The sequence below is a fragment of the Oncorhynchus kisutch genome, linkage group LG12, assembly GCF_002021735.2.
Source record: "Oncorhynchus kisutch isolate 150728-3 linkage group LG12, Okis_V2, whole genome shotgun sequence".
In the NCBI taxonomy this organism is placed as follows: Eukaryota; Metazoa; Chordata; class Actinopteri; order Salmoniformes; family Salmonidae; genus Oncorhynchus; species Oncorhynchus kisutch.
Genome location: NC_034185.2, coordinates 21,639,205 through 21,783,383, shown reverse-complemented (window position 1 = coordinate 21,783,383; position 144,179 = coordinate 21,639,205). Strand labels below are relative to the sequence as shown.

Genomic DNA, 144,179 nt, shown 5'->3' with positions numbered 1-144,179 from the left:
TATTCTGGATCTATTTCTATCTGTTACCCATCACTGTAAAGCCAAAAGCTCTAATCTATCTCTTCCTGCTTTAGTTCCATTAGTTCAGAATAGATCTGACATCTTTTCTTTTCTGAATGAGAGATTTATGAATTATTATAACAATGAACAAAAACAGGAAAGATCTGGTTATGAATACATAATGAATGGAATACAAACATGGAGGATATGAGACAAACATTAAAATATGCCCCAGAAAGCATAAATATTCACAAGGCACTACCTTACCTAACAACATGCAAACACAAGCAGTAGAATGAGGTGGAAATCACAGGCCTGCCAATGAAAACAGTAAAATATTAAAGATATTTTCTCCTAGTGGAGTGAGCCTGCATGCTGTCATTGTCTAGGAATACATGCCAGGATTTATCATGAACAGTTACAATCATGCAAGGTGTTTGGGGTGACACAGTCACAATCATAGCAACATACAGTGGGGCCAGAAATGATTGACACCCTTGATAAAGATAAGCAATAATTCACATACTGAGCGATATTGTATACTCTACAAAAATTGGGAAATTATATATTATATATTTGTTTACCAAGTAATACTTTCTTTCTCAAAAAGGTAGGGGTTCAAAATTATTATTGAAACCTCTAAAGATTGTTTTTAATAAAGTCATCAAAAATGTAGTATTTGCTCCCATATTCCTAGCATGCAATGACTGACTACATCAAGCTTGTGACTCTACAAACTTGTTGGATGCATTTGCAGTTTGTTTTGGTTGTGTTTCAGATTACTTCTCAATCATTATTCACGATTTATTCAGGACTATCAGAAATTTCAGAGTCATATACCTAGAGATATAATAGTGTTGAGGATGGAGGTGATTTTTCATTTTGGACATATGATTGACAGTTCACATGGCCCTGGCTCACAGGGTTAGATGCACATGGTCTCTTCTACATAGGGCTGTAAAGCAGCCAGCTAGTCCATCAGAAAAAACAATCTTAGAGAAAAGGTAGAGAGTAAAGAGCAAATGTCTGCTATATGATTCATATGACCCTAGTATCGACAGTGGAATTCAGCCACCAGATAACAATGAAATACTCAATTCTGACTTCACTCAAACATGGATTACAAATATATTGAAATAAATTGTTCTGGGACTGATATCATAACATGACACATTTAACTTGTGTGTGGCTGTTATGATTGACAGACAGTGGGGTCATTCTTGAATTGGAGCGTCAATTGGGCATGGCATAGAAAACTTTTAATGTATTTAGGTACATCTTCCCATTCTAAATCAACTATTATGACAGCTTAAAGTGGGACTGACAGCATTTTATCTAATTAAAATCTGTTCATATACACCCCTAGGAAGAATATGACATCTTTTAAAACATTTGACACTTAGATATGGTCATTTTCACATTTTCATACATTTTTAGAATGTTTGTTATGTACTGTATACTAAAGGCATTTGTGAAAATTATATAGCAATAGAGTGTGAAAGCGGCTGTGCTTTTGGATACAATGCAGTAAATAAAACCTACTGAAAACATCTGTCTCATCCAGGACCAGTTTACGCAGACCGGTGCACCATAGCCAGTCAGAGCTATATGCAAACAAGCCATTTGCACATGGGCCTGACATCATTCACTTTGAACCGGACTGTGCGTTTACAGGCAGTTGCAACGGTGCGACTTTAGATCATTAGAACGCATTCACCAAAAGCCACAAAATACACCTGAATGGATTTCTGTAAATATGTCAATACCACTTGGGAGTCCTCTTACATTTGGGAACTTTAAAGTCCAATTGATCAAACAACCATGAAAATGTAGGCTCTTTCCCTCAGTTATGCACATCAACAACAACAAGATCAACAACTAAGGCTAACCAGAGAGACATCTTATGGAGGAACATTAGATAAACCCTCTCAAACCTTTTCAGCTGGTTGGTCGCCAAAATTGCACCGATAAACGATGGGGAATTGTAGCCTACTTGTCCTTCTGCAGCTTGTCCCAACCAAGCACCCAAACCTAACTGGCTAAAGTTGTCAAGCTTGCTAGCTAGCTACTTCCAGACACAAATACAGAGCTGGTTAGGCTGTTTACATGTTATCTAGAGCATTCCTGACTAACTATTACTTTCTTGCCTACGTTTACTGACACCGGTCATATTCAGTGGATGTTGAGCGTTTGTAAATTCATCAGTTATTCTGTGCTTTGGCACACTCAGATGCGACTTCTCCAAAATTGGAATAGATAGCCAAAATGAATTCCTCCTTCGGCCGCCTTTCCATCCAGTTCTCTGCTGCCAATGACTGGAACAAACTGCAAAAATCACTGAAGCTGGAGACTCATATCTCCCTCACTAGCTTTAAGCACCAGCTGTCAGAGCAGCTCACAGATCACTGCACCTGTAAATAGCCCATCCAACCACCCCATCCTCATACTGTTATTTATTTTGCTCCATTCCACCCCAGTATGTCTACTTGCACTCATCTTCTGCACATCTATCACTCCAGTGTTTAAATGCTATATTTGTAATTATTTCGCCACTATGGCCTATTTATTGCCTTACCTCCCTTATCCTGCCTCATTTGCACACATTGTATATAGACATTTTCTACTGTATTATTGACTGTATGTTTGATTATTCCATGTGTAACTCTGTGTTTTTTGTGTTGCACTGCTTTGCTTTATCTTGGCCAGGTCGCAGTTGTAAATGAGAACTTGTCCTCAACTAGCTTACCTGGTTAAATAAAGGGGAAATAAAAAAAAGAAAAAAAAGTGAATTTTCGAATGCAAGAGATACTATATGCTACTATATACTATATGCTGCTATATGCTAATAGTCATTCAAGTTCTTACTAGCTAACCAAATGACACCTGCATCTCGAGCTGTGTATAACCAAGGAAAATTGATGAGGGGGGAAAGTCATTCACCCACTCCTTCAATGACATGGCATCCTCCTAGCAGCTAATGTCAGGCTGCATTTTCTTTAGTTTGCTACATAAATAGATACGCTAGCCTATTAGCCATGTTATGGCTGACTTGTGATCATTGCCCTTGCTAGTTTGATTGTATTGTCATTCCCAGCCTTAGTTAAATTTGTCCGTTTTGGTCCAAAATTGTCACGCCCTGATCTGTTACACCTGTCTTTGTGCTTGTCTCCACCCCCTCCAGGTGTCGCCCCATCTTCCCCTGTGTATTTATACCCGTGTTCTCTGTTTGTCTGTTGCCAGTTTGTTTTGTTCATCAAACCTACCAGTGGTTTCCCCCTTGCCCGTGTCTTGTCTATAGTTCCTGTTTCTAGTTTTCCCGGTTTTTACCTTTCTGCCTGCCCTGACCCTGTCTGCCACCCTGTACCTTTGCCCCACTACTCCGGATAACCGACCTCTGCCTGACTTGATCCTACCTGCCGTCCTGTTCCTTTGCCTGCCCGTGTTTGATTTAATAAACTTGTTACTTAGACACTGTCTGCACCTGGGTCTTACCTTCAAACGTGATACAAAATATTGAGCCATTCAAACTGAAACCATGCATCCTGAATGTAGGCAGCAAACAATGTACCAGGCCAGCTGTGATTTACAAGCTGATAGCAATATTTTTTGGGGGACTACTAAGAAATACATTGGTGAATTATATTAATTATGCATTGAACTGAATCAATCTATTCTGCCAACAATGCCTTAGTGTACATCATGGAATGTTGAGGCAAACAAGACCTATTTTTAAAATCTCGTATGAAGTTGGTTTTGTAGCATAAACTGGGAATTGTATATTTTTGACTGATATGATTATCTGTTTCATATCTGAAAAGTAGTTCAAATACTGTCAGTTCCACTTAATGACTTTTTTTTAACATTGTGTCACTAGTATCAGTAGTAACACGAGACATTTTAAGTTGAGGATTTTCTTAAATGGTGCTCACAGATGGTCAAATCTAAGGTGATTAACCCTTTAAAAATCCTTTGCACAAAATTATTAATCAGATCACTTAAATAATGTTATTTCCCTTCATTTAAATTAAAACCAAGTGACACTTTGGTTTTAGACACAATTATCAATGGAAACTATGCCATTAAAAGGGTGTGATCTTTAATATAGACCCCTCCCCTGATACAGTTTTCCACTGGAGAGAATTGTTATTTTCAAGATGGTAACACCAATTACATACAACTGAGGGACAGACATTATACTAGCCGAAAATAGGTATTTTAATAGCCTTTTGTTTTTATTGATCTATACAATATATGAAATACTTTCGTTCACTTTCTAGAATTATAAATAATAGATGTCTCTAAATCCCCAAAACATTTCACAACAACTCTACACAAGACACTTTGAATTAACATAGTTTTGCAGTATAAAGGACTTATGTTATAAACAGCGTAAAATATAAACAAAAACATGTATGATGTGTAATTGTCTTTACATTTTTATGATTACAAAGCCAAGGAATGAAAATACCTCCACAATTCAAGAACAACCCAATGGCTTCAATGCAGTGGTCATATCATACTGAGAGCTATTGAGTAGAGGGGAGTTTATGATGATAAAGACTGGTCTAAAGAGAAGGCTGCACTCTTAAAAAAAGGGTTCTTCGGCTGTCCCCATAGGATAACGGTTTTTGGTTCCAAGTAGAAGCTTTTTTGGTTCCAGGTAAAACCCTATGGGTACAGCCGAATAACCCATTTAGGTACTAGCTACCCCCTTTTTTTATTTAAGCGTGTAGTGGCTCTGGCAGGGAGTGTGTATCGATCGGAGCAGGTCAAAACCAGAGATTCAAAAAATTATAAGTATAGTTTCAGCCCACAGCCTGCCAATCCTTATCCGCTCACGCTGTGCACTCCTTTGTCTTTTTCTCCTGCTTTGGCAGATGGATCCAGAGCTGAGGCGAACGGGAGCTTTGAGGGCGAAGACCAAAAATAGAAGCATATGAGTAAAAAAATGAAAAACAGCTTGAGGCAGATGCTTTAAAAATACAAGAAGAAGTCACTGACCCATCTGTTGCGAGGAAATCCCAATATAAGGGTGCAGTGTGCATTACACAAGGCTCGCCATCACAGCACCTAAGAGTGAGAGCATTTTGCCTTTAACCTTCCCATCGCCCAAGATAGACACCATAGTTCCCAGGTCCTCCTTGAGAAAGTGGTTTCTAACCTCAAGGGTCTTGTCCTGGTTAAATAAAAACAAATAATCTAAAACCCACATCCCCGTGGCTTCAGATTCACTGAACCACATGGGAAACTAACTCTGTTAAATCAATCTTCATATCATGATTTTTGTATTGTTCATTGTGGCTAGACATGATACACAAACAGTTGACATCCAGCACACCTGGTATACAGAACAACATCTCGACTGTTGAGACCATGAGCAAGGAAGCAGACAATGTTGTAGCATCCCATGACACATCTGTGACAAAGCATATATTAAGGTTCTAGTGAAATTATGCAAAAGATCAACAAAAACATCAAACGAAAGCCTCAGTGAATAGCCTCTGTCTTTATTAAAGCCACTTGGAAGTGGTATTTAAAGCATAGTGCTAAAAGCAAGTACAAAAAAAACTGAAATTCACAATGTGCTTTCCCCCCCCCCCAACTAGTTTCTTTCTACTCATTTCAAAATTAAACATTCTTTCAAAATATATATAAATGAATCATGGAAAAGTGTGTACTTCCTGTTGTGTTCGTTCTGTGGTACAGTGCATTAGAAAAGTATTCAGACCCCTTCCCTTTTCCCGCATTTTGTTACAGCCTTATTCTAAAATAATTGAATCTAATATTTTCTCAATCTACACAGAATACCCCATAATGACAAAGCGAAAACAAGTTTAGAAATTCTGCAAATTTATTAAATATAAAACAAATACTTTATTTACAGTATGAAACTCAAAATTGAGCTCAGGTGCATCCTGTTTCCATTGATCCTCCTTGAGATGTTTGTACAACTTGATCCAAAATCAAATCTTATTTGTCACATGCTTACTTACAAGCCCTTAACCAACAATGCAGTTCAATAAAACATTTTTTTTATTTTTATCACCAAACTAAATTAAAATGAAATTGATTGGACATGATTTGGAAAGGTACACAACTGTCTATATAAGGTCCCACAGTTGACAGTGCATGTCAGAGCAAAAACCAAGCCCTGTCAAAGGAATTGTCCGTAGAGCTCCGAGACAGGATTGTGTCGAGGCATTGATCTGGGGAAGAGTACCAGAACATTTCTGCAGCATTGAAGGTCCCTAAGAACACAGTGGCCGATCACAGAACACAGTGGTCATCACAGAATGATGGACCATTCTTAAATGGAAGAGGTTTGGAACCACCAAAACTCTTCCTAGAGCTAGCCGCCCGACCAAACTGAGCAATCAAGGGAGAAGGGACTTGGTCAGAGAGGTGACCAAGAACCCGATGGTTTCTCTGACAGAGCTCCAGTGTTCCTTTGTGGAGATGGGATGGTCCTTCCAGGAGGACAACCATCTCTGTAGCACTCCACCAATCAGGTATTTCTAATAGTCGCCAGACGGAAGTCACTCAGTAAAAGGCACAACAGCCCGCTTGGAGTTTGCAGGACTCTCAGACCATGAGAAATAACATTCTCTGGTCTGCTGAAACCGAGATTGAACTCTGACCTGAATACCAAGCGTCACGTCTGGAGGAAGCATGGCACCATCCCTACGGCGAAGCGTGGTTGCGGCAGCATCATGCTGTGGGGATGTTTTTCAGTGGCAGGGACTGGTAGACTAGTCAGGATCAAGGGAAAGATGAACGGAGTAAAGTTGATGAAAACCTTGATGAAAACCTGCTCCAGAGCGCTCAGGACCTCAGACTGGGGCAAAGGTTCTATTTCCAACAGGACAACGACCCTAAGCACACAGCCAAGACAATGCAGGAGTGGCTTAGGGATAAGTCTCTGAATGTCCTTGAGTGGCCCAGCCAGAGCCCGGACTTGAACCCGAGCTAACATCTCTGGAGAGACCTGAAAATAGCTGTGCAGCGACACTCCCCATCCAAACTGACAGCGCTTGAGAGGATATGCAGAGAAGGGGAGAAACTCCCTAAATACAGGCATGCCAAGCTTGTAGTGTCATATCCAAGAAGACTCGATGCTGTTATCACTGCCAAAGGTGCTTCAACAAAGTACTGAGTAAAGGGTCTGAATACTAATGAAAATATGATATTTTATTTAATATAATTCTTTATAAAATTGCAAAAAGTTTTTAAAACCAGTTTTTGCTTTGTCACAATACCCCATGTGTGTAGATTGATGAAGGGAAAAAAACATTCAATCCATTTTAGAATAAGGCTGTAACGTAACAAAATATGGGAAAAAGTCAATGGGTCTGAATACTTTCCGAATGCACTGTATCTATCTACTGTGTGTAGTACACTAGCCTACTACAGTATCTGTAGTTACTTGGTGCGGTCTCCGCACTGCTGGTGGGAGCTGGGAGTGTTCAGTCAGTCAGGTGCCAGAGATCTCCTGGCGGATGCTAGCTTGGACAGCCGGCTGGGATAGATGCTCCTTTATGTCCTGTAGGTTCTGAGACAGAGAATGATTGTGTGTGCACCGGGCCTTCCTAACCAGGCCTGCTGCATGACCAGTCCCTCCTACAGGTGACAAACAAACACGAACCTAACATGATCCTCATTGCTGGTAGGTCAACCTATTTGTCATATTTTAACATGCATATTTTACCACAGGTAGCACATGGGACCCACTCTTCATTTACCTTTTCAAGTTTTAGCCACATACAGCACAGATGAGACAGGAATCATGTAAACATAGTTCACAGCATATTGTCCAGCTGCATAGATGAGCTCATTTTCCCTTTTCTCAGGTTTTTGAGTTGCAGTTCCTTTTGTAGTGCCGTTTTGTTTTAGCTTAGTAGAAAGACAGTGAATGTCTTTGTACTGACTGCACCATGGAGGGCCGAGGTACAGCCTAACCTAACCAAGATCAGTCTGTAGTGTGTGTCGTGACATGTCAGCTCCACTCTGAGCATTGGAACGACCCACACCTCACGTAGCATATTAATCAGAACAGAAATTTCCTTCAGAAGGCCAACTCTTTCTCCCAGGGCACAGATAAATCAAGAATGAACAAAGGTCCACACTAGACAGATGAACTGACAGACATGACAGGAGGGATTGTGTGGCGGGAGGCTGCCTTGATCATTGGTGACAATCAGGTACACAAAATCAAGTCCACAAAAAACTGCATATGGATTCCACACTCAATCCAGAGTTTTGCCACAAAACCTTTCTTCCTTCTCTAGTAAAACACCTCAACTGGGCTTGATCCAGTAACAGTACTGCCCATTGGCTCCTGGGCCGGTTGGCTGGCTGGCTGACTGCCTGCCTGACTGGTTAGTGTCCAGTGCTGCCTGGGGGAATTGGCTGTGGTCACTTGCTGCTGGCGCTGGTGTCGGTTGTTTTGACAGCGTTAGTGTTGAGGTTGTCTGAGGGCCGCGCCGGGTCAGATGACGCGGCCCCGTTGTGTTGAGTCTCGTCCATGAACTGCTGCACGGCCAGCAGCACGGCGTCTTCCACCAGCCTCTTACTCAGGCTCAAAAGCTCTTCATCGTCAGGCTCCGGACCCCTCTTGACACCTATAGAACCAACGACACCACAACAGCTAGCATCACTACCCTGTTACTACTCACACCATGCAGCCTAGCAGCTCTAGGCTATATTACACTTGCTCTATTCCAGCCCAGTGTCAACTTCTGTCAACACAACAAGAGCCCCCCTGGTTAAAAGCTCTTCAAGGCTCAAAGTTAATCAGTTAGTAGTGATGGTAACATCATACAGTATCAAAGCACATTCACAGAGACTGGGAAGTACATTTGAGAAATTAAGTGACCTGTTCTTAAGGGTCTGTGAATTCACTGTGGCTATAGTTGCATGAGATAGTCAGTGCCTGCAGTAATGTTCTCTTGTTAGCTATTGTATCAGTGACAGTCTACCAGTGTGTTAGAGTTGGGATTGTGCATTAGAATGACGGGGGATTGGGTATTTACAGTGAGAACACTGAGAAGCTAGCGGAGGCTAAAGCAGGACAAACACTGCTATCAATCTTTCATGCGCTTGCTCCAGTAGTGTTTGTGAGTCAGTCAGCTAGTTACACAATAACATGTCAAGGGAGGGAGTCAGGGAGAATACAGTGCATTAAATGAAATGGTGCTTTGGGCCTCAGAGAGCCCACTGAGAGACAGAGAGGCACGTACTTGTCCGAGCAGCCCGAGGCCCGCTCTGAAAAAGATCTGCAAGACAAACAATAGCCATTTAGCAACAGAATAGCACTTCTCAAATCAAATCAGACTCCATTTCTCACAGAGGAGTTTGTGTGGCAATTAGTCTATTCAGTTTTTAGATTGGCCATACATATTTTGATTGATTGACAGAGCATACCTTGATTTCAGTGCTGAATGATTTGAGCTTGATAAATGTCAACACTCATTTTGAAATAGTACTTCAAAAGTACTCATAATAATTCACACATTTGATTTATGTGGTGTTTTATGGTCTTGTACTCAGAGGACCACTGTGTTACAGAATCAAGTAGTCAGATTAAGAAAGATTAAGAGTATTATTTTTCTCTTAGGGATGAGTCTCCATCTCCAAAGACATTTAATTAAATACTTACAGCAAAGGTGGATAAATAATTAGCTTTCTTTAGACTGCAAAGTAATTACCTTTTTTGTTAACCTACAGTGTGAAGATTAGAATAAAGAGAGAGCCGTTATATTAGTGACACGTGGAGCGTTAGTTCCTCATCGTCAGGAGTGTGAAGAAAAACATAACTCAATCAAGGCAGGAGAGTGCACTTTGAACCATGGAAGTCCTCAGAACAGAGACACAGTGTACAATACATATAAGGTTGTGCATACATCCATTGAACTCTATGCTAGTCATTCTATTTCTAGGTATGCATACATCACACCTAGAGGAGACAGCTTTGCGTTGATTTGACAGCAAACCTGAACATCGTAGACTAGACTTTCTCTTCCACTCTAGCTATAATATCGAGCAGCCGGAGAGGCTAAACTCTATTCCATTAGCTGCTGCACAACCTTATGAGAGCAGTAAATGCTCCATCAGCACCCACAATAGTGTGAGCGATAAGGCTGACAGATTAAGAGCTGGCCAGCAGGGCGTATCAGAGAGAGAGGTGGTTCACCTTTTAATTTGGACTGAGACAATGGAAGCCCAAATCCAGTCTCGCCTAGGTTCGTAATCATGGCGATAGCATTAGAATGAGTTTGAGAGTATTGAACTATGCAGGTATCGAACACCACTCACTCAGTCTGTCTCTCTGTTGCCCTCTCTCCTCCACTCTTGTGGCCAGACATTTCATTAGAAATGCCAGAAATGTAAGTTGCTTTCCTCCATCCCCGGGAGGGGGAGCTGTGCAGTGGGGCCTGTCTGGAGGTATTTCCTGAGGAAACGGCAGCTCCATTAGAGAGATCCTGAGAGGAGAGTTCCTCCTAAACCACCAGGTCATCTAATGGAAATGAGGCGACAGGGGGCCTGGTGGCCTGACACGGTTGTCATTGGGTCTCAGCTCCAATCTTTCCTAACGAGGTTAGCAAAGGCTGTGTGTGTGATAGAGAGACATGCTTTGCTTTATCTTGGCCAGGTCGCAGTTGTAAATGAGAACTTGTTCTCAACTAGCTTACCTGGTTAAATAAAAGGTGATTTTTAAATGTTTTATAATAAAACATCCAGTATGAGACGGAGCAAAGAACAAATGGCAGGAGAGAAGAAGGAGTGCCCTCTTTCCCAGGGCACAGTGGCTACATAAAAGCAAGCAGACAGGCAGCAACAAGCAGGACAATAATGCATAGCAAGAAACCAATCAAGGTTTCTCTCACAATATGGATGCAGCATAGAACACACTAAAATGAGAATTGTATCACAGATCCAAATAAGGCAACTAGCACAGATTTTCTGTGTGTATGGATTTGTTCTGAGTCATTCCCCCATCTTTTCTCCTCCAGTGGCTACTAACTGCACTGTGAAGGACAGGCATACCGATCAGCTCTAGCTGGGTACAATCCCCCCCTCTTACCACCACCCCACCCCTCTCCGCCATGCTGCCTTTTAAAATCCCAAAGCCATTATGTAGCCCTGTCGGGGTTGTCAGAGGCTCTGGGCTCACAGTTTGTGCTGGTGGAACAAAAGACAGCCCCTTTTTCCATGGAAAATACAGTATTCACACGGCCAGCCAGCGGCGAAACGAGCACACGCTTCTCGCACCCAGCTGTGCTCACGAGGGATGGCGACGTCAGTCATCACCCAACAAGCATCTGACCTCTTACAACAAACCTATTCACCCCTCTCATTCCCTTTGCCATCCCTCTATTTTCCCTCTCTCACTCCCCCTCACCCCCTCGCAAGAAGTAGGGCAAACAGGCTCTCAGAACAAGGCAAGCTCTCTGACTGCAGTGTTTCAGAGAGAAAGGGCTGCATAGAGTTTGAGACAGAGAAAGAATGCAGACAGAAAATCCTGCCAAATCAAAAAATACATCCCAATTTAACCTAGCTTTGCCAGACTGGTCAGACCTTTGGACCAACTCATAAAACTGTCTTGAGAAATGAAACATTAATTGGTTGGCAGCATGGGAGCTGCCAGTGCTGAGAGTGCTGCAATGTCCATTGTTGGAGAGGCTGTTAGAGCACAGCAGCTCTAGAAAGAGAAACTGTCACTTCGACAGACAGCACCAAGTCCACATCTACACACTAGTTACAGAGACAGGAGCATGCACATTTATGGCATGTGCACGGTGTTGGACTGTAAACTCCTCCGCAACGCCAAGATGAGACCTAAAGTGCAAATACAAGTACACACGCACACAAAATCACATACTTACCCACACACACACACACTACGATTACCCACACACACACACCCTTTATTTCTCCTATAGATCTGATTTAGAGTCCCAGCCACATGCAAACCGTAAGACAGACACACACACACTTACTGATCTTCTCCTCCGCTCGGGAGAAGGGAAAGCAACACAACTGCCCCATGGCCGATCCTCTCCTCCCCTCTCTATCACTCCCTGCTCTATTCCGTTGCAAACGGATGAGTGGTAAAATCCAGCACAGCTTCCACACCGCCTGAGATGGAGTGAGTGAATGAGGGTGTAAACGAGGGGCTGAATGCTGCGTTCGCTCTGTGATAGAGAGAGGGGAGGGGTTTGAGAGACCGGACAACGTGACTGGGAAGATTTTAATTTACTGGCAATTTCAGAAATTTACCGGAACCATATGCATTGGATGAGTAACCCATTAGGGCATCCACCCACGGTGCTCAGAATAACAGAAATCATACTTAGATGATGGTAATGCTTCTTAACAGAACATGCAACTCCTGTAATGAAGCAGCCAATAAAACGTAATTTTCAAACATTTGCCAAAATGCAATTTTCTGTAAATCACTATTCTAAAACAGCACACCTGATAGCAGTTCCGTAAAAACAAGGACATTTCTAAACTTTGAACGGTAGTGTACATTTGGCAAATGTATTTCCATGTACTTCCCTATTGGACCCACCGCTATGCCATTTCGCTCCTGTTCTATTGGTTGTCGTATCAACTTTCTTTCGTTGTCCAGAGCCAAAGGCACAATTCCAGTCATATCAGCAACCCATCCTAGTTGTTGCATCTTTAGACTCCCCCTCTTTCAAGTTCATAAGAGATTTTAATCTGAGCCTGTAATTGAACCCACAAATGCTGATGCTCCAGATACTCAACTAGTCTAAAGAAGGTCAGTTTTATTGCTTCTTTAAATCAGACAACAGGTTTCAGCTGTGCTAACAAATGCAAAAGGGAAACATTTAATGCGCTATTTAAAAAATGGACAAAAAAATATTTTTTCAAAAACAGGGACATTTCTAAGTAAACCCAAACTTTTGAATGGTAGTGTATATAATGAATCCTGTCCATACAGAAATAAATAAAATACTTCAAAATACTTCATCAGAAAGCCTTCATCAGAAATACTTCATCAGAAATACTTCATCAGAAAGCCTTCATCAGAAAGCCACAGAGGAATTGAGGATCAATACCTTCATTTTATAAAATTGCTGTTGATTGTTTCAAATCGCAAGTTTGTAGGCCTATGTCTATTCAGGAAGCCTGCGTGGCAATAGGCCTAGCTGATTATTGAGTTGCGGCTGTCAGTGAAATGCATCTAAAATATGTCTGAAGATAACGGGTCTCGAGTATAATTTAAAATGTTGAGACAAGGGGAAGGGTGTTTGGCGAAGATATAGGCGAGTCTCTCTCCAGAATGGCTCAGCGGTCTTCTGCCAATTTTTGCACATTCACTGTGTGAATTGTTTGCCCTTTAATAGAAATGTTTTATCAATTCCCCATTACATACAGTGAGTGTACAAAACCTTAAGAACACCTGCTCTTTCCATGATATAGGCCAGGTGAATCCAGGTGAAAACTGGGAACCCTTATTGATGTCACTTGTTAAATCCACTTCAATCAGTGTAGATGAAGGGGATGAGACAGGCTTTTTTGACAATTGAGACATGGATTGTGTGTGTGTGCCTAATTTTTGTACACTCGGTGTATTTCAAAACTATATTATTGAAATTAAGGTCATCCACGAAAATTCGCATTTGAAAATCATAACTGGCACGCAGAATGGTACAGTAGGATACATCGTAAGCATCCGACATTCACGCACCAGCTATGAAGTCTTTATGAAATAATTGCCTCCCGTTTCAGTGGTAGGATGTAGCCTATAGGCTACTTTGAAGCGAGGTAAGACATGCCTCATAATATGAAATAAAACATTCAGAATTCAAACCATTAAGTATATTTTCAAAATGCATACTGCCTTCAGCTCACATTGTAAAGTGGTGAGTGACACACTGATAGCCTGTTGCCTGCAGTTGAATGGGAGGCGAGCTTAAATTACCAGTTGAGAAATAAAAATAGTACCTCTTTTTAAATCGTGCACCAAAACTGTTTTACACACATAACTGCATTTAGAATTGTTGCACAATGAATGGGATAAGAGGCACATGTTTTATTCCAGCAGCAACCAGCTGAGGAGCTGCAGGAGAAGTTCTCAAAATAGGCTCTGTGTGCTGGGTGTGTGATAGTTGTGTTGGATAAATATGACACATGACTAGCAACACACAAAAGGCCAATTTAAATTTCACAAAATTATGCAAATGAAACTATAGACAAATAAGCATGACGGTCAAACGTATTTACATCGACTGGTATTTCAATCAATGAACAAAAAGCATTTTGCAACAGGATTTCTTTTTTGGTCATTTTGGCCGACGACTGTTATTTATCGGCTTAAAAAACAAATTGAAGCACTACGACTAACTCACATTTAATGCGCTAACCTACAGACCCAAAAGATCAAATAAGAATCACACCAACAGATCAAAATGTCAAAGTGCAACAGAATGCTGTAAGTGAAAATCCAATTATCCTTTTCTACAATTAAAAAGTTGAACAATTGTAAATGCTTTTAGACAGTGGCTTTTCGAGCAAAAAATAAGAATAGAAAAATGACATGTCAGGCAGAGAGACAGGACATACAGATCTATCTATAGGTAATGAACACTTATCTCTGATGTCCACTTCATTATTAGCCATCTCTGCTCTGACCCCACGGGCCCAGGTACCCCTCTCAACACTGTCACCACCTCTTACCCACCATCCAAATACTACGCCAGGGTAACTACAGTCCTCTCCTCTACTTAACCCTCGACATACAAGGTTTAATTAGCAGCTAATTCAATCTAGTCTGTTGGTATTCAAAACATATGTGATTGTGGAGGAGTGCGAGATGGATGGGTGGGCACACAAAGGCCAGCTTGGATCTCACACACACACACGGCCATGACAGGGTGACGCCTTCTTAGAAAATAATGAAATAAAACTGCTCTCTGGAGGTCAGCACTGCTAGACGCCTGGAAGTCTCTACTAAGGGGGAAAAACGGTCTGTCTATCAGTCTGTGGACCTAGTCTAGATGACGGTGCTGATCTCAGACACAGCTCTTATTGTTGTTAAACACGGATAACATCAGAGCTATTTTAGCTTGGAACGCCAGTGTTTATTATTTCTGGAATGTCCCACTGATGGCGATTTACCAGGTCTAGTTGCATTTGAAAGATGAAAGCCTCGATTAAATCAGATCTATCGACATGTATTGAAAGTCAAATGCACCCGAGCATTAGTTTTAATTATTTATTTACCTTTATTTAACCAGGTAGGCAAGTTGAGAACAAGTTCTCATTTACAATTGCGACCTGGCCAAGATAAAGCAAAGCAGTTCGACAGATAAAACGACACAGAGTTACACATGGAGTAAAAACAAACATACAGTCAATAATGCAGTATAAACAAGTCTATATACAATGTGAGCAAATGAGGTGAGAAGGGAGGTAAAGGCAAAAAAGGCCATGATGGCAAAGTAAATACAATATAGCAAGTAAAATACTGGAATGGTAGTTTTGCAATGGAAGAATGTGCAAAGTAGAAATAAAAAATTATGGGGTGCAAAGGAGCAAAATAAATAAATAAATAAAAATGAAATACAGTTGGGAAAGAGGTAGTTGTTTGGGCTAAATTATAGGTGGGCTATGTACAGGTGCAGTAATCTGTGAGCTGCTCTGACAGTTGGTGCTTAAAGCTAGTGAGGGAGATAAGTGTTTCCAGTTTCAGAGATTTTTGTAGTTCGTTCCAGTCATTGGCAGCAGAGAACTGGAAGGAGAGGCGGCCAAAGAAAGAATTGGTTTTGGGGGTGACTAGAGAGATATACCTGCTGGAGCGTGTGCTACAGGTGGGAGATGCTATGGTGACCAGCGAGCTGAGATAAGGGGGGACTTTACCTAGCAGGGTCTTGTAGATGACATGGAGCCAGTGGGTTTGGCGACGAGTATGAAGCGAGGGCCAGCCAACGAGAGCGTACAGGTCGCAATGGTGGGTAGTATATGGGGCTTTGGTGATAAAACGGATTGCACTGTGATAGACTGCATCCAATTTGTTGAGTAGGGTATTGGAGGCTATTTTGTAAATGACATCGCCAAAGTCGAGGATTGGTAGGATGGTCAGTTTTACAAGGGTATGTTTGGCAGCATGAGTGAAGGATGCTTTGTTGCGAAATAGGAAGCCAATTCTAGATTTAACTTTGGATTGGAGATGTTTGATATGGGTCTGGAAGGAGAGTTTACAGTCTAACCAGACACCTAAGTATTTGTAGTTGTCCACGTATTCTAAGTCAGAGCCGTCCAGAGTAGTGATGTTGGACAGGCGGGTAGGTGCAGGTAGCGATCGGTTGAAGAGCATGCATTTAGTTTTACTTGTATTTAAGAGCAATTGGAGGCCACGGAAGGAGAGTTGTATGGCATTGAAGCTTGCCTGGAGGGTTGTTAACACAGTGTCCAAAGAAGGGCCGGAAGTATACAGAATGGTGTCGTCTGCGTAGAGGTGGATCAGGGACTCACCAGCAGCAAGAGCGACCTCATTGATGTATACAGAGAAGAGAGTCGGTCCAAGAATTGAACCCTGTGGCACCCCCATAGAGACTGCCAGAGGTCCGGACAGCAGACCCTCCGAATTGACACACTGAACTCTATCAGAGAAGTAGTTGGTGAACCAGGCGAGGCAATCATTTGAGAAACCAAGGCTGTCGAGTCTGCCGATGAGGATATGGTGATTGACAGAGTCGAAAGCCTTGGCCAGATCAATGAATACGGCTGCACAGTAATGGTTCTTATCGATGGCGGTTAAGATATCGTTTAGGACCTTGAGCGTGGCTGAGGTGCACCCATGACCAGCTCTGAAACCGGATTGCATAGCAGAGAAGGTATGGTGAGATTCGAAATGGTCGGTAATCTGTTTGTTGACTTGGCTTTCGAAGACCTTAGAAAGGCACGGTAGGATAGATATAGGTCTGTAGCAGTTTGGGTCAAGAGTGTCCCCCCCTTTGAAGAGGGGGATGACCGCAGCTGCTTTCCAATCTTTGGGAATCTCAGACGACACGAAAGAGAGGTTGAACAGGCTAGTAATAGGGGTGGCAACAATTTCGGCAGATAATTTTAGAAAGAAAGGGTCCAGATTGTCTAGCCCGGCTGATTTGTAGGGGTCCAGATTTTGCAGCTCTTTCAGAACATCAGCTGAATGGATTTGGGAGAAGGAGAAATGGGGAAGGCTTGGGCGAGTTGCTGTTGGGGGTGCAGTGCTGTTGTCCGGGGTAGGAGTAGCCAGGTGGAAAGCATGGCCAGCCGTAGAAAAATGCTTATTGATATTCTCAATTATGGTGGATTTATCAGTGGTGACAGTGTTTCCTATCTTCAGTGCAGTGGGCAGCTGGGAGGTGTTCTTATTCTCCATGGACTTTACAGTGTCCCAGAACTTTTTTGAGTTAGTGTTGCAGGAAGCAAATTTCTGCTTGAAAAAGCTAGCCTTGGCTTTTCTAACTGCCTGTGTATAATGATTTCTAGCTTCCCTGAATAGCTGCATATCACGGGGGCTGTTCGATGCTAATGCAGAACGCCATAGGATGTTTTTGTGTTGGTTAAGGGCAGTCAGGTCTGGGGAGAACCAAGGGCTATATCTGTTCCTGGTTCTAAATTTCTTAAATGGGGCATGTTTATTTAAGATGGTTAGGAAGGCATTTTTACAAAATATCCAGGCATCCTCTACTGACGGGATGAGATCAATACCCTTCCAGGATACCCCGGCCAGGTCGATTAGAAAGGCCTGCTCGCAGAAGTGTTTCAGGGAGCGTTTTACAGTGATGAGTGGAGGTCGTTTGACCGCTGACCCATTACGGATGCAGGCAATGAGGCAGTGATCGCTGAGATCTTGGTTGAAGACAGCAGAGGTGTATTTAGAGGGGAAGTTGGTTAGGATGATATCTATGAGGGTGCCCGTGTTTAAGGTTTTGGGGAGGTACCTGGTAGGTTCATTGATTATTTGTGTGAGATTGAGGGCATCAAGTTTAGATTGTAGGATGGCTGGGGTGTTAAGCATGTTCCAGTTTAGGTCGCCTAGCAGCACGAACTCTGAAGATAGATGGGGGGCAATCAGTTCACATATGGTGTCCAGAGCACAGCTGGGGGCAGAGGGTGGTCTATAGCAGGCGGCAACGGTGAGAGACTTGTTTTTAGAGAGGTGGATTTTTAAAAGTAGAAGTTCAAATTGTTTGGGTACAGACCTGGATAGTAGGACAGAACTCTGCAGGCTATCTTTGCAGTAGATTGCAACACCGCCCCCTTTGGCAGTTCTATCTTGTCTGAAAATGTTGTAATTTGGAATTAAAATGTCTGAGTTTTTGGTGGTCTTCCTAAGCCAGGATTCAGACACAGCTAGAACATCCGGGTTGGCAGAGTGTGCTAAAGCAGTGAATAGAACAAACTTAGGGAGGAGGCTTCTAATGTTAACATGCATGAAACCAAGGCTATTACGGTTACAGAAGTCGTCAAAAGAGAGCGCCTGGGGAATAGGAGTGGAGCTAGGCACTGCAGGGCCTGGATTCACCTCTACATCGCCAGAGGAACATAGGAGGAGTAGAATAAGGGTACGGCTAAAAGCTATGAGAATTGGTCGTCTAGAACGTCTGGAACATAGAGTAAAAGGAGGTTTCTGGGGGCGATAAAATAGCATCAAGGTATAATGTACAGACAAATGTATGGTAGGATGTGAATACAGTGGAGGTAAACCTAGGTATTGAGTGATGAACAGAGAGATATTGTCTCTAGAAACATCGTTGAAACCAGGAGATGTCATTGCATGTGTGGGTGGTGGAACTAATAGGTTGGATAAGGTATAGTGAGCAGGACTAGAGGCTCTACAGTGAAATAAGCCAATAAACACTAACCAGAACAGAAATGGACAAGACATATTGACATTAAGGAGAGGCATGCTTAGTCGAGTGATCAAAAGGGTCCGGTGAGTGGAGAGGTTGGTTGGTGATTTAGACAGCTAGCCAGGGCATCGGTAGCAAGCTAGCATAGGATGGAGGTCTGTTGTTAGCCACCTCCTGCGCTCCGTCAGTAGATTAGTGGGGTTCCGTGTGGTAGAGGGGATCAATCCAAATCACACAACAACAAAAATAAAAACAATAGATATAGTTATAGAGGCCCAAGAAGAAAACATAATAATAATAATAAAAAATAAAAAAATAAAAATGTTGGACAGCGTGAATCTGACAGATACGAAATGAATCAGGGACTTGTTTTTGTACGAGAAATTAATAGATTTATTCAGACAGTGCAGAGACCACTGAGTCTTACAGTGTAGATCATAGAGATGTGTCCACATAATTAATAATCGCACAACAAACAGCATCAGATGCATACAACAGCATGTTTCGTATGCAGAGTCTGAGCGAGCAGGTAGGGGAGGCCCTTGTTGTGCGGTGAAAGGTAGTCTAGCAGTTAAAAGCATTGGGCCAGTAACCAAAAGGTTGCTGGTTCGAATCCCTGAGCCAACTAGGTGAAAAATATGTCGACGTGCTCTGAGCAAGGCACTTAACCCTAATTGCTCCTGTAAATCGGTCTGGATAAGAGCATCTGCTAATTGACTAAAATGGAAGCAGGGGGGAAGTTACCGCAACCAGCATGGGTCCAACTCACCTTGCATTTTTCCTCCACTAGTTAATGCTTATCTATACAGGGGGATTTTCTTATCGTTCACAGAGCTACTGGTATTGACGAGGTTTGACGAGGCAGCTGAACATCTTATCAAAGCTTTGTTGCTCGGCATATGGGAGCCTAAGTCGCTCCAAACTGTGCTTGTCATTGATGGGACTATGCTGTACTCTTAAACTGTGATTGGAAGAGATTTAGTTGGAGTCAATCTATTAGGAGCACCAGCAGCTGTCTGAGTGATGAGTTGTGGCCAATCCTAGATGCTGGATTAAACCTGAGTCAGGCCGTTAAGGATGTGTGATGGCATTGTAAACAGGCCATTGATGGACCACATACACGGCAGCATTTGTCCTCAGCTGGCTGAGAGGGCCAGCAGTCTCCAGCTCCCAACAACAGTAACCACACAGCTGCTTCTACTCTAAAAAAAAACACACTAAATGCACAGATTCACTCACACGTGTAGGCAAAATTAGGCACACACGCTCGTGGACACAGACCAAAATGGGCACACATACACTGTTAAACCCTCCCCATCCCATTGTGGTGCTACAATGTGCCAATCGCTGTGCTACAATGGAACAGGAGAAAAATTACAGGGTACAAAAACACATGACTGGATGTTCATGATGAGCTAGGGCAGTTTCCCAACGCCAGTCCTCCAGTAACCCCAAAAGTACACGTTTTGTTGTAGCCATGGACAAGCACACCTGATTCAACTTGTTAACTAATCATCAAGAGAAAGAAAAGGTTTCTGGCCAAGGAAAAAGCTTTTAACAGATTAAATGATCACTCTAAACCAACAAATGGACAATTCTTCTAAAGATTGAATTACAACATTACCATTACCAAACAGAGAGAGCTAGAGAGGTTTGGAGCCACATGGATAGAACATGTGAAAAATGCTCCCAACATTTCATGCATTTACAGCAGAGAAATGTTGCCAGGAGAAATATATCAAAACGAATTTGAGAGAGAATGGCATTGTCATCTCCCAATGATATATATAATATTTCAAATAGCTGTTCACCTTAGAGGAAGACAGCCCTAAAATCTGATCATTCTCAGAGATTTTATATAGAATCACCCCCACCTGAAACTTACTGACGAGCAGCAAGATTTGATCGAGGAGGAACTACTTTATGCCATTGAATCATTCAAAAATAGGCACGTCACCAGGTTGATGGAATTCCAATTGAGGTATATAAAATGTTCTTTACAGAAACCCCTACTATCCGGCACCCACCATGAGGGATTCATTTCATTATTAAAGCAACATGCAGGAGTTCAATATCACGTTACTTGGTTGTGATGACTGTATAATGTCAAAAATGTATTTCTTTAAAAGTTAGAAAAGTGATACAAAATATAATCCACCATGATCAAAACGGTTTCTTGGCAGGGAGATTCATAGAAGACAGTATCAGAATGAGTCTTAAAATTATGTATTGTTATGATAAAGCAAATGAACTGGTCCTTATATTGATTGCAGATTTTGAAAAGGCATTTGATAAGATCAGATGGGACTTCTTAAATTAATGTTTGAAAGACTTTGACGAGTCCCTCATAAATAGGGTAAAGATATCTTACCAGGACTCAAACTCATAAATAATAGGTACATCTCAGATAGTTTAAAACTGTCAAGAGCAGTGAGACAGGGTTAGCCTCTCTTGCCTTACCTATTTTTAATTGGAATTTAAATATTAGCTATAAAAAGGTGACAAATAGAGATCGAAGGATTAGACATGTATGGTTTTATGACTAAGATTTCTACCTATGCAGAGGATATCACCTTCCATCTCCGTCCTCAAGCTGCCTCCATAAGCGCACTCAAAAATTTAGACTGGGGTCTTTAAAAAAAACTCCAACTTGGTAATAATACGTAGTGTGTCAACTACATGGACAGACGGGCCAGTAAATAAATGTTCTTGGAATACATTATGCCTGAATGCATGAACGACCTACATTTTGAAGCGAAATTTAAAAAGATTGACAGAATATTAACCATGGAAAGGCAATCATCTTTCCATACACTGAAAAGCCATATTAATTGATTATTTAGCCGTCTCAATTCAATAATCGCATGTCTCTCCGGTCGCAAGATCATTTTTTCAAACAATATGAACAGAAAATATGTACATTTATATAGAACAATAATCCAGAGAAAATTAAGAAAATATATGTATCAATAATTAAGAGGGTGGACTAAGACTGACTAATTTCAAGGTTCAAGGTTGCAATCTGAAGGCGTCCTGGATACAGAAACTATAATCCAATCCAAACTGGATTTCAGTAAGTTAACGTCCCCATTCTTCAACTTAAAAATGTCTCTACCAAAATAAAATAAGTATTTTTAGCAATGTATCTCCATTCCTCCAGGAGGCAATAAAATCATGGTTATACTTCCAATTCTATCCACCAGAAAACCCTGGGGAAATTCTTCAGCAACTTACTTGGTACAACACAAATATTGAAATTGATGGACAAAATAACATTGTGCACAAGGATGGAAAGTTTGATTTTGGAACATTGTGTAGAACCTATTTATTTGTACAATTCATACATATTCTCAAATGGTGTCTGCTATAGCAGTCACATGGAAAGTTAAGATGAAGAAAGGAAAGCACAACGTAACAGAATGCCGTACTACTATAAAAAACTATAAATGATTTTGGTCATTGTGTATCCAATTCTGTATTTGTATAGAATTGCAGAGTAAATTGATACACTGCTCAAAAACATAAAGGGAACACTAAAATAACACATCCTAGATCTGAATGAATGAAATATTCTCATTAAATACTTTTTTCTTTACATAGTTGAATGTGCTGACAACAAAATCACACAAAAATGTGATTTCCATTGATAATTTATCAACCCATGGAGGTCTGGATTTGGAGTCACACTCAAAATTAAAGTGGAAAACCACACTACAGGCTCATCCAACTTTGATGTAATGTCTTTAAAACAAGTCAAAATGAGGCTCAGTAGTGTGTATGACCTCCCTACAACGCCTGGGCATGCTCCTGATGAAGTGGCGGATGGTCTCCTGAGGGATCTCCTCCCAGACCTGGACTAAAGCATCCGCCAACTCCTGGACAGTCTGTGGTGCAACGTGGCGTTGGTGGATGGAGCGAGACATGATGTCCCAGATGTGCTCAATTGGATTCAGGTCTGGGGAACGGGCGGGCAAGTCCATAGCATCAATGCCTTCCTCTTGCAGGAACTGCTGACACACTCCAGCCACATGAGGTCTAGCATTGTCTTGCATTAGGAGGAACCCAGGGCCAACCCCACCAGCATATGGTCTCACAAGGGGTCTGAGGATCTCATCTCTGTACCTAATGGCAGTCAGGCTACCTCTGGCGAGCACATGGAGGGCTGTGCGGCCCCCCAAAGAAATGCCACCCCACACCATGACTGACCCACCGCCAAACCGGTCATGCTGGAGGATGTTGCAGGCAGCAGAACATTCTCCACAGAGTCTCCAGACTCTGTCACGTCTGTCTTCCTAGGTTTTGGCCTTTCTAGGGAGTTTTTCCTAGCCACCGTGCTTCTACACCTGCATTGCTTGCTGTTTGGGGTTTTAGGCTGGGTTTCTGTACAGCACTTTGAGATATCAGCTGATGTACAAAGGGCTATATAAATAAATTTGTCACATGTGCTCAGTGAACCTGCTTTCATCTGTGAAGAGCACAGGGCGCCAGTGGCAAATTTGCCAATCTTGGTGTTCTCTGGCAAATGCCAAACATCCTGCACGGTGTTGGGCTGTAAGCACAACCCCCACCTGTGGATGTCGGGCCCTCATACCACCCTCATGGAGTCTGTTTCTGACCGTTTGAGCAGACACATGCACATTTGTGGCAATTTTGGTAATTTTGCAGGGCTCTGGCAGTGCTCCTCCTTGCACAAAGGCGGAGGTAGCGGTCCTGCTGCTGGGTTGTTAACCTCCTACGGCCTCCTCCACGTCTCCTGATGTACTGGCCTGTCTCCTGGTAGCGCCTCCATGTTCTGGACACTACACTGACAGACACAGCAAACCTTCTTGCCACAGCTCACATTGATGTTCCATCCTGGATGAGCTGCACTACCTGAGCCACTTGTGTGGGTTGTAGACTCCGTCTCATGCTACCACTAGAGTGAAAGCACCGCCAGCATTCAAAAGTGACCAAAACATCAGCCAGGAAGCATAGGAACTGAGAAGTGGTCTGTGGTCCCCACATGCAGAACCACTCCTTTATTGGGGGTGTCTTGCTAAATGCCTATAATTGCCACCTGTTGTCTATTCCATTTGCACAACAGCATGTGACATTTATTGTCAATCAGTGTTGCTTCCTAAGTGGACAGTTTGATTTCACAGAAGTGTGAATGACTTGGAGTTACATTGTGTTGTTTAAGTGTTCCCTTTATTTTTTTGATCAGTGTATATTTCAAACGTATTGGGAAGATATGACAAGCCAAAATCATGGAAGCAGGTCTTAAAATTGTACATACAAAACATCAATAGATACATACTCAAAAGCCTTTCAGTGAAAGATATTCTATAAAATTCTGTCAACAAAGCAAATGCTTTGCATTTGGGGTGTTGAGCAAGACACGAAATGCAGATTCTGTCCTGATGCCAGATGGTGAAATGTGCTCCAGAGTCCAATGGTGGCGAGCTTTACACCACTCCATCTGACGCTTGGCATTGGGAATGGTGAACGGTGCTATGCCATGGAAACCCATTTCATGAAGCTCCTGACGAACAGTTCTTGTGCGGACTTTGCTTCAGCATTTGGCGGTCCCGTTCTGTGAGCTTGTGTGGCCTATCACTTCGCGGCTGAACCATTGTTGCTCCTAGACATTTCCACTTCACAATAACAGCACTTACAGTTGATCGGGGCAGCTCTAACAGGGCAGAAATTTGACTAACTGATTTGTTGGAAAAGTGGCATCTTATGACGGTGCCATGTTGAAAGTACCTGAGCTCTTCAGTACGGGCCATTCTACTGCCAAAAAAACAGAATGGAGCTAAGCATAAGCAAATTCCGAGATGAAAACCTGGTTCAGTCTGCTTTCCACTAGGAGATTAATTCACCTTTCAGCAGGACAACAACCTAAAACACAAGGCCAAATCTACACTGGTTGCTTACCAAGACGACAGTGAATGTCCTCTTTCCATGATTAAATGCGGTGGTTCGCGCTTTCAGTTTTGTGCGAATGCCGCCATCCATCCCCAGTTTCTGGTTAGGGGATGTGACAAATATAATGTGATGATACTGAGTGGCCAAGTTAGTTTTGACTTAAATATGCTTGAAAATCTAAATCGCAAGACCTGAAAATGGTGGTCTAGCAATCAACAACCAATGTGACAGAGTTTGAATAATTTTGAAAAGAATGGGAAAATATTGCACAATCCAGGTGTGGAAATCTCTTAGAGACTTACCCAGAAAAACACGCTGTAAATCACTGCCAAAGGTGATTTTACAAAGTAATGACTCAGGTGTGAATACTTATGTAAATGAGATATTTCTGTATTTCTTTTTCAATCAATTTGCAAAAACTGCAAAAACATGGTTTTCACCTTGTCAAATGTCAATCTTGAATTTGGGCTAGAACACAACAGAATGTGGAATACGTCAAGGGTTTTAAATACTTTCTGAAGGCACACATAAGCAGATGCACACTAAAGATAACAGGGCCCTTCCTATCACCTTTCTGAATATGACTAGTGTTATTCATCGCTGTGCCATCATGGCTTACTCACTACACAAGATAGATTTGTTTCTAGTAGCTACCCAAGACAAACATCCAAGGTACATTATCAGCTGGCCAAGCCTAAATACCACACACACTTTCACCCACTCAAAGTCGAGGCCATTATCATTAAAACACACTTGAGCCTATATAAATATCAACTTACAGTGTATAGTAAAATCTGTCTGAAATGCCAGGCAAAGGATTTAGACAGCACAATTAATAAATATTACCACAATATATCAATACATACACAGTGCTCATTTTAAATGTAATGATGCCTCTAACTTGAGCAAGAGGACTGTCCAATAGGCCTATTGCACGCGATGAAACCATCCTGTATTTCCTAGACATAGTTCAGCAGGACAGCTCAAATGCTATTCGCTCTCTTTTACCAATGAGGCCTGGAGGAATTGAGCATGTGCACCCCTAACTGGAGCTCCTCCTACATCCCCCTAACTGGAGCTCCTCCTACATCCCCCTAACTGGAGCATTTACAAAAACAACACTGTTATGCTACACCACCCCCGTGCTACAGCAATGTCCAGCTCACAAAATCCTAGTTGATGTGTTCTGCAGCAGAGGGGGAAACAGCCTATCTTTAGGACTGTTAAAAATGGCCAGCTTCAGTCAGCTGATTTTAGCCATGCCTTCTGGTTAGTTCTAATCAGGCAGCTTAGTCTCTCATTCAGAGGAGCACTTTTGTTAGTGTCTTATTTGTCAATGTCACACAAAATAATCACCACCACATCTCGTTCAGCCTGTCAGCAGCCTTGATTCCCGGGATTTCAGTTTGTTAGTCTATGGCCCCAGCACGCTTTGTAGTCAGAAACATGAATTTTACATAATTATGACATAACATTTTAGGTTGTGCAATGTAACAGCAATATTTAGACTTTGATAAAATATGGAACGGTTCCGTATTTCACTGAATGAATAAAACGTTTTGTTTCTGAAATGATAGTTTCTGGATTTGACCATATTAATGACCAAAGGCTCATATTTCTGTGTTTATTATATTATAATTAAGCCTATGATTTGATAAAGGAGTCGGACTGAGCGGTGGTAGGCAGCAGCAGGCTCATAAGCATTAATTCAAACTTTACTGCGTTTGCCAGCAGCTCTTAGCGCTGTGCTTCAAGCATGGCTGTTTATGACTTCAAGCCTATCAACTCCCGAGATTAGGCTGGCAATACTAAAGTGCCTATTAGAACATCCAATAGTCAAAGGTATATAAAATATAAATGGTATAGAGAGAAAGTCAACGCGTCATAATTCATATAATAACTACAACCTATAACTTCTTAACTGGGAATATTGAACCACCAGCTTTCATATGTATTGAGCAAGGAACTTAAACGGTCACTTTTTTTTTTACATGGCACATATTGCACTTTTACTTTCTTCAACACTGTTTTTGCATTATTTAAACCAAATTGAGCATTGTTTCATTATTTATTTGAGACTAAATATATTTTATTCATGTATTATATTAAGTTAAAATAAAAGTGTTCACTGTTAATTCAGTATTGTTGTAATTGTCATTATTACAAAATATTAAAAAAGCAGATTAATCATCATCGGCTAATTTTGGTCCTCCAATAAATGGTATCGACGTTGAAAAATCATAATCGATCGACTTCAAGTTCTCACTGGACATGAGTCTCAGTTAACTGAACCATGAGTGGTCAGATGTGTGTGAATGTGGACATCTTCCATTAAACTCCTTATCCTTGTTCGCCTCATCCTTGTTCTGACCAGACATTCTGTAGTGGTTGCTACTGGCCTTAAGCCAGCACCTAAGATTTCTTATTACATTCATGGTCTTTTGATTCTCTACAACCCTACCCCTATTTTTCAAGAACCCACCAGTAGCACACCTCTCGCCAAATTCACCTACACTACCTTCTGCTAGTCTGCTGACGAAATGTAAAATCAAATGCATTCGTCACATAGTTTACAGCAGGTGTAAAAGATAAGCATTTTACCCTGTGTGCTAGCTCCCTCAGTAATGCAGTACATTTAAGCAATAAGGCATCTCAGGGGTTTGTGGTAAATGGCCATTATACTATGGCTAAGGGCTGGTCCTGGATACAGCCCTTAGCTGTGCTATATACCACAAACCCCTGAGATGCCTTATTGCTATTATAAAATGGTTACCAACGTAGTAACAAGAGTAAAAACAAATGTTTTGTCATACCAGTGGTATAGCCTATCAGCATTCAGGGCTCGAACCAACCAGATTATAATAATGAATATTAAAATAAAAAAGTGAAGTTACCAGTAGCACGCTCCTCTCGCCACATTCACCCACACTACCTACCGCTAGTCCGCTGACAAAATCAAATGTATTCGTCACAGTTTACAGCAGGTGTAAAAGGTGCAGCAAAATGCTTATGCGCAAGCTCCCTCAACAATACAGTACGTTAAATTAATAAGTAAAAAAAATTAAAGAGGTAGAAGAGGAAGCATCCAGCAGACAATAATAGACTATTTACATATATAAAGTGGGTAGTGGAATCAATAGTATATAATATACTGAAAATAATTAAATGCAACAATTTCAAAGATAGTATTAAGTTTGAGTTCATAAAAGGAAAGCAGTCAATTGAAATAAATTGAGGCCCTAATCTATGGATTTCACATGACTGGGAATACAGATATGCATTTGTTGATCAGATATCTTAAAAAAAAAAAACACAGTATCTGGTGGGCCACCATTTGCCTCATGCGACACAACACATCTCCTTCGCATAGAGTTGCTCAAGCTATTGATTGTGGCCTGTGGAATGTTGTCCCACTCCTCTTCAATGGCTGTGCAAAGTTGCTGTATATTGGCAGGAACTGGAACACGCTGTCGTACATGTCGATCCAGAGAATCCCAAACGTGCTTAATGGGTAACATGTCTGGTGAGTAGGCAGGCCATGAGAGAACTGGGATATTTTCAGCTTACAGGAATTGCATACATAGCCTTGTGACATGTGATGGAGGCGGATAAATGGAACGACAATGGACCTTGGGATCTCGTCACGGTATCGCTGCGCATTCAAATAGCCATCAATAAAATGCAATGGTGTTCATTGTCCGTAGCTTATGCCTGCCCATACCATAACCACACCGCCACCATGGGGCACTCTGTTAACAACATTGACATCAGCAAACTGCTCGCCCAAATCTGCCCGTTCCAGTTGAAACCGGGAGTCATCCGCGAAGAATACAGTTCTCCAGCGTGCCAGTGGTCATCGAAGGTGAGCATTTGACAACTGAAGTCGGTTACGACGCCAAACTGCAGTCAGGTCAAGACCCTGGTGAGGACGACGAGTAAAACAGATGAGCTTCCCTGAGACAGTTTGACAGTTTTTGCAGAAATTCTTTGGTTGTGCAAACCCACAGGTTCATCAGCTGTCCGCAGGTGAAGAAGCCGGATGTGGAGGTCCTGGGCTGGTTACATGTGATCTGCGGTTGAGGCCGGTTGGTCATACTGCCAAATTACCTAAAACGACGTTGAAGGTGGCATATGGCAGAGAAATGAAGATTTAATTATCTGGGAACAGCTCTGGTGGACATCCATGGCATTGTGTTGACAAAACTGCACATTTTACAGTGGCCTTTTGTCTCCAGCAAAAGGTGCACCTGTGTAATGAGCATGCTGTTTAGTCAGCTTTCCACACCTGTCAGGTGGATGGTATGGCACCGATAGTGATGGTTGCTTCGAGTTCTTAGCAAACTACGCAGTAATATTATTATTATTATTATTATTTTTATGTAGAACTACTGGATATGAGAGCAACTTCAACTTACCGACATTATGACCAGGGATACGACTTTCCCGAAGCGGAGACCTCTGTGTGGACCACCACCCAGGACCACGTAGGTAATTCCAGTAGGCGATCCAAAACAACGAAGCCGCAGAAGGGGCAGACGAAGCGGCCACCTGGCCACGCCCCGTAGACAGGAGCGGTGTGCACGAGTATACTACTAGCCAATGTCCTGTCTCTTGACAACAAGGTAGATGACATTTGAGCAAGGGTTGCCTTCCAGAGAGTCAGATTGTAACATACTGTTTCACGGAAACATGGCTCTCTCGGGATATGTTGTCGGAATTGGTTCAGACACCTCCATGCATCGTACCGACAGAGATAAACACCTCTCTGGGAAAAGGCCTGGCGGTTGTGTATGCTTTATGATTAACGACTCATTGTGTAATCATAACATAAAGGAACTCAAGGCCTTCTGCTCACCCAATCTAGAATTACAATCAAGTGCCGGCAATTCTACCTACCAAGAGAATTCTCGTCAATTATAGTCGCAGCTGTGTACATTCCCCAGATACCAAGAAGGCCATCAAGGAACGTCACTGGACTACATGCAAACTGGAAACTATGCATCCTGAGGCTGCATTTATTGTTGCTGGGGATTTTAACAAAGCAAATATGAGAACAAGTCTACCGAAATTCAAGCATATTGATTGCGCTACACGCATGCGCAACACCCTCGACCACTTCTACTCTAACATCCGTGATGCATACAAAGCCCTCCAACACTCTGTTCGTCAAATCCAACCACGACGCCATCTTTCTCCTTCTGTCTTTTAGGCAAAAACTCAAACAGGATGTACCAGTGACGAGAACCTTTCAGCACTGGTCCGCAAGATTGTTTAGATCATGCGGACTGGAATATGTTCCTGCCAGCCTCTGAGAACAACATCGACCTATACGCTGACTCAGTGAGTGCGTTTATAAAGAAGTACATTGGAGATATTGTACCCACTGACTATTAAAACCTACCCTAACCAGAAACTGTTGATGGATGGCGGCATTCGCGCAAAACTGAAAGCGTGATCCACCACATTTAACCATGGAAAGAGGTCTGGGAATATGTCTGAATATAAACAGTGTAGTTATTCCCTCCGCAAGGAAATCAAACAAGCAAAATGCCAGTACAGGGACATGGTGGAGTCGCAATTCAACGGCTCAGATACGAGACGTATGCAGCAGGGTCTACAGGAAATCACGGACTACAAAAAGGAATCCAGCTACGCCAGGGACACCGACGTCATGCTACCAGACAAACTAAACACCTTCTTTGCCTGCTTTGAGGATAATACATTGCCACCGTCGCAGCCCGCTATCAAGGACTGCGACCACCCCCCCCCTTTCTACGTGGCCAATGTGAGAAAAACATTTAAACGTGTTAACCCTCGCAAGGCTCAGACGCATCCGGAGCCACGTCCTCAAAGCATGCACAGACCAGCTGGCTGGTGCGTTTACGGACATATTCAATCTCTCCCTATCCCAGTCTGCTGTCCCCACATGCTTCAAGATGGCTACCATTGTTCCTGTACCCAAGAATGCAAAGATAACTGAACTAAATGACTACAGTTTGCATACCGCTCCAACATGTTCAGACTACGCAATCGCCAACACACTGCCCTATCCCATCTGGACAAAAGGAATACCCATGTAAGAAAGCTGTTTATTGACTACAGCTTAGCATTCAACACCATAGTACCCTCCAAGCTCATCAAGCTGGAGGCCCTGGGTCTCAACCCCACCCTGTGCAACTGGGTCCTGAACTTTGACGGGCTGCCCCCAGGTGGTGCAGGTAGAAAACAACATCTCCACGTCGCTGATCCTCAACACTGTGGCCCCACAAGGGTGTATGCTCAGCCCTCTCCTGTACTCCCTGCTCACCCACGACTGCGTGGCCATGCACACATCCAACTCAATTATAAAATTTGCAGACGACATTGCGGCGGATAATTTTAGAAAGAGGGTCCAGATTGTCTAGCCCGGCTGATTTGTAGGGATCCATATTTTTTAGCTCTTTCAGATACATCAGCTGTCTGGATTTGGGTGAAGGAGAAGCGGGCTGCTTTGCTTTATCTTGGCCAGGTCGCAGTTGTAAATGAAAACTTGTTCAACTGGCCTACCTGGTTAAATAAAAGGTGAAATAAACATTTTAAAAATCCCAGTAACAAGCCACCTATGGGGAGGGGGGCACCCTTGTGGACACTGACCCAAATTGTCACGCTAACCCTCGGGAGACGAATATACCCCTTGAACCCTGTGAACAACATGGAACGCGGAGTAACTGAGGCAGCATTAAACATGGACGCCCAAGCGTCCAACATACGTTGTGATTTCGTGAGACTGTATAGCCTGCATGATGGGCAACTTGAAGGCACAGGGGGCTCTGGAAATGGCTGATGTAGTACCCCATTTGCCAAACGTAGGAGCAGTATTTTTGTGGCGGCCCCTCGCTCCGGGAATTACCCCAGCCAAGTGATCGGGGGCTGCATGCAAACCCTGTTGTTTTCTTCATTCCCTCCAACTCCAGGAACTAAAAATATGAATTGTGTTGCCATAACACCAGGGGAAAGCTAGTAAGTGATTCGTCAGAAGTTAAGCTTGCTAGCCAACGTTACCCAGAACGCTTTTTAGCATAAGTTAGGCTAGCTAGCCTCTGACCGCAGAAAGGTCCGTTTAGAATAACTAAGCGAGTTACCGCTACGTATACCAAACAAAAGAGCTACCCCAGAAACTTCATCATAGGGAGGCAGGAACCTGGCTAGCACGCTATGCAGTGCTTGTTTAGCTAGCCTGGTCTCAAAACTCCACTTTGGACCAGATCGCTTTATCAACAAGTCTAGGAAGAGGCAAGCGGTGCTAGACCGAGGCAGACAGGTGGCGGGGGGTACCCACCAGCCTCCCGTAACTTGTGACCGAGCGCACAGGAGCCGGTTGGGTGCAGGCAGCCACCACATACTCTAGGCAGACAAGACATTTGCTCCCATCACTCAAACCCAGCTCCGCTTCCTGCATCTCAGTCTCAGTACCAGCATCAAGGACCTTGGCTGGGACCGAGATGCAGGAAGCGTTGGTAACTACACATTCTGTAAATCGCAAGTAAGTATCTTCCAGAGAAATGCTATAACTGCACGACTGGGAGAATGATCTCGACCCAGAGCCAGCTTAACCATCATCGTCTCTGTCGTTTTCGTAGCCATCTTACTCATTGCACCAGCAAATTGAATAACTAATTGTGATTAGAAAACTTATTAGAACAAGGATAACCTTCAGTGTACAACCGTCAGCACACAACATCCAGGGGGTGAATAGCCTCTACCACTATGGGACAGTTTAGTTGGTGCAACCTAAGACCGTCTTGTTTTGCAATTGTTTTAGTGGCGTGAATCGTTCCTGAGTTGAAGGAATGAACCCGAGCCTCACGCTTATCACCTGTGTGGAAGGTGGGGCTTCCAGGAGAGGCCGATTTCATTGGCCTTGTCAGGCGTGATTGTAGATCCTTCAACCGAAATTGAGAGTGCGACCCCTCCATATTCAACTAAAAACAACATGACATTCAGCCACCCTAAAATCAATTTCCTAATCAATACATAGCAGTTTCTCAGACAGCAGAGTGAATAATGAATAGCGTATAATCCATAATATGAGAGGAACCAGCCTGCAGCATCCTTGGCGGTTCGCACAAAACAGAGTCATATTCACAACATAGTAACACTATCAAATCTAAGTCTCACACATACATGGGTTAACCTCTTGCCCCAACCTTAGAGGGTGAGTACGGAAACAGTGTTTCAGAACTGTGATGTCAGCTCCTTGACATGGGTTTCACAGCTGGCTGCTTGTGTGAGGTGAGAGAGAGGGAACCCTCAGTGTGCTGCGTCCTGTCTGTAACACCAGTCTGACTCAGTCAGGGGAGTGGGGCCATCCCATCACAAGGCCAGCTCAGTGGCCCACAGTCCCCACAGAACCTAGGCCAGTGCTGGGAGCAGCTAGTAGAGATCAGAGAGCTGGGGAGAGATCCCCGACCTGCCAACTACACACATCTAGTGGGAAAGTCCTGGAGAGCTTGCCTAGCTGACACTGCTACCCAACATAGCCTTCATGAGTCCAAGTGACAGCTGACGGAGACAAGAGAATAATATACTATATATGGACTAATCAACTCACACCAGTGTGTATGTGCACACCAATCCCAATTCTATCTTCATCGTAATATCAGTCATATTTTAATTGTGTGTGTTTACAGGTTGTTTTCAAATGAGAAATTGGCCATGGAGCTGAGCTCTATTTCTGTCATGTATAACAAACACATCCTCCTAAATCAACACCCTTCCAATTTATAGCCTGTCCACCGCTGACAGTTTCCTGATCCAGTTGGAGTCCTTCCAGACCAACCCGGAGTACCAGGCAAATTAATATGGCATTTCTATTGGAGCCATGTTGCTCTCAACTGGATGCTTTTAGACATTTCCATGTTAGTCATGTAGACCAACCAAAAGCTCTGTGGACTAATTACAGATGAACAAGGTCTAGGCTATAGCCAAACCATAATAGCCAAACCGTATTTTAATGTTTTGTTGTCGACCCTACATACATCACACTGAGCACACACACTGGTTGAATCCACGTCTTTCCAATAAAATGACGTTGAACCAACATGGAATAGACATTGAATTGACGTCTGTGCCCAGTGGGATGGTACATATTTGATATGCAGAACAAGTCTATTCCAAGTACCACCAATTTCACAGGCTGTTAGACAGCAATCTGAAGCTAAATTAACTTGTTCCTGATCGTCTTAAAAAGCAGACATAACACACACAGCCAGAGGAGCGCACAGTGGAGACAGTCAGTGCACATGAATTAGGCTGCCCTTCTTCCCTCGTCAGCTCTGTGTACTGGCTAATGAATTCCAAGCCTTTAGCTGATCTCACACAGACTATTTCTCTCACCGCGGGTGCATTCAACTTTTGCCAAGCTTGTTTTTAAGTGGCTTTAAGAGCAAAAACTAAAATCTCCAGAAGTTGGAGGCCAAACATAAACATTCCTGGGTTTTTAAACAATTAGGCTAATTCGAAAAAAGGTCTGTTCTGTGGTTTACTCAGTCAAAATAGAACACGAAGTGAACGGCTGACAAGGACACTTGTTCCCAGAGAAGAACATCATCCTCAAATAATTTATAAATCCAAAGAAAGCAAGCAGGGAATTCAAACAAAAAACAAGTACTAAAAGCCACAAAACACAATCCCCACCAATTCTGTCTTGATTATGAGCATCTATTGATTGTCAGAACAAACCTCTGAGGAATATCAAGGCAGGTCTGAACAACAAGCATCTTAAACCTCCTAATGTTAGTCCCTGGGTAAAGAGTTGACCAGATGATGTAGAGGAAAAGCACCACCCTCACAGACAATCACCTAAAAAAAGATAAACTCCCTCTGCTGGTCAAAATAAAAACAAAGCAACCCGCAAGAATTCCGTTCAGTAACATCAAGGGGCAGTTTGAAAATCAAATCTAGGCTAAAAAAACAATAACATCCCTTGCTACATCACATTATATGAACTGGTTCTGGAAATGTTTCTAGGATAAATATTAAATCCCAGTAAGAAAATCCCCACTGTACTCACTATTAGTCTGTATTATGATATTTAGACTTTCCTCAGGTTTAGTTTACCTCCCAAGTTTTGGAGTAAATAAAGTTGTGTGCATAATTCATGTGATATTGAAGTGGTACAGTAGGTATGAAGCAAAAAACGTTGTGTTCATCTCTTTGAATTCTAAATGATGTCAATGCGGACAGCAGATGAGATTTTCAGTTACAATTTTTTAAAGTCTGCCTCATGGTTCTACTTACCGAAACTGACCTCGGTGGTAGAATCCATCTGGGGTCTTTTTCTTCACCATTGAGCAGAGGGCCAGTCTGAACACCCTCTCGTTTCCAAAGTGGTGACGAGCGTAGTCAGAGTACAGCTTCTTTAAACCCTGGGAGACAACACAGACAGACATGGGGATGTGCACAATGTCACATCTGACCAGATATGGATGTTTCAGAACACACCCATCCACCCTGACCCCACAGTAACAAAGTATTCTCTAGGCTGCCTGTTGTCTGGTGGGAACGATAACACCAGCAGGAAATAGGTCATCCACTGCCAACAAACCGATAAAGCAGGGAGCGTCCATCTTCCCCTCCTACTACCCCCCCCCCCCCCCTCCAGGTCAAATGCTCCTCATCCCTCCTCCCCTTGCCAGACCACTGTACATAGACTGCCATAACCATCATTCACTCAGCCAGGACGGTAAACATGTCACACAGTGGACCGCTGCTACAGATTCACTCAACCTGAGTGAATATCATGGTTCACAATTTGATCAAAGGGCCTTCTTCTTGCCATGGGACAGTGACTTAGTATAAAGATACTGTTAAGTTTATAAATGGCTTACACTATCAAAGCATATCCAGACTATCACATCCAACCGTGATTGGAGTACCATAGGGCGGCGCACAATTGGCCCAGCGTCGTGCCAGTTTGGCCATCATTGTAAATATGAATTTGTTCTTAACTGACTTGCCTAGCTAAATAAAGGTTACATTTATAAAAAACTGTCAGGTATATTGTATTATTACAACTACTGATTTTCATTCCTAAATCACTGAATGTGCAGACTTATTTCATGATAATCTACACATTATTATAATCAATGAGATTATCATAAGGACTTTGGTCTTGCAGGGTAAATTGCGTAAATTGATATGAAAGACAGAATAAATACACACACTTGGCTTTGAATTCTCTAACAATCGTACCTACACAACCAAATAAGGTATCCCTCAAAGGCAGAAAAGGTTGCCAGTAAGAAGGGATAATGAAGCTGCGCTAGATCTCCACACACCTGTGTTTTTTTCTCTATGCATATCGTTCCAGCAGGAGTGAGGAGGCTCACCTGACTGTGTAGAGGAGGAGTTTTGGACAGCTTCATGAAGGTAAGGTGAGGCTTGAAGGCTTTGCGGTCACTAGACGAGATGCATTTCTCCTCAAACGTTTTCCTCACAAGACCTGGCGCAAATGACCAGAGACAGAGCGAGGGTGATGGGAAAAACAACAGCAGATCTATTTGTAGTTCAGGACCACGAGGGAGAGAGCAACTTTAAGTCAGAGTGGTGTAAGACAAGGAGATAATCAATAGGAGGAGAGGGTGGGGGGTATAGGGGTTAGTGGAAGAACACAAATGGGCAGTAAAAGACAGCAGCTGATAATCTGTTAGTGTCTCTATTTAAGGGAAGCTTTCTACATCTAAAAAAGCACAGCCTCATTGAAAAAAGATTGTAATATCTAAAAAGTACAAAATAATAAAGATATCAGATTTTGATTATGCGAGAGAAAAAAAGCAAAACATTTAAGATGCACTCTAATGCAGAAATAGCTCCACCATTTTGTGGTTGCTAAAATTGGAAGTATGCCGAATTTCAGTTTGTGACAAAACAAACAAGTATAGTGTAGACAAACATTGTGTGAAATATATTTTCCATAACTACAAATAATTGTATTTTCAGCCGGTGCACAAAACTGAAAGATGCAACAACTAAAACATAGAAGCAGAAAAAGTGCCCATTGAACAGATCTACCGCTTCTTAGACTTGCTTTCAATGACAATAACTGATCTATGACTAGGGCTGTTGTGGTGACCGTATTACTCCCAGTCACGAAGGTAAGTGAAGACAAGTGACCGCCAGTTAAGTCACGGTAAGTAGGCTTCTCCAAGCTCTGATGGTCATGAGCAGCCAACCAAACGTGCTAACTGCCTGGTACGCAGCCCTCTAATCACTGTGACATCAATGCAAATGTAATCAAAAATTTCATGAGAGCCCATGAGCTCCTGTTGCGCAACATATCTATAGGCTATGCAATTACGTGATGGCTTCTATAAAAAATAAAGTATCCCATCAGCTTTCTATATCTCAACTTCCCTAATATTAAGCACACTGCTTTTCTTTACAACAGGAGTATAGCCTACCTGGCTGGCACAAATTAACCACAGGAAAGCTTCCTCCATTCGCTATTTAAATGCATAGGTGACACTTACCTTTTCTCGCTACCCCGGTTTTGATACAGGTGCATGATAATGGTCCATTCTAAATCAAAACAAATTTCACATATATTATTTAGTATATGTAAAAACAAGATTAAATCAAGAATAATCTGAAGGGGGACAATATTAACCTATCACTCGTGTGACACTTGTGAATTATATATTGTCGCCTGTGAATGACGCCCAGCATAAAAAACAATGCCTTATATATTTTTTAAATTACTTTTTCGAATCATACGCGTACACCTCATGTAGCCTAGCCCATAGTCTTGATATGGTTTGGATCACAACTAGAGAACATAACTTCTTAAAATTAAGCACCTTAATCCGCTTTACAAGGGGTGTTGAGCCTGTGACAACACTCCCACTCTGTCTGCTCGTACAGGATGTCGGTGGGGGCGGAGCCGGGAGGGTCGTCAGCAACATGGGACACCCCTGGGCTCAGGTGTGTTCCGGGTATAAATAAATACGCCTTTCCCCCATACATTGAAGAGACTCTCTCCACGCAGACACACTTGTTTTTAGTTGTGGCAATTTGGGGCTTCTTTGAGTTAATTTGTTATGGCACCTCTCAACACCATCTATATACACACACAGTTAATCATATAGTTAAGTTTAATAAATATATTTTGTTATGCCGTTATCTCAACGTTTTCTCTCTTTTTATTACGGGCTACGAGACAGTTGGTGACAAGCCTAACTGGCATACATAAGCAGCGAGCACGTTTTAAAGTTTGGGGAAGATCATTGTCACCATAAAAATGCACCTTTATAATAAAAGTATTACATGCATAATTACATTTGCGGTCACTTCTGCTAATGGAACATTTGCGCTTATAGCCTACTACAATGAGCGCATAGCTGGCTTGTGAAGAAATGCACTATTAGGCTATCAACATTTTAAGCTAAATGTTGTGACCTTATGCATACATTGCGTAAAAAAGGTTGATGATAGTGGTATTAAATTTGGGATCTGGCGCATCCCACAACTGACCCAGACTATGTTCGGAATATTTATTTCTCACACAGAATGTCAACTTTTGTACTATGAGAGATAGTAGACTGACATAGGCTAGTGTTTTTGCTGTTCGTTAGGTCTACTCATCTTGTTGGCTGATGAAAAATAAAATGGACAGTTAGTCCAATATCTTCAATATGCACCTCGGAATTCATATCTCCCTCACTAGCTTTAAGCACCAGCTGTCAGAGCATCTCACAGATCACTGCACATAGCCCATCTATCTACCTACCTCATCCCCATACAGTACTTATTTATTTATCTTGCTCCTTTGCACCCCAATATCTCTACTTGCACATTCATCTTCTGCACATCTACCATTCCAGTGTTTAATTGCTATATTGCTCTGACATGCACAAGTGGCACACCATGGATTAAATCAAGAATAGTCTGAAGGGTGACAATATTAACCTATCACTCGTGTGCCACTTGTGAATTATATATTGTTGCCTGTGAATGATGCCCAGCATAAAAAAACAATGCCAAAAACCAAGATAGGAGGTCGAAGGAAGTCTGTAGAGCGCCGAGACAGGATTGTGTCGAGGCACAGATCTGGGAAAGGGTACCAAGAAAAGTCTGCAGCATTGAAGGTCCAAGAACACAGAGGCCTCCATCATTCTTAAATGGAAGAAGTTTGGAACCACCAAGACTCTTCCTCGAGCTGGCCGCCCAGCCAAATTGAGCAATCGGGGGAGAAGGGCCTTGGTCAGGGAGGTGACCAAGAACCCAATGGTCACTGACAGAGCTCCAGTGTTCCTATGTGGAGATGGGAGAACCTTCCACAATCTCTGCAGCACTCCACCAATCAGGCCTTTACGGTAGAGTGGCAGCCCGCTTGGAGCTTGCCAAAACACACCTAAAGGACTCAGACCATGACAAACAAGATTCTCTGGTCTGATGAAACCAAGATTAAACACTTTAGCCTGAATGCCAAGCGTCACATCTGGAGGAAACCTGGCACCAGTCCTACGGTGAAGCATGGTGGTGGCAGCATCATGCTGTGAGGATGTTTTCAGCGGCAGAGACTGGGAGACTAGTCAGCATCAGGGGAAAAATGAACGGAGTAAAGTACAGAGAGATCCTTGATGAAGTCCTGGGCACTCTGGGGCAGGTTCTCAGACTGGGGCGAAGGATCACCTTCCAACAGGACAATGATCCTAAGCACACAGCTTTGGGACAAGTCTCTGAATGTCCTTGAGTGGCCCAGCCAGAGCCCGGACTTGAACCAGATCAAACATCTCTGGAGAGACCTGAAAATAGCTGTGCAGCGACGCTCCCCATCCAACCTGACAGAGCTTGAGAGGATCTGCAGAGAAGCATGTGAGAAACTTCCCATATAGAGGTGTGCCAAGCTTGTAGCTTCTTACCCAAGAAGACTCAAGGCTGTAATCGCTGCCAAAGGTGTTCCAACAAATTACTGAGTAAAGCGGGACGGAAACACACCTTTTTAGCATCGCTTTTCCTTAGGCTGCTATTTAGTCATTCAGTTTTTAATTGTTATTTTTTAGTTTATCCTTTTATGTAGTAAATATTTAAGTTATTTTCATTGTTAATTCGATTATTCTCCCCCCCGTGACGCACATTGCGTTGCATTCCATGTCTGAAATGTGCTGTATAAATAATTGATATTGCAGCTTAAATATTCATTTATGAAAGCATACCATTTAAAATGGCTAAAAACAATGCTCATATACAGATTTATTCTAAAATTTGCAGCCCAACTCACATCAATATACAGCTAGAAAGGTACGGTGAGTGACTGCAAAGACTCCGCACACGGGATGAAAGCAGGTGGAGGAGAATGGGAAGCGAGAGAGTAAGGAGAGGGGGGTTGGGTGGGGGAGCAGCAGCCGACTAGCAGTAGCACCCACCTGCGATCTGGACCAGTTTGACAAGGTTCTCTCCCTGGGCCAACTCTACAAAACACCACCTTCCTGAAGTGTCCGATGCTGTGGAAGGGCAGGATGAGCTCTCGCCCCCACAGCAGGTCCTGCAGTGATGCCTTCATCTGGGCCACTGCACACACTGCCCTGCGGTCAGCAGAGCACAGCATTAATCCCCTCCATCCCTCGCTCTCTCTCTACTTCATCCTCTTTCCACCACGGTCACACACCGGCCAGTCAGGCTAATACATACATTTACCCCTGCAGTATTTAGTGATGCAAATATACATTTCCTGGAATGTGTACACAGTCAGACATGTAGCCATGTGTTAGTCATAGGGAGATACAGTTCTAGGACTATATATTTAGTGGCTATGGAGGTTCAAGAAAGTGGAAGTGGTTACCTACATTGTGTTTTACTGTATGTTTTCAGAAAATACCACACTGCACTGAATATTTTCACCTATGGACAAATTATATTTTAAATCAGTATTCTCTCTGCAAATGTGTAGGATAAAGAAACAGACAGAATATAGCTTCTGCCATCTATAAACAGAGGGTGGCTGTTTGGTTGAAATAAGTGAGATCAGCTGCAGATACTCACAAGTTTACTTCCTCTTGACTGGCCAAGTGGGTCACCAGCAGCGTGATGTGGAGACTGGCTACAGGCACCAGAGCCCGAGTGAGTCTGGAGTCCCTCTGCATCACCAGGGCCTGCACTGATCTGCACAAGTAGAGCATGCCATTCACTCTCTGGCCATCCAGTTCCAGCAGTTGCCTTGTGATCACATTTAAAGTGAAACAAGCAGTAATTTATTCCAATTATCAGTGAGCTCATGTGGAGAAACTTTTAAGAAATACCACAAAATAAAAATATAACATTTACTTTTCAACAAACAAAAAAACAAATTCATAAAATTGTACTTTACAATTTGTGATGGGTATTGAAACAAAGTAGTTTGGGCCTTGTGTTTTCTGTCTCTCTGCATCCTCCTCACTCTCTAACCAAACACCCACCTACCTCTCTTTCACTTCTTCTTCAAATTGGCCTCTGGCTTGGTAACTAGGGGAAATGTAGCACAATTAGTGTTTTACAGGAGACAAATGTGTGATTCTGCTATTCTGTAGTTGGATTTGACTGCCCTCCTGTAAAATCAACCGCCAGCCAAGTCAACAATGCATTATTTATCGCCACTAGGCTGCTGGAGGAAATTTGAATTCAAGGGCAGCTGCGGTACAAGGAAGGTCCTTGCATCAATTGGCAAATGCTACAAATAACCAGTCATTATAGACTTACAGAGTTGGTGCCACCAGCATAGAGCCCTGTCATGGTCACTACTGAACTCATCCTCTCTATAAAAAGGTATGTTACAACCATGTTATATTAGTCTTGAGATGTTAATTTAAGTTAACCTAGATATAAATGCATAAATAAAATGGCATAAACTGTTTACAGCCAAGGTTGTTCCATATTGCTGTAGCTGCGAATGGAAGTTCGGACATGAGATTGTCAGAGCATTCGGATGACTTGGACTTTGTTTCCTTCCACGTGGCTTTTGGGGTCTCTTCTTGATCCTCTTCACTATTTCATTTTCTGAGGAACAAGGGGGAGATGATGACAGCATGCAAATGGCTAAGATGGATCCTCCTAATATCGCAGACATAATTTCCAACAAAAGTGCGTCAAGACTCTGGGTGAATGTAATGAATATTTGAAGCTAGTGAACACAAGCTATTCCTTGAAAGTAGTTGAGCAACAACAAAAAAACTGCTCATAGTAAAATGTATGGTCTGTGTGACTCACAGGAGGATGCGGAGGGGAGAACGGCTCATAATAATGTCCAGTACGGAGTAAATGGATTCAAACATCTGGAAACCATGTGTTTGATACCATTCCACTCCAGTCATTAACACAAGCCCATTCTTCCCAATTAAGGTGCCACCAACCTGCTGTGGTGACTCCACCCCATCCATTGTGGTGCTTTGACAACAACAAGAATGCAAACAGTTTCTTGTGATGCAGTGTGAGAGCGATGATCCTAGAACTTCTGATATTAAGCCATGGAACTGGCCACCATCAAGACAGTACATAACAATATAATGTACTTCGATTAAAAAATATATATATAAAAAAATAAGGGGGCTCTATCTGTTTGTGCAGCATGTCATCCAATGACTATGGAATGCACTTAACCTTTGATGTTACAGTGAGAAGAGAATGTTCTCACAATTCTCTAATAATAGTTATCTTTTTCAAATCTCATTTTAAATTTGTCACATGGGCCGAATACAACAGGTGTTTCACCTTACCATGAAATGCTTACTTACAAGCCCTTAACCAACAACGCAGTTAAGAAAATATTTACAACAAAAAAGTAACAATAATGAGGCTCTATAAAGGGGGTACCAGTACCGAATCAATACGCAGGGTGCAGGTTAAGTCGAGGCAATTTGTACATTAGGTAGGGGTAAAGTGACTATGCATAGATAATAAACAGCAAGTAGCTAGTGAAGTTAATTATTTCAATTGAGGTTGGACTACTTAAATTTCCCTCCTTGACAAGAGTCAATAGAGTCTCAAAGCCACAAGAGGGTAGAAGACATTGTAAACATTGCTTGTTAGGGGGATGTAGTTGCAGAAACAATGGAATGGTTTTGTTGACTTCCTCAATCGCTGTTCCAAATTACAATGTGGAAGACGAAGGTGCTGTTTTACACAGTCAATGAAAAGCTGTCACGCCCCACCCTCAAACTTTGGAATCAAAGAAGCCAGGTTCCACTCATTTAGCGCATTTCTGTGATGATAATAGGTTATATATATGTCTTACCAGGGGCGATGAGCTCCTTCACATTGCAATGCAATTGACTTTCCTCAGCAGCAACTATATCAGTCGATGGATCATGTGCAGGTGACAGCAAGAGGTCGTTGTCATGTTCCTTGCTACTCGTCTCGAGCATAATCAGTCCCAGTGACCGACTGCAATTCCAAATAAGTTACCTGACCTTGAGGTAGATACAGAAAAGTAGAAACCGTTTTGATAAGCTTCATTTGTCAAATTTAGCGTGGGGCTTCGTGCAGTTTGCATATTGATGTTCTCGGACTGCAAGCTTTCTGTGAAGCAGGCAAATCCCTCTAATAGATTTAAGAAGTGAGGTCTGAGCAGGACAACCTAAATGAGACTCACCAGCTAACGTTAGCTAGCTACATAGCATTTGGAGTAAGGATAGTTAACTCACGAGTGACCCGGCCATAGCATTCAGTCTTATTACCAGCTAGCTAGCTACCTTTAGCTAACTAGCTCCTGTCATCTGTTAAAACACGTCTAATTCAAGTTAGCTAGTAACGTCGCTAGCAAACTGAAAGGCTAGCTTGGTAGACAATTAAAAACAAAATGTCCAGCATTTGTTTTCAGCATAAAGTTAAATGGTACTTTCTGCAGCAAAATGTGTGCTTACTCCTAGCTAACATAACTCACTACACATGTAAACACAAGACTACGGATACTCAAAATGATCAAATTACATACGCTTATGACAAAAACAAACGTTAGAACCAGTTTTTGACAATCAAGGCAACGTGTTACCTTTTATATTTGTTTGTCTGTAAACGGAATTAAATTAGCTAGCTTTTTTATTTGACCTTTATTTAACTAGGCAAGTCACTTAAGAACAAATTCTTATTTACAATGATGGTCTGGCAAAAAGCCTTTGACAGGGGCTGGATAAAAATATATATAAATAATAACAAATATAGGACAAAACACACATGACAAGAGAGACAACTCTACATAAAGAGCGACCTAAGACAACAACATAGCATAGTAGAAACACAACATGACAACAACATGGTAGCAACACAACATGGCAGCAGCACAACATGGCAGCAGCACAAAACAGGGAACAAACATTATTGGGCACAGACAAAAGCACAAAGGGCAAGAAGCTAGAGACAACAATATATCACTCAAAGCAGCCACAACTCTCAGTAAGAGTGTCCATAGTTCACTCTTCAGAATATATAACATTTTCAAATACAGATGTAGTGATGTTGATTAGTAACCTTCACTTAGCCCAATACTTGTATGGAGCCTAACCTTACTGTTACTGTTTATTAAAGTACCTTAGCTACCGTATGTTATCTTCATACGTAGACTGGCTCTGGCAGCCAAATACTCAAACTAAATGTGAATCGATTCTCAATTGCAATACGGTTCTAGAAATATAAAGCCCATAACTTTCATATCACGCCAAAATAATTTCACAAATGCAAAATGCACAATTACTGTACAGTTTTAAACAAAGATTTATAGAAACCCTGGATTACTAATGCTATGTATTGGCTTTGAAGCCAACGGTAGGCCACATTGGCAATCCTCAGAAAACCAGTCCTCCATAGGAATGAATGGAATTCTACAGTATTTCATTTAAATGTTTCAAGGACAAAATTACATGTTTTCAAGTATTTTTGTTGTTGTAGTGAGGACAGTAACATTAGTACTTTCAAAAAAGTCTACCTTAATGAAAATGTTTTTCTCTATATTTTTTAAATTAGTATATTTAGCTCACATTATATAATTTAAAAGTAAGCATTAAGGTGTCTGTAATAGAATGAACATGGCAAAAACAAATGTAGACATTAGTAAATGCAACTTTTTTTTATAACGGCGAGGGAGTGCCAAGGTGGAAACGCAGTTGCTTCAAAACAGCACTCCTGTTGCCAGCTAGTGTGTGTGTGTATATAAACTGTGTGTGTGTGTATATATATATATATATATACTGCTCAAAAAAATTAAACACTAAAATACTGCTCAAAAAAATTAAACACTAAAATAACACATCCTAGATCTGAATGAATGAAATATTCTTATATTTTTTTCTTTACATAGTTGAATGTGCTGACAACATAATCACACAAATTATCAATGGAAATCAAATTGATCAACCCATGGAGGTCTGGATTTTGAGTCACACTCAGAATTAAAGTGGCAAACCACAATACAGGCTGATCCAACTTTGATGTAATGTCCTTAAAACAAGTCAAAATGAGGCTCAGTAGTGTGTGTGGCCTCCACGTGCCTGTATGACCTCCCTACAATGCCTGGGCATGCTCCTGATGGGGTGGCGGATGGTCTCCTGAGGGATCTCCTCCCAGACCTGGACTAAAGCATCCGCCAACTCCTGGACAGTCTGTGGTGCAACATGGCGTTGGTGTATGGAGCGAGACATGATGTCCCAGATGTGCTCAATTGGATTCAGGTCTGGGGAACGGGCGGGCCAGTCCATAGCATCAATGCCTTCCTCTTGCAGGAACTGCTGACACACTCCAGCCACATGAGGTCTAGCATTGTCTTGCATTAGGAGGAACCCAGGGCCAACCGCACCAGCATATGGTCTCACAAGGGGTCTGAGGATCTCATCTCTGTACCTAATGGCAGTCAGGCTACCTCTGGCGAGCACATGGAGAGCTGTGCGGCCCCCTAAAGAAATGCCACCCCACACCATGACTGACCCACCGCCAAACCGGTCATGCTGGAGAATGTTGCAGGCAGCAGAACGTTCTCCACGTCGTCTCCAGACTCTGTCACATGTGCTCAGTGTGAACTTGCTTTATCTGTGAAGAGCACAGGGCGCCAGTGGCGAATTTGCCAATCTTAGTGTTCTCTGGCAAATGCCAAACGTCCTGCACGGTGTTGGGCTGTAAGCACAACCCCCGCCTGTGGACGTCGGGCACTCATACCACCCTAATGGAGTCTGTTTCTGACCGTTTGAGCAGACACATGCATATTTGTGGCCTGCTGGAGGTCATTTTGCAGGGCTCTGGCAGTGCTCCTCCTGCTCCTCCTTGCATAAAGGCGGAGGTAGTGGTCCTGCTGCTGGGTTGTTGCCCTCCTACGGGCTCCTCCACATCTCCTGATGTACTGGCCTGTCTCCTGGTAGCGCCTCCATGCTCTGGACACTACGCTGACAGACATAGCAAACCTTCTTGCCACAGCTCGCATTGATGTTCCATCCTGGATGAGCTGCACTACCTGAGCCACTTGTGTGGGTTGTATACTCCGTCTCATGCTACCACTAGAGTGAAATCACCGCCAGCATTCAAAAGTGACCAAAACATCAGCCAGGAAGCATAGGAACTGAGAAGTGGTCTGTGGTCCCCACCTGCAGAACCACTCCTATATTGGGGGTGTCTTGCTAATTGCCTATAATTTCCACCTGTTGTCTATTCCATTTGCACAACAGCATGTGAAATTTATTGTCAATCAGTGTTGCTTCCGAAGTGGACAGTTTGATTTCACAGAAGTGTGATTGACTTTGAGTTACATTGTGTTGTTTAAGTGTTCCCTTTATTTTTTTTAGCAATATAGTATATATATATATATATATATATTAAATAACAGTAGTTTTAACAGGTTTTTATCAATTTTGAACCAGAGAGTTTTTTTTCATTGACATGTTTTTTGGCAGCCTTCGTCCATTACATACATTACATGTTTTCAGGGGGCATGGAATAACAGGTGGTCCTTCTGTCTTCTGTAAACACATACTGTAACATGGCGATATGGCCTCGTGGGAACATTAACCCTATAAAGGTGTGTGTCAATTTAACATTTAGTTTTTTGGAAATTATTTCTCTCTGATATGAAAGATTAGGACCTTAAGCGTCCAAATCCGTACTGCAAGAGATGCGTGTTAATGTTCAGACCGAGCAGCAGGGATCTGAACAAAAACCTTGTACAAATGATGCCTTCATCCATTGACTCTGATGTGTAATTGAATGGAACTGATTCATGATCAAGCGTTAACCTTCACTGTGCTTTGCCACTGTTACTGAAACACAGTGTTTCTGTTAACTGATACAATAGCTAAATGACAATGGTGTGAGGTGATTACAATATTGTATAGACAAGGTATTTACAATATAATAATTTTCCTTCAGCTAAATTCAGAGCACTAATTTCTCACTAAATTTTGAAAGTTGTCAATCACTTTTCTGTGCCTGAGCACTGTTACTTCCTGAAAACAAATAGCCAGCAGCAGGTGGTGATAGAGTATCAGTATATGCCCTGTTAACCTCAATTAGACTAGGCCACACCCATTCTTGTAACAGAATACCTCAGGACATGGTAACCACACATGCTGTGTAGATGGCCTAGTGTACAACCCCAACCCAGTCCTAGAACAAACGAGACACAAACTAGATAGAATAGAGTTTTTATAACTGTATGTCGCCTTTCTTCGTGTATTTAAATAACTGGCAGGAAAAGACTGATTAAATCAATACATAATATACACCCTCCTGTAATAAAGACAGAAGTCACACACGTTGAAGTGAAGGGCAGATCTCTAAACAAGCCAGCAGTTTGTCATTATGCAACATTGAGCTTATACAGTATTGAAATATTACATTAAAGTGTAATTAATGTTACCTTTCCATACAATCTTTTAAAAGTACACCACGATACTTCTTCCTTGTTCACCATCCTCTCCCCAGGTAACACCTGTATTGTTTGCGGAACAAACAATGCCTTGAAAAAAAGACTCATATATGTTCTTCTCTCTACCGTTAACGCCTTTGTTTGTGTTTTGTGACTACACCACTGGATTTGGTTTCAGATTGTGGGGGAGATACCTGCTATCACAAAAAGGGAACAGGTGTAATAGCAGGACCAGTTTGGCGACTCGTTCTTTAACCGAACATAAGCAGACAGGTGAAAGACTCTCCAGGCGATCTTCCCATCTTATCTCTTGGTGCCTATGTGAATTTAAGTACACAATCTCTGAGGTGAGTGAGAATCTGAAACGCCTATATTTCTCACAGTTCCTTCATCCAGGATATGTGTACCACAGGAACATAGGCTCTGGTTACAGAGCATGTTTTGTTGATTAATAATAATGAAAATTGGGGTGCAATGTTACACAACAGCTATCATTCATAGAACCACCATTTTAAGATGTTTTACATGTAAATTGTAGCTGTGTGTGTGTTTCACAAAAATCAAAAAACCTCTTCTTACACCGAAATATTCTTGAAATGTACATAATCATCTCAAAGGTGTTTAATTGATTGTGGTATGTACTGAATGTCAGTCATTAAAGGCATGTACGCGTGCAGTCATAAAACAGATTATAAAGTGGAGGATTACAATTCATGGCATTTGAGACATTCAATTGGCTCCACTGTCAGGCACCTGTACACCGCAAAATCATCCTGCATCATGGAATCCATTTATGACATTACAGAGAGGCTATTGCATGAAAACGTTATGAAGAGAGCAGTTGCTGTCAACTCAATCATCAGTCAAACACACTTCCTTATAAAGTCATCTTTTTAACCAGGCTGGCTGTGTTCAAGTCTCTGCCCCAAGATAGCATCAACAGGATTTACGTGCACACAGAGAGAGTCACTGCTCCAAGTACTTTGTCTCTCTCCCTCCTAATCCACTGTTTCCTTTAACACTAGCCATCCTCATTGGTCAGCAGTAAGGAGACCTAGATGTACTGGAATTTGCCGCATCGAAGGCGAACCTGACCTAGCTCTTCTACCGTTGGTGACGTTATTAACCTAGAGCAACCTCTTTGCCGTCAAAGAGTAAGCAGCTAGGGTATCTTTTAATACACTTTTTTTTTTTATGCATTTGATATCTACGGGCCAGTTGGTGGATTGTGATAATTCTTCTAACTAATCCCTTGGGGTAAATCTGTCACCATGTTTTGGGATTTGATTAGAAACAACAATCCTGGGGGGGTAACAGAGGACAGTTTGACTCCCTGGTAGTATCACAGCACATATCATGCTAATCAACTGGAACTAGGATATATGTCTGTAATCTGTAATTGATTATTTGTGGTTTAAACAGGAAAAACACTATTGAGGTACATCATTTCTCTCTTACTTCTCATTTTAAAGTCTACAGTATATGGGTGTGATCTTATGTTGCACAACCTCTGAAAGCATATGAAACTATGACATTAATTATAGGCCTAATTCTCCCTTTGCTTTTATTTTGCACATGGATCACTTGGAATGAATCGGTGCATGTGCCTCTCAACTGTTGATCATCTTTTACTGGTGAGTTGGATGTTACTTTTATGTGTGAAGAAAGATTTGTTTTACATTTGTGCTTTAATCCTATTTGATATTTACCTTCCAAAACCTTCTGACAAAATGCATATTTAAAATGTGATTCCTCAGTCTATTTTATGTATTATTTGGTTGGCTGAAATTAAGATGTTGGTTTTGGTTTCATCATGGTTTGATGTTTAAGATGCAGGCCTTTTGACATATGACCCTATCACATGACAGTGTTGTGAGTGTCTCTTTAGACCTCAAGCACAGTCCTGTTATTTGGTACAACACAGTAGCAATGTACTAGTAAGTAACTTAATGTACCTTGTGCAGTAAGTACTAGCATGTCAAGGTTATAAACAAAGACAAGGCCATTGATCCATTTCGCTACAAACATACAATAAGAGGCAATCAATGCATTAATAATGAACCCTCAACCTCCTAGACTTTAATGGTATCTATTGATCCTCAGTGCCCACAACTGAATATCTGCTCTGTAATGGATATTTGATGGCAAGCGAAAGTGCTAATGATTGTTTTGTGTGTGCTGCTGCACTACCCTGCAGCAAGGTGGTCCATTCTTTATTTGTTTTGCCAAGTAAAGCTGTTGATATACAATACCAGTCAAAAGTTTGGACACACCTACTCATTCAAGGGTTTTTCTTTATTTGTACTGTTTTCTACATTGTAGAATAGTAGAAGACATCAAAACTATGAAATAACACATACAGAATCATGTAGTAACCAAAAAAGTGTTCAACAAATCAAAATATATTTTATATTTGAGATTGTTCAAATAGCCACGCTTTGCCTTAATGACAGCTTTGCACTCTTGGCATTCTGTCAACCAGCTTCACGAGGAATGCTTTCCCAACGGTCTTGAAGGGGTTCCCACATATGCTGAGCACTTGTTTGCTGCTTTTCCTTCACTCTGCAGTCCAACTCATCCCAAACCATCTCAATTGCATTGAGGTTGGGTGATTGTGGAGGCCAGGTCATCTGAAGCAGCACTCCATCACTCTCCTTGGTCAAATAGCCCTTACACAGCCTGGAAGTGTGTTTTGGATCATTGTCCTGTTGAAAAACAAATGATAGTCCCACTAATCGCAAACCAGATGGGATGGCGTATTGCTGAAGAATGCTGTGGTAGCCATGCTGGTTAAGTGTGCCTTGAATTCTAAATAAATCACAGACAGTGTCACCAGCAAAGCACCATCGCACCTCCTCTTCCATGCTTCACGGTGGGAACCAAACATGTGGAGATCATACATGTCCCTACTCTGCCTCTCACAAAGACACATCAGACCAAAGGACAGATTTCCACCTGTCTAATGTCCATTGCTCGTGTTTTTTGGCCCAAGCAAGTCTCTTCTTATTATTGGTGTCCTTTAATAGAGGTTTCTTTGCAGCATTTGACCATGAGGGCCTGATTCACGCAATCTCCTCTAAACAGTTGATGTTGAGATGTGTCTGTTACTTGAACTCTGTGAAGCACTTATTTGGGCTGCAATCTGAGGTGCAGTTAATTGCTGATTTCTGAGACTGGTAACTAATGAACTTATCCTCTGCTTCAGAGGTAACTCTGGGCATTCCTTTCCTGTGGCGGTCCTCATGAGAGCCAGTTTTATCATAGCGCTTTATGGTTTTTGCGACTGCAATTGAAGAAACTTTAAAAGTTCTCGAAATATTCCGGATTGACTGACCTTCATGTCTTAATGTAATGGTATTTTACTAAATAGGGCTATCTTTTGTATACCAACCCTACCTTGTCACAACACAACTGATTGGCTAAAACGCATTCACTATTAACAAGGCACACCTGTTAATTGAAATGCATTCCAGGTGACTACCTCATGAAGCTGGTTAAGAGAACCAAGAGTGCCTTGATGACAGCTTTGCACAAAGGGTGGCTACTTTGAAGAATCTCAAATATAAAATAGATTTAGATTTGTTTAAACACTTTTTTGGTTACTACATGATTCCATATGTGTTTTTTCATAGTTTGGATGTCCAAACTATTATTCCACAATGTAGAAAATAGCAAAAATAAAGAAAAACCCTTGAATCAGTGGGTGTGTCCAGACTTTTGTCTAGAACTGTAAGTCATCTGATGCTGCTGTTGTTGAACTTGGAACATATTACTCTGATACTAAATTGGGCCTATTTAAAAAATATATGTTTAGTCTGTTCAGATCAAAATGATCCTGTGTTGTTTATGCTCCAAATTGATTTCCAAAAGAAACTTAAAGACAATATTTCAACCAATTATCATTGGATACTACTGTCAATGGAAAATTAATTTCAATTACAATATATTTTCAGTAGTGGGAGCCACTTCACCACCCCAACACAACATGCAAATCATTTTAGGCCACCAATAGAAAACGCCGACATTTACAGACTGGTGGAGGAACCAATCAAAATGCAGTCTCTGATACTTGTGAAATGCCCAAGCCAATTAAATTGGAGAGGCACATGTATTTCTTTTTTACTGGGGGGAGTTAGTGTATTATCGACAGTTGGATTTTCTCAGACAGATTTTGGTCTGGGAATTTTAATTTTAGGTTTATCAGAGCACATTTTCACGAGACCACGTTGTAAAAGCTTTTCTTATTTCATCTGAACTGCATCAGGTAAGTTGATGTAACATTATGGTGCTACCTAATTTGCACACAATTGGTAGAACGATAAAAGTGAGTTAAACAAATCAGTTATTTTAAAACGCTACTTACATGATTGTAGCCTGCTAGATAGCATTGCTAACTATGTGGTAACGTTATCAAACATTTCAAAATTGTTTTCGCTTGTAACTAGTTAACTGGTAAACTAGCAAGCCATGCAGTTAATAAACAAACGATTTTTTTTTTTTAAGTATTGGAGCATCCCCAACTGTTCCTTGCAGAATAGGCCTTTTTTTTATTGGTTGCTTGATAATGTTTAACGTTATAGACACCTTTTTTGGATGTTAATTACCGGCCGTAACGAGTGTAAATGATGATACCAGTGGTTGCTCAGCGAAACTCCATATTGGCTGATCAACAAAGGTATTTTGACACTATAACGCGTGCCGAACTGGTGAATGGGAGTTTGAATCAGAGCTTTCTTTCTGGCCGTTAGAGTTCTCAGGCAGAGATGGCTAAGTTAGCTGGCTAATTTTAAAATCAATGACTGTCAATTAGCTACTTGGTTCTCAAGTGCTACCAAACAATTGACAAAATACCGCTTGCTCGCTAAATTTGACTAGTGTATCATTCGTGCCGTAACTATGTAAACAAGGGGTCGCTAATCCACAATAATTTTGTAAAACCATCTGTGCATTGGTTGCTCCCGCCCCCATTACCTTGTGTTGGAAACTCCTGCACGTTTCTCTAGCTGACGTTAATAATTGTCGTTTTAACTATGTGTTTCAGGATATGCCCAGCTATATTTTGGTTTGCTAGGTTAAGTTTCAGTGGAGTAAATTATACCAACTATATAGCTCGCAGAGAATACTTAAAGCAAGAGTGCCAATGTTAGCAGCACAACTCACGAGCGGATACTGCACTTGTTACATCAAGAATTTATGAGATTGCATATAATTGTTGCTAGTTAGCCAACGTTAACTACAATCGGCTTAAAAATTGGAGTTGTTAGACATAGCGCATTGAATAAACAGGTTATCAATTCGTGACTTGGATTTATTTAGTGACTCCCTCAAATCCTCAGACTATTTCGAAAGTAGTCATGATTGCACAAACGGCATGTACGGTCAGCGACCCACTGCCACAGTGTTTGTTTGATTTTATTAGCTGATTACAAACGCTATGCTTTCTAAAATGACCATGTGTTACATTGTATAGCAATTGTTACATTGCTATCTCACGCGCACACATTAAACTTTGCGTGTTTGCAGGAGGAGAGTGTTTGATGTTAAATTGTGCTCTATAATGCCTGCAAGCATTGGGCCTAAACATCAGTTACAGTATACTCTTGAGATATTTATGATGAGATGCAATGTTAAGTCATGCTTCATGACTTGCAAGTAATTTGCAGGGGAAAGTATTGACAAGGTCATTTGTTTGAAAGGATGAAAGTGAACACAGTGCCTCATTGTGGCTTGTTGTGTCAGATGGCCTAATGAGACATGGTTAATTGTTTGGGGTTGCTTATCTCATAATTAGAAGGTGGGTAGCATGGCAGTACACTGGACAGTGAGTTATTGTGTGAAGCTGCTGATGCCTTGTCAGAGAGGGCCATAGGTTTGGTAGTTGGCATATTGAGTGTAGGTGGGTTCCCTGGTTAAATTGTTCAATAGTAAACTATTTGAGTTTATTGAGCTTTATTAGTAAATAAGTCTAGAATTCTCTTTTAATTAACCAGCAGGGATAGACTAGTCCACTTACTAGAAGAATGCCATGTTCCCGTGGCACAGAGTTGAAAACGGTCTTCATGGCACACTTAATTGTTAAACCTTTCAATGGGTACTTATGGTACAACAAATTCTGGTTTTTGTTTGAGGCTTTTGGGCCACACCGGACACAATCTAGGAGAAATACAGACTTGCTTGAGATAACTTGGGCTCCAGTTTGAATCCCAGAGCCGACAAGGGAATCATATTATGTGCCCTTGAGCAAGGCACTTAACCCTAATTGCTTCAGGATCACAGTTGATGATGGTTGACCCTGGCTGTGACTCTGCGGGTGACTCAGGAAGAGTTAGGATATGCAAAAAGCACATTTCCAATTCACACATGAATACACACTTGTACATGTGTGAAATAGGACAACTATAAGCACCCACCAAATGATGTATTTGTCGTAGGGAATTGATGCTGATAACTGCTGTACTATTATCTATCCCCTGGCCAATGCTCCTGCAGCTTCAAGATTTCTTTCTTTGACATACTGTACCAGTCAAAAGTTTGGACACACCTACTCATTCAAGGGTTTATTTTTAAAAATGATTTTCTACATTGTAGAATAATAGTGAAGACCTCAACTATGAAATAACACAAGGAATCATATAGTAACCAAAAGTGTTAAACAAATCAAAATATTTCAAAGTAACCACCCTTTGCCTTGACAGCTTTGCATTTTCTCAACCAGCTACATGAGGAATGCTTTTCCAACAGTCTTGAAGATGTTCACACACATGTAGAGCACTTGTTGGCTGCTTGTCCTTTACTCTGCGGTCCAAACCATCTCAATTGAGTTGAGCTTGGGTGATTGTGGAGGTCAGGTCATTTGATGCAGCACTCGTCACTCTCCTTGGTCAAATAGCCCTTACACAGCCTGGAGGTGTGTTTTGGATTATTGTCCTGTTGAAAAACAAATGATAGTCCCACTAAGCGCAAACCAGATGGGATGGCGTATTGCTGTGGTAGCCATGCTGGTTAAGTGTGCCCGGAATTCTAAATAAATCACAGACCGTGTCACCAGCAAAGCCTCATCACACCACCACCTCAATGTTTCACAGAGGAACCACACATGCAGAGATCATCCGTTCACCTACTCTGCGTCTCACAAAGACTCATCGGTTGGAACCAAAAATTGCAAATTTGGACTCATCAGATCAAAGGACAGATTTCCACTGGTCTAATGTCCATTGCTCGTTTTTCTTGGCCCAAGCAAGTTTCTTCTTCTTAATGGTGTCTTTTAGAAGTGGTTTCTTTGCAGCAATTCGACCATGAAGGCCTGACTCACGCAATCTCCTCTGAGCAGTTGATATGTGTGTTACTTGAACTCTGTAGCAGTTGTTTGGGCTGAAATTTCTGAGGCTGGTAACACTAACTTATCAATCAATCACATTTATTTATAAAGCTCTATTTACATCAGCCGATGTCACAAAGTGCTATATGGAAACCTAGCCTAAAACCCCAAATGGCAAACAATGCAGATGTAGAAGCCCAAAACCTCCTAGAAAGGCAGGAACCTAGGAAGAAACCTGAAGGAACCAGGCTCTGAGGGGTGGCCAGTCCTCTTCTGGCTGTGCCAGGTTGAGATGTTCAAATGTTCATAGATGACCAGCAGGGTTCGACAATAATAATCAGTGGTTGTAGAGGGTGCAACAGGTCAGCACCTCCAGAGTAAATGTCAGTTGGCTGTTCATAGCCGAGCGTTCAGAGTTAGAGACTGCAGGTGCGGTAGAGCGTTGAAAACAGCAGATCTGGGACAAGGTAGCACGTCCAGTGAACAGGTCAGGGTTTTATAGCCGCAGACAGAACAGTTGCAACTGGAGCAGCAGCACGCCCAGGTGGACTGGGGAAAGCAAGGTGTCATCAGGCCATGTAGTCCTGAGGCATGGTCCTAGGGCTGAGAGAGACTATACCACACTCCGGACAGGGCCAACCAGGCAGGATATAAACCCACCCATTTTGCCAAAGAACAGCCCCCACACCACTAGAGGAATATCTTACTACCCTGAGACATGGCCGAGTATAGCCCACGACGATCTCCCCCACGGCACAAACCCGAGGGGGGGCACCAAGCTTGACAGGAAGATCACGGCAGAGACTCAACCCACTCAAGTAATGCACCCCTCCTAGGGGGACGGCATGGAAGAGCGCCAGTGACTCAGCCCCGTATTAGGGTTAGAGGCAGAGAATCCCAGTGAAGAGAGGGAAACCAGCCAGGCAAAGACGGCAAGGGTGGTTCTAACCTCCAGTGCCTTTCTGTTCACCATCACACCCCTGGGCTAGACTATACTCAATCATAGGACCTACTGAACAGAGGAGTCTTAAAGGTTGAGACCGAGTCTGCGTCTCTCACACGGATAGGCAGACCATTCCATAAAAATGGAGCTCAATTGGAGAAATTCTAGGGACAATAAGGAGGCCTGCATCTTGTGATCGTAGCGTACGTGTAGGTATGTACGGCAGGACCAAATCGGAAAGATGGGTAGGAGCAAGCCAATGTAATGCTTTGTAGGTTCAGTAAAACCTTGAAATCAGCCCTAGCCTTAACTTCCTGCGGATCATTGGGACGCTAGTGTCCCATTTCAACAACTTCCAACTTTCATGAAATCACAAGTGCAATACATCAAAATAAAGCTTAACTTGTTGTTAATCCAGCCGCCGTGTCAGATTTCAAAAAGGCTTTACTGCAAACAATGCGATGATCTGAGGACAGCGCCCAGCACACACATACATAACAAATCATTTTCAACCAGGGAGTTGCGACACGAAAGTCAGAAATAGCGATGTATTATATGCCTTACCATTGAAGATCTTCTTCTGTTGGCACTCCAAAAGGTCCCTGTTACATCACAAATGGTCCTTTTGTACGATAAACTAATTTATATCCATTAACTCAGTTTAGCTGGCACGCTTCAGTCAATAATCCACTCGGTTTCCATCCTCTAAAATGTATACAAAATAAACCCCAAACTTCACCAATAAACTTATCCAAACAAGTAAATCAATGTTTATAATCAAACCTTAGGTACCCGAATACGCAAATAAACATTTAAGACGTAGAATCTTTGTCTTTACTGGAGAAAAATACCAAAGAATGCGCTCTCATTCATGCACTTGGAAACACTGCAGCCAAAATGGGAGCCACCTAGAAAAACTACAATTTCTGTCTCATTTTTCAAAAAACCAGCCTGAAACTCTTTCTAAAGACTTGACATCTAGTGGAACGCCTAGGAACTGCAATCAGGCATGATTTTGCCCTATTATAAAAGTGCCAGCCATTGAAATCAGTGGTAGGATGACTTTTTTTTTGGGGGGGGGGGGTGATTTGTCCTCTGTGTTTTGCCTGCCATTTCAGTTCTGTTATACTCAGACATTATTTTAACATTTTTAGAAAATCCAAATCTACCAATTATATGCATATCCTAGCGTCTGCGCCTGAGTAGTAGGTAGTCTACTTTGGGCACGCTTTTCATCCGGACGACAAAATACCACCCCCTGTCCCAAAGAAGTTAACAGGAAGCCAGTGTAGAGAGGCTACCACTGGAGTAATGTGATCACATGTTTTTTTTTGTTCTAGTCAGGATTTTAGCAGCCATGTTGAGCATTGACTGATGTTTATTTGTGCTTTAACTGGGTAGCCAGAGAGTAGAGCATTGCAGTAGTCTAATCTAGAAGTGACAAAATGCCACCATCCTCTTCCTTATGTCTGAAACACAGGTTTCGAGGGAAAGGCAATTTTGATGCTTCACCACGTTTCATCGAAATGTTCAGCTGTGTGTTGTCCCCATAGCAGTGAAAGTTAATATTATTTCCGAATGATGTCACCAAGAGGAGATGTATAGTGTAAACAATAGAAGTCCTAAAATGGAACCTTGAGGAACACTGAAATTTACAGTTGATTTGTCAGAGGACAAACCATTCAGAAACAAACTCATATCTTTCTGACAGATAAGATCTAAACCAGGTCAGAACCTTTCTGTGTAGACCAATTTGGGTTTGTCAATGGTATCAAAAGCAGCACTAAGGTCTAGGAGCACGAGGACAGATGCAGAGCCTTCGTCTGACGCCGTTAAAAGGTAACTGCACTCACGAAGGTCGTACGTCTCAGTGCTATGATGGAGTCTAAAACCAGACTGAAGCGTTTTGTATACATTATTTGTGTTCAGGAAGGCATATTGAGAGGAATGGGAGATTCGATATAGGCCAGCATTTAAAAAATAAAAAATAAATCTTGGTCAAGATTTGGATTTTTCAAGAGGCTGTATTACTGCTACTTTTAGTGAGTTTGGAACACAGCTGGTGGATAGGTAGCCATTTATTATGTTCAACATAGGAGGGCCAAGCACAGGAAGCAGCTCTTTCAGTAGTTTAGTTGGAATAGGGTCCAGTATGCAGCTTGAAGGATTAGAGGCCATTACTATTTTCATGAATATGTCAAGAGCTATAGGATTAAACAACTTGCGTGTCTCCCTTTATCCTAGGACCTGGCAGTGTTGTGCAGACTCAGGACAACTGAGCTTTAAAGAAATATGCAGATTTAAAGAGGAGTCTGTCATTTGCTTTCTAATGATCATGATCTTTTCATCAAAGAAGTTAATTTCTCACTGCTGAAGTGAAAGCCATCCTTTCTTGGGGAATGCTTTTTAGTTAGCTTTGTGACAGTATCAAACATACATTTTGGATTGTTCTTATTCTCCTCAATTAGGTTGTAAAAATAGGATGATCGAGCAGCAGTGAGGGCTCTTCGATACTTCACAGTACTGTCTTTCCAAGCTAGTAGGAAAAGACTTCCAGTTTGGTGTAGCCCCATTTCCGTTCCAATTTTCTGCAAGCTTGCTTCAGGGCTCGGGTATTTTCTGTATACCAGGGAGCTAGTTTCTTATGACAAATGTTTTTTTTGTTTTTAGGGGTGCGACTGCATCTAGGGTATCACACAAGGTTAAATTAAGTTCCTCAGTTAGATGGTTAACCTATATTTATTATAAAAAAATGTATGTACTCCGATGTCCTTGGATAGATTGGGGGAGTCTGGAAGGGCATCAAAGAATCTTTTGGTTGTCCCAAAATTTGTAGCACAGCTTTTGCTGATCCTGGGTTGGGATCTGGGCAGACTTGGTTGCAAACATAAAATGGTGGTACGATTAGTCCAGGATTGAGGAAAAACATTAAGATCCACAATATTTATTCCACAGGACACAACTAGGTCCAGAGTATGACTGTGGCAGTGAGGTAGGTCCAGAGACATGTAGGACAAAACCCACTGAGTTGATGATGGCTCCAAAAACATTTTGGAGTGGGTCTGGACTTTTCCATGTGAATATTGAAGTCACCAAAAAGGAAAATATTTGCCATGACTACAAGGTCCGATGGGAACTCAGTGAGCAACGCTGTATATGGCCCAGGAGGCCTGTAAACAGTAGCTATAAGAAGTGGTTGAGTAGGCGGCATAGATTTCATGATGAAAACGCAGGCTTTTATTTATTTAAATTGACACACACTGTCTCAATGGGGATAGCTGAGCTGACTACACTGTGCTTGTGGCAGACTTCACTAAGCTGGCAATCTCATTGTGGAGCTAAATCAAATTGATTTCTAAAGCCCTTCTTACATCAGCTGATGTCACAAAGTGCTGTACAGATATCCAGCCTAAAACCCCAAACAGCAAGCAATGCAGGTGTAGAAGCACGGTGGCTAGGAAAAACTTCATAGGAAGGCCAAGCCTTTTTAATTGAAATGCATTCCAGGTGACTACCTCATGAAGCTGGTTGAGAGAATGCCAGGTGTGTGCAAAGCTGTCATCAAGGCAAAGGGGGGCTACTTTGATTCAATCAGTTTTTTTTTACGACATGACAGTTTTGTCTTCACTATGATTCTACAATGTAGAAAATTGTAAAAATACAGGAAGATCCTTGAATGAGTTGGTGTCAACTTTTGACTGGTACTGTATGTCTTTGAGTATATAGACATTTTAACTGGAATCATGCTCTATAGGATTTAGCCTGTGACTGTGGGTTAACACTTAGCTCATGGTCCATTAGCTTTGAGGTTGAAACGTCTCTGTAGTGTATGGGAGGGTGAGCGAAAAGCTACAGCATAGGGTGTTTGTTAGACTACCTCAGGTGAAGAGCATGAGTTTCTTTCAAGTTGCATCAAGATGGTATGAGGTGGTAACTGTCCCCTTTCCTCTGTTCAGTACCTCAGAAGGACTGTAAATGTGCTCCCTCTTCTGTGTACTTTACCATCAAGGACATTGTGTAGTCATGTGTGCAGTCCTCTCCACTGATCCTGCCCCCCCACTTGTTAGTGGTGTTTGGACTTATCTGTGTTGTAGCATTCAGTATGACCCCTGTGTACTCAAAGACCCCTGTTGAACAGGCTTTCAACTTTACTTTCTGAGTAATCTCACTAACCATTCAAATGCTCCATATTGGCACCATTGCCAGCTGTCAGATCAAACACTGATATGCCAATTCTAAATTGTTGCAAAAGAGAAAGACATACCAGAGCTCTGAATTGTCAAACTCATACTGTCACTACAGGTAAGTACCTCAGATTCTGATTGGACAAAAGGGAGGTGGGGATTTACTCCAACATTGGGTCTTGTGGTGAGCTTCCTGTTGGAACAGACCACTCTACGTGTCACTCAGTCTCCTAATTCTGCTGCGGACTGTGAGAGATTGCTTAACCATTCGGAAGGGTTATGGGAACATCCCGCTTTTAGAGTACTGTGTTCCCGACATCCTGCCTTGGCCACTGTTTTTCCACAGGGATTGTCAGTGGTTTAGGCTCTTATGGAATCACTCAACAAATAAAGATTACAAACTCTGTGTAACACCAACTCTGTTGATTCTCAGTTTCATATTGAGCATTTTTCTAACATGACCTTTCCAATCCAAGACAAGGCTTTTGATTCCGTCACCTTCAAAGCTCCATACAATTCTCTCAACTATACTTGTTTGCAACAAGTTGGGTTCATAGATGGAGCTAAACAAAATTCAACTGTGACCAGAAATTACTTGCGCTCTTAGTAAGCCACCATGTTGCAGCTTATCTCAGAAGCTGCACTACCAGCCCTTTGAATGGCACAATAAATGCAATTTTCTGCTCATTACTGACGAAAGGGGGAGTTTGCCATCTCCTAGCAAGTGTCCTGCTTTGAAACAGCACAGGGGGAAAAATAAATGTTCCCCTTAATTGGATGCCTGTGGCTTGGCACCCTCCCAAACATAGTTAAAAAGAGATTATCTGCAGGAGTCCAATTTTGCAGCAAGGGCTTTCCATGTCAGTAAGGCAGAGGTAATTTGAATCAAATTATACTTGTCTTGGAATCTAGGCACATTTGTCTTAGAAAAAATAAAGTTGCATTCTTTACAAATTTACAGCACCCCTGGGACGTTGAGTTCCAATTTGTGTTGCATTTCTAGTTGTGGATTTACACTAGTCTTTTGCCCTATGGTAAGGGATTTTGCTGCAAGATTTATTTATATGTGTCTTTAGATGTAGGTTTCAATGTTGGGAAACATTGGTTTAGTGATACAGCTTTTGAATTTGCACAAGTAGTGAAGGCTGGGGCACAGGTGTTCTTCAATCCCTCCTTGTTATATGCTCCTCTGAAGCCCTCTGTCCACAAGTATGTGGACACCCCTTCAAATGAGTGGATTTGACTAGTTCAGCCACACCTGTTGCAAATGAGAGTATAAAATCGAGCACACAGCCATGCAATCTTCATAGACAATCATTGGCAGTAGGATGTCAAGTTTCCAACAAGTCAGTTTGTAAAATTTCTGCCCTGCTAGAGTTCCCTGGTCAACACGGAGAAAAGAGTCGGCCAGAGAATTGAACCCTGTGGCACCCCCATAGACTGCCAGAGGTCCGGACAACAGGCCCTCCGATTTGACACACTGAACTCTATCAGAGAAGTACCTTTCCAATCTTTGGGAATCTCCGATGATACGAAAGAGGTTGAACAGGCTAGTAATAGGGGTTGCAATAATTTTGGTGGCAATTTTTTTTTAGAAACAGGGTCCAGATTTTGCCTCTCTCTTTCAGAACATCAGCTATCTGGATTTGGGTGGGGGAGGCTTGGGTGAGTTGCTGTGGGGGGTACAGGGCTGTTGACCGGAGTAGGGGTAGCCAGGTGGAAAACATGGCCAGCTGTAGAAAAATACTTATTGAAATTCTCAATTATAGTGGATTTATTGGTGGTGAGTTTCCTAGCCTCAGTGCAGTGGGCAGCTGGGAGGTGCTCTTATTCTCCATGGACTTTACAGTGTCCCAGAACTTTTTTGCGTTTGTGCTACAGGATGAACATTTCTGTTTTGAAAAAGCTAGCCTCAGCCTGTGTATAGTGGTTCCAAACTTCCATCAAAAGTTGCATATCGCGGGGGCTATTTGATGCTAATGCAGGATGCATTAAATGTGCAGGACGCCACAGGATGTTTTTGTGCTGGTAAAGGGCAGTCAGGTCTGGAGTGAACCAAGGGCTATATCTGTTCCTGGTTCTATTTTTTTATTTGTATGGGGCTTGCTTATTTATGGTGATGAAGGCACTTTTAAAGAATAACCAGGCATCCTCTACTGACGGAATGAGGTCAATATCCTTCCAGGATACCTGGGCCAGGTCTATTAGAAATGCCTGCTCGCCGAAGTGTTTTAGGGAGCGTTTGACATTGAGGGGTGGTCGTTTGACCGCAGACACATTACAGATGCAGGCAATGAGGCAGTGATTGCTGAGATCTTGGTTGAAAACAGCATAGGTGTATTTGGAGGGCAAGTTGGTTAGGATGATATCTATGAGGGTGCTCATGTTTACAGATTTGTGGTTGTACCTGGTAGGTTCATTGCTGATTTGTGTGAGATTGAAGGCATCAAGCTTAGATTCTAGGATGGCCGGGGTGTTAACCTCTTGAAGCTAGGGGGCACTATTTTTATGTTTGGAAAAATAATGTTCCCAAAGTAAACGGCCTATTTCTCAGGACCAGATGCTAGAATATGCATATAATTGACAGATTAGGATAGAAAACACAAGTTTCCAAAACTGTCAAAATATTGTCTGTGAGTATAACAGAACTGATATTGCAGGCGAAATCCTGAGAAAAATCAAACCAGGAAGTGGCTTCTATTTTGAAAACTCCATGTTCCATAACCTCCCATTGCTCAATTTAAAGGGATATCAACCAGATTCCTTTTCCTATCGCTTCCTCAAATTGTCAACAGTCTTCAGACATAGTTTCAGGCATTTATTTTGAAAAATGAGCCAGAACGATAACATCGTGTCAAGTGGTCACATGAGTTTTGCTCGCGCAACAGACTTTGGATAGGTATTGCTTTTCCCTCTCCTACTGTGAAAGACATTAGTGGTTGATATATTATCGATTATATATTTTAGAAACCTGAGGATTGATTATAAAAAAACGTTTGACATGTTTCTGTAGACATTACGGATATTATTTGGAATTTGTCTGCGTTGTCGTAACCGCTCTTTCCTGTGGATTTCTGAACATAATGCGCCAAACAAATGGAGGTATTTTGGATATAAAAATAATCTTTATGGAACAAAAGGAACATTTGTTGTGTAACTGGGAGTCTCGTGAGTGAAAACATCCAAAGATCATCAAAGGTAAACGATTAATTTGATTGCTTTTCTTATTTGCGTGACCAAGCTACCTGATGCTAAGTGTACTTAATGTTTTGTCATGCGATCAATAAACTTACACAAACGCTTGGATTGCTTTCGCTGTAAAGCATAATTTCAAAATCTGAGACTACAGGTGGATTGACAAAAGGCTGAGCTGTGTATTGCAATATTGCACTTGTGATTTCATGAATATGAATATTTTTTGTAATATTATTTGACTGAGGCGCTATGCTATTCAGTGGTTGCTGATGACAATTATCCCGCTTAATGGCTGGGTAGTGTCAAGAAGTTGCATGTCCCAGTTTAGGTCACCTAGCAGTATGTGACGATAGATGGGGGGGGGGGGGGGGGGGTCAATCAATTCACATATGGTGTCCAGGGCACAGCTGGGGGCAGAGGGTGGTCTATAGCAAGTGGCAACAGTGAGAGACTTGTTTCTGGAAAGGTGCATTTTTAGAAGTAGAACCTCAAATTATTTGGGCACAGACCTGGATAGACAGAATTCTGCAGGCTTACTATCTCTGCAGTTGATTGCAACTCCGCCCCCTTTGGCAGTTCTATCTTGTCGGAAAATGTTAGGGATGGAAATTTCAGGGGTTTTTGGGGTCTTCCTAAGCCAGTATTTAGACACGGCTAGGACATCCGGGTTGGCAGAGTGGGCTAAAGCAGTGAATAAAACATACTTAGGGAGGAGGCTTCTAATGTTGACATGCATGAAACCAAGGCTTTTACGGTTACAGAAGTCAACAAATGAGAGCACCTGGGGAATAGGAGTAGAGCTAGGCACTGCAGGGCCTGGATTAACCTCTACATCACCAGAGTAGGATAAGGGTACGGCTTAAGGCTAAAAGAACTGGTTGTCTAGTGCGTTCGGAACCGAGTAAAAGGAGCAGGTTTCTGGGCGCGATAGAATAGATTCAAGGCATAATGTACAGATAAAGGTATGGTAGGTTGTGAATACATTTATTTGAAGGTAAACCTAGACATTAAGTGATGATTAGAGATATTGTCTCTTGAAACATTTAAACCAGCTGATGTCACCGCATGTGTGGGAGGTGGAACTAAAGTGTTGGCTAGACATATTGAGCAGGGCTGGAGGCTCTACAGTGAAATAAGACAATCACAAACCAGAACAGCAATGGACAAGTCATATTGATATTGGGGAGAGGCATGCGTAGCCGAGTGATCATAGGGGTCCAGTGAGTAGTTAGACTGGCTGGAGATACTGAGATTCAGACAGTTAGCAAGCTAGCAGAAGGGCCTTAGGGACGTCGCGACGGCGCAATTGTGTTACAGCCTCCTCGTGTGGTTACGTCGATGGACCAGTCATGATGAATTAATAGGGTTCCATGTAGCTAAGGGGTCCAGTCCAATTGGCAAAATAGGTATAGTGGCCTAAGAAATTGGCCGATGGATCTCTTCAGCTAACAACTGTTATTGTGAAGTGGAAACATTTAGGTGCAACAAAGGCTCAGCAGTGAAGTGGTAGGCTACACAAGCTCACAGAATGGGACCACTGAGTGCTGAAGCCCATAGCGTGTGAAAAGTGCCTGTCCTCGGTAGGGCTGACCCCATTTAATCATCTGGTCAATTGTTTGGTCGATAGGCTGTTGGTCGACCAAGATTTCTTTAGTCAAGCAGTATCTCAAAATCGCCGTACAAGACGCCTGTCTGAGTGGACTGATCCGTTGTGGAGGCCGTGGGGATGGCACAGTCCATCAGTCTAAGACGTGCTACTGAAATTGTATATGGTTATATTACATAAGAACAATGGTGCAATACTAATAAAAATAATATTTTCGAATAAATAACAAATGTTTTTCTCTCGTTGGAAAGCGGTTGCTGTCCACGGTAGAGGTCGACCGATTATGATTTTTCAATGCTGATACCAATTATTGGAGGACCAAAAAAGCAGATACCGATTAACCGGCCCTATTTATTTTTAAATAAAATATTTTTTAAAACATTTTATTTATTTGTAATAATGACAATTACATCTACTGAATGAAAACTTATTTGAACTTAATACATCAATAAAATCAATTTAGCCTCAAATAAACAATGAAACATGTTCAATTTGGTTTAAGTGTTGGAGAAGAAAGTAAAAGTGCAATATGTGCCATGTAAGAAAGCTAACGCTTAAGTTCCTTGCTCAGAACATGAGAACATATGAAAGCTGGTTGTTCCTTTTAACATGAGTCTTCAATATTCCCAGGTAAGAAGTTTTAGGTTGTAGTTATTATAGGACTATTTCTCTCTATACGATTTGTATTTTATATACCTTTGACGGATGTTCTTATAGGCACTTTAGTATTGCCAGTGTAACAGTATAGCTTCCGTCCCTCTCCTCGCCCCAACCTGGGCTCGAACCAGGAACACATTGACAAGACACCCTCGAAGCAACGTTACCCATGCAGAGCAAGGGGAACAACCACTCCAAGTCTCCGAGCGAGTGATGTTTGAAACTCTATTAGCGCGCACCCCGCTAACTAGCTAGCCATTTCACATCGGTTACACCAGCCTAATCTCCGGAGTTGATAGGCTTGAAGTCATAAACAGCACAATGCTTGAAGCACAGGGAAGTGCTGTTTGAATGAATGCTTACGAGCCTGCTGCTGCCTACCACTGCTCAGTCAGACTGCTCTATCAAATCATATACTTAATTATAACAATAACACACAAATACGAGCCTTTGGTCATTAATATGGTCGAATCCGGAAACTATCATTTCGAAAACAAAACGTTTATTTCAGTGAAATACGGAACCGTTCCGTATTTTATTTAACGGGTAGCATCCCTAAGTCTAAATATTCCTGTTACATTGTACAACCTTCAATGTTATGTCATAATTATGTAAAATTCAGGCAAATTAGTTTGCAGTGAGCCAGGCTGCCCAAACGGTTGCATATACCCTGACTCTGCGTGCAATGAACACGAGAAGTGACACAATTTCACCTGGTTAATATTGCCTGCTAACCTGGATTTCTTTTAGCTAAATATGCAGGTTTAAAAATATATACTTCTGTGTATTGATCTAACGTCTCTGGGATATGGGACGCATCCCACCTGGCCAAAAGCCAGAGAGAATGCAGAGTGCCAAATTCCTATAAAAATCGAACTTTCATGAAATCACACATGTAAGATACCAAATTAAAGCTACACGTGTTGTGAATCCAGCCAACATGTCAGATTTCAAAAAGGCTTTTCGGCAAAAGCAAACAATGCTATTATCTGAGGATAGCACCTCCGTAAACAAAAGTGAAAACATTTCAACCCTGCAGGCGCAACACAAAACGCAGAAATAAAAATATAAATCATGCCTTACCTTTGACGAGCTTCTTCTGTTGGCACTCCAATATGTCCCATAAAGATCACAAATTGTCCTTTTGTTCAATAAATGCCGTTGATATATATCCAAAATGTCGATTTATTTTGCGCGTTTGATCCAGAAAAACACCGGTTCCAACTTGCGCAACGTGACTACAAAATATAGGAAAGTTACCTGTTAACTTTACCAAAACATTTCAAACTACTTTTGTAATACAACTTTAGTTATTTAAAAAAAAGTTAATAATCGCTAAAATTGAAGACTGGATGATCTGTGTTCAAAACATGAAGAAAACAAACTGACACTACCTTTCTGGTCACGCGCCTCTATCTAACAGTACACTTCAAGCGACCCTCGTTCAAGATGGCCGTACTTCTTCATTACACAAAGGAATAACCTCAACCAATTTCTAAAGACTGGTGACATCCGGTGGAAGCGGTAGAAACTGCAAGAAGGTCCCTTTAGAAATCTGGATTCCCAATGAAACATCATTGAAAAAAGTGACCTCAAATTTAAAAAAAATCTGAATGGTTTGTCCTCGGGGTTTCGCCTGCAAAATAAGTTCTGTTTTACTCAGACATGATTGAAACAGTTTTAGAAACTTCAGTGTTTTCTATCCAATCTACTAATAATCTACTAATAATATCTGCATATCTTATCTTCTGGGGATGAGTAGCAGGCAGTTGAATTTGGGCATGCATTTCATCCGGACGTGAAAATACTGCACCCTGTCACCAAGAAGTTAAAGGCATTGGTGTTTATGGTTAGGTACAGTCGTGCAACGATTGTGCTTTTTTTCGCAATGCGTTGCATTGATTATATGCAACGCAGGACACTATAGAAAATATCTAGTAATATCGTCAACCATGTGTAGGTAACTAGTGATTATGATTTATTTATTTTTATAAGATAAGTTTAATGCTAGCTAGCAACTTACCTTGGCTTCCTACTGCATTTGTGTAACAGGCAGGCTCCTCGTGGAGTGCAATGAGAGGCAGGTGGTTAGAGCGTTGGACTAGTCAACTGTAAGGTTGCAAGATTGAATCCCCGAACTGACAAGGTAAAAATCTGTCGTCCTGCCCCTGAACAAGGCAGTTAACCCACCATTCCTAGGCCGTCATTGAAAATAAGAATGTGTTCTTAACTGACTTGCCTAGTTAAATAAAGGTGTAAAGAAAATCCAAATCGTTGTCCAAAAAAACATTCTTCCAATTGTTATGAGAACTTGAAATTGGCCCTGATTTCCTCTAATCTATACAGTACTTGTTTGACAACACACACAATATTCAGTCTATTCTTGATCTTCAGCATTCTCCACAAATAGTCACATTTATTCCACACATCTGACTTCCCCTTTACCTGAGCAACCTATAAACTCAATAGTTTAATATTTATTTTTCATGTACTCTGCATCCATTTTGCCGTTACGGTGTTGAATTTGTTATAGCTAATTTATTGATGTGCCTTAGGCACGGCCTGCCCGTTCATTAGGCGGCCAACTAGGGCGGCATTTTCTGAGCTAAACTGATCAAGACTCGCTACCAACAGCGCACACAACCTCACATTCTGCCCAAAAACAATGATGATTTCTCTCAACCAGTGCGGTATGGGCTTTTTAAGTGAGCGCTGATGCCGCCCTTTGATAAGCAGTGCCCACATCAACAAAGGCAGGGGCACAAAATATTTGCTTGTCCGTTCCCAGCGCGCCTCTCCAGGGTGCTGTTGGAGAGACTCGTCTCTGCAGCGCTCCACCAAAGTTCAGTCAAAAAACGTATCTTACATAAATCATGTAACCGATATGGTAGAAAGAGTATGTGTTGCTCGCGGTTTGAGCAAGAAAACAGTAACTGATTTGATAAATTGAACTAATTGCAGTGCATAAATAACATATGAATAGTCTACATGTAGGCCAATCAACTTTCACAGTGAATGCTTTTTGTTGTATTTTTGCATATTCTAGAGTGATGAATCACGCTTCTCCCTCTGGCAGACCGACGGACATCTGGGTTTGGCCGATGCCAGGAGAAGGCTACCTGCCCGAGTCCATTGTGGCAACTGTAAAGTTTGGTGGAGGAGGAAAAATGGTGGCTGTTTTTCATGGTTCGGGCTTTGCCCCTTAGTTCCAGGGAAGGAAAATCTTAACATTACAGCATACAATGACATTCTAGACGATTCTGTGCTTCCAACTTTGTGGCAACAGTTTGGGGAAGGTCCTTTCCTGTTTCAGCATGATAATGACCCTGTGCACAAAATGAGGTTCATACAGAAATAGTTTGTTGAGATTAGTCTGGAAGAACTTGACTGGCCTGCACAGAGCCCTGACCTCAACCCCATCAAACACCTTTGGAATTAATTGGAAGGCTGACTGCGAGCAAGCTCTAATCGCCCGATCTCACCAATGCTCTTGCTCTCTTCTCCCAGAAGACTGGAGGTTGTTATATCCGCAAAGGGGACCAACTCTATATTAATGCCCCTGATTTTGGAATGGTATGTTTGACGGTGTTTAAAAAAATATATATATATCTATATCTCACACACACAGTACATGACCAAAAGTATGTTGGTGTAGTCTACATATCAGTGTCTCCTGCTGGGTGTCCTGCAGGATGGTGAAGCAGTGACGAAACCCCAAGCTGTGTAAACAAGATATTTAGGCAGTGCAGCCGCTCTACTTCTGGTTACTGGGGCAGCAGCACTGGAAAATCATGAGAATGCCCTGTCGCTTCCCACTTTTCCCATCAGGAAAATGTCTGCGCCACTGATTTACGCTTCTGTATGGGGAATTCCAGTGACTATCACAGCAAAGACTCCTTCCGAGGGTCGTCTCTGGCTGTCTGAAATGTGTCCGTCCCCACCGTGGAATACTAATTGAAGCCGTGTTCACAGCCCCTTGTTGTATCCTCCACCACCACAAGTAGCCCGTGCCAAACGGAGGATCCTCAAGATCTTTAATCCACTATTAGCAGATCGGTTTAGTAAACCGATGAGGCTATTGCCCATAAGTCTATTTTGGACCGCTATCTTTTTCACCCCAGCTAAAGAGAAATAGATGGAAGTTATTGACCGCTCTTATTAGCCCACAGATTTAGCTGGATTGATTATTCTAAGGAGCCTGATTTAAGCTGCTGAAGGATTTGTTTAAGTAGTGTGGAATTGTGAGTTTGTGTGTCAAAAGAAAGCTTTTGAATTGCCTTCAAAAGGTAAACACCGCTTGGACTCCCCATAAGCCATGATAAAGTAAATCACACCATGAGGATGTTCTTTAAACTGCGGAGTTCAGTTTTCCATACCCTTTAGTGAGACAAAAATGCCCTTGTGTTCATGCTGGAGAGGGAGAGATAAAGGAATGGGGATTAGCGGATGAGACTGAGGAAACGGCCAGGCCTGAATGGGACGGATGGAGTTTGTCACCACGTCAGACTTCCTGTTACCCCAGGCCTACTCCGCGGGGACAAAGTTCACAGGGCTGTTTAGGGCAGATTGCAGGAGGTGCTGATGGCTCCTTCTCTGGAAAACAAACATGGCCCCTAACTATGACGATTAAGAGCTGGCCTGGCGGAACAGGCTGCTGCTCTGCTACGGTCCTCCTGTGCAGTCACACACTTTATTTGAGTGTAACGAATACTTTGTCTTGCCAAAAAACAGCGATTTCCCGCAAGGACTGCTGGTGAGGAGGTAAGTGTATATTAAAACGGATCATGGGAACATTTTTCAGTTTGGTGATTTACTGTCATCAGAGCCAAGAACAAGTCTAAACACCTGATTTTATTTTAAATTATTTATATCACCGTAGTGATGTAGTATTTTTGAAAGTGTATCTTATTTTCTTTTTTATATATCTTTTTTTGTGCTAGTTGGCAGTACCTGCACCAAAACACCCTTTTTCCATTAACTTTTTTTAAAATAGGGAGACCATTTTTTTGCCCCCAATATTTTTATTTCCATGATTGAGCAAAACAAGTTTTCTCATGGCTCTCTTGTCCCTCTGTAGCAGGCGTGGTGAACAATATGTTTGGAACATCGATTCTAAATGAAGTCACAGTATCTAACCACAAGACAGAATCTTGAGAATCGCAATAAATATTGTATCAGCATCTACGTATCGTGATATCGTATCGCAAGGTCCCTGGCCATTCCCAGCCCTATGTAGTAGGCTGACAAACTAGAAGAGGAGAAAAAAAGCCTTGCCTAAACTTAATTTTCTTCAAAGCCATCACTTATATATCAGGGTGTCCGTTTGTAAAATGTGGCACCGGACATTTGACCGGCAACATTTTAATTTACCTGACAGTTGAGAAATCTGCAGGACCATATGCATTGGGTACATAACCTGATTAGAGCGTCCACTAACGGTGCTCAGAATTACAGAAATCTCATTTAGATTCGGTTAATTCATATTAACAGAACATGCAAGTTGAGGATGCAATGCTGTGCGGTCCTTCATACCAAATTCTGATGCACACTTTAAAGATGTTAAAACAACTGTCCACGTTTTAGTTTTCCTCAACCACCAAGATGAGTAACGAACAGCAGTATCATTAGCCTATGTCAATCTAGTGGAACATTTTAGGGGGTTAGATCAGCTTTAATATTGAGGATTGTGGCTTCTATCAATGTAAAATATAAACGCAACATGCAACAATTTCATAGATTTTTGCTGAGTTAAAATTCATATGAGGAAATCAGTAAATTTGAAATAAATAAATTAGGCCCTAATCTATGGATTTCACATGACTAGGAATTTGGATATGCATCTGGTCACAGTTGCCTTCCAAAAAAAAGGGCTTCAGGTGCTCTTCAAGGTATTTTTGTGCATTTAAAATCGCTAAAATGCAATTGTGTTCATTGGTCACTAACTCTACATGTGCATATTACCTCAACTAACCGGTTCCCCCGCACATTGACTCTGTTCCAGTACCCCCTGTATTTAACCTCGCTATTATTTTACTGCTGCCTTAATTATTTGTTACTATTTTAAAAAAATATATTTTTTACACAACACTTTTCCCCCTCCCTAGCGTTTCAAAACGGTCACGTAAAGAAGTGCTGAAATTCATTATTTTAAAAGATGGAGATGAAGGAAAAATACTGTTTTGAAACAGCTAGCTGTGATACAATGTTGTCAAATGCCCCGATTTGTAAATATCGTTTAGATACAATTTGACTACATTTTTGAATGGTTTCTCATTTTGTTCTTGACCAAAGTTGAACCCTATTTAAGGGAATACATTTGTTTTTCAAGGAAGCTCTCAGAATAACAAAGTTGTGGTGTGTTTCCAAGGGAACCCCCATGCGTGCACCTGTGCAGAGATTACCTCCATGTGGCCCCTTGGGAACACTCATCTCCGTGGCTCAAAACACTAATGGGAGATGAAAAGGGAATTTAGCGAGGGACCATAGTCATTTATAACTGATTTGTATTATTCAGATTTGGAACACTCAGACATTCAGAGAGAATAAAGGGGGAACGGGCGGTCTTTTAGGGCGCACAGTCAGCCTGTTTTACTGTTTAAACACAGCACACTGGAGCCCTCCACATGAATGTCCCTCCATTATGACACCATTTTAACCTGTCAGTGGCAAGGAAGCACTATGGACTACGCCTTAATTTCGCCCTCAGCCATTGATGTATATCTATGGACATCAACATGGTGGTGCTTGCTCTTGTAGTGCTGCATCAGATGACAAAACATGTTCTTACTTCCAGTTATTCACTGTTCAGGACAACGTGCTATTTCAATGAATTTGTCATTGCTCATACTCTGGTGGATGAAAAACAAAAACCTGGAGGGTTGTTATCAGTAGGTGTCATAGATAACCACTGAATCATGTCACATGGCTGGCTTGCAGTGCAACACATCAGGGTTTAAATTTGTCATAGTTTAGTGTGAAATTGTTGAAATTGAAAATGATGTATTCCATTACCCAAAACTCTTGTCTGAGTGTGACAGATGGCTGACATTGTCAACAAGGATTAGGACATGGTTTGTTTTTCTCAGGTGATTAATGCAATCCATATTTTTACTCAACAGATGACCCTCACAGGTATCTACCATATACCACTCATCCCCATGTTTGTTGGGAAAATAGCCTCAAGTAGCCCTAAGGCTCGACACGTGTAATGGATATGCTCTAATCTACAGATAAACAAAGAAATTATATAATTGTTTCAACAAGTCTCCGTTGAGCCTGTGAGAGGGTCACTGTTAAGGTTGGTTATCATTCATTAGATTAGCTTTACCCCACTCTTTCCCAGCCCAGCTGCTCCATAATGCTGCTCTCTCTGCTTTGAGGGAGATTACATTTTCGGGGTCCAGCCCAGAGTTGGATTAGAACCTCTGGCTCTAGACTCCAATCTATTGTGTGTGGGCGGGAGTCCGGGGCGGAACGTGGTCACTGCTCTAGAACCCAGATGTGTTCCCTCAGGAGGTCCATTCCAGGGCTGGGCCCATAGAATAAAAGCTATGACATCACTAGTCCATCAGCCCACAGACTTTAATCCACAATAACAACTCCACCAGACTCAACAGCTGTCTGGATTAAACAGGCGTCATTCTGTGTTTGCTTTAATCTGTATGATAATGCCCCTGTACGAAATGTACTGTACTTCACCCAAACAGCCAGCTATGTTTTGTGTGTCAATATCAGAGGAATGTTCAAATCTGATGTCTGACTGGAATTTGAGCCTAAATCTTTTGGCAGCATAATGCTTGGAATTTTGACACAGGCCATTATTATAACACTTTTGTTTTCCTACCCAGATGTTGAGAAATGCAGTAACTTTTTGTTGGGGGGGGGGGGTGATCCTCATGTAAAAGAAAAAGGCTATCATTCAAGCTATGCACATCATGAAGAAGGGCTCAATATGAATCTGTTTTGCAATCGTTCTTGAATGTGTGGGCTCCCAGAGCACGCTGATGAAATCCACCCCGGTCTGGAGCAGGGGTTGAAGCTGGAAGTTGGCTCTCTGGACTGGGGTCCCTGCAGTGGGAGTATCTATGGCCAAATAAAATCTAGCCCAGACACTGAGCAACAGAGATCAAATGCTTCAGGGGCAAACCGGAGGCCAGGAAGTGTGCTAATATCAACCCAGTATCTCTGTGGGGCTGTGTCCTATACATTGTGGTGTTGGTATTGGAGTCCCTCCTTCGCTGCATCAGTTCTAGGAACAGCTGAAAAGCTTCCAAGTGGAGGGAACCATTAACTAAAGCTGTCCTGTCACCACACTGTATTATTGCTGGCTTTATGTAGTGCAACTTGACGCTGGAGTTAAGCGATATGCCCTGATTCTGGATTTCTGTCCCTCGACACAGCAAAATCGGCAGTGCTGCAGCCAGGAGCTTATTTTTATCTCTGGGAAGGACAGTTGAGGATGCGAGGGAAAAATGGGACTCTCACAATGCTATATTTGGCATGTTTTAAGTTGGTCTTGATATCAGCATGATGAAGTCTGAACTTGGAGTTTCTGTGCTTTACCCTCTTGGTTGTATGATGTCATGAGACAGGCTCTAGCTCATGTGTTCTTGCGACTGTCTATTTAAATTTTCTCTCTGATGTAATGTGTAGATACACTATTAGCCTAAACCATCCGACTAGGGGTGGACTTAACACAGTAAACACTTGTCTTTGTATAGTTTGACATCAACAAACTACTTTCACTTGCAAATCAAAGAGAACCTTTGCAGACACAGGAAGCCACATTTGATGCCCTTCATTGTTACTGTTAACGAGCTGCAGTGTTCTCTGGTGTCCGAAGCAGGTAAAGAAGCATGGATAGCTGCCAGTGTGTGGCTGAAGATGACCTGAATGCAATTTAGATCATGTAACTGAGAGGAGTTATTCTAGGTGCCTACATCACCCCTTCAGACACTATCTAAACCAGTGATGGTCATGGATTCTCTGTAAAATTCTAGGACTCTTATCTCTTATCTTTCCCTTCAAGCCATAAATAGCCTACTGCTTAGTCCTTCACTGCTCAACCAGGCCCTGTGAGAGCCAGCCAGAAGGGGACAGTGGGACACAGTAGCCCAGCGGCTGACAGTGATTGATCACGATATTGTTGTGGACTTGCAGGCAGCGTGAGACAAAGTTGGTCACAGTCACTGCCTCAGCTATGGATGGTGACAATGGGAGGAATTCATAGACCACAAAGGAGATGTCCAGATAAGAGAGATTGGGAATTGAGGTTAGGTGTAGGTGGCTCAATACGCATTCAAGTGGGTTTTAACACATGGGATAAATCTGTCTTGATAAGCTCATCAAATTATTGATAAACTTGTAAGTGAAGATATTTGAGTTTTTACTGGCATTGACCAACAAATGTGATCTTCTGCATGAAATATCCAAGTAAAATTGTTCCAGCATCTCATAACATGATTTTCTAATTTAATAACAAATAAAGCAATTTGTTCTACACCAGTGTTTCCCAACCCTTTTCATCGATTACCCCCAACAGTACACAGTTTAGTTGTAGCCCTTGACGAACACATCTCATTCAGCTCATTGAGGGCTTGATGATTTAGTTGGCAAGTTGAATCAGGTGTGCTTGTCCAGGGTTACAAAGCAAATGTGTACTATTGGGTGTACTTGAGGACCAAGGTTGGGAAACACTGAGTCTGAGGTGCTGCGCTCCCAATGTTGTGGAGTTACTCTGGTTCAGACACTGCTGATTATGTGAGCAGAGTTGAGTGGTTGGATATCCCAATACCCATCTATTTTTTGACTACCTGGACCTACCATTTTTTGGTTTTGAAGTCTTAAAACCATAGGATTTGACAGTAAGAAAAGCTCATTGCAAATATGCTACTGTACATGCTGTATGAAGCAGCATATGAACAATAAATTGCAGGGCTGTAATGGTAAACGTATTTGTAGCGACCCGTTCGGTACAGTGATTTCAGATTGGTCAGCAATATGAACCACAATGAAGTCGGAAGTTTACCTACACCGTACCCAACTACATTTAAACTAAGTTTTTCATAATTCCTGACATTTAATCCTAGTAAAACTTCCCTGTCATAGGTCAGTTAGGTTCACCACTTTTATTTTAAGAATGTGAAATGAAATCAGAATAAATAGTTGACAGTGATTTTTATTTCAGCTTTTATTTCTCATCACATTCCCAGTGGGTCAGAAGTTTACATACACTCAATTACTATTTGGTAGCATTGACTTTAAATTGTTTCACTTGGGTCAAAGGTTTCAGGTAGCCTTCCACAAGATTCCCACAATTAGTTGGGTGAATTTTGGCCCATTCCTCCTGACAGAGCTGGTGTAAATGAGTCAGGTATGTAGGCCTCCTTGCTAGCACACGCCTTTTAAGTTCTGCCCACACATTTTCTATAGGAATGAGGTCAAGGCTTTGTGATGGCCACTCCAATACCTTGACTTTGTTGTCCTTAAGCCCTTTTGCCACAACTTTGGAAGTATGCTTGGGGGTCATTGTCCATTTGGAAGACTTATTTCAGAACAAGCTTTAACTTCCTGACTGTTGTCTTGAGATGTTGCTTGAATATATCCACATAATTGTCCTCATGCTGCCATCTATTTTGTGAAGTGCACCAGTCCCTCCTGCAGCAAAGCACCCCCACAACATGGTGCTGCCAGCCCCATGCTTCACGTTTGGGAAGGTGCTCTTCGGCTTGCAACCCTCCCCCTTTTTCCTCCAAACATAACAATTGTCATTATGGCCAAACAGTTCTATTTTTGTTTCATCAGTCCAGAGGACATTTCTCAAAGTACGATCTTTGTCCCCATGTGCAGTTGCAAACCGTAGTCTGGCTTTTTTATGGCGGTTCTGGAGCAGTGGCTTTTTCCTTGCCAAGCTTGGCTTTTTAAAAATTGTTTACCTATGTTTTCTAGCTTTCTATCATAGGAGTTTGGGGCGGATTATCCATTTTAAGCGCTCAGCATTTAATCAACATTTCGTTGTATTAAATCATTTTTGTCTAAATTGCACATATAGGCTGTGAAATAGTGCCTTTCACTATTAGAAACACATATGTGATGTTGCCTGGACAGCAGGGCAGCAGCAGAGGATACCCTCTGCGCCTTCAGAGCCCTTCAGGACACTCCTGCCAGCCTGGGTAGGGATGCAGTTTGTTTTTGTATTTCTCTATAGCTAGGCCTAAATGTTTTTATGCAAAATAACCCTATCAAAACAAAGTTCTGTGAAAGAGCTAATATGTCAGTCCTATTGGGCCAAAATCAGTGATACCTTATTGTATTGATAATAGAATGAAAATGAACTAAACTTTTAAGAGATCAGATATAAAAAAGAAATACTTTGCTACAATGAAACACTTGGCTAGCTACCCACCTTGTTTCTTTGTTATGTGCACGTACTACACCGCCATCCTTTCGGGATATGTGTCTTTTCAAATTCCACAATGATTCTTTAGTTGTGGACAGTACATCACTGCACTCCCTCATGCTCTTGGTTATCATCTTGTAAATCACCTTGATGTGCATCATCAGTAAAAAAAAAAAAATCAATAAAATATTTACCAAACTCCATGACAATAGTTTTTAAAAAAAGGGCTATAGCAGCACACAAGTAGCCTACAAAAGCATGCTGGGCCGGGCATGCCCGAAGTTCATTAAATGAGCACTACTGGAGTGAAATTTGAGTGGGTGAGGAGGCTGACGCTCCAGCCTTTTGGTAACTCGCTCCAATCTCCAGTCAAATTTGGCTTTCTCCGCTCCAGCTCCGCTCAGATACTCTGGTCTGAACTCTAGAGCGACATTGATTCAAACAGGCTTTTATCCTGCCATTGAGATGCATGCACAACTGTGAACTTCCTGTTGCTATAGCAACTCTCCTAAATCCCAGATAAAGTTTGGTTTAGATGTGGTACAAAATATATGCTTCAGTTCTGGAACTTGTGGCTATTTGCTCTTCCCCGTATCCATTTAACAGCCAAACTCATTGTTTGACCTCTAAAAAAGAAATCTGTACCTGGTGTGCTTCGATACCGTTGCCGAAGGCTTCAGAGGACAGATAAAATGTACATTTAGTGCCATGAGACCCGGGGGAAATGAGCCTCTGTCTGTGGTATTTTCATCCTTTGGGGTGTCTGGACATTCTTCTTAGTTTAATCCTGCGGTGACCTTCCCAATGATGGGGCTGTGGCTTCGGCACGACACACAGCTTTGATCTCTCTTGGGGCATGGACCCCTTCACAGGGCACACTTTGAGGATACCGACTCTTCAGAGTGCCCCTCCAAAAGTGCTCCATTCTCTGGTGTATTACTGTACCATGTTGGACACATGGCTATTAACTCCCACTATCGTGTCTACTGTAGATCCAGCTGTTTCACTGTACATTGAAATGACTCTGACTTCCATCTGTCACCCAATGTTTTCAAGTTTTATTAGTCGTATGTGCAGGATACTCATGGTATACATCGTCCAACTAAATACAGGTTCCTTCTCGACAATGCAACAACAAGAAATAATACAAGATAAGAACATAAAGTAAATGGCAGTAGAATAGAAAACATTTGCATAAGTATACATTTAATAGAAGTATGTGTGATGATGGCACTAATACTGGGATAAAGCTTTGGCCAAAAAGTAATTTAGGGCAGCGCCTGCTTACACCATTAGAATAATAGAGTTAAAACTTTGTTGATTCTTGTACTGCCTCTGTTTTGCTGAGAATAGGCCTACCTCTTGTCTACGCTCTGGAATGATGTGTAAAAATGGATTGTTTGTTTGAGGACTGGCTCTTTAAACTCCAGTCATTTAGGTTAGATGGGCATCAAACCACAGTGGGTCTGCATGTTAAAGCTTGTGGTTAGTGATCTTCTGCCACACAGAGCTGGTTTGAGACTGTTATTAAACTAGCTTTGGATTGGAGTGTCCCCTGAGGAGACTAGAGAGGACACTACTGACGAGGAGAGAGATCCCTGAATGCTAGTGTCCACCAACAACCCCTCTCTTGGCACATACACTGCGGGGGTGGGGTCTGCCTCCTTCGTTCACTCTCTCCCTCCTCCCTCCCCATTATTTCTCTCTGTCACGTTTGGCTCACTCTCTCTCAGCCTCATTCTTCTCTCTGGCTCTCTGTCCCCCTGAGTTTGGTGCTGAGTGTGGTAATGACCACAGCGTGTAGAGCAGGAAGCTGATCAGCTGGAATAGAGCACAGGAAGGTGAAAGGAAAGTCTGAGTCGGACATCAGGGGAGAGATCACGGTAAGGTGCTACGTGGTGCTCACACCCACACCCAGCCCTGCACCACAGCTGTGCACTGGCTTACTGTACTGAGGATACTGCTCTGAGGCTGACGCGGCTGGCTAATAGTCAATGCAGTTCATCTTCCGTTCACTTTGATAGAATGTCTAAATCAGCTGATTTGAGTTTAGCGGGACACCGAGTGCTCAGGACGCAGCCATTCCAGGAACTTGTGATTCATAAGGTTGAGTAGATATGGGGATAAACCAAATGTTTTGCTTTGGAATTTGAAAATAATTTCCTGGGAATTTGACTTCAGCTAGGCAATTTACCCGCTTTTAATGAGTTTTGATTGGACTAATCAGTGAGGGGCGTTGTCTTGGTTGTTGTTGCAGTGACATCCGTGTTTTCCCAAGCACATCATTGTCAGGACGTGTGTGTGGTTAAGACTTGAGTATTCCTTATGCATTTGTGCTCTGTTGGTGATTATAAAATTCCCCATGTGGTATTGTCACAAAGCGAGGAGATACGAGGGCGTTTCTTTCAATCGCTTGATACGCAAACACAACACTGTGCTACAATAAAACGGCTATTCTGTGTCTAAAGATGAAACCGAATGGAAGCCATGGCAGTTTTCATAGTATTCTTCTGCCACTGTTGGGGGATGTGTCGTTTTTATTGGAGGCTGGGGTAGAGTCGTGGGATAAGGGGGAAATGAAAGCCTGCTTGTCGCAGATCCTTTCGAAGCTGCAGCATTCCCGGTACGGTATCCTTTTGAAGCTGCAGCATTCCCAGTACGGTATCCTTTTGAAGCTGCAGCATTCCCAGTACGGTATCCTTTTGAAGCTGCAGCATTCCCAGTACGGTATGCCTCGTAGGGCGCAGACACTAAGCAAAACAATCAGAGCAGACTGCTCTCTGCACTACCTGGACTATAATGATTTTCATCTTGATCAGTACAATAACGACAAACACACTGCAGTCAATTAGGAATGACCAGAGATTGTTTATCACAAGCCACGTTTCCATCCACAGTTTTTATGCAAGTAAAATCCTAGACTATTTAAATCGTGACAGCTGTGATGGAAACAGGATGTTTTCGGCACAGTTGTGTAAATGCCAACAATTTGTTTATCCGGCATGTGGGATCTTTTGTGTCGGTAAAATGTAGTATGTGAGAAATTGAGGTGGATACAGTTTATGAGCAAATATTGATTATAAGAACCATCATACCGAAGTAAACTTGGAATCACACAATGATATGGTCTGTGGTCCTCCCACTACGACTCGGGGAAACCAGTTTTATTAGGCTACAAATGAAACAAGTGCTGAACTTCACTGAGTGGTGAAAGTGCACGGTGAGTAAGCTTGATGCTCCTTTCCAATAAATATTGATGGTCTTATTCTGGTGACATGATGATCGACGCTTGACTACCCTTGACAAATACAAATATGCTCACTCTTATCCATAATCTCATGTAGACAAGACTACCCACACTGTATCTGCGAGTTGTTGGCTAGAGCGCAGGTGCCAAGATCAGAGTAGGCACATTTGCTATTTAACGCGGTAGAGTTAAATTCGATGGAAACACATTGCACTTTTATTCGGTACATGAAAACTTTTTAAAAAGGCATTTCATGTGCACTTTGTCATTGCACATAGATTTTTATCTACAAGTCCATTTGATGGAGAAACACCATTTGTGAGAAATATCTTTATGCAGATTTTTTTTTTAAATATTCTCAGTTGGATGGAAACCTAGCCAGACTGTCACACAGTGAGTGTTTGTAACGAGATAAAATAATTTCCTTATCGTATACACGTTGTCAGTGTACACTTAATTGTCCAAACGTGTCTAATTAGTGTAATGAAGTGATAGGCTGTTGTGGTGACGGGTTTGATACGACTGGAGATAAGCCAAGTCCCTCATCACCTCCATGTAGCCTACACTTGAGTTGGATGTGTACAGCAAACACACGCACGCACGCTTAAAATACATCTGACTGTCACCCACAGTTCTCCAAAGGTAACTGACGATTATATAGACGACGTAAACCGAGACGTATGTTTTTACAAGCAAAAACACTTTGGCTAACCATAACCCACCTCCAGGACCAGAATGTGTTGAGGGTATCTGACCTCTGGTCTATTGTGTCTGTCTACTGGATTATGTCTGTGATGGTATGAGTTTATTAAAGAAAAGATCTGATGGCATGCGACTGGAGCATGTCAGTCACATCTCTCTATAAAGATGCCATTTAGTTTTTTGCTGACAAGGACCTTGATTTGGTTCTGACAGGCTGTGTTTCACAAACTCCCATGATGTGCAAGCGTTTGCAGATTAGTTGATTTAGCCTGCACTCTGCTGGGGTGGCCAGACCATAATGTCACTGAATGGCCGCGCTAGTCGCTCCCCTGTGGCAAGGTTGAGTTTTGAACCTGCAGGCTTTAGTTTTAAACATAATATTCTATTTCAGGTCATCTCTGTTGTGATTTCATATACCAGACTGAGCCTGCCCTACAATAAAGGTGCATTATTCACAGTGAATTGATGTTTAAATTCAAAATAATATTTTCTTGATTAGATTAGGCCTAGATGTAGCCTATTTCTTCAAATAGATTGATTAAAAGGTCACATTTGATGTGTAGCCTAGGCCTAGGCTGTATGTGTGTCCTATATGTAACCCACACATCAGCGAGGAAAGTGTCCATTACGATGCCATTCATTGGGTTAAGTTGCTCACGGTTGATGCATGTCATCTACAGTTTACTTTTTGGGCTCTGTCATTTGATTTGTTGCAGGTCTTTTACTTCAGTTTTAACTTGATTAAGACTAATCTGATCTGAAGAAGCCCGAAATGTGTCCTAGCCAGTTCTTTCTGTTACATTTAGCTACCAATGTGTCCCTTGCCCCTTTTAATTATTGTTAGAATAATACTAGAATGTCCTTTCCTTGGTTATATTTTCAACCGTTCCCCTGAGTCTTCTCAGTTGCTGCCTTCCTTAATTCCTGTGTCAACATGTCACATGACCTGCTGTAAAATTTGCAGAACCCAAAAATGACCATAAAATGGCTTTTCTCCCTCAACCCATGGCCAGTCATGTGCGAGGGACCATTTTCTATTTATAAATCCCCCTGTGTGTTGCCTAGTGTATGTGCTCCTCTCATTGATTATGACAAAAGTAACTGAAGTGAACCATGGAATGCCAGGTACATTAATGATCAATTCTGACTTGATTCTAGAGGTAGCTAGCTAAGGTGAATATTTTCAATACAATCACATTTGTAATCAGGAGAAAGGAAATAAACTGATTTAGTCAGGGTAGATAATTTAGGTGAATTTGTCTCTATGGAGACTGGCTGAGTCATTGATCAAACCTGCAGCACTTTGTCCATTTTAATTTCAGAGGGTTCAGTTGAAGTCGGAAGTTTACATACACCTTAGCCAAATACATTTAAACTCAGTTTTTCACAATTCCAGACATTTAATCCCAGTAAAAATTCCCTGTAATAGGTCAGTTAGGATCACCACTTTATTTTAAGAATGTGAAATGTCAGAATAATAGTGATTGATTTATTTCAGCTTTTATTTCTTTCAGCACATTCCCAGTGGGTCAGAAGTTTGCATACACTCAATTAGTATTTGGTAGCATTGACTTTAAATAGTTGGGTCTAATGTTTCGGGGAGCCTTCCACAAGCTTCCCATAATAAGTTGGGTGAATTTTGGCCCATTCCTCCTGACAGAGCTGGTGTAACGGTCAGGTTTGTAGGCCTCCTTGCTCGCATATGCTTTTTCATCTCTGCCCACAAATTTTCTATAGGATTGAGGTCAGGGCTTTGTGATGGCTACTCCAATACCTTGACTTTGTTGTCCTTAAGCCATAACTTTGGAAGTATGCTTGGGGTCATTGTCCATTTGGAAGACCCATTTGCAACCAAGCTTTAACTTCCTGACTGATGTCTTGAGATGTTGCTTCAATATGTCCATTTTCTGTCCTCATGCTATTTTGTGAAGTGCACTAGTCCCTCCTGCAGCAAAGCACCCCACAACATGATGCTGCCACCCCTGTGCTTCACGGTTGGGATGGTGTTCTTCAGCTTGCAAGCCTCCCCCGTTTTCCTCCAAACATAACGATGGCCATTATGGCCAAACAGGTCTATTTTTGTTTCATCAGACCAGAGGACATTTCTCAAAAGTACGATCTTTGTCCCCATGTGCAGTTGCAAACTGTAGTCTGGCTTTTTTGATGGTGGTTTTGGAGCAGTGGCTTTATCCTTGCTGAGCGGCCTTTCAGGTTATGTCGATTTAATACTCATTTTTACTGTGGTTATAGATACTTTTGTACCCGTTTCTTCCAGCATCTTCACAAGGTCCTTTGCTGCTGTTCTGGGATTTATTTGCACTTTTCGCACCAAAGTACGTTCATATCTAGGAGACAGAACGCGTCTCCTTCCTGAGCGGTATGAAGGCTGCGTGGTCCCATGGTGTTTATACTTGCGTGCTATTGTTTGTACAGATGAACGTGGTACCTTCAAGCCTACCACTGTAGGGTCGTCCGCAAACTTGATGATTGAGTTGGAGGCGTGCATGGCCACGCAGTCGTGGGTGAACAGGGAGTACAGGAGAGGGCTCAGAACCGCACCCTTGTGGGGCCCCAGTGTTGAGGATCAGCGGGGTGGAGATGTTACCTACCCTCACCACCTGGGGGTGGCCCGTCAGGAAGTCCAGTACCCAGTTTTAGAGGGCGGGTCGAGTCCCAGGGTCTCGAGCTTGATGGCGAGTTTGGAGGGTACTATGGTATTAAATGCTGAGCTGTAGTCGATGAACAGCAGTCTCACATAGGTATTCCTCTTGTCCAGATGGGTTAGGGCAGTGTGGTTGCGATTGCGTTGTCTGTGGATCTATTGGGGTGGGTAGCAAATTGGAGAGGGTCTAGAGTGTCAGGTAGGGTGGAGGTGATATTGTCCTTGACTAGTATCTCAATGCACTTCATGATGACGGAAGTGAGTGCTACGGGGCGGTAGTCGTTTAGCTCAGTTACCTTAGCTTTCTTGGGAACAGGAACAATGGTGGCCCTCTTGAATGTGGGAACAGCAGACTGGGATAAGGATTGATTGAATATGTCCGTAAACACACCAGCCAGCTGGTCTTTGCATGCTCTGAGGACGCGGCTAGGGATGCCTTCTGGGGCTGCAGCCTTGCGAGGGTTAACACGTTTAAATGTTTTACTCACTTTGACTGCAGTGAAGGAGAGTCTGCAGGTTTTAGAAGCGGGCCGTGTTAGTAGCACTGTATTGTCCTCAAAGCGAGCAAAGAAGTTGTTTAGTCTGTCTGGGACCAAGGCATCCTGGTCCACGACGAGGCTGGTTTTCTTTTAGTAATCGGTGATTGACTGTAGACCCTGCCACATCCCTCTCGTGTCTGAGCCGTTGAATTGCAACTCTACTTTGTCTCTATACTGACGCTTAGCTTGTTTGATTACCTTGCTGAGGGATTAGCTACACTGTTTGTTTTCGGTCATTTTTCCGGTCACCTTTTTTTTCCCGGTTAAAAGCAGTGGTTTGCACTTTCAGTTTTGTGCAAATGCTGCCATCAATCCACGGTTTCTGGTTTGGGAATGTTTTAATAGTTGCTGTGGGTACGACATCGCTGATGCACTTGATAATAAACTCGCTCACCGAATCATCAGTGTATTCGTCAATGTTGTTTGACGCAATGCGGAAAAGGGTGTGTATGTAAACTTCCGACTTCACCTGTACGTCCTTCTCTCTGGAACATGATGCTTCCAAAACAATCTGTCGGATTCACATTCTCCTAAAACCATTATCCAGATTCTCGGCTCTATCATTCCGTGATTTATTTTGAGCTATGCCCTTTTCTGTGAAATGGAGAGGGGTGTGGCAAACCTGAATCTCTTTAACTTTTGAGTCCTGTTGTCATGTTGAGTAAGTGCGCTGTGCAGAGCCGTGTCCTTGTCACTGATATTTGGGTTGAAGCCTGGTTCTGCCTGTGGCTACTGCTCCTCTCTGGTGGGGGATGCAGTTAACAGTTAGCTCCTTAGCAACCAGCCATCGATGGCCACTGCACATGTCATTTTAGTGAGCTCCAATATTTGTCAGCAAAAGGAATCACGGCTGACAAACGTACAGCTGATATTATTGCGTCATCTATGTTTTTTCACTTACATGATAAAATAACTAATAATTGATTTACACTGCAACATGACATCTGTTTGCTAATAGACTATCATATGTACTCACATCACTAGCTGTCTTATCTTCTCCTGGTTTAACTGTATTCCCTATCTCTCTCTCTATGTGCAGTGTGACTGGGGACCATGACGACAGAGGTGGGATCTGAAACAGAGGTGAAAAAAGAGCCGGAGAAGACGGTGGAGCAGCCTGCAGAACCTGAACGACCAGCCACCAACCAGACAGACGAGGTCAAGGTCGTTGAGGCTGCCGAGCAGTCCAACGAAAGCCCCGCTCTGGCCACAGACTCAGCAAAGCCAAAGGAGAACCAGGAGGAAGCTCAGCCTGCCGACAACGCCACAGGACCGGAGGGAGAGGAGCCCCCAGCCTCACCACCAGCTTCAGAGAAGAAAGGCATCTCCAGGTTCCTCCCTCCATGGCTTAAGAGGCAGAAGTCTCAGAGTGTGGTGGGACCCAAAGAGAGCCAGGTGACACCCAAGGAAGAGGGAGGTGTGGTTCTGGTGAAGGGTGAGGGTGAGGGTGAAAAGGCGGAGCAGGCCGAAGCAGAGCAGACATCATTGACCACAGCAGCTGAGCCACAGGTTGAAGAAGAGCAAGTGAACGGCGAGGCGGAGCCAGAACAGAAAGAGGAAGTGAATTCAGAGGAACACGCGGAGAATCATTCCACTGGCAGTGCAGAAACTCAGGTATGCTAGCCGATATTCGCCATATAAGTTCTCTACACACCCCATACTGTCTCTCCATTATCTTTGCATTGGTCTTTTCTGGCAGGTGAGAACCCAGATTACTACGTTTACTGTAGCTTTACTTATCGAGATGGTCTGCTTCTCTGCTGGCTTGCTGACAGTAGTGTGTCATTGTTGACCTTGCAGTCACCCAACTTGATTCAACCACAGCAAGCCAAGCAGGGACCTTGAGGAATGGGTGCCACTTATTTCAATCCATTAGAGCTCTCTGTCAAGGTTCATCCTTTGCAACCCTGAGGTTATGAGTTAAAAAAAAACGTCTGTTGATACAGTATTATTCATCAGTCACAGAAAGGTACTGCTCTATTAGTATAGAGATGTTGAATGTTCTCCTTATTGGTCTTTTATATATATTATTTAATAAGACGTTTGTATTATGTTGGGATCCCTGCAAGCTATTATGCTGCAGGAGAAACATCTCCTCGTTGTGCTTGTCGATATTCCAGCCTAGCCCTTGTCCATGTTTAAATTTTTATCCACCCGATGACATCATCTGCGGTGATCAGGCCAATGGAAAACATGAGTTCTGCTGGTTAAAAGCAGTGTGTACTGCCATCAAAGTTACACTCTTGGTTCTCAGAGCCGTGCCAAAAATCTATGGCACTAAGCAGAACTAGGCTACTCTTTGACAAATCACTGTTGACAAAATGGCCTGCATGGATTTAAAGGGTTGTTCTGTCTCTGATTCTCCTCTTGGTGATTTGTATCTAGCCTGCTAAGGAGGAGAAAGCATCAGAGAAATCCCTGGAGAAGAGTGCAGCGGAGGAGGAGGAAACAGAGGGAGGAGAGGAGAAGAAAGACCAGGAAGAGCGCTTGAAGCCCGAGGGAGGGCGTTATTTTATCAAGTCGCCTCTGAAACTGACCAAGAAGGTGAAGATGGTGATGTGTCATGTGATCATGCTGGATGGAAGCCAGTTCCCCTGTGAGGTGGAGGTGAGTGTCTTAAGTCTATCCCATTGTTCTAAGCAAAGTAACACACTCTATATCAAAGTCCAGATCCTGGACGAGACCCCAAATATAATAGTTTCTGATCACTTCAGATCATATGTGACCGACCGCCTTGATTCGGTCTTATGTTGCAAAAAAAGTATGATTATTATTATTATTATTATTATTTTTTTTACATTGGATGACAGACTCAGCGCTAGAAAATGGTATATCATACACTGCAGTTGAGGAACAATGGGAAAGTAATTTTGCTTTGAAAGTTGATAAACTTGCAACCCCTCTTAAGAAAATTTCCCTTTTAATGTTTTAGTACCTACTGGAGAGCTCTTGTTTGTCTACACCCATTCAGCATCGTTCACACCCTCTTAAGACTTAGTCCCACCCATCTCTATGGATTCACATGTGAGGCCATGTGGTGTAAACGCACTATATCAAATAAAATGTTTTTTTCTCACATGCACAGGATACAGAAGGTGTAAACGGGACAGTGATGGTGCTTGCATAGTTGCAATATCAAAAACAGAAAGTGTCCAGATGATGCTTACCTGACACACTTGGCTAAATTGATGGGTCTCATGTCAAGGAAATGCTATAACCCCCTCATCTAGCTAAGTGGATGGGTCTCTATTGCCTAGAGTAGACAGTACACATGTTCATGAAATACAATTTGATGGCCGTAATCACCCCCAGACACACCTGCTATTTTGATGGGTCCTGTAATAATCCATTGTCTTTTCTTTGGACTTGTAGCTAGCTAACTAAACAATGAACCAGAATAACCCCAACTCATACTACCAATACAAACATTGTCATAGCTGTAGTATGAATCTGCAGGTAGCGCAAGCTAACAAACTAGGTTCAATGTTAGCTAACTAACATTAGGCTATAACTAGCAATGCAAATGGATTTCTGATTCGAATTATATTTCTACACCGATCATACATGTAACGTTAGTTAGCGAGACAGCAAGCTAAAGTTTGCTAGCTAACGAACAGTATGCTTTAACTTGTAATAAAACAACATTCTGACTAAATTAGAACGTTATCTGGAAAATGTAGCTAGACTTACCTGTATACATGGATCAACACATCACGGCAGACTGTCACCATTTAACTCAGTTTTGTTTGTAGCTACATCTTGTTTGCCCAGCTTTGTGTCAAGTCACTCCGGTTCACACTGACTGTGGCGTGTGCAGAAAGTAGCCCATCACTTTTTCCTACTGATCTGTCGATGGCGCCTGCTAAATTCAGGGCATCAATGTTGAGAAAAGTACCAAAACTTTTGTCCTTCTCGATGGCTAATGCTATATCTTTCAAAAACAGCGTTGTCGAAGGACTGCCAATGCACACTGAACAGCACACGTAAAAGACAGAAGCTTGCTACGTGGCAGACCAATCTAAACTCATATCTCGGCATGTCCAGCCATTATCACAGCCAGTCATGGCTAGTGGGAAGGTTCCTGCTTTTTTTCCATGGCTAAACCAACTAGACTCGTAACTTACCAATTTTATTTGTATTTATGGATGTAATACAAGTTTAAGGCACATGAAGTTCAAATGTTCCAGAAGGCATTTCTGCCCCGAAAAACATTGATAAAAAAAATCTGCTTACGTTCAAATGCTGCTCCTGTGAAGTAATGACGTGCGACATACGCCTAGTTTCCTGAAATGAGTCACATATCATTGAACATTGGTGATAGAAGTCAGACCAGATGTTTCAAGTGTTTACTATAGTGTAGATTGTGAGGAGTTCCAAGGTTATTTTGAAGCTTGTGGTAATTGCCTTTTTTCTATCCTTCAGAGGAAAAAATAGCCTACCTTTTAATCCTGTGTTCTGACAGATTAATAGCCTAGTTCACATGTCAAACTCATTCCACTGAGGGCCTGCGGGTTTTCACTCCTCCCTTGTACTTGATTGATGAATTAAGGCCACTGATTATTAAGGAACACTTCTCATCTAGTTGTCTTCATGTTCCCAAACGTTTTCACTCATGCTCCCCTTCCAGCATTGGAGAACATCCTGCCCCCCCCCCCCCCCCCCCCACCCACCCACATCTATTTCTATGTGCACAAGCACTGTTCAAACTGTTCACACCCTTCTTGTTGGAGAGACAATTTAGCATGTTTTAAAGCTTATTTTCTGAAAAAACAATTCAAGGGGTACAGAACATTTAGCAGATTTAAAGTACATTTTCTTGCAATTTATATATACAGTGCCTTGCGAAAGTATTCGGCCCCCTTGAACTTTGCGACCTTTTGCCACATTTCAGGCTTCAAACATAGATATAAAACTGTATTTTTTTGTGAAGAATCAACAAGTGGGACACAATCATGAAGTGGAACAACATTTATTGGATATTTCAAACTTTTTTAACAAATCAAAAACTGAAAAATTGTGCGTGCAAAATTATTCAGCCCCTTTACTTTCAGTGCAGCAAACTCTCCAGAAGTTCAGTGAGGATCTCTGAATGATCCAATGTTGACCTAAATGACTAATGATGATAAATACAATCCACCTGTGTGTAATCAAGTCTCCGTATAAATGCACCTGCACTGTGATAGTCTCAGAGGTCCGATAAAAGCGCAGAGAGCATCATGAAGAACAAGGAACACACCAGTCAGGTCCGAGATACTGTTGTGAAGAAGTTTAAAGCCGGATTTGGATACAAAAAGATTTCCCAAGCTTTAAACATCCCAAGGAGCACTGTGCAAGCGATAATATTGAAATGGAAGGAGTTATCAGACCACTGCAAATCTACCAAGACCTGGCAGTCCCTTTAAACTTTCAGCTCATACAAGGAGAAGACTGATCAGAGATGCAGCCAAGAGGCCCATGATCACTCTGGATGAACTGCAGAGATCTACAGCTGAGGTGGGAGACTGTCCATAGGACAACAATCAGTCGTATATTGCACAAATCTGGCCTTTATGGACGAGTGGCAAGAAGAAAGCCATTTCTTAAAGATACCATAAAAAGTGTCGTTTAAAGTTTGCCACAAGCCACCTGGGAGAGACACCAAACATGTGGAAGAAGGTGCTCTGGTCAGATGAAACCAAAATTGAACTTTTTGGTAACAATGCAAAATGTTATGTTTGGCGTAAAAGCAACACAGCTCATCACCGTGAACACACCATCCCCACTGTCAAACATGGTGGTGGCAGCATCATGGTTTGGGCCTGCTTTTCTTCAGCAGGGACAGGGAAGATGGTTAAAATTGATGGGAAGATGGATGGAGCCAAATACAGGACCATTCTGAAAGAACCTGATGGAGTCTGCAAAAGACCTGAGACTGGGACGGAGATTTGTCTTCCAACAAGACAATGATCCAAAACCTAAAGCAAAATCTACAATGGAATGGTTCAAAAATAAACATATCCAGGTGTTAGAATGGCCAAGTCAAAGTCCAGACCTGAATCCAATCGAGAATCTGTGGAAAGAACTGAACTGCTGTTCACAAATGCTCTCCATCCAACCTCACTGAGCTCGAGCTGTTTTGCAAGGAGGAATGGGAAAAATTTTCAGTCTCTCGATGTGCAAAACTGATAGACACCCCAAGCGACTTACAGCTGTAATCGCAGCAAAAGGTGGCGCTACAAAGTATTAACTTAAGGGGGCTGAATAATTTTGCACACCCAATTTCAGTTTTTGATTTGTTAAAAAAGTTTGAAATATCCAATAAATGTCGTTCCACTTCATGATTGTGTCCCACTTGTTGTTGATTCTTCACAAAAAAATACAGTTTTATATCTTTATGTTTGAAGCCTGAAATGTGGCAAAAGGTCGCAAAGTTCAAGGGGGCCGAATACTTTCGCAAGGCACTGTATTTTGCCATGTCTCCTGAAATGAGTGACTCGGAACATTAAAACAATCTATGGGACATTTGACAAGTACTAAATAGCTCTAAGGTATACAATGACTAACATGATGAGGAAAACCGATGATGCACTACCCAATAACAACTTTCAAGAGTAAGTTGAAAGCCGGACTTAGTTTCTCGGGGCGCGCCCCACCATTTGGGAACCACAGAGGAACTGTGAAATAAAATATAAAACCACTGGTCTAGGTCTTAATTGAAAGGGAAAAACCTAAAACCAGCAGACACTAGGCCCTCCATGGAATGTGGTTGACACCCCTGGCTGAGTTGTATCTCTGCGCTAAGATTCAGAACCATTGTCATGTTTACTTAGTATTGTCCCAGGAGAAAACAGTGCAGTGCACCCATCCCCTGGATGTATTGGAGCTGTCCACAGCACTGACTGTAGCCTCTCCTTATTCGATGAGCCTCATTACGATAATGTTGTTTAGTGCAGGAAGAGGAGAGCGTAACGTATAATCCTGTTGAATAGATTGCCAGGTTTTCATGTCAGGCCCATTGTTATTTCCTCCCATGCTACCGGTGGACCCTGGGACTATTTATAGCTTCTCTGCTATGTGCTGCTGCTTCTGCAGATGATCTCAACAGGACATCAACCTGTAAACACAGGACAGGTGGTGACTGGATGATTCTCACCAAACGGGCATTTCCCAACAAATATATATATATATATATATATATATATATATATTTGTTGTTAAATGCCAGTGTGTGTGTGTATATATATATATATTTCTCTCACTCACTCACACACAGTGCCTTCGGAAAGGATTTAGAACCCTTGACTTTTTCCGCTTTGTTACTTTACAGCCTTATTCGAGAATTGATTAAATAAAAATCCTCAGCAATCTACACACAATACCCCATAATGACAAAGCAAAAACAGCTTTGTAGAAATGTTTGCAAATGTATTAAAAATAAACATACCTTATTTACTTAAGTATTCAGACCCTTTGCTATGAGGCTTGAAATTGAGCTCCGATGCATCCTGTTTCCATTGATCATCCTTGAGGTTTCTATAACTTGATTGGAATCCACCTGTGGTAAATTCAATTAATTGGACATGATTTGGAAAGGCACACAGTCTATTTAAGGTCCCACAGTTGACAGTACATGTCAGAGCAAAAACCAAGCCTTGAGGTCAAAGGTATTGTCCGTAGAGCTCCGAGACAGGATTGTGTCGAGGCACAGATCTGGGGAAAGGTACCAACAGACTTCTGGGGCGTTGAAGGTCCCCTAAAACACAGTGGCCTCCATCATTCTTAAATGGAAGAAGTTTGGAACCACCTAGACTCTCCTTAACGCTCGCCACCCGGCCAAACTGAGCAGTCTGGGGAGAAAGGCCTTCGTCAGGGAGGTGACCAAGAACCCGATGGAGCTCTGTCAGAGTGACCAGAGTTCCTCTGTGGAGATGGGAGAACTTTTCAGAAGGACAACCATCTCTGTAGCACTCCACCAATCAGGCCTTTATGGTAGTGGCCAGACAGAAGCCACTCCTCAGTAAAAGGCACATGACAGCCCGCTTGGAGTTTGCCAAAAGACTCTGAGACCATGAGAAACAAGATTCTCTGGTCTGATGAAACCAATATTCGACTCTTTAGCCTGAATGCCAAGTATCACATCTGAAGGAAACCTGGCACCATCCCTATGGTAAAGCATGGTGGTGGCAGCATCAGGCTGTGGGGGTGTTTTTAAGCAGCAGGGACTGGTAGACTAGTCAGGATCGAGGTAACGATGAATGGAGCGAAGTACAGAGATCCTTGATAACTTGCTCAGGGCCACAGACTGGGGTGAAGGTTCACCTTCCAACAGGACAACGACCTGTTGCACACAGCCAATTCAACGCAGGAGTGGCTTCGGGACAAGTCTCAATGTCCTTGAGTGACCCAGCCAGAGCCCAGATGTTCGATCAGGTTGAACATCTCTGGAGAGACTTAAAACTAGCTGTGCAGCAATGTTCCCCATCCAACCCGATAGAGCTTGAGGATCTGCAGAGAAGAATGTGAGAAACTCCCCAAATACAGGTGTGCCAAGCGTGTAGCGTCATACCCAATGTTACGAATCCCTTTTGGCCCGACAGTCTAGGGGGGATGGTAATGAGACCCGTAACATAACTCATGCAAATTATTATTGTGACAAAGTAGAAGTGTGAACGAAATAACCACGACAACAGATCTACCGTCAAACTCCAGGTTTATTTATAAACACACGGTAATGGGGGGGAACAGGAAAAGGGGCTGAGCTGGACCCAAGGAAAGAAACAATAAATATACAAAAACACCCCTAAGCTAGACTAGCCTACTTTAACAACAGCTAACTAACTAACCAACCAAAAATACAGTGGGTGGGTCCGCCCAGTTCTAACTAGTGTATTTAACAAAGTTCACCTACGGGTAGTGTATGCCCATGGGCGACTTGTCTTGGTTTCCCCCTTTTCCCACCAGCAACAAACAAACACCATAACCAAAAACAATACTCACAGGTGATGACAAAGTGTTATGGAGGTGCTCAAACAAAAGAGAGGTTAAGACACAAAGAGAGAGTAAAACAGAGATCTACATACATGGCATTTACAGAGAGATTGAGCTCTAGAGCAAACAAATGATGGGGTTTTTAAACCATGGGGAAGGAACTGTGATAGGGTAGGAAATAGGAGGAGGTGTGTCTTCTGATTGATGATTGATTGTTGACTTATTGGGGAGTGATGATTTTCACCTGTGAGGGGAGAAGGAGAGAAAAGAAACACACACAGGATAACTGTATCCGTAACACCCAAGAACACTCAATGCTGCCTAAGGTGCTTCATCAAAGTACTGATTTAAAGGGTCAAAATACTTATGTAAATGTGACATTTCTGTTTTTATTTTATATACATTACCAGTCAAAAGTTTGGAGACACTTACTCATTCAACGATTTTTCTTTATTTGTACAATTTTCTACATTGTGGAATAATAGTGAATACATCAAAACTATTAAATAACACTTATGGTATCATGCAGTAACCAAAAAAATTTTAAACAAATCTAAATATATTTTTGATTCTTCAAAGTAGCCACCCTTTGCCTTGATGACAGCTTTGCACACTCTTGGCACATATGCTGAGCACTTGTTGGCTGCTTTTCTTTCGCTCTGCAGTCCAACTCATCCCAAACCATCTCATTTGGGTTGAGGTCAGGTGATTGTGGAGGCCAGGTCTTCTGATGCAGGACTCATCACTCTCCTTCTTGGTTTATTGCAGCAGAATGCTGTGGTAGCAATGCTGGTTAAGTGTGCCTTGAATTCTAAATAAATCCTTGTAACGAGCAAAGCACCATCACACCACCTCTATGCTTTATGGTGGGAACCACACATGTGGAGATCATCCATTCACCTACTCTGCGTCTCAAAGACACGGCGGTTGGAACCAAAAATCTTGTTTGGAATTATCAGACCAAAGGACAGATTTCAACCAGTCTAATATCCATTTCTTGTGTTTCTTGGTCCAAGCAAGTCTCTTTTTATTATTGGTGTCTTTTTAGTAGTGGTTTCTTTACAGCAATTTGACCATGAAGGCCTAATTCACACAGTCTCCTCTGAACAGTTGATTTTGATGTGTGTTACTTGAACTCTATTATTTATTTGGGTTACAATCTGACGTGCAGTTAATTGCCGATTTCTGCAGATGGTATCTAATGGACTTATCCTCTGTAGCAGAGGCAACTCTGGGTCTTCCTTTCCTGTGGTGGTCAGAGCAATTTTCATCATAGCACTTGATAGTTTTTGGAACTGCACTTGAAGAAGTTCTTGGAGTTTTATGCATTGACTGACCTTGTCTTTAAAGTAATGATGAACTGTCATTTCTCTTTGCTTATTTGAGCTGTTCTTGCCATAATGTGTACTTTGTCTTTTACCAAATAGGGCTTCCTTCTGTATACCACTCCTACCATGTCACAATACAACTGATTGGCTCAAACGCATATTTTATTTGTATTATTTCACCTTTTATTTAACTAGGTAAGCTAGTTGAGAACAAGTTCTCATTTACAACTGTGACCTGGCCAAGATAAAGCAAAGCAGCGTGACACAAATAACAACAGTTACACATGGAATAAACAAGCGTACAGTCAATACAATAGAAAGTCTATATACAGTGTGTGCAGATGGGTTGAGGAGGTAGGTAATAAATAGGCCATAGTTGCAAATTACAATTTAGCGTGATAAATGAGCAGACGATGATGTGCAAGTAGAGATACTGGTGTGCAAAAGAGCAGAACAGTAAATAAAAACTATGGGGATGAGGTAGGTAGATTGGGCTGGCTATTTACAGATGGACTATGTACAGCTGCAGCGATCGATTAGCTGCTCCGATAGCTGATGTTTAATGTTAGCAAGGGAAATATAAGTCTCCAGCTTCAGCGAATATTATTATTATTATTATTATTATTATAATTTTTTTTTCAATTCATTCCAGTCACTGGCAGCAGAGAACTGAAAGGAAAGGCAGCCAAAGGTGTTGGATTTGGGGATGACTAATGAGATATACCTGCTGGAGCGCATGCTACGGGTGGGTGTTGTTATTGTGACCAGTGAGCTGAGAAGGCAGAGCTTTACCTAGCGTAGACTTCTAGATGACCTGGAGCCAATAAGTTTGGCGACGAATATGTAGCGAGGGCCAGCTGACTAGAGCATACAGGTCGCAGTGGTGGGTGGTATATGGGGCTTTGGTAACAAAGCAGATGGCAATGCGATAGACTGCATCCAGTTTGCTGAGTAGAGTGTTGGAAACTATTTTGTAGATGATGTCGCCGAAGTCGAGGATTGGTAGGGTAAGTTTGGCGGCGTGAGTGAAGGAGGCTTTGTTGCGAAATAGAAAGCCGATTCTAGATTTCATTTTTGATTGGAGATGTTTAACATGAGTCTGGAAGGAGAGTTTACAGTCTAACCAGACACCTAGGTAGTTGTCCACATATTCTAGGTCAGATACGTCCAGGGTAATGATGCTAGTCGGGCAGGTGGGTGCGGGCAGCGAACGGTTGAAAAGCATGCATTTGGTTTTACTAGCGTTTTTATGAGCAGTTGGAGGCCACGGAAGGAGTGTTGTATGGGATTGAAGCACGTTTGGAGGTTAGTTAGCCTAGAGAGGTTATGTGGGACTTTAGCGTCCCACCTGGCCAACATCCAGTGAGATTGCAGAGTGCCAAATTCAAATACAGAAATACTCATTATAAAAATTCAGGAAAGATACAACTATTTTACATAGGTTTAAAGATTAACTTCTTGTGAATCCAACCACTGTAAGATTTCAAATATGCTTTACGGCGAAAGCATACCTTACAATTATTTGAGAACATGGCCCAGAAGACAAATAATTACAAACAGTAACCAGCCAAGTAGAAGAGTTACACAAGTCCGAAATAGAGAAAATGAATCACTTACCTTTGATCTTCATATGGCTGCACTCAAGACATTCATTTATTCAATAAATGTTCCTTTTTGTTTGATAGTGTCTTTATATCTAAAAACCTCTTTGTTTGCATGTTTTCTTCAGTAATCCACAGGCTCAAATGCAGTCACAACAGGCAGACAAAAAAATCAAAATTGTATCTGTAAAGTTCATAGAAACATGTCAAACGATGTTTATATTCAATCCTCAGGTTGTTTTTAGCCTAAATAATCGATTAATATTTAAACCGGACAATAACGTAGTCAATATAAAAGGTAAAAAAAGAAAGGCACTCTCTCGGTCACGCGCATGAAAAAGCTCTGACACGGCAGGGTCCACTCATTCAGAATGCTCTTACTCCCTAATTTTTCAGAATACAAGCCTGAAACAATTTATAAAGACTGTTGACAAGACTGTCACCCCCTTTTAAAGAGGGGGATTACCGCGGCAGCTTTCCAATCTTTAGGGATCTCAGACTATACGAGAGGTTGAACAGACTGGTAATAGGTGTTGCAACAATGGCGGCGGATAATTTTAGAAAGAGAGGGTCCAGATTGTCTAGCCCAGCTGATTTGTCCAGGTTCAGGAAAGAAATTCCACAAATGACTGTTAACAAGGCATACCTGTTAATTGAAATGCATTCCAGGTGACTACCTCATGAAGCTGGTTGAGAGAGTTGCGAAATCACCCCTTATTTTGGCATAAGTACTATAACTACATGCATGTATTTTCAATGTCAAAAGTGGACTTAAGCATATAAAACCAAAAAAAATCTTAAGTCTTTACAGCCACTTAGTTTGTTAGGAAGTGGTTATGTATGGTTTTAAGGTATTTTAGATGTGAGTTCTGGTGGGTCGTTGCACTTCAGCAATCAAAGGGATGGTGGGGTGCTCAACAACTTTGACAAAAATCATGAAGTGATTACCAATAAAACAACCAAAGAACTAAATGAAGGTAGAAAGGAGTTGGAGCACTACGGGAAAAAAAGACGAGATTTGATTTATTTTGATGTCTTCCTTGACAGCAGGAAGATGCCAGCTTGACATTGAGACGTCATTCACCTACTCGCATCTTGTATAATGGATTATAGTGAGCAAAAATACATCGCAGCTTCTGTTGTTGACTTCTGCAATTCCTCCTTTCTACCTTGAATTGGACTTTTGGATGTTTTTTTTTGTTTTTTTTGGTAAGCACTAATGTATTTTAAGAGTATCTAACTAAATTGAATGGTATCCTATTGGCACATGGCATAACATGATATGCCTATAAAGTATCTAAATATTTGGGGACATTGACACAACTGTCTTGGGTTCTCAAACTACAGTATAGGTAAGTGATAAAACAGGTACACATCCTCTAAGTGGCAGTTTTTTTTTTACTTAAACACAAACTCCAGATGGTGGCTTTTAAGTAAATTAAATGGTTTATACACCCATATTTCTTAACAACCCCTACTTTATCAAATAACTGTTTTACAAAACATCTATACAGTAGGTGTGAGCAGTGGTCCTAGTAAATAAAGCTACCAGCACACCTATTGACTACATTAGAAAGAGCTTATTATCATTACATTAAGGTTCACATTACCAAAAACATCCTAAAAATTGCTGTAATGAGGTGTGTTTCGCTAATGTCCTTGTCGCAATCTGGAAGTAATAGGAGAACGCAATGACGAGACCACAACACTAAAGCCCTTTTCATGCCTTTTTATTTATCTAGGCAAGCCAGTTAAGAAGTACGCTGGGCCAATTGTGTGCCACCCTATGGCACTCCCAATCACGGACAGTTGTGATCCAGCCTGGATTCGAACAAGGTACTATAGTGACTAGAGGTTGACCGATTAATCGGAATGGCCGATTTTTAATTAGGGCCGATTTCAAGTTTTCATAGCAATCGGAAATCTGTGTTTATTTATGGGCGCCAATTTGCCAATTAAAAAAAATATATATATATTCTTATTTTATTTTTATTAGTTTCCATTAAGGTAATGGTTCTGTTTTTTATTTGTATTTTTTTATTTTTTTCATTTTGAGCTTTTTAGTAATTTCGCGAAGGTGAAGCGTTGTAAAGGGGGCGTTTGAGAATAAGATTCTCGTTTTGAAGGCATTTTAAGTGAAGAAATTAAATTGAACTTGTTCTCTAGATTCGTGGGTCATTTTAAAATATTTTTTTAAATAAACGATTAGTGTTTACAGCAACTTCAAAAAGTCTTAAATGTAACTAGAAACATGTCCAGACAATATTTTACATAATAAAGATTAGTTTTCTGTAAACTTCAACCAGTATAGTATTTTTATGATTTATTGGACAAACGGCAACATATTTTGTTTTATTCAAATAAGTTAGTTTTTTCTAAAGTAAAATTGTATAAAATTACCTGCAAATTTAATCTGGACACATTTCGGTAGTGAGAATTTGTAACTGTCTTGGTTTAAAACTGGTTTCATGAGAATCACCCGACCATCTAGGACACACAGCAGGGAGAGGAGTGCACAGAGACGAACATCAGGGAGATGAGATTTAACCGGGACCATGACAACGTTGCTAATACTGTATTTGGTAGGTCTAAATCTCAGCTGGGTTAAAGGATTTATTGTTGATTTAGGCCCATCTCTGGAATGCTATAAATTGTGGTTATTTCATTTTTGGTCTTGAGCCAGGTAATCATTAGCATGGTTGCTTAGTAAATTCTGGTGTGCCCTGTAAGAGGTAGGATAGAGAGGCTGAACACATCAAGGCAGTCAGTCTTGGCTCACTAAATGGCTCTCATCGTCTCTGCATGGTATAGCTGTTATTATTGGACAGGTTTGTGGCTGAATTCTATACCACTCTAGCCCGCATCTCAAATCAGTCAGTCTTTTTTCTCTCTCTGTTTGAGCTCATGTATTGTTTCTCCAGCTCCACATATCAGATGGTTTTACTCATTATTGTAATGTCAGTATACAGTACCAGTCAAAAGTTTGGACTACTCATTCAAGGGTTTTTCTTTATTTGTACTACTTTCTACATTTGTAGAACAATAGTGAAGACATCAAAACCTATGAAATAACACTCATGAAATCATGTAGTAAACAAAAAAGTGTTCAACAAATGAAATTATATTTGAGATTCTTCAAAGTAGCCACCCTTTCCCGTAATGACAGCTTGGCACACTCTTGGCATTCTCGCTTCATGAGGTTGTCACATAACAGATGTCTTAAGTTAATTTGTGGAATTTCTTATTGCGTTTGAGCCAGTAAGTTGTGTTGTGACAAGGTAGGGGTGGCATACAGAAGAGAGCCCTATTTGGTAAAAAAACAAGTCTATTACAACATGACAGCTCAAACAAGCAAAGACAAATGACAGTCCATCAATACTTTAAGACATGAAGGTCAGTTAATCTGGAAAATTCCAAGAACTTTGTAAGTTTCTTCAAGTGCAGGTGCAAACAGGAAAGGAAGACCCAGAGTTACCTCTGGTGCAGAGGATAAGTTCATTTAGAGTTGCCAGCCTCAGAAATTGCAGCCCAAAGAAATGCTTCAGAGTTTAAGTAACAGACACATCTCAACATCAACTGTTCAAAGGAGACTGCATGACTAAGGCCTTCATGGTCGAATTTCTGCAAAGAAACCACTACTAAAGGACACCAATAAGAAGAAGAGACTTGCGTCAGCCAAGAAATATGAGCAATGGACATTAGACCGGTGGAAATCTGTCCCAATTTTTGGTTTCAACCGCTATGTCTTGGTGAGACAGAGTAGGTGAACGGATGATCTCTGCATGTGTGGTTCCCACCGTGAAGCACGGAGGTGGTGTGATGGTGCTTTGCTGGTGACACGGTCTGATTTTATTTAGATTTCAAGGCACACTTAACCAGCATGGCCACCACAGCATTCTGCAGCGCTGGTTTGCACGTAGTCCCACTGTCATTTGTTTCTCAACAGGACAATGATCCAAAACACACATCCAGGCATTCCTCTTGAAGCTGGTTGAGTGAGTGCAAAGCTGTCGTCAAAGCAAAGGGTGGCTACTTTGAAGAATCTAAAATCAAAACTATATTTTGTTTTGGTTAACACATTTTTTGTGGTCCATACAGTTGAAGTCGGAAGTTTACTTAGCCAAATACATTTAAACTCAGTTTTTCACAGTTCCAGACATTTAATCCTAGTAAAAATTCCCTGTCTTAGGTCAGTAAGGTTCACCACTTTATTTTAAGAATGTGAAACGTCAGAATAATAGAGTGATTGATTTATTTCAGCTTTTATTTCTTTCATCACATTCGCAGTGGGTCAGAAGTTTACATACACTCAATTAGTATTTGATAGCATCGACATTAAATTGTTTAACTTGGGTCAAACATTTTGGGTAGACTTCCACAAGCTTCCCACAATAAGTTGGGTGAATTTTGGCCCATTCCTCCTGACAGAGCTGGTGTAACGGTCAGGTTTGTAGGCCTCCTTGCTCGCATATGCTTTTTCAGTTCTGCCCACAAGTTTTCTATAGGATTGAGGTCAGAGCTTTGATGGTCACTCCAATACCTTGACTTTGTTGTCCTTAAGCCATTTTTCCACAACTTTGGAAGTATGCTTGTCCATTTGGAAGACCCATTTGCGACCAAACTTTAACTTCCTGACTGATGTCTTGATGTTGCTTCAATATATCCACTTAATTTTCTGTTCTCATGATGCTCTCTATTTTGTGAAGTGCACCAATCCCTCCTGCAGCAAAGCACCCCCACAACGTGGTGCTGCCACCCCCGTGCTTCACGGTTGGGACGGTGTTCTTCGGCTTGCAAGCCTTCCCCTTTTTCCTCCAAGCATAACAATGGTCATTATGGCCAAACAGGTCTTGTTTCATCAGTCCAGAGGACATTTCTCCAAAAAGTACGATCTTTGTCCCCATGTGCAGTTGCAAACCGTAGTCTGGCTTTTTTATGGCGGTTTTGTTGCAGTGGCTTTTTCCTTGCTGAGCGGCCTTTCAGATTATGTCGATATAGAACTCGTTTTACTGTGGATATAGCTACTTTTGTACCTGTTTCCTCCAGCATCTTCACACGGTCCTTTGCTGTTGTTCTGGGATTGATTTACACTTTTCGCACCAAAGTACATTAATCTCTAGGAGACAGAACGAGTCTCCTTCCTGAGCGGTATGAAGGCTGTGTGGTCACATGGTGTTTATAGTTGCGTACTATTGTTTGTACAGATGAACGTGGTACCTTCAGGCGTTTGGAAATTGCGCCCAAGGATGAACCAGACTTGTGGAGGTCCACATTTTTTATTTTTTTTCCCTGAGGTCTTGGCTGATTTTCTTTTGATTTTCCCATGATGTCAAGCCAAGTGACACTGAGTTTGAAGGTAGGCCTTGAAATACATCCACAGGTACACCTCCAATTGACTCAAATGATGTCAATTAACCTATCAGAAGCTTCTAAAGCCATGACATCCTTTTCTGGAATTGTCCAAGCTGTTTAAAGGCACAGTCAACTTAGTGAATGTTAACTTCTGACCCACTGGAATTGTGATACAGTGAATTAATGTCTGTAAAAAAAAATTGGGAAAAATTACTTGTCATGCACGAAGTAGATATCCTAACCAACTTGCCAAAATAAATTTTTGGTGTGGTTGGAAAAACAAGGTTTAATGACTAACCTATGTGAACCTCTGACTTGAACTGTATGTGTTATTACATAGTTCTGATGTCTTCACTATTATTCTACAATGAAGAAAATAGTAAAAAATAAAGAAAAACCCTTGAATGAGTAGGTGTCTCAACTTTTGACTGGTACTGTACAGGTGAATTGGCTTTCACTACATTGGACCTTAGCTCACGTTTTTAAGTCTGGCTCCATTTGGCTTCTTTCCATGGGTTTTAATGATGTGGGCTATCATCTGGTTTGGCTGTGTAATGACCAGTGTTGTGTGTCTAGGGCTGGGAGATCATTGGACTGTGTCTGGTGGAGGGCTGGATGCCCTCTCTCTCTTGTCCTTGGATGCACATGAAGCCTGAGCATGGGTGGGAGTAATGCGGTGCAATGCACAGGTTCCCAAACTTTTTCACTCAGGTCCCCGTTCCAACATTGGGGAACATCTTGCGAGTGTGCCCCACATCTTCTTGCGCATTGTACATGACCCAAACTATTCACTCCTTGTTGGTTGAGAGAACATTTTTCAGGTTTTTATCCTGCAACTCTTTGTTTTGTCGGAGGTGCAAAGAAAATGTTGCCGTTTTAAAGCAAATTTTCTTGCAATTCCATACATCTTGCAATTAGGGAACCACTTATGTTTTGCACTACTGGGGTAAGCGCTCGTACTGATGGAAGTGGGTAAAAGATCAGCCAATGAGCTGATTGAGAGGGCCGGCCCTTAATCCGACCTGGACGTTGGAGGGATTGGGGCGGGTGACACCCCTGCCCAAGCCCCAGGGCCTGGCTGGGGTAAAAGCAGGGTGGATGGCGGGGGCTCGTCTGGTTCACTGAAGCCCACCACGGGCAGGGCAGATTAGCGGGGGGTTCTGAGCCCCCCACAGATTAAACCTATAGCATATGCTGTCCCCCGCAGACACGTGGCAAACCAACCCTCCCTGACTGCAAAGTCATAACCAGTCATCATATCCTCCAGTCTGTCAGCCAGTTATCTCTACATATAAAAGACTAAAGGACTAGGAAGAGGGAGAAGTGACAGAGGGCAGTGATCCACTCCGTAGGATAGATGCTGCTTTATTCATAATTACAAGTCAAGTGTTAAAGCTAGTTGGTTGCGGAAGTCTACCTCACCAGGTTCTGATCTGTTATGTTATTGCTTTTGACTGTCTCATTGGTTATTCATGTGTAGGATAGTCATTTTAATATCCCAGAGGCTAGAGAGGGTTGAACTGTGTGATCGACAGTGTTAATGGTGGATCCCAGGGCCGCTGAACATGCGTTTTGCGATGGAGGTATGGTTTGTGAATGGGGTCCAACACTAATTGCACAGTGCTGTTTGAACAGAGACAGCTTTGTTCGCAGTTTCAGAAAAGCTGAGGCATCAGTACATGCCATTGTTGGGGAGTATTCAGCCAGAAGACAGTGGCAAATTTATAATGAGACTGCAGTGGAGGAATTACATCTATCTGGGAGCGTTTAGAAAATAAATGAGGACAAGAAAGCATTCCAGAGATTAACCTTAATTTTTGGGAGAAGCAAAGCAAACGCCAACACTAACCCTCAGTGGAAAACAATTGCATGTGTCATGTTAACACACTAGGGTCGCTTCAGACATTCTCAACAGTCTCCCGTTGTAAAAATGATTTATAGGCTGCTCTTCTCTCATTGTTGTTTAGTTCCTTAGTCATCACTCAACTGCAAGCTAATGTCAATGCAAAATGAGTGATATAACTCTTAAAAACACTATAGCACAGCCTGAGTTTACTCTCTCGCTGACTCCAAGGTACTCTCTAATCTCTAACCTGAGAAGTTACACTGAAACCAGTGCAGAATGGAACCTGCTGGAACTCTGAGGCTCTCCGGGTTTCTCTACCCGCCCTCCCTGTCTCTGCTGGGCTGTGTAGCACCCAGGCCAGGCAGACCGAGCCCATTAGAACTCAGTGGGGCATTGAGGTGTCTCTGGGAGACTGCAGCCTCGGCGGCACCCTCCCCCCCTTTCTCCTCCCTCCCCCTCTTTCCTTTTCCTCTCTCCTCTGGGGGTCTGGGCTTCAGGGTGGATCCACTGGTGGGATGGGCATGAGGTGCCACTGGGCCACAGGTTAATGACTTACGACTCTGACTATCCTATCCTTCATTCTCCTGTCTCCTACTTTATTGATCTTCCTTCAATCAACCTCTTCTGTAATGTCAGTGTACTGGAAAATAATATTCATGCATATCTAAAGAGGACTAGCCTATAAATGAATCTCCGCTCACTCTGTAGTACCAGCGAGAGAGCTAGAGTCTAATGCATAAGCTATCATAGAAACACCGTGCTCTAATACTGCCACACTACATAACGCATGATTCTCAATCACTCTGACAAAGCCCTGCAACTCAAGGTACAGTATATCCTTGTCCTCCGGCATACAGTATTTTCCCTTGCGTTGTGAGTGCCTTGCAATATAAAAGTGATGAAACTGTAATATGTTGTGTCAACAAACAGTAATGGCGTCTGGGGCTCATTAGAGAGGAGAGGCACAGTCAGTGAGTGCAGCAACACGGTCCCCTCCTCTTCAGCCAGTGGTGTGGCTCTGTGCAGTATATTGTTGCCTCCACTGCGCTTTGCTTGGCTAGACTCCTCCTGCATTATTTAGCCATCCAGCTCATCGAGCATTAGGGCTCCAGTCCCGATGGATACATTTGAGTCTAATCCGCTGTAACAACCCAGAGCTCTGGGGATCCAGAGAGACCAGCCTCACCATCACACAACACACTTCTCTACAGATAGAAACAAAAAGGCCTTTAAGAGTGTTTGAGTTATTGTCTGTCACATTCTCTCCTTGCCCCACGATTTTCTAGATGTTTGAATGTGTGAATTTAATTCTCATCGTGTTGGAGAAGAAGGGGTGGAGTGTTTTACAGCTGATTCTCTAAAAGCCTATGGGAAATTATAAAACTGCATCTGGATATCAGGGTTCTTCCAGCCATGGACAGACTGCGTCACATACTCCCCTCTGTCTCTCCCCCACTCTGTTCCTCTCTCCCACCCTGTCTCTAATTCCCATCCCTTCTCTGATTGCAAAACAATATCCAGACCATCAGGAATGCTCCCATAAAGCCAAATGAGTAGAAAATCCAGTGTGGGTTCCCAGTGTTTAGAGGCCTAGATTTTGGGCCAAATCTGTCATTTGTGTAGGCCTACTTGAGTAGAACATCGAATGTATTGCGATTCGATGTTCCAAACATATTGCTCACAATATTCACTCACCAGCTAGTTTATTAGGTACACCACCCTGTTCACAAAAATGGATTGCTCCTACAGACCGTGAGAGGCAGGCAATGAGGCATTCCGTTACTGTTCAATTGAATGTTAGGTTATTGGTTTTGCCCATTCTAAGTGTCTTTGTGCGTGGTATGACCGTCGGTGCCCAGTGCGCTGGATCCAGTATCTCAGAAACGGCCACCCTCCTGGGCTTTTCACGTTTACTGAAAAATAGTGCGACACCCAAAAAAATAATAGTTAGCAGCAGTCCTGTGGGTGTAAACAGCTCATTGAGAGAGCTGGAAGGTGAACGGCAAGAATTGTGCAAGCTAACAGGTGGGCCACAAATAATGGTGCAGTACAACAGTGGAGTGCAGAACAGCATCTCAGAACTCGTCGAACCTTGTTACGAATGGGCTATTGCAGCAGACGACCACCTGTGTTCCACTACTATCAGCTAAAAACAAGAAGAAGCAGCTCCAGTGGGAACGCGATCACCAACACTGGACAATTGAGTGGAAAATCATCACCTGCAAAATGACAGCGAGTTCAGTTTACTTGAGTGGCCTGCACAGTCCCCAGACCTCAACCCAATAGAGCATCTTTGGGATGAGATGGAACGGCTGTTCGCAGCAGGAATGTACCTCGGCAGCTACTGCGGGATGCCATCGCGTCAGCATGGACTAACATCCCTGTGAAATGTTTCCGACACCTTATTGAATGCCCTGAAGAATTCTGGCGGTTCAGGAGGCAAAGGGGGGTCCGACTCAGTATTAGCTGTTTGTACCTAATAAACTGACTAGTGAGTATCTGCTGCACAGAGACGAGAGTGCAATGAGAATTTGTTTTGATCAGTCATTGAAATAAATATTGCGATATGTCAAATAATATCCCAATATGTAACTATCAAATATTATATATATTTAAAAAATTACCGTTGCTAAAACAATGTATACAAAATAACTGTAATTATAGGTAACGAGAGTGACTACAACTACGTTACTAAGTCATTCACCTCACTGTGTTACTTTGGTGAGTAAAAACTGCTTCCTACCCTTAACCATGTGCTCTGTTAAATCCTTAGCAGACAGCCCAGCCCTTTTGCTTGTTCCAACCTGCCAATTTCAATTAGGCTGCAGTAATGCACCCAGCACTAACCCATCTCCACTTAGCCTGCTAGTCCTCCTCACTGGGTGTATTGTTGGCTGTGCCACTGTGTTACTCTATGCATCATCTCCTGCACCGCTGCATTATTGAACTTTCAGTGCGTTTTCAGGGCAGCTCGCTAGCATTCATAATTCGACCACTCATTTACTGTAATGTGCCAAAGCATGACTTTGTTTCCAAAGATTTCTGGTGCTTTGTATACACCCTTTGTAAGCTTGGCGCGCATGTATAGGGAATGTACACACAAATACTGACGTAAAACATACGCAAACTCGCTTGACTTGTGATTGCAAATGAGGTAATACTAATGCTCTATGCTCCTTCCGTGGCTGAAGTGCCCTCTGTTAGCATGTTAATGACTGAGCTAATTGAGTTGCACTGTAGCGCACTGTCCAATGGAAGAAACCTAATGAGGCAAGATAGTAGTTCGCTAGCATAGCATAGGCCTAGCTACACCTTTTTGACGGATGGCTTCAGTCCATAGAGACCCATAGTGGATGATCTGCCTCTCATGCACAAGTTTGTTTCCATGGAGCATTGTCCTGGTTACGACAGCACTCAGGAAGGAGCATCTCTCTCACCAACACCATGGGGATTAGGGTCATGTGTGTTTACCTCACCTCCAGTTGAACATAGTGTAAATAGCTCTGTGATTTAAAATTTTTTTTGGGAAGGCTGTAAGAGACGGTGTTAGCCTATTTGGATGGAATATACAGTATATGACCTGAAGTTTTATGAAGCCTTTTGTCTGTGGCTCTGTACTGTTACACCCACCAATGAGATGTTGCCATCAAACATATTTTATTGGGAATTACATGACACTGAGCAGGAGACAGTAATTCATATCAGGACTAGTCTGCTTGTGCTGCAGTCTCTGTCAGGCACAATTATCAGCCCAGGGCACAGACAGTTCCATTGCATTTGCACTGTAACCCAAGATTAAATTTGAAGCATCTGATATTTTTTTTTTTGTGTGTTTATTCAAGTGCTGACTAATGCACTCCAAGGCAATGGCTTCTGCATGATCAATAGTAAACATGTGTAAAATCAATTTTGTTCTGTGCCAACAATACTTAATGACTGTTGACCAGTCAGCGCTAAGGTGCTTTAGTAGTAGAAAGAGCCTGCCCTGAACATTTGTCTTCCCCATCAGCCTTGTTTATTTTATCGAACTTATCTATCTGTACTCCTCTGGCTACCAGCATGTTGCTGCGTCCCAGCAGATAGTCTTCACACACACTCAACATACTATCTAATGTAACAGTGTCTGTTGTCAGAGAGAGGGGAAATTAAGAGGCATTCAAAAAGCCTCAAGTGTCTTTCTCTGAAGTGGCTGATACCAGCATATCTTACATGTCTCGACCTTCCCAAGAGGGAGAAACACAAATGCACAGCATTCTTTATCCCCATCCCCTCTGTCTAGAATGCAGCGTCATTGTCCTTTGTGAACTTTTTATGGTTATTGTTCCTTCCGCCTGAGGCAATGTGTTACCCCGGGGAGGTAGTGTGTGGTAGAGTTTGTCCCCTTTGTCCACACTGCAATTAATCTCAAATTGCTCCCTCATTCCACGAGTGTCAAAGGACCAATATGCAGTGATCACGCAGTTCATGGGCTTCTGTGGGTATTTTTCTGTAATGCCCATACTGTCTAGTTCTGCTGTGCAGGTGAATACAGGACCAGCTGACGAGAGCTGCCAAGCTGTCCCAAACTGCACGTTTGTCTGTCTGCAGGGCAAATATCACCTCACACCCAAGAGATGCCCCGGGGGAGTGCATTCTCTAGAGTTTCTGACACTTTCCACACACAACCATTACAGCTGTTGCATTCATGAGCCACATATATTAAACTCCACGTAAATTAACCCTGTCGTAACGAACTGTGAAAGATTCTATAATTTAAGGTTTTGTCATTCAAGTTTTGTAAGGGTGTTTTCCGTTAAATGAAATGCATGAGGAATGATGGGTGGTAGAAATATTTATCCTGAGTCTAGTTCTCAAAATAATCTGCCTCGCTGCTGTTGTAGGTCGTTATTTCTAAATGTCAACTGTTCTTTCTAATTGATGATTAATGTAATATTTTTCATTCTCTTCTCTTTGTTCTTTCCTCTCTGTAGAAACGGGCCAAAGGCCAGTACCTGTTTTTCAAAGTGTGTGAAGCCCTGAACCTACTGGAGAAGGACTACTTTGGGTTGAGTTACAAAGACAACGCTGACCAGACGGTAAAGTTGTTTGTTTTTTTGTTTTTTGTACCACATTCTTGTACAGTAAGAGGCTTTTCCAGAACAGCAAACGCATTACAAAATACAAACTCCTCTTGTACATAAAGCTTTCCAATACATATTTTTGTATGTTTTGTTTCTGAAGTACCAGTACTACTTCAGGCGGAACTACTTCATAAAATGTATCATATATCCTTCTCACCTAATGGCACAGATGTTTTTGCAATTATGTCCTAAACGTTTTACATTGTTTCTCTGCTACAATAGCAACAATGACTAATGGCTTGACTTGTAACTGATACCACATCATATTCCTCAAGATCAATATGCGCTCTTTAGACATTCTAAACCTTCAGTGGGCCTGATAGACCATATAATTGATCGTTTTAACAAAGGCCTGTGATGGATGATAAAACACAGGGAAGTACTTTTAAGTCCACCCCATCCTCACAGGATGTCTGAAGTGTGCAGTAAACCTCCAGAGAACCCAGATATGCTTCCAGGGAATAACATTTGTTATTTTCCATATCTGTGTCGACACTGTTTATTGGAGAGTGCTGTAATATCACTGGTTGGAGACAAACGAGGCTCTGCTCACAAATTTCAGTCCAAACTGACTCTGCTCTTGCCCACTGCCAAGCAGGCCTGGTTCACAGAAGATCTGGATTCAAATCAGGGTTGGGGTCAATTTTGATTTTAATTCCGGAAGTAAACCAAATTCCAATTCAAAATGTTTCTAATTGAAAAGCATTGAGGATAGGCCGACTTTGTAATTTCAGTGTACTTCCTGAATTTAAATGGAATTGATCCCAACACTGGTTCTAATGCTATTTTAATTGCACCAATTGCACTTATATTGGTTCCATTGCAACATCCAATCAATCAGGCACACCTAAAGTATTTAAAATGATTTCGAGTGGTAATTGAACCCAGGCCTTGTTCACAGACTGTATCCTTCTCACATCTTATGGCTTTGGGCCTGGATGTTGAACTCTCCCCTGCACACTGTAATTGGAGCTTAACCTCTCTAGGGTACGCGGTACAGTAGCGTCCCTCCTGTCAACAGCCAGTGAAACTGCAGGGCGCCAAATTCAAAACAGAAATCCCGTAATTAAAATTCCTCAAACATACATGTATTTTACACCATTTTAAAGATACACTTGTTGTAAATCCAGCCAGTGTCCGATTTCAAAAAGCCTTTACGACGAAAGCAAACCAAACGATTATGTTAGGTCAGAGCCAAATCACAGAAAAACACAGCCATTTTCCAGCCAAAGAGAGGAGTCACAAAAGGTGGAAATATAGATAAAATGTATCACTAACCTTTGATCTTCATCAGATGACACTCTTAGGACTTCATGTTACACAATACATGTATGTTTGGTTCGGTAAAGTTCATATTTATATAAAAAAAATCTGAGTACATCAATTTACAGAAATACTCATAATAAACATTGATAAACGATACAAGTGTTATTCACAGAATTAAAGATATACTTCTCCTTAATGCAACCGCTGTGTCAGATAAAAAATATTTTTAAAAAACATGAGTACGGCGCTCAGACGACAAATCACGCCAAATTGATATCTGCCATGTTTGAGTCAACAGAGTCAGAAATAGCATTATAAATGTTCACTTACCTTTGATCTTCATCAGAATGCACTCCCAGGAATCCCAGTTCCACAACAAATGTTTGTTTTGTTCGATAATGTTCATCATTTATGTCCAAAATCCTCCTTGTTGTTAGCACGTTCAGCCCAGTAATCCAACTTCATGGCGCACGAGCAGACAGTCCAAAAGTTCCGTTACAGTCCGTAGAAACATGTCAAACGATGTATAGAATCAATCTTTAGGATGTTTTTAACATAAATCTTCAATAATGTTCCAACCGGAGAATTCCTTTTGTCTTCAGAAATGCAATGGAATGCAGGTCGCTCTCACGTGAACGCTGGCAGACCTCTGACTCATTCCCCTCTCATTTGCCCCCACATCACAGTAGAAGCATCAAACAAGGTTCTAAAGACTGACATCTAGTGGAAGCCTTAGGAAGTGCAACATGACCCCATAGACACTGTGTATTCTATAGGACAAGAGTCGAAACTACAAACCTCAGATTTCCCATTTCCTGGTTGGATTTTTTTCTCAGTTTTTTGCCTGCCATATGAGTTCTGTTATACACAGACATCATTCAAACAGTTGTAGAAACTTCAGTGTTTTCTATCCAAATCTTATATGCATATTCTATCTTTTATGGCAGAGTAGCGGGCAGTTTAATTTGGGCACACTTTTCATCCAAAATTCCCAATGCTGCCCCCTACCCTAGAGAAGTTAATGAGACAGTCAACACGCTCCACTGTCTCTGCAGGCTCCAGATCAGTCTGTGAGGGAGACTGTTTGGAGCGAGATTAGCATATTTGCAGTGGGGCTAAATGCTGACTTTTGTTCCACTTTGAACTGGAAACTGTAGGCTAGCCACAGGGGTGGGGTGTGGAGATGAGGGAAGAGGCTAGGCTGTGTAGTTTAATGGAATGTGTTTTCATCATATGTGTTTGTTTATATGAAAGCTGAAGTTCAGGGATCAGACCAGTAATGACCACCATGGCTAGTTTTGTTGTCTGTGGTCTGGACTGGTGCTAAATTGAGAGTTATGCTCTTTACAGTAGCTCTGTGCAAAATGCTACCTTCTGTCTCGTTTGATTCTACTTTTCTTGACATACCTGATCTACTAAAGTACCTGAGAAGGGAAATAAAAGGAGGTCCTAGTGTATTTGGATTAGAAACGGCACAGTGTTCTATGTTTAGGTGGTATAGTCTGGCCAAGTAGTTAATTGCAATATGAATGCTTTTACAATCAAAATCCCATCTCATTATTCTAACGTGTTGCCAATCACCACAGGGAAAATTTGAAGTCTGTGATTCATTGGTAGAAGTTTGATACTGTGTTAGAATTTCTGCGTACTTGTTAATACCAAAGCTAATATCTCCTTTGTTTCTCTTCTATAGTGCTGGCTGGACCCTACAAAGGAGATCAAACATCAGATCTGCAGTAAGTTGTGGCTTTTTAACCTTTTGAAACTTTCTGTATGAAGTGTCTCATTAAGTAACATGGCCACCGGAGTTCACACCAATTGGCTTTACCTCAAGAAAGACTTCCACACTATACCCTATAATTTCTCCTAACAAAGCACCCCGATCACTCTATCCCCCAAGTCTATTCCAGTAGAACTAATAACTAATGTTACTGTTGACATTTACTGGATCTTGAGCAGATACGTAATTTATCGTTTCCTGGAGTGACATGCTCTTTTCACACCTGGTAACTGGATTGCAGTAATTCTGGATGGTGCTGGGGGGATGTGTTTGGGATGATGTGTGTTGGGTGGGGGGAGGCTGCTCACCCATCCCCAGTCTGATACTTCCAGAGCACTGCCAGTAACAACGACCAGGCGTTTATAAACACACAGAGGGAATTCACTCTAGCCATGGGAACGGCAGCTCCGAGCGGAGGTACTTTCCTGTCCAGGGCCTGGTATGCGTTAGTCTACAGCGGCCCAAAACTGGCCTCTTTCTCTCTCCTTAACTTGATGTATCCGTTTGCATCATGTTCAGAGTCGCTGGGCTGGTCTGGTCCCTCCTTCAGGGGAGAGAAAGGGAATGGGATCCTCCCTCTGAAAGATGCAACAGTTAAGGCTGCTTCATGTGTTGTACCCCTGCCTGGTTCAATAAAGACCCATTGTGCTGCCTGGTAGTGATTTTAATGTTGTTATCCAAACCCACATCTGCAGGTCACCCAGGACCCCGTCACTGCACTAAGCCAGGCACAGCCATGCTTATTAGTGCCTTTTGGTTGTTCTGTGTGCGAGTTTTCTGCCACACCGACTGTGACAGCAGCTGTCAGTGACGATGCAAGAACATTTAAGAGCAGATGACCGTCAGCAAAGAAATCCCCATTCTACCTGGCTGTCCAGCAGCCAAAGCTATGCCTGTTTTCTCGACTTATCTCGGTCTTGTTTAAACTGTTTTAACACCTTGCGTCAATGAGTGAGGAACAGATGCCCTATACCTATCTGTCAGCCACAATTTGCTCTCTGAGATAGTCATCGGATCTGGAGCACTTTCTGACAAGTGAGACCACTGTTATACTGACTTGACTGATTCCGGTCTATAGGCAGGCAGAGTTCACTACCAAGTCTGTAACTGAGATCACTAGGGGTTTATGGTCACTGACTGCCTGTGGGATCCAGGGAAATGGTAGATATTGGGACACTCCATTTTCTTTAAAGGTGGTGTAGCGCCTATTTCTCAATGCCAGAAACGCATATAATAGTAACTTGGAGAACCCCAAGAAAAACTTCCCAAATTACAAACTCTTTAAAGCAATTGTTATAATATTGTCGTTCTAAACATTGGGTTTGAGGTTTTCTCCAAGTCATCTCTAATTTTCTCTAGCTTTGTAAAAACAATCCCACAATGCCCTGGGGTCAGTGTCACATGGTGAATTAAAAACTTATTAAAAGTAGGATCAATTTGAAAATGAGACGGGTAAATTGGGTGTCTACTCGTCAATCTGCGGGGCACATTTCATCCCTGCCAACTTCCAGGGCTATCAACAATGGAAGGATGACTTTAACAAGAAGTTGTTTCTCAAAGTGGATGCTGTCCACTGTGGCGCTAAAGCATCTCAAACAGCCGTGAGCATTATCCCTGGCATAGAAGTGAACTGGGTAAATTAAATAGCTAGCAAGCTTGCTACCTCTATGCTCTATAGAGTTTTCTATACGGCCTGCCGAGGGCTGGCTCTACTGAAATGCCATGCTTCGGCCGTGGATCCGATCACAGATCGGGTGGCATCTCGGAGAAGCCACAGAGCCATGCTTTCTTTGGAGGGGTGGATTTTACGGTCAATGTGTTCAGTTGCTTCTTGTTGAAGTGACAGGAGATAACTTTAGTTTGCAAAAGCTAGCTATCCCCTTCCTACATTTTTGAGTGAAATTAAGCTAGTCTCAATCTTTCTGCTTAACAATATTCTCTCTTGAACGAAGTTCCTCGAGTTTCCCAGCCGTGGCCTGCATAGGCTATGTGCTTGAAATCAACAACGGTGGGCATAAAGTTATTGTTTGCAAAAATGTATTATTGGCAATGGCAGCTAAACTTTTTGTAGCGACCTGCATAGACAGCTGTGTGTTATGCTGTTTGTTTGTTGTGTTGTACTTACCAGTACCCAGTGTTTGCAGGGTTTGACATGCTAGTCAACCTACTATCTGCCAACCACTGGAATGTCTGGAATGTTCCAGTGCCGAGCATTCTTGTGGTTGGTGGAGCACTGAAAATGTAAGACCATGCTTAGCCATTGTTCTCTCTTACGTTAACCATCTTAACAAGAGATGGTCAGTGGTGTTTTATACTGGGATCCTTGATTTATTTTGCGTGGGCTACGGCCAAACAGTAGCCTGTTTTGAGTTGTTAATAAATGGGGAATTCGTAAACTCAATCCTCTGTCTGGACTTTTGTCATTTTATGATCTAGCCAGGTCATTACATTATAAACACAATGTAGACTTTAAATTTTTTTTTTTACTATACACGTCACAATTCCAGACATAATGCAAACAGTCTATTTTCTGGCAATTTATCCTCACTTTACCAGCATTTTTTTATTTTATTTTTATTTTTATTTGAAATGCTTGATGACATTTGTTTTCTCTCATACTCTACCGTGCATTCTAATTCTAGCGTGTACATGTGTTTTTATTTAGGCTTTAGTCCATTACTAAAAATGTTCTTATCCAGAGCGATTTACAGGAGAAATTAGGGTTAAGTGAATTCCTCAAGGGCAGAACGAAAGATTATTTTTCCCAACTACTTGGCTTTGGATTCGAACTAGCAACCTTTCGGTTACTGATCCAAGGCTCTTAACCTCTAGAGCAGTGGTTCCCAAACTTTTTATTGTCCCGTACCCCTTCAAACATTCAACCTCCAGCTGTGTACCCCCTCTAGCACCAGGGCCTGCGCACTCTCAATTGTTGTTTTTTGCCATCATTGTAAGCCTGCCACACACACACACTATACGATACATTTATTAAACACAAGAATGAGGGTGAGTTTGTCACAACCCGGCTCGCGGGAAGTGACAAAGAGCTCTTATAGGACCAGGACACAAATACAAATAATCATTTATTTAGCTCTTTATTTAGCCATCTTACATATAAAACCTTGTGAATAACTCACCACAGGTTAATGAGAAGGGTGTGCTTGAAAGGATGCACATAACTCTGCAATATTGGGTTGAATTGGAGAGAGTCTGTCTTTAACCATTTTCCACACAGTCTGTGCCTGTATTTAGTTTTCATGCTAGTGAGGGCCGAGAATCCACTCTCATAGGTATGTGGTTGCAAAGGTCATCAGTGTCTTAACAGCGTGATTTACCAAGGCAAGAAACAATGGTCGCAGCCCTATCCAGGAATATGGCGGTGGATTCTGATTAAATTACATTTTCACAGAACCGCTTGTTGCAAACAAGTGAAAATTATGGTCAGTAAAAGAGAACTTTAAGCTCGTCTCTCAATTCAAAAAAGACTTCTCAATACTTTGCCCTTTGATAACCAGCATCCTTGAAGGCCAGCATCCCGGAGTCGCCTTTTCACTGTTGACGTTGACTAGTGTTTTGCGGGTATTATTTAATGAAGCTGCCAGTTGAGGACTTGTGAGTCATCTGTTTTTAAACTAGACACACTAATGTACTTGTCCTCTTGCTCTGTTGTGTACCGGGGACTCCCACTCTTTCTATTCTGTTTAGGGCCGGTTTGTGCTGTTCTGTGAAGGGAGTAGTACACAGCATCGTACGAGATCTTCTGTTTCTTTGTTTACATACTCATCTCATATGTATATACTGTACTCGATACCATCTACTGTATCTTGCCTAAGCTGCTCTGTACCATCACTCATTCATATATCTTTATGTACATGTTCTTTATCCCCTTACACTGTGTATAAGACAGTAGTTTTTTTAATTTAAATTGTTAGTTAGATTACTTGGATTATTACTGCATTGTCGGAACTAGAAGCACAAGCATTTCGCTACACTCGCATTAACATCTGCTAACCATGTGTATGTGACAAATAAAATTTGATTTGGAATAGCCTTATCTCTGAACAAGAATAGACTGACGAGTTTAAGTAGAATGTTATTTGTTTCTGGCCATTTTGAGCCTAATCGAACCCACAAATGCTGATGCTCCAGATACTCAACTAGTCTAAAGAAGGCCAGTTTTATTGCTTCTTTAATCAGGGCAACAGTATTCAGATGTGCTAACATAATTGCAAAAGGGTTTTCTAATTATCAATTAGCCTTTTAAAATGATAAACTTGGATTAGCTAACACAACGTGCCATTGGAACACATAAGTGATGGTTGCTGATAATGGGCCTCTGTACGCCTATGTAGATATTCCATACATCTGTCATTTCCAGCTACAATAGCCATTTACGACATGAACAATGTCTACACTATTTATGATCAATTTGATATTTTAATGGACAAAAAAATATATATTTAAAAAACAAGGACATTTCTAAGTGACCCCCAAACTTTTGAACAGTAGTCTATATATTTAAAATGTGATTCACATTTTTATTTGGCGTGCCCCTGAACAGCATTGTGCGTACCCCTGGGGGTATTCCTGCTTGTGGATATGATTCTATGATATGGCACTCCCCTCCCAATTCCATTTCATGCAAGCTGCTGTGCCTGTGTGCCCTGTAATAGCACTCTATAGTGTGTGTGGTACTAGGGAATGGAGGCTAGCCTATCACATGAATTGAGGCCTCAGCTCAGACCCATTTATCTTCAGCCTGTGACTCAGACTGGAACGTTTCAAGGATAATTGAAAATCAAAAAACAGGCCAGAGATGAGGGGGAGACTGAAATCCCTTGTGCCCATGTCACACCACCACAGCTGACTTTTTGAAGGTCATCTTTATAAAAACGCTTACTTTGTAAGAGTCTGCTCATGAATGCTCACTTAGAAAATTACCCTGATTTCCAAAGCTGTTTCTGTGCTAGATGACACAATTTTTTTGCTATTGATTTTTGTCCATTCCCACCTGAAATACTACACTTAATTGGACAGTTGAAGATACTGTCCTGCACAGTTTCTCTACCGCTCACACACACACACCAAGAAATCACTATGTTCTTGGACAGATCCTCACCTAACTGCTCCTTGCTTCCTCAAACGGTCACTGATCTCTCCGCTCGGTCTGGCCAAAGGACAATGGCTACAATATGACCATAGTTGTAACAGGAGAGGAACAGTGGCAGTTTAGTTTGTGGGGTAATTTTTGGAATTCCTCTTTAATAACATATCCTGTATCCCATGCCCGCACTAAGCATGTGTGAATTTGGCATGATTTTCCTTCTTGTGTTTTGTAGATTTAAAAGGGGGGGGAAAGAGCATTGATTTTTATGATTTTCCTTGAATTCTCGATGTTGTGCAGACTTGAAAAGAGAAATGAATTAATCCGCTGATGTCATTTTCTCCGCACAGTCAATGAAATTCCTTCCTTGCCTGGCCCTAATTCTTTGTTCCTTCTCATGAGGCCTAGGGTTCTGGGAAGAATGAAAAGCACAGCCATTCAGTTCTGCAGCAAAACAAATGGCCCGCATGGAATCCCTATATGATTACTCTGTTCAAGCATACTGTCCAGACCAGACCAGTTAAACTCACTCGCCTGCAGCTAGACTCTCACTCTCCATTGATGAGCAGACACAGAAAACCTCTTATTTCACTATCCCTTTTCTGGATGAAAAAGCCTGAATTCCTCATGTTTTGGAACATACATTTCAGGGAAAGAGAGTGGGAAGACCATTTAAGTCTGTTATCCACCGTGTCCTGACATATTTGTTGTAAATTGAGCCATTGCATAACATCATGTCTCCCACCCAGAGGGTGAGGGACTGTGATCATCATCCATCTCTTCTCTCCCCGGTGTAATCAGGATAGCGCAACCCCCCCCCGACCCACCCCTTCTCTCTCTTTCTCTCTTAGTTAGCTGTTGCTAGGTGACAACCAGCCCTACCCTAATGCTGACGAGGCTCTAGGCATTGCCACATAAAGCCAGTGGTCTGTGACTGGGCACACACAGAGTTGAGTAGATAATGTGTATTAGCACTGCTAATCCTGTCTCATCTCACATGGCGGCTCTCTTATCGCTGACAACAGGAAGTATAACATGGAGCCCTGCAAAGGGCTCTTAAGCCCATCTGGCCCCCATTTGACCCCAACACTAGTGGTCTCTATATAAAAAGTAGGCTACTACTAGAAAGTAGATTGCTTATGTAAAAGTGAATCCATATCATGATTTAGTGTTGAAGATTTGACGTTGATTTTTAAAACCCTTTTATGGGAGTTGTGTGGTTCTGAAATGTTTTCTGCTAGCTGGTTGAATCCAAATGTAGTCAGCGTGTCTAATGATGAATACTCAAAATGGAAAAGGAGTTTAATTTTAAAGGCCTTGTTTCTACTCTGCCATTTTAGATTAGTCTCTGTGCACGACCAAATCAAAACGACTCCTCAGGCTGGCCCATGCCTTTCCAGGCTTGCTAAAACTTCTACTTCAAAGCCTCTCCTCGCAGGTCTTAGCTGTTGTGTAATTGCTTACAGCGCTCCTTTCCAGTGTGTTCTCTTCCTCTTTCCATCTCTTTGCCCCCTCTCCCCCGTCTCTGCTTTCTCTCCCCCACCACACCCACACTCCTTATGGACAGTCAATGAGCACAGCTGTTCGAGCAAGCATGTGTTCTTAGCACATCTGGCTCGGGAAGATTCCACCATCGCTTGTTTTTCTTTGTTGGTTATTTGACACTAAACTAATAATTGCCTTCCTCTACATACAGTACAAACGCTCACCCAAATGCTTAGCCGGAGTCACTTCTAGGCTTGAACACGTGGCCTGGCGCCTCAGAGGAATCTATAATATGTTGTGTTATGATAATGAAGGATGCATTTCCTTTAGTCTTTAAATCAGACGGGTCCTGTTCTCTCTCCACAGATCCCTCCTGGCAGTTAGCGTTCAATGTCAAGTTCTACCCTCCTGATCCGTCCCAGCTGACCGAGGATATTACCAGGTATTGTACTGTCCATTTCATAAGGAAACAAAGGTCAAACAGCCACTCCTTTTCATTGTACATTTGATTGTTTGGCTTTATTATGTTAGTCATATAGCAATTAAATGATCTGCCCAGTTGTGCAAACACAGAATGTATGTATGCCACACAGGTGGCCCGGGGGAGTCAAAAACCTAGTCTGTTAAAGTGTTGCATTCACACTTTTGACATCTTTCCAGAGTATTTTGTACTCAGGAAAGGTAAATAGTTGTACTGTTACGGTATCTACAGTACATGTTGTTGATTTTCGGCCAGCATGCACATGTAACTAACACATAAGCAAGCACTGTTATTCACTGTACAACTGTGAATATATAAACCTCTAATCCCGTAAAGGGAGCTGTAGTACTGTGCTGCACAGTAGTTGCACACCACAGCAGCAACATGCAGTAGACCCCTGGTCGATAAGGTCAGAAGAGCAGAGCACAAGGGGGAACGGTGTGCTGTACACGGAGTGTTCAATGTCCGTGTGTTCCCCCAGTGTCTCATCACACTCGGCTCTGAGCCCTCAGCGGGATCACTCCGGTTACTCCCTAATCTAGTGTAGAATGCCCTCTTTGATCGGCACCCGTCAAAAGGTTGCAGCAATATCGAATGCAGTGGAGCTGTCTTCAGCCTCCAGAGTTTAGTTTCAGCACAGCCCCAGATCCAAGGTCATAGGCAATCATCTCACACACCTACCTTTTTCTCCCTCTCTCTCTGTGTGCCATTACCGCACACGCTATTTTTGCTGTTGTGATTCTGCAGGCTGCTGCTGTACTGTAAGGCACAGGAAACCGCCCCCACACACACCATGTTCACGTGCTGAATGTCATGTCAGATCTGAACTAGTGGATTAGTGTCATGATAAACATACAGACCAAATGTACAAAATCTATTTCATGCCCTTTGATCCCATCTCGCTCACCTCTCACTCTCTTTCTTCCCCTCCTCCCATCTCTCCATCTCCCTGTAGATATCTCCTGTGCCTTCAGCTGCGGCAGGACATAGTTTCGGGGCGTCTGCCCTGCTCCTTCGTCACCCACTCTCTGCTGGGTTCCTACTCCCTGCAGGCCGAGCTGGGAGATCACGACCCCGATGAGCAACGCCTCGACTACATCAGCGACTTCCAGTTTGCCCCCTCACAGACTAAGGAGATGGAGGAGAAGGTGGTGGAGCTCCACAAAACTCACAGGTCAGAGCCGTGTGGGGTTAAAGGGATAGTTCAGAGAACTATCCCTTTAAAGCAAGCAAGAGGAAGTGACACAAATCAAATCACATTTTATTGGCCACATACACATGGTTAGCAGATGTTAATGCGAGTGTAGCAAAATGATTGTGGTTCTAGTTCCGACTATGAAGTAATATCTAACAAGTAATCTACCAAATTCACAACAACTACATTAAATGTAAAGGGATGAATAGAATATGTACATATAAATATATGGATGCGCGATGGATGTGCGGCATAGGCAAGCTGCAGTAGATGGTATAGAATACAGTATATACATATGAGATGAGTAATGTAGGATTTGTAAACATTATTAAAGTGTGGTGACTAGTGATACCTTTTATTAAGTCCATTTATTTACGTGGCCAGAGATTTGAGTCTATGTTGGTAGCAGCCTCTATGTTAGCGATGGCTGTTTAACAGTCTGATGCACCTGTACCGACCTCGCCTTCTAGATGATAGCGGGGTGAACAGGCAGTGACTCAGGTGGTTGTTGTCCTTGATTATCTTTTTGGCCTTCCTGTGACATCGGGTGCTGTAGGTGTCCTGGAGGGCAGGTAGTTTGCCCCCGGTGATGTGTTGTGCAGACCACACTACTCTCTGGAGAGCCTTGCGGTTGAGGGCGGTGCAATTGCCGACCAGGCGGTGATACAGCCTGACAGGATGCTCTCGATTGTGCGTCTAAACGTGTGTTTTTAGGTAAGCCAAATTTCTTCAGCCTCCTGAGGTTGAGACGCTGTTGCGCCTTCTTTACCACACTTTCTGTGTGGGTAGACCATTTCACTTTGTCCGTGACGTGTAAGCCGAGGAACTTAACTTTCCAACTTCTCCGCTACTGTCCCGTCGATGTGGATAGGGAGGTGCTTCCTCTTCAGTTTTCTTGTAGTCCACGATCATCCCCTCTTCTGACACTGACATTGAAGTCATCACCGAAGGGGCCTCTTTAAAACCACCCGGCTGTGGGGACTGGGGAAAGACACCTGTGTAGAAATTAGATTGGAAATTACCCCTCGCCTGTACTAAACCCTGTGATTATCATATATTTTGAATTCCCTGTTTTCAGCACCTCCCATTTATCGATTGAATTATCATTGACTTGAACTTTTCACCTGTTTTGTTTTGGATTGTTCTATGTTTTGTCTACCATTCTAGGGGGATGACTCCTGCTCAAGCAGATACCCAGTTCTTAGAAAACGCCAAGAAGTTGTCGATGTATGGTGTCGATCTCCACCATGCCAAGGTGACTGACACACGGCCCCAGGCACTGGGTTTTGAAATGTCCAATCCAACCAGAGATTTTGTTTAAGAAATCACTCCTGTTTACATGTTTTTGGAAATACTAGGAAATACATTTGTGATGTTTATAAAATGCCCTGCAATGAGAAAATGTCAACCTTATAGCCATAAAAAATATAATTGAACTGTAAGTTCTTAACAAGGAGACATAGCCTACTGGTCAGTATCCAAACTTAGTCATTTATCAAGGAACTGTTCTCCTACGCTCCATTCTTTGTGTATGGAAGTCTGTTGAAACTGAGAGCACACAGGACTCAGGGAGGCTCCTTTGATGTAGTGTGCAGTGAGGGGAAGAGAGGCAGGCAGAAAACACAAAGCCAAAGCATAAAGTGCATCAGCTGTACAAATACATGTGGTGGAGCCGGAGCTCTTTTCACTGGGCCGTCTGCATGGGAACAGCCCTGTGGAATGAACCATTCTCTCTCCCGGTGGACTGGACATGGGTTGAAAACACAGTGACCTCTTAGTGCAGATCCCAACCGTCAGTAATTAGTGAGAAAAGTGTATGTCAGGCCCTTATGTCCTCTCTCTCTTTCAGTAGGTAGGCAGACAGCCACGTACAAGGGTTGTGTGGAGAAGCATGTCATGGCCATGGGGAGTGAGAGGGGGTGGTTGAAAGCCATGCATTGGTGTCTAATAGTTGCCATGCCCATCAGTGCCGATGGATTTTCCTCCTCGTTTTACAGTTTGATACACAAATCAATAGCCACTCAGTATCAAACTATCCATATGTCCCAGACTTAAAAGACCCTTTATGGCATCATGCAAGTTCGATAACGTTACCATTGACTTATGGTGGGATGATTGCATATCCAGCCTTATTCAATTGTATGTAATCTTATTCCATTGTGAGCCTTGGCAATATTATAAATCTTCTGGACTGAAATCTGAGAATGTTGTCTGTTCTCTATCCATGTTGTCTGTACTGCTGCAAACGTGACTGTTTTCTGTTCATTATACTTTGCTGAACTGTTGCTTTGGCTGTTGTCTTTGTGTCTGCAGGACTCTGAGGGAGTGGACATCATGTTGGGAGTGTGTGCCAATGGCCTGCTGATCTACAAAGACCGACTCCGGATAAACCGCTTTGCCTGGCCAAAAATCCTCAAGATCTCCTACAAACGTAGCAACTTCTATATCAAAATCAGGCCGGGAGAGGTACAGAACCACACTGCTCTCAGAGGAAAAACAAGATATTTCCACAATTTACTCTTGTCCTTTCCAAAACCCACTCCAGAGATCAGCTGTAGGAAAGAGACTGTCATTGAGCCAAATACTGACAATATTAGGACATGGTTTGATTGTGGAGATGGAAATGCTGACGTTTAGATATTTCTTTCTCAAGGCCCAATTCAAACTAGTTTTGTGGAAGGAGGGGGGATTTGGTCCATATCTCGTTTTTTGTGGAGCATATGTTTTCTAACTTTGCTAGTTCTTGTACTCGAGGGAACTCAGCTATATGCTGTATCTTACAGACGGAGCAGTTTGAGAGCACCGTGGGCTTCAAGCTGCCCAACCACCGCTCTGCCAAGAGGGTCTGGAAGGTCTGCGTGGAGAATCACACCTTCTTCAGGTAACAATCACACTCTCCGCTCCCATGTCAACGACACCAACATAGGTTTAACCTCGAACTCACTGCCACAGACTCTAAAAGATGTCTGAACCAGGAAGAACTAGTGTTAGGTCCTCTGAAGTCTGTTGTTTTTTAATTATTGCGCCTTTCTTTATAGTGTTCTGTTCCACCTTGCAACTTTATCTATAGGCCCTTTCTAACCTGTTGACTCTGTGAAATGTGTCTAAGCTAACACAGTTAGTCCTACCTCTCCATACTGTCAGTGGGGAGTGTTAAATGCCCCCCCCCCAACCCTATGCACTTATTTGTTCAGGCAGCTTCTCTGTCTGAGGCCTAAAGCCATGGCCATTATCATGCGCTTAACTTCTTATGGTATAGGGGACGCTTGTATTTGTGGTACAGATGCAGCATCATCTTTTCCTACACTTAAATTGCCCTTGCCTAATGATTTGCGTCTCAAGCCCGGCTTGAAGCTCTGCTATCCTCACCACAAGGCGATAGTAATCCTGTATATTAAGAGTACAGCGACTGCAATGAGAAGGCATCATGTTACTTAGTTTGTTTTGGTTTTTTTGCCCGGAGGAGGTCCTGTAGATCCATGTCCAGATGAAGCATCCGGGGTGAAAAAGTTGAATTAAAAAAGTTGTGTGAGGATAAAACTAAGACCTTGGTAAACTTGTTAAGTACCGAGTTTGATGAAATACTTCAAAGTAAAAAGCAAAAGTTTGGCAGGTAGCCAAGTAGCAACAAACAGTACAGCAGTATGGAGACAATGCGGAAGTGTGTTGCATCACATAATAAATCCCTGCTGCGCATCGCATTATTTGACAGTTCGTAAGAGGATTGTCGGCACACTCCAAATTGAAACCAGATACGGCATGGAGATCCTCGGCTGTTTAATCGAGTTGTGTTATTCTTGGCATGGACAACGAGGAGGGGAGCCACAGCCTCAACAAACACAAAGCAACAATCACTCACTGCCTTGCCTTCAACCCAACCAGTAATATCCCAAAGCCCTGTAGCGCCCCTCTTTCTCCTCTCCTCTCATTCAGATCTTCTGTGTGCAAAAGAAACTCCTAGTAATGACTGTCCTTAATCTGTCAAATTTGAATTTCAAACACTGCCATCCACTTTAATGGTCTTGTATATTGATATCAATACATATGAGGGCTTTTAACATCTCTAGGGTATCGTCCCACCTGGCCAACATCCAGTGAGATTGCAGAGCGCCAAATTCAAATACAGAAATACTCATTATAAATATTCACAAAACATATTTTACATAGGTTTAAAGATGAACTTCTTGTGAATCCAACCACGGTGTCAGATTTTAAATAATGCTTTACGGTGAAAGCTTACCTTACGATTATTTGAGAACATAGCCCAGCAGACAAATCATTACAAACAGTAACCAGCCAAGCAGAATAGTTACACAACTCAGAAATAGAGAGAAAATTAATCCCTTACCTTTGATCTTCATATGGTTGCACTCAGAAGACATTCATTTACTCAATAAATGTTCCTTTTGTTCGATAAAGTCTCTTTCTATCCAAAAACCTTGCGGTTTCTTCAGTAATCCACAGGCTCAAACTCAGTCAAAACAGGCAGGCAAAAAAATCCTAATTGTATCCGTAAAGTTCATAGAAACATGTCAAATGATGTTTATATTCAAACCTCAGGTTGTTTTTAGCCTAAATCTATAATATTTCAACCGGACAATAACGTTGTCAATATAAAAGATAAACAAGAAAGGCACTCTCTCGGGATTGTGCATGAAAAAGCTCTGACACGTCAGGGTCCATTCATTCAGAATGGTTTTACTCCCTCATTTATCAGAATACAAGCCTGAAACAATTTCTAAAGACTGTTGCCATCTAGTGGAAGGCAATTTTGAGTCCTAATTCAATGGATACTGTAATGGCATTGAATAGAAAACTACACAACCAAAACAAACAAACAAATCCTGAATGGATTTTTCTCAGGGTTTTTTTTCTCAGGTTTTTGCCTGCCAAATCAGTTATGTTATACTCTACACTATTTTAACAGTTTTGGAAACTTTAGTGTTTTCTATCCAAATCTACCAGTTATATGCATATCATATCTTAGTAGCAGGCTGTTTAATTTGGGCATGCTTTTCATCCAAAAATCTGAATGCTGCCCCCTACCCTAGAGAAGTTCAATTGTCCCGCTTATTAGCAATTTGGTCCGAAGAGTGGCTTTTCTTGGGCTGTGATGTGAGGGCATGATGTCATGACAGACCCCGGCCCTGGCTGGGCTGGGATGGAGGTCATGCTGGGATGCTGAGATCATAATGGAATCCACAGACACCCTGACATCCCAGCAGCACACCTAGGGCCAGTGTCTTTAAATGGGGTTGAAATCAGCCCTGGCCTGCATGCCCCTGGGATAAACAACAGAACAGACCCCTTCCTAGTCTGCCTGTATAACAGCAGAGAGCAGAGCCTTGGAGAGGACCCCAGTATGGCTTAACCTGACACCACTAGAAAGATGCCAGAGACATCTGGACTCCAGCCTGCCGCTCCCTCAGGCTGTGCACATACGTGTGTGTGTGTGTGATAAATGTCTGAGTGAGGGGCCCTGCAAAGCAAATGGGGGGAGATGGGCGGACAGGAAAGCCCTGTCTCCATAGGAGATTAAGGATAGGGGCAGGGACGATTTTGAATATCTAGCCTCAAACACAGCTGTTACGCAGAGCCAGCGAAGGAGAATAGGAGGCCGCTTACTGTTCGGCGCCCAGAGTTTGATGGGGTTTACAGCTCATGTTCACGTACGGTCACTGACAAACAATGAGACTGTTGAACGGATCCCTTTTACCTAGGTCTTCATGACTCATTCATAATCTCTGTATTTACACACAGAGATAGCTAGGTTTATCACTTCCACCTGTGGTTAGCCTAGGTCACAGGCAGGACATTTGTAAAAAAAATAATAATAATAATAATAATACAAACATTTTTTTTTTTATTATAGTGAAAAAAGACAGTACTCTTTATCTATATAGCCTCACTGTCATCCAGTAAACTGAAATAACATATCCACATAGAGTTTACACACTGAACCAAATACTGTATATGATACAGTATTTGTTTGTTTTCAGAATAGTTTCATTTTATTTTGGTCCTATTCTCACTCCAGGTTAATGACTCCAGAAGCGCCCACTAAAGCCAAGTTCCTCACACTGGGCTCTAAGTTCCGCTACAGTGGGCGGACCCAGGCCCAAACACGACAGGCCAGCACCCTCATCGACAGGCCGGCACCCTACTTCGAGCGCACCTCCAGCAAGCGCATCTCACGAAGCCTGGATGGAGGTAGGCAGTGGCACTAGACAACACACACAGTTGGGATTTGGGTTGATGTATTGTTATGCCCAGTTCCCACTACCTTGGACTATGGGCAGCGCTGGTATTCAGGTAATGAGTACAGTATGAGTCAGTCCATAGCTGTCTCTGCAGGCGAGGAGATGAGTGTTACTCAGTGGAGCGTAGCCTCTGATTCTGCAGCAGCCGGTCTCTTTGTGATCATGAGAGGGTTCTCATTCAGTCAGCTCAGTGCAGACACCGTAGGGGGGCCGTCACAGAACCACAGGCTACCTCAGCCCTGCCCTCAAAGAGACATTTAGATAAACTGCTGAAGAAACACTCCCAAAACAGCGAGCGAGAGAAGTAGATAAAGTAACAAAGGACCCGCAGGATCAGAGGATACCCATTACCGTGAGATATACAGAAACGGCCCCGTTCCGTGACAACACTCATCAACGTGCCTCAGCATGCATTCTGTTCCCCCGCCAACCATTAAAGTTTAGAGGGAACAAACCACTATCCTCCTCGTTTTAGTCAGCTCTAACTGTCTGGTGAGCTGAACTATGCTGGTTTTGCATTTAGCCAAACATGTTACAATGACTAGGGATGAACATTCCTATAGCCTACTATGAGGCTATTTCTCTTTTCCAAGTGTTTTTAGAAGAACCATTTTGCAGTGTCCTGTACAATGTCAGTCAGTGTTTAGCTGTAGGCTTGGCACATTCCCCCACTGTCATTGCTATTGGCTATATACGGGAAATGGCTCTAACATCTTTTTCCCTTTGTTGGAACTTTGGAAAGGACTGTGGATGAAACTGGACTCGTTCTTTTTGACCAGGGGATTTCAATGTGTTTCTATGACTAGACCCAGGCTGTGTATGTTATTGTACATTTAACATGGGAAAGAAACAGTGCCACTAAAACGTTAACAAGCATGAAGGATGTTCTCAGGCCAAGGTCCATGTGAATTTGTAAGCCTATTTTCCACCATAAAAGCATTCTAGAAATTGTTCTGAGCAAAACCTAGTGTCTTTGCGTGATGTGGGGAATTAGACTAAAATACAGTAATACTGGACTGGCCCGGCTGCTATGCAGATTAAATGCGGGTGATGGTGTAGCTGAAAGTGAAGTAGTAATTAAATGGCGAAGCTTGAAAATGTACAGTACCTCTTCTGACAAAGATTAGTGTGTTATATTGACTGTTCAGTTTTTTGCTTCCAACTTCAGCAGCACAAATCTAGGAGGAGAATCCTAGATGAACATGAGTCACCAAAGGAATGCCAATCTCCATACTTTACTTTGCCATGAATAGCCTACCATAACATTTAGCAAGATGAGGGCTTTCGCCTTTCCCTCTCTGTCTAGCTTGTAAATCTAGGATAACTCAACTCAGTCCCAAATACCCCATGTGTACTAGGGCCGGGCCATTCATTATTAAAGGGTTACTCGACTCACTCACACTAACCTGGGCCTGCTCTGGAATCCCTTTTCTTTGCTTCCTCACTCCTTCTTTCCCCTCCTGTATGTAGGGCCTCTCTGAGCCTCTTGATCATTCATCATCAGCCCAATGCAGTGTGCTATTAATTCCCTCGCCTTCCTCTGTAGTAGAGGGAAAAATAAGAAGAGGGCGGGTGGGAACCATTTTGTTTTCTGACTGGCCAGCCGTGGAGACTTCGCTCTCTCTCCTCTGGCCCCTGACTATGGCCCCCAGAGGTTCAGATACAGTCACAGCAGGTGTGAGACTGGGACTCTGAATGAGACGGGGCTAGCCGAGGAGAATTTGGTCCTGGTCTCTGGATAAATCCAGTAACCCTCTTCCCTCCCAACACATGGCACAACAATACAGGGAGTGGCGGCTGTGCTGTGGGTGGCATGGTCAGTTACTGATGATATCAGGTTCCATATCAAACCCTTACTACTAAACCTCAAGAATCCATGACTACACCGCACCACTGTGTGTGTGTTGGCACTGCTAAATACACTACTGTACACTGTGGCTAGCATGACATGTCAATCATTACTGTAGTTTCACATAGACCTGGCATTTAGCCAAAGAACTGATCCTGTGTACTGATCCTGTGTAATTTCTCTGACCTCTTTCCATCTGAATAGCTATTGGACATAGGCATTTACTATACCAAAACAAATAGCCATGTCTGGTATGTACTATGAATCCATGCAATTATGGTCATATCTCATCCACAAAAGGCGGGTGCATTTAATTTGTATTGTTTTCATATGGTCCAGATTAAACTGTGCTCTGGGGTTAGAGCGCCCTCTGCTGGCCATGCATTGTCATTAGCATGATGTGCTGAATTGAAGAGCTCTCTGAAGTATACATACATGGATGGAGAATATGAATGATATATAAAGCTTGGATATGTGTCATCTTGTCTGTGCCCCTTCAGCGCCAGTGATCAACATGATCGAGGCCCAGGACTCGGCCCCCACCTCTGTGGGGAACGGCAGGGAGCCTGGCCTGGAACTCTCCTCTGACTCCTCCAAGGTGAGAGGAGGTAGCGGGATGATCTAACTCAATCTCTTGTCTTTCAAGGAAGAACCAAACATCTGACATCCTGTGGTTGAATTGGAAATGAATAGTCTGTCTGACTAATGCCTAATACTTTTGTCTCAAAGGAACTCAATTATCTCCACTGTCTCGCTTAGAGACCCCCCCCCCCCCCCCCCCCCTGTAGCACTGTGGAGTTGAACTAGCCAGAGCTATAGGATGCCATTCTGAACGGTCTGCTTCGTACCATGACTCCTATTAGGAGAGTGTAAGATTCTTGACATGTGGGTGCTGTATAAAGGATCATATTCATCCTTAACATAACAGTGACTTGTCCATAATGCAATATCATTATTTCATTATGGGCGTGGGGCGGGTGCTGTCTTAGTTGTACTAGGGGTAATGTACACCAATAGGATCCCCTCCCCCTCCTAACATTGTGATATTAATCGAGACTCCACTAACTGGATTCTTGCTCGGCGGATGTTGTCCTGCCATGGTCAGGGAAGATTTCTGGTTCTCTGGGGGGTTTCCCTAAAGTAAAAATAAAGGGGACAGGGCTAAAAGTGAGAGTTTTGAATTCAAATTGAATGGGAACAACGAGAGTTTAACTGTGCTATATCTCTAACTCAATCACAAAGACCTTCCTGTTTTTGGGTTGCTTTAGATTCTTCCCCTTCCTGTCATCTACTCTGACTTCTCTCTGCATCTGTCTACTAGTGTTCTCAGTTCTGATCCTGTTGTACAGTTGTAGAATGCGCTTGACCCTCCTCCCCCAGAACCTCTTGGACCCACCCTTTGACCCCTGACCTCTTACTGCCCCCACTATGTGACCTCTTGTCTGCACCCGTGTTACTCTGCTGCACCCCTGACCTGACACGTCTCACTAATGGTGTTTCTTTCTCCCCTCTTTTCCTGCGCACACCTTCCTCTTACCGTTTTATTATTTTTCACACACATTTGTTTCTTCTTCTCTTGGTTGTGATTACTGTTTGTTTTTCCCCCTCACCGCTTCCTTCCCTGCATGGTGTCTACATGTGGCCTTCTCTCTCTTTCTCTACATGGGGGAAACGACGGGTTAATCACTGTGTAGTCAATCTTCATGTTCCCCCTGTCCTTATCCTCCTCCAACTCATCCATCCCTCCCATCCTGGACACCATCTCTGAGCTAGACGTTCTGTCCGACATCTCGGAGGACGACCCCCTGTCCTGGGGCCAGCTAGATGGGGACGGGGACTACCCGGGTATTTGGGATCCTGATTTTACCCCCCAGCAGCATGCAGACAGTTTGGCTGCAACAGGGCACTACCATCACCAGCCTCTAGAGGCCTTTCCTCCTCCCTCCCCCCTGGCCTGCAGCTCAGAGCCCCAGGAAGGGTCACCCGTCCAGGCCAATGATGTGGCTCAGTCCAGTCTGGGCTTCTCCGTGCTGGGGATGTTGATGGGCCTGGGCTTCCTGCCCTTCTCTCTGCTGGATGCGGACGGCTACCTCTGCTTCCCCAGCCTTCCCAAGGACTGTGCTGCCTGCTTGATCCCCTCGGGGCTGCAGCGCTACCTGCCCCTCTCCTCCCCCTCCCTGGTGCCCTCATTCATGTTCATCTTGGCTTTGCTGCTGTCTGCCTCCCAGTCCCTGGCTCTGGCCTTCCTCCTGGCCCTGCCCCTGGCCCTGTCGCTCTGCTACCTGGAGCATAAGGCACCTGTCCCCGCTCATCCCCCTGTGGCCACACCCTGCTCAGACACACACACTGACACACACAATTCCCTGCTGCAGGAAGAGCTGTGTGACCAGCTGTGTGACCCCGCCGCCTGAATGGCACATCTCATCACCCCCCTGCTTCTGTCAGCTCCTCCCACCCCTCACCTTAGCCAGCACGTCTGTGTTCTGCACTCCCTCCATCCCCGTTATATTTCACTCTCCTTTCTTCTTAAAACCCTTGATTTCTGTATAAAATTACTAAATAGAATTTCAGTCTTTCGCCATTCTTTAGAGATCTTAAATTGGTTATTAAATACTAATCACTCTTATTGTACCAGTATTGGCTGCTCTGTCATAAAAATAATTTAAACCTTTTTAGTGTTGTAAAATGATAATTCTTATTCCTGTGTCCCTATCTGTTTGGCTGTAAATGCCATAGTCATACACAGGTAGATTTAGTGTGTATATATAGCTCTGTTTTCAAGTTAGTTTTGCCCTGTAAGGATGTCATTGCCTGTGTTGCACCCCCTGTGTTGCACCCCCAGTGTTATTAGTCGCCATTTAGTACACCCGGGTTTCTGCCATTTAGTACACCCGGGTTTCTGCCATTTAGTACACCCGGGTTTCTGACATTTAGTACACCCGGGTTTCTGACATTTAGTACACCCGGGTTTCTGACATTTCGTACACCCGCTTTTCTGACATTTAGTAGACCCGCTTTTCTGACATTTAGTAGACCCGCGTTTCTGACATTTAGTAGACCCGCGTTTCTGACATTTAGTGGACCCGTGTTTCTGACATTTAGTAGACCCGCGTTTCTGACATTTAGGCAACAATAAGAAACAAAGTAGGAAATGACAGATGACACAAAACAGTTAAATCAGCTCTACACAGAAAAATGACCAGTATTCCGAGGCCAGCATGTGCATCGCCCCCATCTCATCAGGTCTCACTCTCATGTGGGCAGAGCCTGGGCACTCCTCCCTCTGTCACATGACATTGCACCGTTAGGTGGTGCTGCTGGGAATCAGGCTTTCTCATCATCCATTTCACCTTTTCTTTTCCCCGACAAAAAAAACATTCCCACTACAAAAACCACGCAGGTAGAGGAGGAGCCTAGCGAAAGGGCGGCGGCCACACCTACTGAAGGCACTGAGGTCTGTGAGGGCAGTGGGCATCTTTACCATCATACTGCACCTTTTAAGATTATTTGTAATAATTATTTATAGTGTATATACACGGAGCTCTGGGCAGTGCAGGTATCAAACTAACATGTCCTTTTCTTCTGGATGCTAACAGATGAAAAGAGATGAGCCAGACTCCTCCCAGCAGGTTGATTGATTAACTGTGATTGATTGTTTGATGGTGACTTTGTCTATAGATCATCTGGGCTTTTTTACATCTTCGCTGCTCTTTATTTTGTAACCTGGGTTTCACTTATCCTGCAGGAATGTATGCTTTGTTTTTGGTTTCTTTGTGCTGCTGCCACTGTGATCTGTGACGTGTATGGATTTTCTCAACACACTGCTGTTCAACCACACGCCACCACAGCTGAACATGCTGAGGATAGGACATTGTTCTGGATGGGAAATTGTTCTTGATAGGCTTGCCTTAGCTGCAGCATTCTACGGATTAACACCCAAATAAGCTCTACCTTGTGAGGAGTAAATATTCTCTATCTCTACAGTATTATAGTTAATGACTACACAGCTAAGGTGACGTGTGGTTTAGACAGAGTCCATTCTGGTCTGCCCTGACCAGTAGTGGACGTCCAGTGTAGTTCTGTCCCAGTCTCCACAGCCTCTGCTCTGTAGTGGAACTGTCCTGACTGCACAGATTCTCACCTCTGGGCGCTTAGGCATTTTATTTCCTTTTTTATGTGTTTTTCACAAATGCGTCTTCATTTTTTGATTCCACAGAGCGGAAAGTTGAGAGTGCAGGGGGAAAATATATATGTCAGACATAGCAATTTAATGTTGGAGGTTGGTATGACTGTGATAACTATTGGCCCGTAACTAAAGGGAATCAAAGCCCAAGCCTGCATCCTTTCTCTTGGCTCCTGTCCCAGGCTGTCTTCTCCAATCTACCTTTCACTCTCAGGCTCTGTTTCTCTGTGTGTGTTTTTGAACACCATTGCATGATTTTGCATGTGGGATGGGGTGCATGTCTGACAAAACAGGGTTTATTGGGGCGAGGAGGAGCGCTGATGAACGCTCAACCTCTCCTGTTATTGAGTTGAAAATTGTTTTGGATATTTAGTATTTTCCGGGGATGTGTTTTTAACAGGACTAATGTTTCCCTAAGCCAATAAGGGATTTTCCTGCTCTGGTTTGCTTGATTTAAGTTGTGAATTTGTAATGGTGTGTTAACAAACTAAACCTACCCAGAGTGTTCTATAATCTCACACATTAGAAACGTGGAACTGTCATTAGTGCCCTTTAACATGATGTAATTACCAGAATGTCTTTAACCTCCTATAGTCGCTGTCTGCTGCGTCTCAATCCACCGCATCCAGACCATGAGACATCCCGAAAATCGGTCTTCTCACAAAATGGTCTGTAGTGTCAACGGTTTGTCCTATTATTATGACCCCCTATGGAAAGATGAGACTCTCTCACAAACACGATTGTGTCTTGGGGCTCGTCTGAAGTCAGCACAGCCGATCTGCCAACATTGGTCTGTAGCGTCCTAACAGTTTGGGCAACAAACTACCATGTGGAAAGGTGAAACTCTCACAAACACGCCCACAGGCCTTACAAGACTTGTCTGAAGGTCCCTCGATACTAGTTGCAGTACAGTACCAGTCAAAAGTTTGGACACACCTACTCATTCAAGGGTTTTTCTTTATTTTTACTACTTTCTGCATTGTAGAATAATAGTGAAGACCTCAACTATGAAATAACTCATAGAATCATGTAACCAAAAAAATCAATTTTATATTCTTCAAAGTAGCCACCCTTTGCCTTGATGACAGCTTTGCACACTCTTGGCATTCTCTCAACCAGTTTCATGAGGAATGCTTTTCCAACAGTCTTGAAGGAGTTCACACATGTTGAGCACTTGTTGGCTGCTTTTCCTTCACTCTGCGGTCCAACTCATCCCAAACCATCTCAATTGGGTTGAGGTCGGGTGACTGTGGAGGCCAGGTCATCTGATGCAGCACTCCATCACCCTCCTTGGTCAAATAGCCCTTACACAGCCTGGAGGTGTGTTGGGTCATTGTCCTGTTGAAAAACAAATGATATTCCAAATAAGCGCAAACCAGTTGGAATGGTGTATCGCTGCAGAATGCTGTGGTAGCCATGCTGGTTAAGTGTGCCTTGAATTCTAAATAAATCACAGACAGTGTCACCAGCAAAGCACCATCACACCACCACCTCAATGCTTCACAGTGGGAACCACACATGCGCAGATCATTTACCTAATCTGTGTCTCACAAAGACACAGCAGTTGGAAACAAAAATGTCAGATCAAAGGACAGATTTCCACCGGTCTAATGTCCAATGCTTGTGTTTCTTGGCCCAAGCAAGTCTTCTTATCAGTGACCTTTTAGTAATGGTTTCTTTGACGCAATTCGATTATGAAGGCCTAATTCACTCAATCTCCTCTGAAAGGGAAAGGGGGATACCTACTCAGTACAACTGAATGCATTCAACTTCCGCATTTAACCCAACCCCTCTGAATCAGACAGTTGATGTGTGTGTTACTTGACTCTGTGAAGCATTTATTTGGGCTGCAATTTCTGAGGCTGGAAACTCTAATGAACTTATCCTCTGCAGCAGAGGTAACTCTAGGTTTTCCTTTCCTGTGGCGGTCCTCATGAGAGCCAGTTTCATCATAGCACTTAATGCTTTTTGCGACTGCACTTGAAGAAACTTTGTAAATTCTTTACATTTTCCAGATTAACTGACCATGTCTTAATTCAAGTTATGAAGGTCTGTCGTTTGTCTTTGCTTATTTGAGCTGCTCTTTCCATAATATGGACTTTTACCAAATAGGGCTATCTTCCGTATATCACCCCTACCTTGTCACGACATAACTGATTGGCTCAAATGCATTAAGAAGGAAAGAAATTCCACAAATTAGCTTTTAACAAGGCACACCTGTTAATTGAAATGCATTCCAGGTGACTACCTCATGAAGCTGGTTGAGCTAATCCCAAGAGTGTGCAAAGCTATCATCAAGGCAAAGGGTGGCTACTGTGAAGAATCTCAAATATAAAATATATTTTGATTTAACACTTGGTTACTTTCTGATTTTTTTCACTGTTATTCTACAATGTAGAACATAGTAAAAATAAAGAAAAACCCTTGAATGAGGTGTGCCCAAACGTTTGACTTGTACTGTAGGACTCACTTCCTTTAGTCCCTAGAATAGATCTATCTGTTCCATGTATGTAGTGAATGTTATTCAATTTAGTTTGAATGGGCTAATGGCAATAAGGCCAAAATACATTTGATACCTCAAGGGGTGTCCAAATTCTAAATCAAATGATCCTTGGTATGACCTTGAAACATTTCCGTATAGCTTACAGGGCTTAGACTGTTATGGCTTAAATGGCAGTTACTATATGACCTTGAGATCAAAAGATTGGAGAAATTTACTTAAGAATTTACTCAACTCGTGGTGAGAATTGTAAATGATGAAAACAGCTTTTCAACCTTCCTGGAGTATGTTAATTTGAAATAAGAATGATATAATTGTATGTATAGTGAAACCGCCCTCCATGTCACTTATCGCCATGGCAATAGCAGGTGCCTATGCGATGTATAATTTTACACCTGCCAACTTGTGTGACAAGACTAACACAGTTCAGAGTCAAGCCCTTGTTCAACAGTCTCATAAAGGGAAAATGTATCCCTCTGGTTGGGTTCCACTGGCAGTTCCACGTTTTGATGTTCAGGTGTACTACTGAGCTAAAGGGTTTAAACTCATAACAATGCCTCGCCTCACTGATCCCTCATCACAACCCTTGATCAGTGTGAATGTTTTCTACATCCTCCTCTCTAAAAGGGGTCACAACAAGTTGAACCCAGAGTGCTTTCAATTCGATATTGTTATCTGATAATTAGATTGAGGTCTCATTTGGGACAGTGCGTGACCATTTGAAATGGGTAGTGCCCAATAATAACCTGTACATTCTGTGGAGTGATATCGCCTCTTGGTGGCTCCTTAGGAAATGCACTCTTTACTCTGCGCTAGGTCTAAAACAGTTCACCCATACACACACTAAAACTAACCATAAGCTGCCATACACACACTAAAACTAACCATAAATGGGCAGTCAGTGAGGCTTGGCATCTTTCCTATTACTATCATGGTTTACAGACTAATGTACTTGTTGTCCTCCCCTCTCCCTCACCATGGCTGTGTGTGGCATCCTCCTGACACCGCTAGGACCTGGATAAGACTCAGGAGGATGTTTTGAAACATCAGGCTAGCACTAGTGAGTTAAAGCGCAGTTTTATGGAGGCCACCCCTGAGACGCGTCCCAGTCAATGGGAAAAGCGCCTCACTGCCAGCCCGGCTACCAGCATGCGTCTGCAGGCCCAAGGGGTACGTGTCCAGCCGTGTCCTCCTGTCCCACCAGCCTGCCTGCATGTCCTCTACTCTCCTCCTGTTTCCACCTCTCTGATCTCTAGTCTGCAGGGAGGCCCTGGCTCCAACCTCTGTACCCTGGTTCTGACTCTCTGTATGATTGATGTGACAGTTGGATATAGAAGTATCACCCCTTCTCCCTCTTCTCCTTCTCTCTGTGTACCTAATTCCACTAACACTTTCTTTTGTAGCTACACATGCCACACTGCCCCAACCGATGTTCTTTTGCGCTAGATTTTCTGTGTTCACAATTTTCTCACCCTCTTATGTTTTGAAGTGACACTGAACATAAGGGTATATTTGCACTACTGTTGAAAATTCCTTTCTAAGCTTTAATTTTCACTGCTGTATTATTTAAAAACGGTATGCTTCTTTCACGTGCACTTGTGCATCGGTGTAATCCTCCTTTCAGCTGGACAAGCCTCACTTTTGATTTCCTACTTCGTGTCTCCTCTTGTGATTTCCCACCCTGTGTTTGACTGTGTTGCGTGACGTACTGCATGCCTCTTGTCTCTCTGTCTACACCCAACAAGCAGGTGATAGTGTTCACACACAGGCCTTGGGCCACGTCCTGGACCTGTGTGATAAACAGTGTGTGTGGCATGTCTTTGTTACAGATGTGCTGCCTCATTCCTAGAACACAAACCTCCATTATCCCTGTCTCCCTCTTTGTTTCACAGCTGAAAGCTTGTACTGTGGCACCTTTTCCAGCTTTCGTCTCTTCAGTTTCTCTGATGTCAATCTGCCACCCTTAGCCACTAAACTTTTAAGGGCACTTCTATGTTTTCTGTTGTGTTTTTTGAACTGTGTGGATTAGCTTGTGAAAGTTAGTTTGTCTTCGCTCCATAAATGTGTTTGTCCAGCATCTAACTCTGACCTCTTTGCTTTGTCATTCTCTAACCCGTGTAGAGCTTAGAAGAGGAAATTACCTCTATTTTATTCAGTCAATTTGCCTGCGAGTCTGGTCTGGTTGACCCTGGCTGTAGCACCATTAAGAGAGCAGCAGAGGGCGCTGGCGCTGTATTCTCTAGCCCAATGGCCTCAGCTCCACTCACTGCCCAGGTGCTCCTAAGTACAGATCAAATAAAACCATGCCACAACTAATGTATTGTCCATTGTTCCTTCTCGCTGCTGCCGTAGCAAGTTCATGACCAGTCCAGAACACCACACACAATCAAAGTAATGGCTGAATTTACAGTGTATACACATTATTGTGACAAGATGTGTCATTAGCTTGTCAATGCACAAACCTACTAATTTTGTACACAAGCTGTAAGAGCGCAAACAAGGCTGGCCATAAACTTGAATATTTTCTCGACATTTCATTCTCTTGTCATTCGCCTCGTGTTCTGAATGTTTGTTCTGACTTTAAGTGCTCTGAGTGTTACTACACTATGTTTTTATATAGAACTGTTCAAAGTTCCCTTACATATGGGTAATGAGATGGTAATGTTTGTGCATGGCAGTGTCTCTCCCTCCTAACCCGCTCAAAGGGGAACCTGTACAGTGCTATAGTAACTAACCCTAGTGATTCCTGATGCCATGCTGGTGTGAGTGACCATTACCTTTGTTCCACAGAGGAGCCCCCCACCCACAACCCAGGAGCCTCTCTCTGACCTCACAGTGGACACGGTCTCTAAGGTGGTCCCCCCCCCCTCATCTAACACACCCACCTTCTGCTTTCTCTCCCCCACACATTCTTAACTGCCAGCTCATCAGTTGTTTTATTCCAGACATCTCTTCTTCCACCCATCCATATCTCTCTGTTTGCTGGTTGCCATTATGCTGACTGTTCTTCATCTGTTGCCATTTCCATCCCTCCTTATGTTTGTTGCGTTGTATTTTTTAGTTGGTGTTGTCCTTTGTTGGGTTGTGTGGTCATCTTTTAAGTTTTTGTTTTTTTCTCTCTATTCCGTTTGTTGTTTTTGTTCTCTGGTTTAGATTTCAGATGACAAACAGAAATCAAACGAGACAACGTTGCAGGCAGCAGAGGTTGAGATAGATGAGATGGTAGTCGTCGAGGAGATCAGGGTGGCACCCAAAGGCTCTGTCACCATCACCACCCCCGAGGTGGTGGTCACCCCTGTCGCCGTGGAGACCGAGCTCGAGAAGCCCGAAGAGGAAGTGATAGAGGAAGTTAAGGAGGAGCAGAAGAGGCCTGTGAGCGTGTCCTCGGAAAGTGAGAGCGAGGAGGAGGCAGGGGAGTACCACCCCCAGGTCACTGTCAGCACCTCAGTGGAACAGATCAAAGAAGAGCCTGAGGAAGAGGAGAAGGAGGAAGTGGACGAAAATGAAGAACCAGAGCAAGTTGCAGAGCCCGAACCACTCCCAGAGGTTGAGGTAGAGACCATGCCTTCCCCTGCAGTAGTGGAAGAAACTCCTATGGCAGAGCCAGAGACAGCCCTTGTGGTCGACGCCCCCGCTGAGGAGGAGCGCACCGAGGACATCCTGGTTACCCCCGAGGAGGCCCCTAACGGGCATGCTGAGGACCAGCCTGGCCTGGTGGCTGTGGAAGAAGAAGAAGAAGAGGAGGAGGAGCCCAGAGTCAACGGGGACGCGTCTCACGCTGAGACGGAGCGCATTCCTCAGGTTATTTGTTGCTCTGAGGTAAATGAATGGCAGCGGCCTCACAGAGCTGCGTAGTACTGAGCCATGCACACTTCTGACCTTCACCACCACCCACCTCCCCTCCTACCTATCTACTATATACCTAGCTACCTACTGTACCTACACACCTACCTGCTGCTTGTCTACTGTCTGTCCGTGCTTCTCTCGCTTAGCACCTGAGCGTCATAGCAATGGGAAGCGATCTGAAGGCCTTTCACCTGCACAGCGGTCGCTTGGGCTATTTTTCTAAGCAAGTTGAATGTTGATAAGTGATAATCGTAAGAAATAATGGCTAATATCCCCCAGCAGAAGCAACAGCCATTGTGGATCTGTGCCAAAGTGCTGCCCTCTACTGTCAATCTGCACCCCCCCAGACTACTTCACTGTAATCATTACCACCTCAGTGCAGCACGTTTCTGTTGGGGTTTTATTTTGACTCTGCGTACTGTGTCCCTTCATACATTCATACATTATACATACTGTGAGCACTGTATTGGTCGCCCCTGGGCCCTGTGTTTGTGAACCCACTGGCAGAAATGGAGCTGAGAATTGCATGGGAATGGAGGTATTGTGCACTGCATGTTGTGTGTGTGTGTGTGTTACAGCATGTGGATTGTGTCTCCTCCCCTGTATAGGGTCTTTATCTGTAAGTGCTTGGGTAAGATGCGTTATTGCTTGGTCGTTGGCAATAATTGGGTTTAGTCACCAACGTGACTGTCTTCAAGGACTCGTCCTCCCAACCACTTAAATGCCACAACGTTCATTTGTGGGAACGTCAATGCATGTCTGTGTCAAGCTGTTGGTAGCCTGTGGCAAAGATCAAAGCAAAAATGCATTGTGCACTTACATAACAATTACAGAAACTTCTGTATATTATTTGCCTTTTTTGCATTTTCAGTTGGTAACTTAGCTGGCATGCGCTTGGTTGCATGGTTACGCTGAAGAGATTGTAGTTTATAGTTCTGTGAGTTTTTTTGTAATGTTCATTTGCAGCCTGTGCATGAGCTCTGTTCCTTCTACTTTAGCGGTTGTGCTGTTTTTGCCTGGCCTTTGCATGTGGTATTTGCGTAGTGAAGTGGACCAGCATGGTGTGTGTGTGTCTGTCCTGACTCTCTCCCTCCCTGCCCCCAAGCCACCTGTGGTGAAGACCGAGATGGTGACCATCTCAGACACGTTTGCGGCCCAGAAGACTGAGATTGCCACTAAGGAGGTTCCCATCGTGCACACAGAGACAAAGACCATCACTTACGAGGCTGCACAGGTATGACCACTCTTTCAATAGACCACCACCGCTATATAGCTAGTGTTCAGCCGGGAATATGATGCTCAACCTGGCTCTGTTTGTTCTCCAGCTGGACGGCAGTGGGGACGGTGAACCAGGCATTCTCATGACCGCCCAAACCATTACCTCTGAGTCGCTGTGCACCACCACCACCACACACATCACCAAGGTAACTACATGTAACCATACACATCACCATGGTAACCACACGGCCAAACACCACAAAGTTAACCACACACACACACGTCATCACGGTTACTACACACTTCACCATGGTAACCTCCAAGCCACATCCATCACCATGGTAACGGCCCAGCTCTCCCTGGTCGATTGTGTAAACACCATGGTATGAAAACTGTTGCAGGGAGGACTGGATTCCCATCTGGCAGCATTATTCAGTGTAATCTGTGTGCAAATGAAGAGCAGCCTGCTCTGTAGTGTCGATGCTTGGGGCTGTGACTGGCACCTACCCAGCCCAACATCATTCCTCTGTTGTGACTTGATGCCGACTCCTAGATGCCAAACGCCTGGCTTAAGCAGACACCTGACAGCAGCTGCACTGCTGGACAGTATCTCTAGCAAGCTTGCTGAAGAACTCTGGTTTTCATCTGCTCTCTTGCTGGTGGCACCAAACTCATTTATGCACATAGCTTGGGGATGTTTTCTTTTTAAATCCTCCTCCCTGGGAGCACACTTGTCCACAAGGAGATACTTCCAAGATTGGAAGATTTGAACTTGATGAAATTCGGCTCATAATTTAAGCCTCCTGATGGATTTGTTGTTTTACTAGTACAATATGTCTGTGCACTTATCCTGAACATATGTTTGCAGACATTAAAAGGTGGTCTCTCAGAAACCAGGATCGAGAAGCGCATTGTCATCACCGGAGACTCAGACATCGACCACGATCAGGTGAGCGTCAGTCAGTCACAACAATCAGACACGCCCTCTGGTGGGAACCAATTACACAGTGCACCACAGCAGCTTGTACTACTGAATGGAAGTTGTCGGGTCTAATACATTGGTCACTTTTGTCCATTTAGTGAACATTTATACTTAATATGGAAATTAAATGAGAATCTGTCATATTTATATATCATATGCCATACTACCAACTGCAATCAATAGCTCGCTCATATTGTGTAGTGAATGTCTCAGCTGAAAGAGATTCATCGATTCCTGTTACAAGACCCAGCTTTCTGATTTATAGTGTCAAGAGTTAGTTTTTTACCTCCCTCCGTATGAGAGCGCTGCTGATTTGTTCTGTTCTCTGGACATTAAACTAAAGAGTACAGCAGACTGATACACTCCATACAGAAGTCCCTGTAGAATGGACAAATATTTACGGCAACATATGTTTCCACAGTAGAAGTTCACCACAAACCCCAAAGGGACAAGCATGGGCAGACTACCAAGTCATGCTTTCCATATCCTCCTCAACCCCTCCCATCCTTTGTCCTCTCATTTGATGTTTTGTTGTTGCTACCACTACTTTTCTCATCTGTGTCAATTGTTTTCGGTTCCTTTGTGTTCCATTATTTCTGTTAATGCCATCGTCTCCCTTTCCTTTTGGGTGTGTTGTTGCTGGGGCGTGTTGCCACCCCGGATAGGCCTTGGCCCAGGCTATAAAGGAAGCCAAAGAGCAGCACCCTGACATGTCAGTGACCCGGGTGGTGGTCCACAAAGAGACAGAGCTGGCCGAGGAGGGCGAGGACTGAGGCACCAGGTAAGGCCCAAGGGTGTGGTGATTAGAGGGGTATAGAGTGAGGGAGGCGTCCCTCTGCTCTTACTCTACAGGAGCCCTACTAGCCCAAACAAACAGCACATCAGCGGCATCCGTGGGAAATAAGTCCCCCACATGGTGGAACTGTCTGTCTCCTTGTCTTTGTGTTCTTCATCTTCTCTGTTAACTCCCCGGTTGCTCTGTCTGCATTTGACTGAGCTATTTTGGGATGAAATGTCACAATTCATACAAAATGTCAGAACCAAACATCTGCAGATGTATCATTTTGTCTGAGCAAAATATTTTTGTTTTACTTGCTTTGCTAACCTTGTGACATCACTGTCTGTATTCTAACATGCACAGTGCTGGCAGACTGTGGCACCACACTCCACCAGACATTGACACTTCATACACATTGGAACAGCAGATTAATGACTATGCTAATTAATTGGTGTAAGGGAGGAGGAAACAAATATTCCCTGTAGGTTGTTAGCTTGAAAGCCCTTTACAATAGCTCTCTCATCAGTTACTCGACTTTGTCAACCATTGGACATGAAACCATTATAATCCATTGAGGTCTCAAAAAGCTTGGATCACGCCCAGAGAATTGTTTTGAAAACACCTCAATTACTTCAGTCACAAAGCAGTATCTATGGCTCATCAAAAATGAGTCAGAAGTGGGTCCATACAATAGGATAAAATGTACCCACAGCAAAGCAGAGGCTGTGAGCCAATTGATTGGGACAGTGAATCCATGGGTGCTGGGTGGATCATATGCCTTCATTACTTTGGTATTACTCTGTATAAACTAGCTCATTGCTCTGCCTCCATCCTGTCCATATAGCGGTATATCCTCGGGTCGTTTGGCAAGTTCAGACAGCTCATCATGCCAGTTGTCCGATGCACAGCGATTTGTTTACATTACAGTAAAGCTTTGGTTTACAATCCATCTCCATGCAGAGCCTGCTCTGCACTTCAGCAACGCAATAACTGCCAACAGGAAAGTGGGACTGATAAAAGTAGTCAATTTATTTCCACTTCAGAGGTGGCCCAGATAGAGCCCCAGCCAGCCCAGCTCGTGTTTAGTCCTGTCATGCCTCTCCAGTTCTGCTGAATTGGGGGGGAAATGAGCAAGACTGCGGTGGTTGCTGAGAATAGAGTAACACTTTGATTGGTGAAGCAGCATGTGTAACCTTCTGTGAGAATGCTGCGGCAGCTGTTGTCAGATCATCAAGTGCTTTTGTCTCGCTATAGTCTCCCTCCTCTCTACCTACCTGGCATGACGTGAGAGATACCTCTCTCATCAAAAGACTTTGAAGCAGGCGATGGAGTACTAGCTGGTTTGGGTTTGCCCCAAGGAGATGGTGGCTTTAAATCCCAGTAGGCAAGTATCTAATGAAAATCCAATGTATGCCCTATTAGCACTAACGCTCAGGATTTGGCCACTTTCAGTGAAGCAGATGAATTCTTCCTAATTAAATGAGAAAATAGTAGATATGATCAACTGTATAATCACTGTTAATCAGTGCAAGGCAGTGGCATTACCATACCAAGCTATTTTAGGTTATATCAAATAGAGCTCTAGACACCGCTTTAAATTACTCCAGTTGGTGTTAGACTCATTCATGTTAAATATAATATTCATCCCTCTCTCCTTGTCTTTCACAGAGCTGAAGAGCCTGTGAAGTTCATACATGGATGTTTGAGAAACTCCTGTCATCTCCCAAACTGAGTCAACCTGGCGAGAAGACAAGGTGAAGACAACCCAGAGGCTGAACTGCTATGTGTCTGTGTTTCATCGCACGCCTTCCTTTTTTTATCACGCAGAAGAGAACCACTTAGCTAATGTTTGTAGTGCGTTTTTATTCTTGTGTTTTTTGCTAAAAGAAGAAAAAATAGCTATCATTGTTAAAACCAGATAGGATTTATCAAGTGGTAATTTTTTATTGTTGTGCAGTATTCACATTCCTAGTATGTACAGACAGCTGGTGTTATGAGAAAGTACATTTCAATATCTAGCTTCCTGGATTCTTGCATCTGTATGTGGACAGGAAGTAAGACTAGGTGGATATTAGCTTTGGACCTAGTCTTGTTCTTAGAGCCAGATGTTTATCAGTTCTTTTTTGGGGGGGGGGGGGACAGAAGAAAAGCAAATTAAATTTAATTGGGTGAGTTTCCAAGGGACCAGCATTTTGTACATTGCAATACAGTGCCAACACATGTTCTTCTCTATGCATTCAAAACTGAAGCATTCCATTAAAGTGCAGGTGCTTTTCCAATACCTCACTCAGAAAAAAAACGGTAAAATTAAAAGCTTGGACACCTTTTTTTTTCAGTGATTTTCTGGCATCATTAATCATAAATATATTTGTAGAATTTTTTGGGGGGTCTTTTAAACTTTTTTTGTGTATTTATCTGTAAACTGATTTACTGTAGATGTTGATGAGGTGTGTTTGCCCCTTTAAAAAAATATATTTTTAATATATTTCAGAGGTTTTTTGACAGCTAAAAGAAACACAGTTGCCACCATTTTAATATTTTACCTGTAGATTAAAGAGATGGCTGCCTCATGCCTAGTGCTCTCTGCAGTCTGACCAACCCCACCAAGTCCAATGACGGCATCAATTAGCTCTTTGGACCATGTGTATAGCAGATCATCTTAGATATTCAGCAGCTTGTTGCAATTGTTTTCCCCCTCTCCACCACAGCCACCTAACCCTCTGTGTAACACTGAAATAAACATTTGTTATTCTCTAATTGGATGACTTTGGTTTCTTTTTACACAACACCCTTCAGCAGCCAAACATCTGAGTTCTTGCTTGCTTCCTGTTAAACCACAAAAAAACAGACCATCCTCCAAAGTTTTCATTGCTTTAGAAAAGGCTCAGATCTTTTTACATAAGCTCATTGTGGACTTCTGGGTTCTGTCAACCATAGGCAATAGGCAACCATAGGCAAT

At 42.6% G+C, this 144,179-nt stretch overlaps 2 protein-coding genes across 32 annotated transcripts; one reads left to right on the top strand and one right to left on the bottom strand.

Moving 5' to 3' along the window:
* Nucleotides 1–4,211: 4,211 nt before the first annotated feature.
* LOC109900701 (A-kinase anchor protein 7) lies at nt 4,212–43,719 on the bottom strand. 15 transcript variants are annotated; one of them, XR_002256642.2, is made up of 10 exons: nt 43,430–43,711; nt 43,021–43,195; nt 41,214–41,786; nt 40,797–40,916; nt 40,181–40,339; nt 37,286–37,334; nt 36,146–36,258; nt 35,055–35,182; nt 9,237–9,272; nt 4,212–8,618 (listed from the first exon to the last, which is right to left on the bottom strand). XR_002256642.2 is itself a non-coding variant. In XM_031837110.1 (7 exons), exons 5-7 carry the CDS (start codon nt 36,179–36,181, stop codon nt 8,413–8,415), a joined length of 360 nt encoding a protein of 119 aa, XP_031692970.1. In that variant the 5' UTR covers nt 36,182–37,334; nt 40,181–40,339; nt 40,601–40,655; nt 40,797–40,916; nt 41,214–43,706; the 3' UTR covers nt 7,076–8,412. The 15 variants fall into 15 exon arrangements, 6 of the variants coding, with proteins under 6 accessions (XP_031692970.1, XP_031692969.1, XP_031692971.1 ...); XR_004211908.1 differs by lacking the exon at nt 9,237–9,272 and adding an exon at nt 40,601–40,655 and having other exon boundaries at nt 7,076–8,618; nt 41,214–41,255; nt 43,430–43,710; XR_004211906.1 differs by having other exon boundaries at nt 41,214–43,195; nt 43,378–43,719.
* A 5,129-nt stretch (nt 43,720–48,848) lies between these two features.
* On the top strand, nt 48,849–143,977 carry LOC109900699 (protein 4.1-like). 17 transcript variants are annotated; one of them, XR_004211900.1, is made up of 23 exons: nt 51,760–51,892; nt 85,119–85,693; nt 86,465–86,686; nt 108,144–108,248; nt 111,253–111,295; nt 118,295–118,370; nt 119,365–119,583; nt 120,772–120,859; nt 121,918–122,070; nt 122,388–122,485; nt 125,642–125,814; nt 128,214–128,311; nt 131,114–131,167; nt 131,310–131,342; nt 135,408–135,566; nt 137,187–137,249; nt 137,550–138,215; nt 139,348–139,476; nt 139,568–139,666; nt 140,329–140,409; nt 141,108–141,223; nt 142,475–142,604; nt 142,889–143,977. XR_004211900.1 is itself a non-coding variant. In XM_031837101.1 (22 exons), exons 2-21 carry the CDS (start codon nt 85,133–85,135, stop codon nt 141,213–141,215), a joined length of 3,228 nt encoding a protein of 1,075 aa, XP_031692961.1. In that variant the 5' UTR covers nt 48,849–49,262; nt 85,119–85,132; the 3' UTR covers nt 141,216–141,223; nt 142,889–143,977. The 17 variants fall into 17 exon arrangements, 16 of the variants coding, with proteins under 16 accessions (XP_031692961.1, XP_020352040.1, XP_020352034.1 ...); XM_031837101.1 differs by lacking the exons at nt 51,760–51,892; nt 142,475–142,604 and adding an exon at nt 48,849–49,262; XM_020496445.2 differs by lacking the exon at nt 142,475–142,604.
* The last annotated feature ends 202 nt before the right edge of the window (nt 143,978–144,179 follow it).

What these genes read in the sequence shown, in the direction of transcription:
- LOC109900701 (XM_020496456.2), bottom strand. Translation starts at nt 35,082, where the DNA reads ATGGATTCTACCACCGAGGTCAGTTTCG. An exon ending in CCGAGCGGAGGAGAAGATCA is followed by an intron (nt 9,273 to 11,996) that starts GTAAGTGTGTGT and finishes TTTGTCTTGCAG; the next exon opens with ATCTTTTTCAGAGCGGGCCT. An exon ending in GCCTCGGGCTGCTCGGACAA is followed by an intron (nt 8,619 to 9,236) that starts GTACGTGCCTCT and finishes TTGGTTCTATAG; the next exon opens with GTGTCAAGAGGGGTCCGGAG.
- LOC109900699 (XM_031837101.1), top strand. Translation starts at nt 85,133, where the DNA reads ATGACGACAGAGGTGGGATCTGAAACAGAGGTGAAAAAAGAGCCGGAG. An exon ending in AAGACAACGCTGACCAGACG is followed by an intron (nt 108,249 to 111,252) that starts GTAAAGTTGTTT and finishes TCTCTTCTATAG; the next exon opens with TGCTGGCTGGACCCTACAAA. An exon ending in CCACCACACACATCACCAAG is followed by an intron (nt 139,667 to 140,328) that starts GTAACTACATGT and finishes ATATGTTTGCAG; the next exon opens with ACATTAAAAGGTGGTCTCTC.